The sequence below is a fragment of the Rhinopithecus roxellana genome, chromosome 10, assembly GCF_007565055.1.
Source record: "Rhinopithecus roxellana isolate Shanxi Qingling chromosome 10, ASM756505v1, whole genome shotgun sequence".
Classification (NCBI taxonomy): Eukaryota; Metazoa; Chordata; class Mammalia; order Primates; family Cercopithecidae; genus Rhinopithecus; species Rhinopithecus roxellana.
The window spans coordinates 52,208,361-52,352,539 of NC_044558.1; the positions used below are offsets into that span (position 1 = coordinate 52,208,361).

The 144,179-nt window shown below is 37.2% G+C and overlaps 1 long non-coding RNA gene and 1 pseudogene across 3 annotated transcripts; both read left to right on the top strand.

The window, feature by feature from the left end:
* The first annotated feature begins 29,188 nt into the window (after positions 1 to 29,188).
* On the top strand, positions 29,189 to 111,953 carry LOC115899885. Of its 2 annotated transcripts, XR_004059469.1 has the most exons (4): positions 29,189 to 29,311; positions 51,140 to 51,260; positions 63,095 to 63,164; positions 110,336 to 111,953. It is a non-coding gene; the product is annotated as an uncharacterized LOC115899885 (long non-coding RNA). The 2 variants fall into 2 exon arrangements; XR_004059470.1 differs by lacking the exon at positions 63,095 to 63,164.
* Positions 111,954 to 139,411: 27,458 nt separating this feature from the next.
* On the top strand, positions 139,412 to 140,938 carry LOC104674739 (annotated as a pseudogene). Its single transcript, XR_004059468.1, has one exon. The product of XR_004059468.1 is annotated as a zinc finger protein 639 pseudogene (transcript).
* Positions 140,939 to 144,179: the final 3,241 nt, after the last annotated feature.

Here is a 144,179-nt window from a genome sequence, read left to right on the forward strand (position 1 = left end):
CTACCTCTGGTAGAATTCAGCTGTGAATCCATCTGGTCCTGGACTTTTTTTGATTGGTAGGCTATTATTGCCTCAATTTTAGAATCTGTTATTGGTCTTCAGGGATTCAGCGTCTTTCTGGTTTAGTCTTGGGAGTCTGTATGTGTCCAGGAACTTATCCATTTCTTCTAGGTTTTCTAGTTTATTTGCGTAGAGGTGCTTATAGTATTCCCTGATGGTAGTTTGTATTTCTGGGGGGTCAGTGGTAATATCTCCTTTATCATTTTTTATTGTGTCTATTTGATTCTTCTCTCTTTTTTCCTTTATTAGTCTTGCTAGCGGTCTGTCAATTTTGTTGATCTTTTCAAAAAACCAGCTCCTGGATTCATTGATTTTTTGAAGGGATTTTTGTGTTTCTCTGGGTGACAGAGAGACAGAGTATCACTCTGTCACCCAGGCTAGAATGCAGTGGTGCAATCTCAGCTCACTAAAACTTCCGCCTCCTGAGTTCAAGCAATTTTCCCGCCTCAGCCTCCTGAGTAGCTGGGATTACAGGCACCTGCCACCACTCCCAGCAAAATTTTGTATTTTTAGTAGAGATGGGGTTTCGCCATGTTGGCCAGGGTGGTCTCGAATTCCTGACCTCAGCTGATCCACCCACCTCAGCCTCCCAAAGTGCTGGGATTATAAGCATGAGGCACCGTGACTGGCCCAGTCACTTATCTTAACCAAATATTATGTAATGTTTCTCTGTATCTCATTTGTTTTTAAAGACTGAGGACAATCATTGGATTATGTATACTATTTAATTACATTTATAAACTTAAAACTTGTACTCAGTGCATATAAAATAGATGTGGGTTGTAATACCAGCTCTATCAATTAACAGATTGTTAAATTTCGGCCACTTTACTAACCTCATTGAGGTTCAGTTTCCTCATCTGCAACCATTCAGTTTATTTCATGGAATTACCATGAAGATGCGCTATAAGATTTAAAGATTCTTTTGATGGTGGGACACATGCAGTGACATTTGGATAGGTGAAAGGCAGAACTCTATTACTTACTGCTCCCAAAGAGAACACAGGGAGTTGTGCTGGGGACAAGATAACAGCAAACTGGAGCTGTAGCAGCCAACTCATGGTTGGGAAGTGTGACGGGGTTAGCTAGGTTTCACAGACTTTCTGTAGATTAGCTGTAGAATAACTTTTCAGGCTTCAGGGAATAGGTCTGTTCCTGGAACCTGTTCAGGTTGTCTGGTACCTGGCCCCAGGATGATTAGGGCTGGTACAGAGTGACCTGGAGTATGGGAGTTTAAGAGAGATGGTTGAGGTATAGTCTGAATCAGCTGTTCGAGAAAGGGACCTGACTGGCCCGTCTACTTTTCTTCACCTTTTACCCTCATTAAATCCTCTCACATGACAGAAAAATGACCACTATCAACCCAGGCTATCACAGAGTGCTTTTTAACCTCGGTGTGGTTTCATCTGTGAATTAAATGTTGAGGTAACAGTGGTTCTTAACATTCTGAAGTCAAAGGCTCATTGAGAATCCTTTGAAAGCTGTGGGCAGCCTCCTCTGAAATGTGTAAGACTCATGTACAGAACATTTTGCCACTGTTTATGTTGTTGCTTCAGCACATGCACTTTACAGAAGCATTTATTTTGCAACGAGATAGCTCTCAGAACACATTGCCTCCATTTTCTTCTTTTAGTGGAGCAGCTCGGCCAAGAGATTACAGGCCTTCAGTAAAACTGTGTTGGTTGCTGCAGAACATTGAAAAAGAAAGCTACCTGATTAGCATAGCTAAAATTATTCACTCATTCAGACTGGCAGTGAGCCCCTCCTTGTCAAACTGCTCAGAATGGGCTTTCTTTAATACTCAATAAAAGTGAAAATTATTCCTCAGGTTCAATCCAGGCCTTTGAAACTTGTCTTCCAAAAGTCAACTTATCTTCTAAAAGATTTTTCTACAAAGTGGAAAAGAAACTTATATTCTCTTTCCATTTCTTACAAACTTATTGAAGAAACTCTGTTTTTCATGAAGGTGATGATTTCACAGCAGTAGACAAGACTTATTTCAAGATAATTGGCAAAAGTCTTTGATCTCAATACATTCTGATGTATTTATAATACTTAATCTAGCAAATATTTATGAAGCACCAACTATATATCAGGACCTTTATTAGGCATGAGGGATACAGCAGGAAATAGGAAAGATAATTAACTACAATAAGCCATGATGATATGCGAAGCTTCTACCGTCAGCCAACAAAAAAACCCAGATGTGCTGCCAAACACTTCAAATGCTCGACATAACCATCATGTCCCAATTTTTTGTCCCAATTTTTCTTCCAATCAAATATAGTGCATTTTTCTTCTTAAAAATCTGAAGATGCGAATTTTCTTAAAGTTTCCAGAACAGACATAAAATAGGAGGGTATTTCTGATACATCATGATTTACTTATTCGCTCACTGTAGATGCAGTAGTAAACAATATAGACCTGGTCCCATGCCCACTAGTAAGCTGTGAAGGAAGAAAGCTAGTAACTGTAACTAACTGCACTTGGAGATACCAGCAATTCCATCTAGTTTATGCTGAAGGAAAATGGCATATCTGCCAATTCCTCTAAGACTTGCTTCAAAATATTGAGTGAGTATCAGCATTTCCGGAGTAGATGATATAGACAGAAGTACAAACTACAAACCAAGCCACAAACCACTTCTCCTATTTCCAAAGCATGGATCCTTGAAGGTTTTCCAATTTGTGTCATACCTTCTATTTGGTAGTGCAAAAAAAATAAATAAATAAAACTCACAGAAAACCAGTTTTTGCATTGAATTTCGAGTGAGCATTTTCAGGTTTGTCTATCTATTTCACATTTTCTGAAAACTCGTCTTTTTTCCAAATGTATAGTTGCATAGGAGCTACCATGTTTCTGTAAAATGATCCATTCACTGGCCATAGCCATTGAGTTAAGCAATGGACACCTGACCCAGATGGGACAAATACGTCTTTTCTCTGGAGAATTTGAATCTACTATGAAGAACTATTTTTAAGAAGGTAAACTTAAGAAAGGAATATCAGAACCATCTGATAAGAGTCTAATATCTTAGGGGTTAAAAATATAAATCAGATTTGATTTCTCCCTTGATTAAAATCACACAATGGTTGTCCATTATTCTTAAGATAAAGATCGACTCTGTCTCTATATCTGCACTGTTCTACAGGGCAGCTTCTGCTTACCTTTTTGACTTTACTTTTTATCACTCTGCCCCTCGTTCAGCCTCACGAATATTCCTGTTTTTGATATATGGCAAGCTCATTCCAGTCTCAAAGACCTTATATTTGCTCTTCCTAAAAATTAAAATAAGTGTCTTCAAATTTTCTTATGACAGGCTCCTCCTCATCATCCAAGTTTCAGCCTTCCTTCGTGACCTCATTTAAAGTACTCCTTCCTCAAGACCCTCTGATTTGCACTTTCCCATTTATTTATTTATTTATTTATTTATTTATTTATTTATTCATTTATTTATTTATTTGAGACGGAGTTTTGCTCTTGTTGCCCAGGCTGGGGTGCAATGGCGGTATCTCAGCTCACTGCAACTTCTGCCTCCTGGGTTCAAGCGATTCTCCTACCTCAGCCTCCCGAGTAGCTGGGATTACAGGCCCCCACCACCACGCCTGGCTAATTTTTTGTGTTTATAGTAGATACAGAGTTTCACTATGTTGGTCAGGCTGGTCTTGAACTCCTGACCTCTGGCAGTCCACCCGCCTTGGCCTCCCAATGTGGCATTCTCCCTTTTCTAACATCCTAATTATTACCTAAAATCATATTTTAGTGTATTTGTTTACTTATCTCTTTCCCTAAATTAGAATATACCCTTCTAATTAATTTTCCTGACTAGTTCACTGATACTGCCTCAAAACCTGGAAGAATACCTGGCATGCTGTGGCAATCAGCAATTAATACCAACAAATATTTGCTGAATTGATGAAGAATCAAATAATCCTATAATATACCATACTCAGGAACTGTCGTCATTTTTGTTTTCCATCATTTGGACCTGAGAAGTAAAGGAAGATATAGAGAGGCAGGGAAAACAAAGCAGATATGCTAATATTTGCTTTAGTGGGAGAATGAGATTCCCGAACACATTCAACTCCCTGGCTCTAGTTCACTGCTTAGGCCCATAGGCATCCCTCTTGCCTTCCATGAGATGCTCTCAAATCCCCATAATCTATTGCTTTTTTTCTGAAGCTAATTTGAGTAACATTTCTATAATCTTTAATGATTAAAAAATAGTTGTATGTTTAAGATATAATTTAAACACAAAATACACAAATCTTAAATGTTCAATTTGATAAGTTTTCATAATTTTAAGCATCTATGTAACAACTACCCAAAGCAAGAGGTTGAACACTTTCATTACTCCAGGATGTTTACTTGTGTCCCTTTCCGGACAGTCCTCCAATCCCTGACTCAGAGGCAATCATCTTCTGACTTCTATTACTGTAGAATAGTCTTTTTTTGATTTTGTTTAACATAAACAAAATCATACCATATGTGTTTTCATGTCTTATATCTTTGATTCAGCATGTTTTTGACATCCATATTTTTGTATCACTGAGTTAAGGCCCTCATTAAAGTGCCTTCTTTTTATTGATGAGTAAAATTTCATTGTATGAATGTATGCAACTTGTTTATCCAAGAAATAATTTTGAATGCAGAATTTGCACACTAGTTGAACGAAGGTGGGGTGAGAATAGCAAGAATTCTTTATTTGGGACCAGGAGGAAGATTATGCCTGTGGTAGCAGAACAGTTGGTTATTTATCTTCTGTTATGTCTAGTATCCAAGATTTTTAAGAGACTTTGTGGCAAAATGTCAGAATATTTTAGTATGTTGGCTGATTTACTCAGGCTTCATTATGGGTTTTTTATGAAAAGAATAATCTTCAGTTCAAGGTGGCTCTCCTGAAAGGAGTCCATGGAAAATAGTACAAATTCATAGCTCCCGCCTTTAACCAGCTTGGGGTAAGATAATCTTTTACCTTGCTGAATTGCAACAGCCTTTTCCTCAGTTGCATTCTATTCTGAAATTAGAACATATAAATTGGATTCTACAAATCAGAATGAGAATATCTGCAGGGTCCCAGGTAACTTAAGGCACCCCTCTGAAGCACCAATACTGCAGGGGTAGACACATTGATGACCCCATACAATGGCCCTTTCGTAAAGCACATTCAACAAGACCCAGGTCAGTATAGGGATTCAAAGAATACAGCTCAATATTTCTTTCATAGGTTATTTAAAAATAGAATTTTCTTAAGTGAAATTGACAGAAAACTGACCAATCTTTTATAGAAGTTGTATCTCCAAAAAACACAGGAAGGCAAGGCACTGATACAGACACTGATAAGAAATGAACTACAACGTTGGCTTAGCCTCCTATAGAGAAATCCTGCAAAATCCCAGCCTCAAATGTTGCTCCTGAGGAACACCTATCACAGGAAACCCTCCCAATCAATAAATGCATTAACCAAAAAATTTACTTCACTTTCAAAGGGAGTTAACAAATGGAGGCCCAAGATGTTTGTTCATCTTATAATTTAATAATCAGGATATTCTCTGAACCAGTGACCAATTTATACCACAGCATTTTTCAGTTTTTTAACAAAAAATAAGTTTTATTTTAATATATCGATTTTTCTCTATTATTGTTTATTAAATGTATTACATATTGTAAGGAACCATATAAATATATTATTGAACTTGAGTGGAATAGGAATAGATAGTCCTCAGAAAGCCTAGTCACAGAGAAATATTGCTCAGGTCATTATATCACAGAATGCAGGGCAAGTATGATTTTAGGCCAGAAAACCACTGTTTGAGGTTTCACCTGGAATATACTCCAAGGTTTCACCTTGGAATATTTTAAGCAGGACATTTTGGAGTTGTATGAGAAGAATGTTATATTCATGTTTACTGGGGGACCAAGGGTGGACTGTACATTTCTATACAATAATACGTAGTAATAACAGTATCTTTCTAAGAACTTGCATTACCCCATTCATCCATTGGTGGCAGCAGAACAGCTATTGTTCCCCAAACCCTGGACACAGTTAATCGTCTGTGGGTATACACCTTCTCCAAGCTGAGTTAATCAAATCCCTGCCTGGGAATTTTCAAGCTGGTACTGTAAGAGAAATAAGATTCTTTCTGGGTGACTAAATTTACTCATATTATGAGAAACTTGGAAATGCTGGGGGCTGTATTTTCTATTATATAGTCCATAGACCAGAAAAATGTTGGAAGTTGATTTGCGGAGACAATAGAATGAAGTAGATGGACAGAAATAAGCCCAGTAAAATAAAATGAGTTTAACTAGTGTTAATCTCTCTTGTTGCAGTTTCTTTCTGGGGTCTAGTTAAATCCTTAGGTTCCAAGGGAGAATCTGGTATCATGGTAATAATTTCTTTTTGATGCTTAAGCTAACTCAATCTGCACCTTAAAATGAGCAATCTTTAATGAGATATTTACAGTCATAGGGTGGAATACATTATTCCTAATGTTTATCAAAGAAAAATTATTCTAGACATCATAACATGACAACAATGGTAAGGATATATAACTTAATTGTCTACAGAAATGCCTCAAGCTACTGCAAAGTTGCTTTAGTAAGTTTTTAATTTGACAGAAAAAATTGATCAAAAAGATAGTTTTTAGTGTGATAAAACAAAATGAAAGAAAATTCATTTAGAACAACCCTGATTCTATCCTTGGACCTCAATGGAGGCTTATGTTCCAGGACCTTGGAGGATCTATTTTTCTCTCATTGCTCAAGCATTCATTTTAGATACCTATTACTTCCCAGCCCAAAATGACTTGGCTCTCCAAGGCAGACAAAGCAGGCTCCTACTGATCTGGAATATTTGTGAGAACTGAGGTTTGAGGGATGAGGAAAGAGTCCCACCTGTGAGTCATAATCTCACTCTTCAAGTGAAATGCATGAACTGCAGGCTACATCTCGTATCAGAACCTCCACTGCCTGCAAAGCTTTGGTTTGGTCAATCCTATGTATTTGCTTTGCTATATTCCCAATTTCACTTTTAAATGCATGCTCGTTTATTTCAGCCTAGGGTGTGAGGAAAGAGCAATTCCACTTACCCCTGGTTGCATTAATGGCAGTGCTCTACATTTCTGCCTTTGTTTTTCACAATTTATTTGTGTTTAACCTAAAATATAATAAATGGTCATAGAACATTAAAGCTAACAGAGTCCTTAATGATTATTGAGCATACACTGCACCCCTGCCTGCATCACTTCACAGACCATATGACTGAGTTTCAAGAAGATGAATGCATTTGCCCAAGGATACAGTTAGTTATCAATGGACGTGGGGTCTTATTCCCCGAGCTCCTCAGTCTAAAATTATTGCTTTTCTTATGGCACCAAGTTTATGGTAGAGAGTGCAGAGGGAAAGATTCCCATTTATTTTTAAACTCAGAGATCAGCTATATAGTATTTTTCTAGGTAGAAAGCTTCCATCCATTGCCTTTTCCTGAAATTGTAATTCTCATGAATTATTCCAAGCACATGGAAATCCGGCATCAAAGGAGAAAAGCAGAAATAATAGAACACAAAACTTGCAAGCAGGTGCCTATTTTTTATACAGAGAATATTTAATTTTCAATTACTTGTGTGCAAGAAGACATCCAAAATGTCTCAGAACTACTTAGTCTTCAATATGAAATCTTCTTCCCTGCTGCTTCTGCCAGCCAACATTTTGTTTCTTCTTGTAACCACCTCTGCATTTATTAAAAAGGAAAAAAAAATTCCAGGGAGATGACTCTTGTCTTCATACTCAATTCTTGCTATTACTGCATAAACAAAAATGTGCATGCTATCCCTGGGACAGTATTTTCTTGCCTGTACTCTTTTTATTTGGCTAAGTTGAGGTATTGGAAATTTCAATCACTGTAAAATTGGAGGGAAGTGTTGTTCTCATCCCATAGGCCAGGTTAGAAAGCCCCAAATGAACAAAATATTAGACAGTTATCTATTGTGTTCAGGACCACACACTTTCTCCATCTTCCAAAAATTGGAATAAGATATTTCCCATTTGCTCCAAAAGGCATTTAAATTAATCACATTGTCCTTATAAATCCCAGTACCAATACACCACACATTTTAATGCTGTCAGAAGATACAAAATGATAGTTAAATACTCATGGAAACAGAGCCATTCGGTTTATTGACTGTGTTTGACTTTATCCATCAACCTTCTGAGGTTTGGAGTCAGGGAGGGTAACTACAGGACCTCCCTACAAATGTCTCTTGTTGGTAACATCATAAAGTAAGGGCTGGGCTGAAGCAATGAGGAGGCTGTCAGCCTGCCCATCTCAAATACGTATTGTCATTTTCCGTTTTTAAAAAGTACTGTTACTTCACAGGGAATAATAAGTTCCTATACTTCTTGCTAGTAAGAATTGGTGTGTTCTATCAAATTATTTTTGCTTTTTCACAAGTAGTCTCAGCTTACTTCAAAACCGAGTAAATAAAAACTTTCAATCAATTAATGTTTATATCAACCCTTGAAAATAATCCATAGGAAAAAAAATCAACTGTCTATACTATAGTAATGGGGCAGATGAAGAGACTTGCAACTAAGGCAGCAGCAGAACTCTCAAAAATAGATTTATTTCTTACCTAAATGTTGCCAGAGAAGCAGATTCCTGATGTGTCTTGGGGCTTGCAGCTGCCAGGAATGTTTTCTGGGTGGTCACAGAGCTCATTAATCACTTCTGTGTGTTCACTAGCCTGGTGGCAGGTTGACATGTAGAAGCCTAAAGGACTGGGTAAACCTGGCAAATCTCATCATTTTATAGGTTGGCCTAAATCCCTTCAAAGCCCAAATTCCTTTGCATGGCATATGAGACATTTCCTGATGTAACCCCAAACCCCTCTCCCACATCATCTCTGACTATTCCCTTTGTCCTGTCCTAAGCTTTAGGCTATGCTGGGCCATGTTGTTATACCTTTTAACATTCCACTCCCTTGGTTGTAGTATCCTGCCTTCCTGGTCAACCTGATGAACCATAGAGCTTTCAAAACTCTGTTCAAGCTCCACTGACCTTGTTCATTACTTCCCTGTTTTAATCCTCAACACACATTTTGTAACTTTTTATCATTGTATCTATTATTTACTGTTATAACTACTGTTTACTATTGTAACTATTCTGCAAGGGCAGGAAATAACTTGTTCATGGGCTTATCTCTGCACACAGCACAATGCCTAGCACCTGACAGGTGTTTAATAAATGTTTGAAGAATAAAAGAGAGAATGAATCCAGCCAATGGATGTCTAGATTGTGACCAAGAATGCCAAAGGCAATCATACTTTTATTATAGAATCAAACTATCCACTGAATTCAATGTTCTCAGTCCTAAATCTTCAAAACTTGAGGTTGGAAATAAGGCCAAAATGAATGATATCTAGACATATCTAAAAGGCAGCAGGCTAAGTATGGAATTTGAACAAAGATTTCAAGCCAGAGACTGACTTTTCCAAAGTGGCAGGGGTGGGGGGCTTTGGGAGGAACACAAATAATGAAGTTAGGACTGAAGATGATACAGCAGCTCAAGGAGAATTGAAAGAGAAAGATAATGATGGACAACAACTTGTCCCAACCATGTTCAGGTCTCAGATGCCTGACTATGCAGAGCAAGGTTATAGAAACTTACTTTGAAATCAGGAGCAGAAAATTCAGACACTGAGGACGAAATGGAAAACCAGTTGGTAAGTATCTCAGGAACAAGTAAGATGGATGAACAAGAATGTCTCATACCAAGTCATTTACTTGCATATATATACTTCCAATATATATATATATATGGCCATGGACAAGTCCTAGTCAACAAATTTCAAAAAAGGCTATCCATACCTGTGGAGGGTGATGAGAGTAGTGTTTAATAGTTGAGTTGTGGAGTTAGGCTGCCTGTGCTACAAGCCTGAGTCCATCACTTTCCAGATCTGAGGCACTGGTCAATTAACCTCTATGAGCTGTAAAATAGGGCGGCAAGAATGCTTCTAGAGGTAAAAAAAGGAGCTGGTACCATTCCTTCTGAAACTATTCCAAACAATCAAAAAAAGAGGGACTCTTCCCTAACTCATTTTATGAGGCCAACATCATCCTGATACCAAAACCTGGCAGAGACACAACAACAACAACAACAAAATTCAGGCCAATATCCCTGATGAACATCGATGCAAAAATCCCCAATAAAATACAGGCAAACCAAATCCAGCAGCACATCAAAAAGTTTATCCACCATGATCAAGTTGGCTTCAAGCCTTGGATGCAAGGCTTGTTCAATATACACAAACCAGTAAATGTAATCCATCACATAAACAGAACCTGACAAAAACCGCATGATTATCTCAATAGATGCAGAAAAGGCCTTCGATAAAATTCAACATCCCTTCATGTTAAAAACTCTCAAAAATCCAAGTATTGATAAAACATATCTCAAAATAATAGCTATTTATGACAAACCCACAGTCAATATCATACTGAATAAGCAAAAGCTAGAAGCATTCCCTTTGAAAACTGGCACAAGACAAGGATACCCTCTCTCACCACTCCTATTCAACATAGTATTGGAAGTTCTGGCCAGGGCAATCAGGCAAGTGAAAGAAATAAAACATATTCAGTTAGGAAGACAGGAAGTCAAATTGTCTCTGTTTACAGATGACATGATTCTATATTTAGAAAACCCCATAGTCTCAGCCCCAAAACTTTTTAAGCTGATAAGCAACTTCAGCAAAGTCTCAGGATACAAAATAAATGTGCAAAAATCACAAGCATTTCTTTACACCAACAATGGATGAGCAGACAGTCAAATCATGAATGAACTCCCATTCACAATTGCTACAAAGAGAATAAAATACCTAGGAATACAACTTACAAGGAACATGAAGGACGTCTTCAAAGAGAACTACAAACCACTGCCCAAAGAAACAAGAGAGGGCACAAATAAATGGAGAAACATTCCATCCTCATGGATAGGAAGAATGACTATTGTAAAAATGGCCATACAGCCCAAAGTAATTTATAGATTCAATGTTCTTCCCATCCAGATACCATTGACTTTCTTTGCAGAATTAGAAAAAAAAAAAAAAAAAAAAAAAAAAAAAAAAAAAAAAAAAACTACTATAAATTTCATGTGGAACCAAAAAGTCCTCATATAGCCAAGACAAAGCTGGAGGCATCACACTACCTGACTTCAAACTATACTATAAGGCTACAGTAACCAAAACAGCATGGTACTGGTACCAAAACAGTATATAGACCAATGGAACAGAACAAAGACTTCAGAAATAACACCAGACATCTACAACCATCTTATCTTTGACAAATCTGACAAAAACAAGCAATGGGGAAAGGATTCCCTATTTAATAAATGATGCTGGGAAAACTGGCTAGTCATATGCAGAAAACTGAGCTGGACCCCCTCCTTATACCTTATACAAAAATTAATTCAAGATGGATTAAAGACTTAAATGTAAAACCCAAAACTGTAAAAACCCTAGAAGAAAACCTAGGCAATACCATTCAGGACATTGGTATGGGCAAAGACTTCATGACTAGAACACCAAAAGTGGTTGCCACAAAAGCCAAACCTGACAAATGGGATTTAATTAAACTAAAGAACTTCTGTACAGCAAACGAAACTACCATCAGAGTGAACAGGCAACCTACGGAATGGAAGAAAATTTTTGCAATCTACCCATTTGACAAAGGTCTAATACCCAGAATCTACAAGGAACTTAAACAAATTTGCAAGAAAAAAACAAACACCCTCATCAAAAAGTGGGCAAAGGATATGAACAGACACTTCTCAAAAGAAGACATATATGAGCCCCAAAAAAATATGAAAAAAAGCTCATCATCACTGGTCATTAGAGAAATGAAAATCAAAACCACAATGAGATACCATCTCATGCCAGTTAGAATGGCGATTATTAAAAAGTCAGGAAACAATAGATGCTGGTGAGGCTATGGAGAAATAGGAACACTTTTACACTGTTGGTAGGAGTGTAAATTCATTCAACCATTGTGGAAGACGGTGTGGGGATTCCTCAAGAATCTAGAATCAGAAATACCATTTGACCCAGCCATCCCATTACTGGGTATATACCCAAAGGATTATAAATCAGTCTACTATAAAGACACATGCACGCATATGTTTATTGTGGCAATATTCACAATAGTAAAGACTTGGAATCAACCCAAATGCCCATCAATGATAGACTGGATAAAGAAATTGTGGCATATATACACCATAGAACACTATGCAGCCTATGAAAAGAATGAGATCATGTCCTCTGCAGGGACATGGATGAAGCTGCGAGCCATCATTCTCAGCAAACTAACACAGGAACAGAAAACAAACACCACATGTTCTCACTCATAAGTAGGAGCTGAACAATGAGAATGCATGGACACAGGGAAGGAATCATCACACACTAGGGCCTGTTGTGGTTTGGGGGACAAAGGTAGGCAGAGCATTAGGACAAATATGTAATGCATGCGGGGTTTAAAACCTAGATGATGGGTTAATAGGTGCAGGAAACCACCATGGTACATGTATATCTATGTAACAAACCTCCACATTCTACACATGTATCCTAGAACTTAATGTAAAATAAAAAATAAAACAAAATAACATGTTAAATATGATAAGAAAATAGGGCTGAAAATAGTAACCACTTAATAGTGGTGTTGGGAGGATTGATTGTGTTAATCCATGGCAAGTACTTAACCCAGATACTGGAAGGATCAGAGTGAGTATAGCCAGGGAAGTCATTATACTTTTTGAGAGGTCCCTGGTAGGAAACACATATTTAATTTTTCATGTGGATTCTAAATAGGCTGTGTTTCTATTTATTTGTTTTTAGAAAATAATTACCACTGTGTCCTTTGGAAGGGAAAAAAATCCACCAACTAACAAAGATACCCCTTTGAATAAAAATAAGAACAGAGAAACATAAAACAGATCTAAAACTTTGAAAAAGAAGTAGAGTTTTATTTGCTAGTTGATGTGTCTGGTTACAATGAATGTATGAGGTTTGGTGACAATATTTTTTTTAAAAAGCAGTTGCTTAAGTAATATAACAAAATAAAATATAATTTAATTTTGTGGATATAGGCAATTAGGAATTGGTCCTGTTGCACTGCAATCCTTGGGAGCCCAGGCTGTTTCCAGCTTTTCATTCCACCATCCTTAAAGTGAGCTATCAGGGGCCTTAGAGTTCCAGATAGAGCTTCACCAATCTCATATGCATCCAAGAAGCAAAAAGAAGGAAATACACTTCCCCTTTAAGGACACATTTCAGAAATCACCACACCACTTTCCTACACTTATTATTGACCAGAAATTAGTCATTTTACCACAATTGCCAGTATAATACAAACTATACATCTGTATAGTATATACAGACTATACACCAGTATAATACAGACTATACAGTCTGTATTCAGGTAACCTACTTAACTAAAACTGAGAATTTTATTATATAGAAGAGGAGAGACTGAGGGCATCAAACAGCCTTTGCCAGAGCTGACTTTGATGTTCTTCATGTGTACTGGGGTATTATCCTCATAACTCTACCGTGATAAACACATTTGTATGAAATAACTTTGTTTTGATTGTTGGTAACTCATGAAGTCAAAACTGGATTTTCATGTGTTTTTCCATATCTCTGTGCTTAATTTCAGGGTAACAGATATTTGGCCATTATTTCGTGCTAAAATGAGTTTCTTTCATTTCCCAGGCTACCAGTCCAATTTCTAGATCTGAAGCAATATTTGTGAGGTATTTACTCCTAGCCTGAAGTCCCCCAAACCCTGGAGGATTTAAAATTGCATAAATATAATTTTTCTTGACTAAGGGTCCTATCTCCACACTGTTCCCATTACCTGTAATGATTTGCTAACTTTTATTTCTAGCAAACTCTTACTCATTCTTCAAAACTCATCTTCAGCTTTCCATCTTTGTGAAGTTTCCTATAATTCTCCAGGTTGTCTTCCTCTATGCACTCATAGAATGTTGTTTTTATCTCTAGTGTCACACTTGGCACTATTATGTTGTGAATATGTGCATTCCTGCCCTCTCAAGTTGATTGTGAGTTTGGGCAGGCAGACAGGCACTCAGAAGCATTTGTTTAATGAATGAGTACATTGTTTCCTCCCCTAATAGGTGGTTATGTATATACCATTATTTCAGAGAGTTTCTTTAATTAGCAGAAATACAGCATGGGTAATAATATATAACAGCATTAATACACACATGACCTCTTCTACTACATCACAGAGAAAATAAAACCATCAGAAAAAAATGCCTTCACTTTTCTGCCATCAAACCTAGAAACCTGCCTGCATCCTTATCTCTCATATCTTCTGTTTTCTTTCCATCTTATTATAGTTCTGGAGATAATCCTCCATCTGTGTTATAGGATCCACATCCCAACTTTCCCCAGAAACTCACATTATTCATTACAGTTTTCTTTCTTGTTCTTTAAACTTCTTTCTATTGCACTCTTCCATCATCATTTAAACATATGCAATTCATTTTCATATTTTAAAGAAAATACCATCTTTGGACTCTACTTCCCTTTTCTACTGTTGCTGTATTTTTTTTCTCTCTTTTACAAAGCCTTGAGAAAGTCACTCAAGCTCAGTGATTCACTAACCAGCCACTTACTCCTCAACTCACTCCAGGCGGTGACCCTCTCCCACCCCTTCATGCACATGGCTCCGGCAACAATCAAACTAAGCCATTCAAGCATTTTTCTAGACAGACTTCTGCTATTTGACTCTCTCACTATTATTCGAGAGTGTAGAGTACTATGTCTTCTTGACACAATCTCGACACTAGGCTTCTGTATCACCAAATTCCCTCATTTTCATTTACTTCTGGGACTAATTCTCAGATTTTCTTGCTAGATCACTTTCCTTTATCTGGTTTTTGATCTTGAGTTCTTAAAGGTTTTGTCATTGATCTCTTCCTCTTCTTACTCTGTATTCTCTACTTCATGATTTTATCCATGCCCACATTATTAATTACCATCTATATTATGAATACTTTCAAGTAAGTATCTTCATTCCAAAGTTTTCCTCTAAGCTCCAGACTCAAATAGCAGATTGCCTACATAAAATCTCCAGTTGGAAATCTTAGAAAAACTACAAACTTAACACATTTAATATGTGCATACCTGAACTCATGATCTCCTTCTTCAAACCCAGCCTACCACAAGTGCTGTCTTAATAAATGGTGTTATTATTTATCCAGTTGCCCAAAATGAAAATTCAGAAGTCACTATTTTGTCTATAGAAAAGAGTACAGTTTTGTGTGGCCGATTTTCTGGCAACTGAAGGTAACTTTGGTATATGGTGTTAGCTAGCCTCTAAGATGGCCGTCAATGATTCTGTCCCCTGATGTTCACCCTTTTGTGAATCCTCTTCCCTAAGTGTAGATTGCACTTAGTGATTCACTTGCAACAAATGGAATGTGACAGAAGTAATATGATACCACTTCCAGATTAAGTTTTAAAAAGACTGGCCTCCATCTTGGGTGTGTGCACTCTCTCGCACATGCGCTCTCTCTCTCACCAAGTGTACTGAGAGAAGCAAGTTTCCATATCATGAGGTCATTCAGAAAACCCATAGAGAGGCTCACATCCCAAGAAACCAAAGGCTTCAGTTGCAGATGGCATGTGAGGAACCGCACCCTGCCAGCAACCATGTGAGTGAGGTTGAAAGTGAATTCTTCAGCCTAGTTATGGTTTGAGATGACTACAGCCCCAGCTGACAGCTTGACAGCTACCTTATGAGAGACTTTGACCCAGCTAAGCTGTTTGTCATTTTAACTTGCTAAGTTTGGGATAATTTGTTATGCAGCAAATGATAACCAACATACATTTGAAAAAACTTGCCTTTGGGGGAACCAGATGGCTCCCGATCTATAACAACTTTATGATTTTGTAGAGATTGCAAAACAGACATGCATATATAGACTATTGTGTAAATATTGAGCTAATTAATGACACAGTTGAATTGTATGTTTTTCTACAAAAAACAGCTTACAGCAAAAATTTGTTTTCAGTGTGAATTGTCTTTTACTTTTGGAAACTTTAACTGTTGTACAATTATAAAAAGATGAAGTTAAATATCCATCATTCAAGACATCAAGATCTTGGTCAAATAACCCAATAAAGTTTATGCAACCAAGCCATACTGACGCAGCCTCATCTTTACATATTCTGGTGAAAATGCTGGGCAGAGATAATTCTTTTGAACTACCGAGGATGTGTGGTAATACCATAAGCATACACTAATACATTCCATGTCCTGTGTAAAATTTTTTATTTTTAAATCAAAGCTATGATTATGAGTTTTTTATTTCTTTTTTAAATGAATGTAAGTAAAACCTAGTTAGAGTCTCAATTGCCCTTTCTCTTTTTACCTCCTTAACTAACTTACCTACTGTTTGTTTCCCCCTGCTTTTCTGTCTCCAAATAATGGTCATTTATTTCTCATTAATGTTATACCTAATCACAAAGAATGCAGGAATCAAAGGTAAGTGTAATATAATAAAAAATAGTAAAAAAAATAGTAACATGGGCAATAACTAAAGTCAATTTTTATAGCTTAGATAAAAATAAATATGCAGCTTACAGTTCATTTCTTCTCTGAGAAAAATAATGCACTATAATAGTTTTAAACAGAAAACTCTTAAGAACAAATGTGGGCATCCCAGAGCATTGAAATAGAAAAACATGGCTTTCAAAAGAGACAACAGCTAAAATAATCACATGGTTGAATTATGTATAAGAATATAACAATTTTAAAAATCTCCACAAGTTAGAAACCCAAAAAACTTACTACCAAAGTTTTAACATGAATATGTAGAAATAACTTAAGAATGGAGCATAATATATAATTTGAGTCTAATAGGAGAAAAGTTTAAAACTTTTTAATAATTATTCAGAAATCTTTGTGATAGCATTGAAATTTTACTTTAACTGATAAATGTTTTAAAATTAAAATTATCTAAGAATGAGTCATATTTCTTTAAGTTTTAATGCTGAAATTAAAACTGTGATAATTAAAATGAAAGAATTTTAACTAAAGTTACTTGATTTTTAAAAAATGGGTAGAAAGGTATATAAATAAATAAATATACTAATTCAACACTGCTAGAGACAAATCCTTCAAGCAAAATAAAAAGAAAATATTTCCCTTATACAACTAGGTGATTCAACAGAAAATTATAGCAGTTATTACTCTTTATCTTTCATTTTTGGTGAGCCCAGGACTCTTTATGACTGTGGCACATAATGGGAAACTAAATGATCACAGTAGATCTTTTGTTTGTTTGTTTTTAACACCATCAGCACACTTTCACTTTGTAAGTAATCTACCAGTTACCGTGCTACTGATACTTTAGATCTCTGGACACATACAGCCTTCACATTAATGAAAAACATACCTTTTACTTATTACTATTCCCTGACACATGCATACACACAAATGTATAGACATATAGAGTCCTACATAAAACACTACCAAACCTGTCAATATTTTTGCGTTATATCTTTGAGAATTTCCAGTTAGCTATTCTACCTTGTTTTATTTACCTTGTAAATCAATTTTGTCTGTTTATGATAGTCAATAGTTTTCTTACACCTCTTTTGTGTAGACAATTATAGAATAATGATGCCAATGATTACATTAAGTATGTTTTCTTATAAAAAGCAAAAGACAGAGCATGGGAAATACGACTACTATGCAAATTATATAAAATAAAGAATTCACTACCTGTATCTCAAATACACTCTGGCAACATTATGAACTTTCATGAAAACCAGCACTAATTCTTTTTTTATTCAGATATAATTTACACATAAAAATTTTTCCCTTTTAAAGTGAACAATTCAATGGTTTTTAGTATACTCACAAAATTGCACAACCATTACCATCATCTAATTTCAAAACATTTTTATCACCCACAAAATAACCCCTATGCCTAGAAGCTATTGTTTCCCATTTCTCCCTCCCTTCAGCCTTTGGTAGCCACTTGTCTACTTTCTGTCTCTTCTATGTATATGACCATTTCACTTCAATAGAATCATATAATATGTAACCTTTGCATTTCTGTATTCTTTCACTCAGCATAATGTTTCAAGGTTACTGCATGTTATAGCACGTTACAGAAATTTATTCATTTCTATGGCCAAATACTGTTTCATTGTATGGATATATGTTGTTTTATCCATTCATAATCTGATAAACATTTAGAATGTTTCTACTTTTTGACTATTATGAATAATGTTTCTATGCACATTCATGTACAAGTTTTTGTGTGGACATATCCTTTTAATTTTTTTTTTTTTTTTTGGATATATATCTAGGAGTAAAATTGCTGGGTCATATGGTAATTCTGTGTTTACATTTTTGAGAAACTACCAAATTGTTTTCCACAGTTTCTGTACCATTTTGTATTTCTACTAGCAATGTGGGAGGATCCCAATTTCTCCACATCCTTGAAAATCCTTGTTATTTTCTGTTTTTCTTTTAAATTACAGTCATCCTAACAGGTGTGAAGGAATATCTCATTGTGATTTTATTTTACATTTCCCTAACTATCAATAACGTTGAACTTTTTTTATGTGCCCATTAGCAAGTTGTGTATCTTTAAATTTTTTAATTGGATTATTTGGGCTTTCTAAAATTATTAAAATGTTAGAATACTTTATGTATTTTGGATAAAAGCTCCTTATCAGATGTATTATTTGAAAACATTTTTCTCATTGTGTGGGTTATCTTTTCACTTTCCTGATAGTGCCCTTTCAAGCATAAAAGCTTTAAATCCCAATAGAAAGTTTTAATTTTTCCTTTACCGATTATGCTTTTGATGTGATATGTAAGACAAATATTTGTACCTATGTTTCTTTTAAGAGTTGTATAGTTTTAGCTCTCACTTTTATTTATTTTGAGTTACATTTTTTACATAGTATAAGGTAGAGGTCTGGCTTTATTCCTGCAGATGTGAACATTCAATTTGCCCAACACTATTTATTACAGAGACCTTTCCCCATTGTGTATTCTTGATGCCCCTGTAAAAGATTAGTCAGCTACATATGCATGGGTTTTATTCCGGAACTCTCTATTCTGTTCAATTGGTATAGTGTCTGTTTTCATGCTAGTACTACATTATTTTTATTATTATAACTTTATAATATTGTTTAAAATCAGGAAGTATGATACCTTCAGCTTCTTTCTTCTTCCACAAGATGCTTTGAGTATTAGAGATGAATTTAAATAATTTTTTTTCTGTTAGAGATGCCATCGGGATTTTGATAGGTATTGCATTGAATCTATAGATCACTTTGGGTAGTATGAACATTTTAACAATATTAATAATACCAGTCCATGAACACAGGATATCTTTCCATTTGTGTCTTCTTCAATTTTTTTTCATTAATGCAGTATTGTTTTCTAGCATACAGATTTTTTAACCTTTTGGATTAACTTTATTCCTAAGCATTTTATTGTTGTTAATGCTATTGTACATGGAACTGTTTTCTTGATTTCTTTTTCAGATAGTTCATTGTTAGTGTAGAGAAACACAATTGATTTTTGTATGTTGATTTTGTTTTCTTCAACTTTAATGAATTTCTTTATTCTAGCAGTTTTATGGTAGAGTCTTTTGGGTTTTCTACACATAACATCATGTTGTCAGCAAACGGGACCAATTTTGCTTCTTTCTTTCTAATTCAGGTGTCTATTATTTATTTTTATGCCTAATTGCCCTGGCCAAGATTTTCAGTACTATGTTTAAGAGAAGCGTTGAGAGTAAACATCCTTGACTTGTCCTGATTTTAGAAGAAAAGCTTTCAGCTTTTCACCATTTAGTATGGTGTTAGCTTTGGGCTTGTAATATAGGGCATTTGTTATGTTGAGGTACATTTCTTTTATATCCACATTTTTGAGAGTTTTTACCATGAAATGATGTTGGAGTTTGTCAACTTTTTGCATTAATCGAGATGACCATATGATTTTTATTCATCTTGTTGCTGCAGTGTATGACATGTATTGATTTGTGCACATTGAACCATCTTTGCAGCCTAAGGATAAATTCTACTGAATCATCATGTATAATACTTTTAATATGCTGTTGAATTTGGTTTGCTAGCACTTTATTGAGAATTTTTGTATCTAAGTTCATCAGGGATATTGGCTTGTAATTTTCTTTTCTTATAGTGTTCTTATCTGGCCTTAGTGTCAGGGTGATGATGGCTTAATAAAATGAATTTGGAAGCAAGTGTTCTCACTTTTTCAATTTTTTTTTTAATAAACTTGAGAAGGATTGGTGTTAATTCATTAAATATTTGAAGGAAGTCACAAGTAAAGACATCTGGACCTGAGCTTTTCCTTGCTGGGAAGTTTTTGATTACTGCTTCAATCTTCTTGCTGAATATTTTTCTGTTCAGATTTTTATTTCTTCATAATTCAGTCTTGGTAGATTGTACTTATATTAGAACAATAGACTTTAAGTCTAAAATAATCACAAGAGACAATGAAGGTTATTTAATGATAAAGGGGTCAATAAATCAAGAAGATAGAACAATTGTAAATATTTATGTATCACACATGAATACCTAAGCATCTATATAGAACAATTACTAACAGAACTGAAAGGAGAAATAAACAGCAATAGTGGTGGGACTTTATTGCTCCACTCTCAATAATGGAGATACAGACAGAAAATCTGTAAGGAAACAGTGGGTTCAAACAAAACTATAGACCATACAGACCTAACAGGCATACACAGAACATACCACCCAACAGCAGCAGAATGCACATTCTTCTCAAGTGCAAATGACAGATCATATGTTAGGCCACAAAACAAATCTTAACAAATTTGAGAAGACTGAAATCATATCAGGTATCTTTTCAACCATAAAGGTATGAAAGTAGAAATTTATAACAGAAGGAAAATTGAAAAATCCACAAGTACATGGAAATTAAATAACACACTTCTGAACAACCAATGATTAAAAGAAGAACTATAAAGAGAAATTTAAAAATTTCTTGGAAACAAACAAAAATAGACACACAACATACCAAACTTATGGGAAATTGTAATCAGTGTCTTTCTGAAGTCACTTAGTCTGGTACCAGATTTGCACAAGCAATGACCTTGGCAAACTTGTCACTGAATTTCTTGGCTGTTTCATGATCAGCAGATGCTTTATCACCATAAAAGTTGAAAAATGTAATGCTGTGACTTTTCTTAATGTTCTGCAACTAGCCTGTTGAATATTTACAATTCCCTTCAATTTTCAGTTCGTTGTGATAGATCTTTGTTTCCTCATCAACATACTGAGTGTCATGTGTTCACTGCAATGCTGATAGATCCACCCCTTCGGTAGGTAATCGAAATCTTCATTTTAGCTTTATGCAGTGTTTTCTTATTTTTCTTCTGTTCATCCCTTTCAGCATAGAATTTTGATAGTTTATCCTTCTGTTTCTTCGGGTCATATATGGTGGTCATTGTGACACCATACTTCTATAAGGCATTTCACAGTTACACTGTCCAGTTTCCCCAATAGCCTGATTTTCTGTGCTATGGACAAAAATGTTTTCTGGCTTTAAAAAAAAAAATTCTGGATGTCACTAGTCAAGTTTATATAAAGCAGTCAATAGGGACTTATTATTGTAACATTAAGAACAATACATACACTAATTTGTACTTTTCCTTTTTCATTATTTTATTTTACTGTAGACTCAAGGAGTACACGTGCAGGTTTGGTGGACAGATATATTGCATAATGCTGAGGTTTGGGCTTCTAGTGAAGCCATCACCCGAATAGTAAACATTGTACCTGATAGGTAATGTTTAACTCTCATCTCCCTCGCACCCTCCGCACATTTGGAATCTCCAGCATCTATTTTCATGTTTATGTCTATGTGTATCCATTGTGTAGCTCCTACTTAAAAGTGGGAACAAGCAATATTTGATTTTTTTCTCTGAGTAATGTCACTTAGGATAGTGGCCTCCAGCTCCATCCATGTTGCTGCAAAGGACATAATGTCATTCTTTTTTATGGTTAGGTAGTGTTCCATGATAAATGCACATACCATGAAATACAGTCCACAACAGTTGACTGGATTAAAAATGTGGTAGGTATATATACACCATGGAATCAACCTAAGTGTCAATCAACATATACCAATATGTATGCACACATATACCATGGAATACAATCCGTAACAGTTATTTGGATTAAAAATGTGGTATATCCATATGTACCATGGAATCAACCTAAGTGTCAATCAGCAATTGTCAATCAACAATTGACACTTAGGTTGATTCCATGACTTTGCTATTGTGAGTAATTCTGCCTTAAACATACAAGTGCACCCATCTCTACTAAAAATACAAAAAAAATTAGCCGGGCGTGGTGGCAGATGCCTGTAGTCCCAACTGTGAGGGAGGGTGAGGGAGGAGAAGGGCATGAAGCCTGGAGGCAGAGCTTGCAGTGAACCGAGATTGTGCCACTGCACTCCAGCCTGGGCGACAGAGCAAACATACAAGTGTAGGTGTCTTCTTGATAGAATGATTTCTTTGGGTAGATACCGAGTAGTGGAATTGCCATGTTGAATGGTAGTTCTCTTTTTTGTTCTTTGAGAAATCTCCATACTGTTTTCCATAGGGTTTGAACTAATTTAATAGTTCCACCAACAGTGTAGAAGCATTCCCTTTTCTCCACCCCTTTGGCAACATCTCTTATTTTTTGAATCTAGTAATAGTCATTCTGACTGGTGTGAGATGGTATTTCGTTGTGGTTTTAATTTTCATTTCTCTGATAATTAGTGATGTTGAACATTTTTTCATGTTTGTTGGCTGCTTGTATGTCTTCTTTTAAGGAGTGTCTGTTTATGTCCTTCGCACACATTTTAACGAAGTTGTTTTTTTCTTGTTGATTTGTTTAAGTTCTTTATAGATTCTGGATATTAGACCTTTGTCAGATTCATAGTTTGAAAGTATGTTCTCTCTTTCTATAGATTTGTCTTTTTGCTGTGTTGATTATTTCTTTTGCTATGCAGAAACTCTAGTTTAATTCAATGGTGCTGGGAAAACTAGCTAGCCATATGCAGAAGAATGAAACTGGACTCATGTTTCACCATATACAAAAATTAACTCAAAATGGACTACAGACTTAAAATGTAAGACTTGAAACTATTAAAGTCCTAGAAGAAAATCTAGGAAAACTTTTGGACATTGGCCTATGCAAAGAATTTGACTAAGACCTCAAAAGAAAATGCAACAAAAACAAACATAGACAAATCGGACTTTCTCATTTTCTTATTATTGTTACCCATATGGGTATCAACAGGCCTTTTTGACATTTTCAGCATTATCTTTTCACCACAGAGCAGAGAATAAGCAAAACAACAACAAAAGCACAATGATTAATGTATGTAGGTCTTAACTCCACGGGGGCCCTTATGAGGAACCTACTGTTGGTACTTTTAACCCACACTCCTGCCATTGTATTACCCTTTGTGGGTGTGCTTGCATGAGGAGATCTTAGCATTCCTGTAAAAGATATATTACAATGGAAGAGGGCTGGGAGCATCCCTTGGGGATGCTAAATAAACTCTGTGTTATGTGCCTGCATTTTGACTGTGATCCATCACAGGAGATGAGGTGTGAATACTTCCACTTGTGGCTTCATGTTGCTACTGAAAAAGTTTTGGATTTTAGTGCATTTGGATTTTGGATTTTTGCCTTAGAGATGCCCAATCTGTACTTTTACTTCTTCCTTTCCACTATGGAAGACTTCGTTTCCTTTTTCTTAATTACCCTGGCTAAAACTTCCAGTAAAATACTAAATAGAAGTGGTGAGAGTAGTTATCTTTGCCTTGTTTTTAATCCTAGGAGAAAGTATTCCGTATTTCACCATTGAATATGACATTTTGCTGTAGGTTTACACAATTTATCAGGTTGAGAAAATTTCCTTCTATTTCTAGTATGTTGAGTGTTTTGTATTATAAATTGGAGTTGAATTTTGTCAAATGCTTTTTAAGGTATATATTACGACTGCAATAATCTACTAATTGGTATATTACATTGATTGATTTTCATATATTGAACCAAACTTGCATTCCTGGGATAAATCCTACTTAGTCATATTGTATAATCCTTTTCATGTGTTGGTAGATTCGTTTTCTATTATTTTGTTGAGAGTCTGCATCTATATTCGTAAAGAATGTTGTCTGCAGTTTGCTTTTCCTGTGATGTCTTGTTTTTGATATCAGTTTAATATGGGCCTTGTGAAAGGAGTTGGAAAGTGTTATTTCCTCTTACAGTTTTTGGAAGATTTTATGAAATATTGCTGTTAATTCTCCTTTCAACACTAGGTAGAATGCACTAGTGAAGCCTCCAGATTCTGGGCTTTTCTTTGTGGGAAATTTTTAAATTATGGATTTAATGTCTTATTTGTTATAGGTCTATTCATATTTTTAATTTCTTCTCGAGTCATTTTTAGTAGTTTGTACCTTTCAATGAATTTGTCCATTTCACCTAGGTTATCTAATTTGTTGATATACAATTATTGATTGTATTCTCCTATAATCCTTTTTAAAAAATTTTATAATGCTTGTAGTAACGCTCCCTCTTTCATACCTGATTTGAATAAACTGAGCACTCTATTTTTTTCTTGGTCAGTCTAGCTAAAGAGTTTTCAGTTTTGATGTGCTTTTACTTAGGAACTCAGATGAGCTGCAGTGAAGTGAGCTGCTAGAGTAGCCAATTAAGACAATAAGCAAAATAAATGTAATATTAATAGTTAAGCTTTTAATCACTTACTGCAATAGTATTGATGAAGACACTAAACCAGAGAAAGCACTGATTCCTGACCCCCTTACCTAGCCCCAGTTTATTTCCTCCCACTGAATGGCACTGGTCAATTGTCAGATGGATCTGTACAGATGTCGAGAGGATCTCAGTATTGAGAGAACCCGGAACAAAAACCTTTTTCAGTTTTATGGACCCAGGAGCCAGGTGAAAGCAAGAGAAAAGGACTTGGAGTGGAAAAGTATTGAGTATTCAGTCAGAGTGAAAAAAAGTATCTTTAGAGTTTCCTCCCTCCTTTCCCCAATAAGGAATCTCTGCAGAGATAGCCAAAGAAGGCCTCTGCTAAGTCTCCAGATAAAGAGACCTCTGAATGGGGGCCTCGTCTAGGAATGCTGACATATGTAAGAGCATGACAGGTCAGGGAGGTCTTCGTTCTTGACTGTAACTCATCAGAGATGGCAATTCACCAGCTGTGCACAAAATCTGGGGAGACAAGGGGGCAGCTTTCTCCCTTTAGGCCTGCCAGTAAAAGCCTTTCCCTATGGTCTGACTTGAAAAATGATATAAAGGGTTTTGGCTATTACCCCAACTTCTCACTTTCAAAGAACTAACTGGTTTTCTCGATCTTCTCTATTACCTATTTATTTCATTTATTTCTGCTTTTATCTTTTTTTGCTTGCTTTGAGTTTATTTTGTTTTTCTTTTTCCATTTTCTTAAGGTGGAAGGTTATGTTGTTAATTTTTTTCACATGTGCATGTTTATTACATTGATCTATTGCTTAATGCTGGAATTTGAGTTTCTAGTAAACACATCGCCCAAGTAGTGAACTTAGTACTCAATAGGTAGTTTTCCAACCCTTGTCCCCCTTTCTCCCTTCCTGCTGGTGGATAAAGAAATTATAATTATCCACTTGTTGATTTATGGGCATTTGGGCTGTTTCCATATTTTTGCAATTGCGAATTGTGCTGCTATAAACATGCATGTGCAATTATCTTTTCATATAATGATTTCTTTTCCTCTTGGAAAATAGTGGGATTGCTGGATCAGATGTAGTTCTACTTTTAGTTCTTTAAGGAATCTTTACACTGTTCCATAGTGATTGTACTAGTTTGCATTCCCACCAGCAGTGTAAAAGTGTTCCCTTTTTACCACATCCCTGACAACATCTATTATTTTGTGATTTTTTTTTTACTATGGCCATTCTTGCAGGATTATGGGTGATATCGCATTATAGTTTTGATTTGCATTTCCCTGATCATTAATGATGTTGAGCATTTTTTCATATGTTTGTTGGACATTTGTATTTCTTTAGAGAATTGTCTATTCATGTTCTTAGCCCACTTTTTGATGGGATTGTTCATTTTTTTCTTGCTAATTTGTTTGAGTTCCTTGGAGATTCTGGATATAAGTCGTTTGTCAGATGTATAGATTGTGAAGATTTTCTCCCACTCTGTTGGTTGTCTGTTTACTCTTGCTGATTGTTTCTTTTGCTGTGCAGAAGCCTTTAAGTTTAATTAAGTCCCATCAATTTATCTTTGTTTTTGTTGCATTTGCTTTTGGGTTCTTGGTCATGAAGTCTTTGCCTAAGCCAATGTCTAGAAGGGTTTTTCTGATGTTATCTTCTAGAATTTTTATGGATTCAGGTCTTAGATTTAAGTCTTTGATCCACCTTGAGTTGATTTTTGTATAAGGTGAGAGATGAGGATCCAGTTTAATTCTTCTACACATGGCTTGCCAATTATCCAAGCACCATTTGTTAAATAGAGTGTCCTTTTCCCACTTTATGTTTTTGTTTGCGTTGTTGAAGATCAGTTGGCTGTAAGCATTTGGCTTTATTTCTGGGTTCTCTATGCTGTTCTGTTGGTCTATGTGCCTATTTTTATACCAGTACCATGCTGTTTTGGTGACTATGACCTTATACTATAGCTTGAAATCAGGCAATGTGATGCCTCCAGATTTGTTCTCTTTGCTTAGTCTTGCTTTGGCAGTAAGGACTCTTTTTTGGTTCCATATGAATTTTAGGATTTTTTAAATAGTTTGGTGAAGAATGATGGTGGTATTTTGATAAGTATGGCATTGAATTTGTAGATTTCTCTTGGCAGTATGGCCATTTTCACAATATTGATTCTACTCATCCATGAGCATGGGATGTGTTTCCATTTGTTTGTGTCATGCAAGCTTTCTTTCAGCAGTGTTTTGTAGTTTTCCTTGTAGAGGTCATTCACCTCCTTGGTTGGGTATATCCCTAAGTATTTTATATATTTTTTGCAGCTATTGTAAAAGGATTTGAGCTCTTGATTTGATTCTCTGCTTGATAGCTGTTGGTGTATAGCAGAGCTACTGATCTGTGTACATTAGTAAAGCAGAGTTACTGATTTGTGTACATTAATTTTGTATCCTGAAACTTTGCTGAATTCATTTATCAGTTCTAGGAGCTTTTTGGAGGAGTTTTTAGGGTTTTCTAGTGGTACAATTATATCAGCAAACAATAATGGTTTGACTTCTTCTTTACCAACAGGAATTGTCCTTTATTTCTTTCTCTTGTCACGTTGCTATGTCTAGAACTTCCAGTACAGTGTTGAAGAGGAGTGGTGAGAGTGGGGATTCTTGTCTTGTTTCAGTTCTCAAGGGGAATGCTTTCAACTCTTTTCCTTTCAGTATTATGTTGGCTGTTGGTTTGTCATAGATGGCTTTTATTACATTAAGGTATGTCCCTTCTATATTAATCAAGTTTCTCTGGAAAGACAGAATAGGATATATGTATATATGAAAGGGAGTTTATTAAGGAGAATTGACTCACACAATCACAAGGTGAAGTCCCACCATAGGCCATCTGCAAGATAAGGAGCAAGGAAGCTATTGGTGGATCAGTCTGAGTCCCAAAACCTCAAAAGTAGGGAAGTTGACAGTTTGGCCTTCAGCTGTGGCCACAGGCTTGAGAGTCCCTGGCAAGCCACTGGTGTAACTCCATGAGTCCAAAAGCCAAAGAACTTGGAGTCTGATGTTCGAGGGCAGGGAGCATCCAACATGGGAGAAAGATGAAGACTGAAAGACTCAGCAAGTCTAGTCCTTCCACATCCTTCTGCCTGCCTTATTCTAGCTGCGCTAGCAGCTGATTAGATGGTGCCTACCCAGGTTGAGGGTAGACCTGTCTCTCCCAGGCCACTTACTCAAATGTTAATCTCCTTTGGCAACACTCTCACAGACACACCCAAGCAATACTTTGCACCCTTCAATCCCATCAAGTTGACATTCAGTATTAACCATCACATCTTCTATGCCAATTTTGCTGAAGGTTTTAATCATAAAGGAATCCTGGATTTTGTCAAATGCATTTTCTGTGTCTATTGAGATGATCATGTGATTTTTTTGTTTTTAATTCTGTTTATGTGGTGTATCACATTTACTGACTTGCATATGTTAATAGGTTAATTTGGGGTTTTATTATATTTAAAAAATACAGTTTATAGCTATAAATTTCCTTCTTTTTTGAATTATATTTAAAGTTCTCACATCACTGGTCATCACAGAAATGCAGATCAAAACCACAATGAGATACCATCTTACACCAGTTAGAATGGCGATCATTAAAAAGTCGGGAAACAACAGGTACTGGAGAGGATGTGGAGAAATAGGAACACTTTTACACTGTTAGTGGGACTGTAAACTAGTTCAACCATTGTGGAAGACAGTGTGGCGATTCCTTAAGGATCTAGAACTATACATTTCCTTCTAAACACTGCTTTGGTTTCATTCCATACACTTTGGTATTCTGTGTGTATACTAGTTTTTAATCTCAATGTACATTCTAATTTCCCTTGTGGTGTCTTCTCTGATCACTTGGTTGTTTAGGATTACATTGTTTCATTTTTGCTTATTAATGAATTTGCTTACTTTCCTTCTGTTAATTTCTAATTTCATTCCATTATAGTCATAAAACATACTTTGTTTAATTTCAGTTATTTTAAAGTCATTGAGATTGGTTTTGTGGACTAATATGTAGTCCGTCCTGGAGAAAACCTCATGTTGATTTGCAGGACAGGGCTCTGGGTAACCTTGGCTGGCCCAGCTCTTTCCGCCATCTCACTTGTAATTTTCAGAATGGCTATAGAATGTGCCAAGAACACAGCACTGTGAGATAAGGAGAAACTGTTTGGAACAATCTGGGCTCTATTTCTGTTCCTCCTAGAACAGGATGTCCTATAATGTTTTAGCACAGTAATCTAAGTTGTCTCTGTAGTATAAAACATAGAGCAGAGTGCTTTTGGGGTTCCTCAGTTGCAGTGAGATGTGAAGCACTTGCAGAGACTCAGTCCACCACCCTAGGCAGCTTTTCCAAGACTTAGGGACTGGCTTGCCATGATTCATAGCTTCTGCTGTCCCTTGCTACCTGCCTGTGAGTAACTGAATTGCTTTTCTTAATTTGTATGAGTGTTCTATCTCACTGGACTTCTGCAAGTGATAAAAATTACAGCCCAAGATGTAGTGTACAGAAGTGTTTCAACTTTTAGTTCTGGTGGTTGGCATTGTGATGATCTTTGTTATTCTCCATGTAGTAGTGGTTCTCCCCTAGAATTGGTAAATGGCTCATGGTGAACCTGGTTTGTAAGACTTGTGAAGAATGTATATTCTGCTGTTGTTCTGTGGAGTGTTCTATAAATATAATTTAAGTCCATCTGATTTATAGTGTTGTTCAAGTCTTCTGTTTCCTTAGTATTATATCTAGTTGTTCTATTCATTACTGAACGTGAGGTATTGGAGTCTTCACCTATTATTGTTGAATTGTATATATCTCCATCAGTTCTATCAGTTTTGCTCCGTGTATTTTGAGGCTCTTGATCATTATGATTGCATACACATTTGTAATAGTCATATCTTCTTTATGGATTGACCCTTTTTTCATAAATGTCCTTTTTGTAAATGATTTTTAATTATTAAAGTGAAAGTATAATTATTGAATTAATCCTGTTTAAAATAATAGTTTTAAGTCTATTTTATCTGATGGTAGTATAGTTACTCCAGTTCTCTTTTGGTTACTGCTTGTATGATATATCTTTTTCTATCCTTTTATTTTCAGTCTAATTCTGTCTTCGAATTTTATAATATGTCTGTTGTAGTCAGCATGTAGTTGAATCATGTTTTTTTTTTTTTTTTTTTTTTTTTGAGACGGAGTCTCGCTCTGTCACCCAGGCTGGAGTGCAGTGGTGTGGTGCGATCTCCTTTCACTGCAAGCTCCGCCTCCCGGGTTCACGCCATCCTCCTGCCTCAGCCTCCCAAGTAGCTGGGACTACCGGCGCCCACCACCACGCCCGGATAATTTTTTGTATTTTTAGTAGAGATGGGGTTTCACTGTGTTAGCCAGGATGCTCTCCATCTCCTGACCTCGTGATCCGCCCACCTGGGCCTCCCAGAGTGCTGGGATTAAAGGCGTGAGCCACTGAATCATGTTTTTTAATGGTCTCTGCTTTTAAGTAGAGGTTTAATCTATTTAAACTTAATGTAATTACTGATAAAGTAGGATATATGACTGAGATTTTGTCATTTTTTTATGTATGTCTTATGTAATTTCTGTTCCTTTATTACTCTATTACTGCTTTCTTTTGTGTTAAATAGGATTTTTCCAATGTACTGTTTTAATTCCTGAGTAGTTTCTTTTGCTATCTATTTTTGTAGGATTATTAGTACCTAAATTTATAATAACCTAGTTTAATGTCTACTTAATCTCAATATTTTATAAAACCTTTGCTCTTATACAGACCCATTTCCTCTTTTTTTTTTTTTTTTTTTTTTTGAGACGGAGTCTCGCTCTGTCTCCCAGGCTGGAGTGCAGTGGCTGGATCTCAGCTCACTGCAAGCTCCGCCTCCCGGGTTTATGCTACTCTCCTGCCTCAGCCTCCTGAGTAGCTGGGACTACAGGCGCCCGCCACCTCGCCCGGCTAGTTTTTTGTATTTTTTTAGTAGAGACGGGGTTTCACCGTGTTAGCCAGGATGGTCTCGATCTCCTGACCTCGTGATCCGCCCGTCTCGGCCTCCCAAAGTGCTGGGATCACAGGCTTGAGCCACCGCGCCCGGCCTCCTCTTCTTTCTTTTATTTATCTATTATTGCTGTGCAAATTGTATGTTTATACACAGTATGCCCATCAGCACGAGTTTATAATTATTGCTTTTTAAATACCATTGTCTTTTAAATCAAACAGGAAAAATATTAGAAACAAAAAATTCATCTATACTGTCTTTTATATCTACTTATGCAATCTGTTTGACTGGTTCTTTATCTCTGCATATTGATATGAGTTACCATTTAGAATAATTTCATTTTAGCCTTAAGAACTATCTTTAGGTTCCAAGTCTTTGCTATTATGAATAGTGCCACAATAAACATACGTGTGCATGTGTCTTTATAGTAGAATTATTTATATTCCTTTGGATATATACCCTATAATGGGATTGCTGGGTCAAATGGTATTTCTAGTTCTAGATCCTTGAGGAATCGCCACACTGTCTTCCACAATGGTTGAACTAATTTACACTCCCACCCACAGTGTAAAAGCATTAATAGACTGGATAAAGAAAATGTGGCACATACACACCATGGAATACTATGCAGCTGTAAAAAAAAAGGATAAGTTCATGTCCTTTGCAGGGACATGGATGAAGCTGGAAACCATCATTCTCAGCAAACTAACACAATAACAGACAACCAAACACTGCATCTTCTCACTCACAAGTGGGAGTTGAACAATGAGAACAGATGGACACAGGGAGGGGAACATCATGCACTGGGCCTGTGGGAGGCTGGGGGCTAGGGGAGGGATAGCATTAGGAAAAATACCTAATGTAGGTGTCAGGTTGATGGGTGCAGCAAACTGCCATAGCACATGTATACCTATATAACAAAACTGCACGTTCTGCACATGTACCGCAGAATTTAAAGTATATAAAAATAAAGAACTACCTTTGGTGTTTCTTATAGGGTAGGTCTTCTAATGACAACGTCTCTCAGTGTTTGATTATATGGGAATGTCTTAATTTTTCCCTTTTTTTGAGGTACAGTATTACCATATGGAGAATACTTGGTTGACAGTTTTTTCTTTATTCACTTTGAGAATGTCATTTCATTGCCTTTAGGCCTCCATGATTTTTTTAAATCAGAAATTAACTTAGTTTCTCATTTTAATTATCTAGTCTTAGTCTGCTAATGCTGCTCTAACAAGATATCTGATATTGGGTAATTTGAAAAAATAGAAATGTATTTCTCACAGCTCTGAAGGCTGAGAAGTCCAAGATCAAAGTGCTGGCATTTGATGTCTGGTGAGGGCCTGGTTGCTACATCCTCACATGGTGAACAAAATGAAAGGGCAAAAAAGGACAAGCTAGTTCCCTCCAGTTTTTACATAAGGCACTAATTCCATTATGAGGGCAGAGCCCTAATGGCCAATATTACCTCCTAAAAGACTCCACCTTTTACTTCACCTTTTAATACTGTTGCACTGGAGATTAAGTTTGAGCATGAATTTTGGAGGGGACGCAAACATTCAAATCATAGCAATACTATTGAGGATTCTTTGTATGTGTTGAGCTTCTTCTCTCTTGTTGCTTTCATGGCTATTGCTTTGGCTTTGGCTTTCGGCAGTTTGCTTCTGAGATCTTTAAGTGTAGATCTCTTGGAGTTTATTCTACTTTGATTTACCTGTGCTTCTTGGATGTGTAGACTAATGTTTGGCATCAAATTTGGAAGACTTGGCTTAATTTTTCAAATTTTATTTATGTCTTTATCACCTCTTTGTTTTGACTCTTATTGTACATATATTGATATATTTGATAGTGTCCCATAGGACTCTGAAGCTCTATTAATTTTTCTTCACTCTTCTTTCTTCCTATTCTTCAGGCTGGATAATCTTGATTAACCTCCCTTCGAGTTTACTGATCCTTCTGCCAGTTGAACCTTCTATTGAGTCCCCCTACTAAAGTTTTCATTTCAGTTATTGTACTCTCCAACTCAGAACTTTCTCTGTTTCTTTTTTAAAAATCCTATCTCCATATCAATAATTTCTATTTGATGAGACATTGGGTGTGTTTTTTCTTTAGGTAGCTTTCTGAAAATATTTAAAATAGCTGATTATAGAGTAGACATCTTTTCTAGTATATCCAACATCTGATATTCTTCCCACAGAGTTTCTATCCTATCGTTTCACTCTCGTATATAGCCTATATTTTTTTTGTTTCTTAGCATGTCCTGTAATAATTATTGGGAACTAGACATTTGAGATGGTATTATGTGGAATCTCTGAAAATCAGATTTCGCCTATCCCTAGGGTTTGTTTCTGTTGCTGTTGTTCTATGTTTTATTTGTTTAATTCATTTCTGAACAATTCTGTAAAATCTGTATTCTTTGTCATGTGTGGCCACTAAAATCTTTACTCATTAGTGATCAACTAATAATTAGATGCAGATTTGCTTAAATGCCTGAAAGCAGTAAGTCTCCCAGTCTTTGCTGAGGGACTCAGTGTGTGTGGTGGGGTTTGCCTTCAATGTCAGGCAGGCAGTTTACAACTCCCTTAATTCTCACTTCCTGATTACACAAGGCCTCAAATTCAGCCAGAAGTGAGAACATAGGGCCTTCTTAGGTCTTTCCTGTGCATGTACATAAACCAAGTTATAAGTGGCTTTCTTGATTCTGGGAAATATTTCAGAACTTTTTAAAACCTCCTATGGACATTTCATTCCCCGGGTTTTCTTTTTGGATGTTTTGTTCCACTTGTTTAGCCCCATGTGTTGTCAAAACTTCAAGTAGTTATAGTATTAAACTACTGCTACTGATTGTTTTTGACAAACGCCCCAGGAAAAAGGCTATTCACACTGGTAGAGTTCTGAATTGGGTCAAATAAAGATAAGCCTTTTGAATATTTCCATGCTCTTGCATTAATTATGTAAAAGGACAAAAAAAAAAAAAGACAAGATTTTGAGTGGGATTATTCAGGGAACTACCGATAGCTGAAATGACAGTTTTCTGGGAAGAAGGTGTGGGAGAAGCTCCTGCCCCCACACCACCTTTTTTTTTTTTTTATTAACTGTCCCATGTCCATGAGGTTGCGGGCTTTTACCATGACTGCAGGGGGCTTGGTTTCTTTTTTTTTTTCTTTTTTTTTTCTTTTTTTATTATACTTCAAGTTCTAGGGTACATGTGCATAACGTGCAGGTTTGTTACATATGTATATTTGTGCCATGTTGGTGTGCTGCACCCATCAACTCGTCAGCACCCATCAATTCATCATTTATATCATGTATAACTCCCAATGCAATCCCTCCCCCCTCCCCCCTCCCCATGATAGGCCCCAGTGTGTGATGTTCCCCTTCCCGAGTCCAAGTGATCTCATTGTTCAGTTCCCACCTATGAGTGAGAACATGCAGTGTTTGGTTTTCTGTTCTTGTGATAGTTTGCTAAGAATGATGGTTTCCAGCTGCATCCATGTCCCTACAAAGGACACAAACTCATCCTTTTTTATGGCTGCATAGTATTCCATGGTGTATATGTGCCACATTTTCTTAATCCAGTCTGTCACAGATGGACATTTGGGTTGATTCCAAGTCTTTGCTATTGTGAATAGTGCCGCAATAAACGTACGTGTGCATGTGTCTTTGTAGTAGAATAATTTATAATCCTTTGGGTATATACCCAGTAGTGGGATGGCTGGGTCATATGGTACATCTAGTTCTAGATCCTTGAGGAATTGCCATACTGTTTTCCATAATGGTTGAACTAGTTTACAATCCCACCAACAGTGTAAAAGTGTTCCTATTTCTCCACATCCTCTCCAACACCTGTTGTTTCCTGACTTTTTAATGATTGCCATTCTAACTGGTGTGAGATGGTATCTCATTGTGGTTTTGATTTGCATTTCTCTGATGGCGAGTGATGATGAGCATTTTTTCATGTGTCTGTTGGCTGTATGAATGTCTTCTTTTGAGAAATGTCTGTTCATATCCTTTGCCCACTTTTTGATGGGGTTGTTTGCTTTTTTCTTGTATATTTGTTTGAGTTCTTTGTAGATTCTGGATATTAGCCCTTTGTCAGATGAGTAGATTGCAAAAATTTTCTCCCATTCTGTAGGTTGCCTGTTCACTCTGGTGGTAGTTTCTTTTGCTGTGCAGAAGCTCTTTAGTTTAATGAGATCCCACTTGTCAATTTTTGCTTTTGCTGCCATTGCTTTTGGTGTTTTAGACATGAAGTCCTTGCCCATGCCTATGTCCTGAATGGTACTACCTAGATTTTCTTCTAGGGTTTTTATGGTATTAGGTCTAACATTTAAGTCTCTAATCCACCTTGAATTAATCTTCGTATAAGGAGTAAGGAAAGGATCCAGTTTCAGCTTTCTACTTACGGCTTGCCAATTTTCCCAGCACCATTTATTAAATAGGGAATCCTTTCCCCATTTCTTGTTTCTCTCAGGTTTGTCAAAGATCAGATGGCTGTAGATGTGTGGTATTACTTCTGAGGACTCTGTTCTGTTCCATTGGTCTATATCTCTGTTTTGGTACCAGTACCATGCTGTTTTGGTTACTGTAGCCTTGTAGTATAGTTTGAAGTCAGGTAGCATGACGCCTCCAGCTTTGTCCTTTTGACTTAGGATTGTCTTGGCAATGCGGGCTCTTTTTTGGTTCCATATGAACTTTAAAGCCGTTTTTTCCAATTCTGTGAAGAAACTCATTGGTAGCTTGATGGGGATGGCATTGAATCTATAAATAACCTTGGGCAGTATGGCCATTTTCACGATATTGATTCTTCCTATCCATGAGCATGGTATGTTCTTCCATTTGTTTGTGTCCTCTTTGATTTCACTGAGCAGTGGTTTGTAGTTCTCCTTGAAGAGGTCCTTTACATCCCTTGTAAGTTGGATTCCTAGGTATTTTATTCTCTTTGAAGCAATTGTGAATGGAAGTTCATTCATGATTTGGCTCTCTGTTTGTCTGTTACTGGTGTATAAGAATGCTTGTAATTTTTGCACATTAATTTTGTATCCTGAGACTTTGCTGAAGTTGCTTATCAGCTTAAGGAGATTTTGGGCTGAGACAATGGGGTTTTCTAAATATACAATCATGTCATCTGCAAACAGGGACAATTTGACTTCTTCTTTTCCTAACTGAATACCCTTTATTTCTTTTGGGTCGGGTTACCCACGAAGGGAAGCCCATCAGGGGCTTGGTTTCTAAGGCTCGTAAAGGACTGGGGAACCGGGATGGAACTAGGACGAAATAAATACCACAGAGTTCAGTGTTCTTACTGAGATTTAGCTGTTGTACTTGAGTAAATGATCTTGAGATTGTTGGAAGCCTTTGGTTAATTTCTAGAGTTCTGAAAGAGAAAAATTTAACTGTTTTTGTCAGAGTTCCTCTTGCTTTTATGAAGGAGATGTTTTTGTATGTCCTTACTCTGCCATTCTCAATGACATGTAGCAGCATTTCTTGAGATGGCATTCTTCTTCTTGTTTTCCAGGGGGTTTTGACTGAAACAAGTTATAGTCAGTAGTATATATTAATATAGCAAATATTTTTATAATAAACTTGTACTTTTATTTGCTTTTTTAAGAGAAATATTTATTGAAATTAAAAACTTCTTAAAAACAAAGGTTTTGAGATATTAATATAATCCAAAGGAGTTTAACTTTTAAATATAACATCTTGATCCATACAAGTTTCTAAATGATGAATTGGCCTTGAAACCATTCGATTGAAAAGAGAATGATTGTCCAAGGTACAGTCACTGTTATTATTCTTATGTTGATTATTACTGATTATAACAACTATATATTGAGTTTTGCTGTGTGAAATGTTCAATGCTATTTTCTGGGAGAAATACAAAGCAGAAGAAATCTATATTTGCAATTTAATACAAAAAATTCCATTACTAATCACTATAGTTATCAGTCACCAATATTTAAACATATAAAATGTATTATTACAGATAAGTGAATAAATCAGATTCCCTTTTTACTTAAAGAAACAGATATGACATATTACTAATTGATAAAAAAAGATTTTCTGCATTATAGCTTTTATTTTATAATATACTGTACATAATTTTTAATTACAATGACAAAAGAAATGTAACCTTCCTTCTAATGTTTATTTACCACTTTTATATCTTTCCATACTTTCCAGTATCTCTTTATGAATGCAAATAACACAAATTATTTTGATTAATATGTTCATAATTTTAGAACGTGGGGTAAGAAAAACAGTCTTTAAAGAAAACATGAACAAGAAAGCATTTGCTGATTCCCAGCTGTCAGATGCCAATGAGTTTGGTGATTCTTTCCATTGCAGTTGTGTGTGTGGGCAGTAATGCAGTTCAAGTTTTCCTTCCTTTTTCTGTTTCTTGTCATGTTGGTTTTAGACTACTGCTATTAGGTATAGCTGAAACCCATCTCACGTTGAGTGAGCCTGAAGATAATTTCTCCCTATATCCTTTGTAATCTCATTCCCCTATTGATGGTAAGCATCTTTATTTCCACCCAAGTAAGAATCAGTTTGCAAGTCTTTTGTTGCAAGATGAGGATTTGGTCCCCCAAAAATTAAAATGATAAATCCTTTTATATCTACAAAAATGTTACGTTTCAGTGAGAGATCTGGTGGGTAGACTTACTTTCAGAAAATGTTTCATGCAGTATTAGATTTGAATGCTCCTTGTGTGTTCTCTTCCAATCCATAAATAGGTGATCCTCAAAGGAGTAAAGTGGAATATTAAATGTAAATGCTGATCCAAACTATTTACTTAGGTTTTGGGTGTCTCAAAGACTGAATTGAACAAAATATTTAAAATTATTATTTTTTTCTTGATGCTTCTGGAAAATCACCTTCTTTTTGCATATGAACAAGAAGACTTTGAGGAGAACAGGGTCATATTATAATGACTGTATCACTACCATTATAGGATTGTTTACAGAAGGAAAAAAATACAAATAAGCCTCCAATCTTAATTTAGCCAATAAAAATTCCTCATGTTTACTTACTGGATTTAGAAAATAAGGGTATAATGGACTAGTGAATTTGATGTTTACTACCTTTTATTTCCCTGTTCTTATGATATAAATGCTGATAAGAGGAGTCATATTAAAAAGAAAAAAGAAGACAAGCGGAATTCTAGAAACTGTACCTTAGTGAGTTCCAACCTTTTCTAATTACTCTGTTAGACACTGTGATGCTGATCTATGACTGAAACAAGGATAATGATATCTATTTCTCAAATTTTATATAGATTTTGGAAAATGTGAAGGTTAAAGTGCTATACACACATGAAGCATTATTGTAGATAATATATTATAGATAATATTCATTTGTGTTGCAAGGGAAAGAAATGCATTAAAAGCTGAGAAGAAGAAATAAAGTTTTTAGCAACTATGCTAAAAAGTTAGAGAACAAGTTTCTAGACAGATGAGAGTGTATTATAAGCCAAATACATTAATTTGTTTAATACATATTTCTCAATAGTTTGTCAGTGAATCTGAAGTGTGGTTATAATTTTCTTCATATTCCAACCTGATAGACTTTCGTGGCACTGGTCATTTTCACTATCATTATTTCTACCACCATCCCAACAATGTAAACAAATAATATTTAAGAAAGTCCCATATTTATATAGTGCCATTTGTGGCAAACAGTGCTAAGCATTTACCAAACTAGTTTTCATTCTTCTGGACACATAGCTAAAACCACAGTTTCCAGCTTGCCTGGCAATTAGGAGATGCATGTGGCCAAATTCTGCACAATAGAATGTGTGTGAAAGTGATGTAATGCAATTCAGATCTGAACTTAAAAATACTCCCCTTTATAACTCTTGAGCTTTTTTCCTAACTTTTAACTTAACAGAGAGGGCTCCATGGATCCAGAAAAAGGAAGGGCCCAAGGGGAAAGGAGCCCAGGTCCCCCCAACAACTGAATGGAGTGCAACATGACTCTCCTTTCTCCCACAACCCACTCTCATTGAAATATGACTGAGTGAAATATTTTCACTGTGCTAAGTCATTGAAATTTTGGGATTTTTTTTATATCAGTTCGCCTATCTTTACTATTCTTACATTGTAGTATTGTCAGTTTAATATAATATTCTGGCTATTTTATGAAAATAACCTGTCTATGTAGTCAATTTAGAGTTCAATTAGTTGGATAAATAATATTTGTAATGATTATCTGTCTGACAGGGTATGAACTAAATAACTGACTAGCTGATCAAATCTTCAAAAATCAACCTGGTGTTTGAATATTACATTTGCAAATATAACCATAGTGCTTGCTTTCTGGGATTTTAAGGTAAAACCTTCAGTTTCCATATTGACATATGAATGAGATGTTAAAAGTTGTTAACTGTCTGGGTTTCTATTTTTGTGAGAGATTACTAAGCCTTGCAGTAGGAAAATAACCAGACACACAACGGCCAGTTGGTTTTATCTCTTTCAAGTATGGAGAATCACTGAAGGACAAAATGGAGAACTGCTGACATATTTGGCCAAGAAAAATGAGTTGAACAGAATTCCTGCCAATTTGAGCAAATGTTGCCTTAGACAACAAAGTTAAACAAACTGCAAAAAGATAAGTTTAGGTTTAACTGTTGGAATGATGTTGGTTGTAATTTTCTTGAAGCTAAAAAGCAGACACTCCTGCAATCAATAAAATTCAGCATCTCTTCGGGATGAAAACTGTCATCAAACTAGGAATAGAAAATAAAGGCCATATATAACAAACACACTACCAACATCATATTGAACAAAGTTGAAAAATATCTTATCCAACTCCAAAAATAACTCTAAACAAGGATATGATGACTACCAACAAGTTTAGAAGAGCCAAGATATTAAGCTTTCTAATAGGAAGTCAAAGCCTTCACATACAGAAAAATTAATAAGCTCTTTTGTCATCAAATGCAACTTTTCATCACAAAAGAAAAGATTATTAACAATATAGTTATAATGGTGAACTTAGAACGTTTGAATTTCTGAATATTATAGCTGGAAAACTGCTATACAAACTAATATACTTAGAAACTGAATACTAGGTCATCACTCAGTATTCCAGTAAATACAAAGAACCATTGACACATGCCTCAGGAACATAAAAATATAGACTGTTAAAACAGTTCATCAGAGGGACCCAGTAGACTGTTAAAACAGTTCATCAGAGGGACCCAGTCTAAATTATATTATTATGGTACAAAAATGAAATCTCATAACATGTGTTAAGAAGGGCAATTGAGTGTAGCTTCTCATTCTCAAAAAAGACAGAGATCCATCTATAATGTGACATCTTTATAACCCTTGTATATACCTGCTTTCATGCTATGTTCCATAAAATCTGTGATGATTCTGAAGAACCAGAGTTTGATACACTTAAGTCATTTGAAAGAGTCACTTTGAGTCAGGAACTGAAAGTTCTTGTTGTAGTCTGTTTTCTGCTGCTATAGCAGAATACCACAGACTGAGTAACTCAATAAAAGAGATTTATTTCCTGGAGTTCTGGAGGCTGGGAAGATTGAAAGGGTTTATCTGGTAAGGGCCTTCTTGCTGTGTTATAACATGGCAGAAGGCATCACATGGCAAGAGAGCACACAAGACGAAGAAAGAAAATTCAGCAGAACTTATTCTTTCTATCAGGAGTCCACTCCCATGATAACTAATTCACTTTTCATTAATTCATTCACAAAGGCAAAGCCTTCATGGCATAATCACCTCTTAATGGTGCCAACTCCTAATACTATTACAATGGCAATTAAATTTCAACATGAGTTTTAAAGGGGGCATTCATATCATAGCAGTTCTGTACCTTAGTAATTTTACCCTATCACTAAAGAGAGGTAAGCTTTAGCCTGAAAATGCTGGATCTTTTTCTCTTTGGTATTCTCTTACCCAGAAGGATTAGTTTCCTGGAAATGGTAAGGGATGCAAACATTAAAGCCATTTCAAAACTCTGCTTTTTGCTGAGATAACTGCCAGTTAAGATTCATAGATATAGGGTGTGAGAGCAAGATGGCTGAATAGGAACAGCTCCAGCCTCCAGCTCCCAGCGTGAGCAACACAGAAGACGGGTGATTTCTGCATTTTCAACTGAGGTACCGGGTTCATCTCACTGGGGAGTGCTGGACAATTGGTGCTGGTCAGCTTGTGCAGCCCGACCAGTGAGAACTGAAGCAGGGTGAGGCATCGCCTCACCTGGGAAGGACAAGTGGGAAGGGAATCCCTTTAGAAACTGAGATACACAACACCTGGAAAATTGGGTAACTCCCACCCTAATATTGTGCTTTACCAAGGGTCTTAGCAAACAGCACATCAGGAGATTATATCCCACACCTGGCTGAGAGGGTCCCACGACCACGGAGCCTCCCTCATTGCTAGCACAGCAGTCTGAGATCTAACTGCAAGGCAGCAGCGAGGCTGGGGGAGGGGTGCCCGCCATTGCTGAGACTTAAGTAGGTAAAAAAAGCATCTGGAAAGCTCAAACTGGGTGGAGCCCACCGCAGCTCAAGGAGACCTGCCTGTCTCTGTAGACTCCACCTCTGGGGACAAGTCATAGAATAAAAAATTAAAAAAAAAAAGCTGCAGAAACCTCTGCAGATGTTAATGACCCTGTCTGACAGCTTTGAAGAGAGCAGTGGATCTCCCAACACGGAGGTTGAGATCTAAGAACAGACAGTATGCCTGCTCAAGTGGGTCCCTGACCCCTGAGCAGCCTAACTGGGGGACATCCCCCACTAGGTGCAGACCGACACCTCACACGGTGGGGTACACCCCTGAGACGAAGCTTCCAGAGCAAGAATCAGACAGCAGCACTCGCTGTTGAGCAATATTCTATCTTCTTCAGACTCCACTGCTGATACCCAGCCAAACAGGGTCTGGAGTCTACCTCAAGCAATCTCCAACAGACCTACAGCTAAGGGTCCTGACTGTTAGAAGGAAAACTAACAAAAAGGACACCCACACCAAAACCCCATCAGTACATCACCAGCATCAAAGAACAAAGGCAGATAAAACCACAAAGATGGGGGAAAAGCAGGGCAGAAAAGCTGGAAATTCAAAAAATTCAAAAAATCAGAGCGCATCTCCCCCTCCAAAGGAATGCAGCTCATTGCCAGCAATGGATCAAAGTCAGAGAATGACTTTGACGAGTTGAGAGAAGAGGACTTCAGTCGATCAAACTTCTCAGAGTTAAAGGAGGAACTACGTACCCAGCGCAAAGAAACTAAAAATCTTGAAAAAAGAATGGAAGAATGGATAAGTAGAATAATCAATGCAGAGAAGGCCATAAACGAACTGATAGAGATGAAAACCATGACACGAGAACTACGTGACAAATGCACAAGCTTCAGTAACTGATTCGATCAACTGGAAGGAAGAGTATCAATGATTGAAGATCAAATGAATGACATATAGCGAGAAGGGAAGTCTAGAGATAAAAAAGGAAAAAGAAATGAACAAAGCCTCCAAGAAATATGGGATTATGTGAAAAGACCAAATCTGTGTCTGATCGGTGTGCCTGAAAGTGAGGGGGAAAATGGAACCAAGTTGGAAAACACTCTGCAGGATGTCATGCAGAAGAACTTCTCCAGCCTGGTAAGTCAGGCCAACATTCAAATTCAGGAAATACAAAGAATGCAACAAAGATACTCCTCAAGAAGAGCAACTCCAAGACACATAATTGTCAGATTCACCAAAGTTGAAATGAAGGAAAAAATCTTAAGGGCAGCCAGAGAGAAAGGTCAGGTTATCCACAAAGGAAAGCCCATCAGAATAACAGCAGATCTCTCAGCAGAAACTCTACAAGCCAGAAGAGAGTGGGGGCCAATATTCCACATTCTTAAAGAAAAGAATTTTAAACCCAGAATTTCATATCCAGCCAAACTAAGTTTCATCAGTGAAGGAGAAATAAAATCCTTTACAGATAAGCAAATGCTTAGATTTTGTCACCACCAGGCCTGCCCTACAAGAGATGCTGAAGGAAGCATTAAACATGGAAAGGAACAACCGGTACCAGCCATTGCAAAAACATGCCAAAATGTAAAGACCATCGATGCTAGGAAGAAACTGCATCAACTAACGAGCAAAATAACCAGCTAGTATAACAATGACCGGATCAAGTTCACACATAACAATATTAACCTTAAATGTAAATGGACTAAATGGTCCCATTAAAAGACACAGACTGGGAAACTGGATAAAGAGTCAAGCCCCATCAGTTTGCTGTATTCAGGAGACCCATCTCACATGCAGAGACACACATAGGCTCAAAATAAAGGGATGGAGGAAGATCTACCAACCAAATGGAGAAGAAAAAAAAGCAGGCGTTTCAATCCTTATCTCTGATAAAACAGACTTTAAACCATCAAAAATCAAAAGAGACAAAGAAGGACATTACATAATGGTAAAGGGATCAATTCAACAGGAAGAGCTAACTCTCCTAAATATATATGCACCCAATTCAGGAGCACCCAGATTCATAAAGCAAGTCCTTAGAGACTTACAAAGAGACTTAGACTCCCATACAATAATAATGGGAGACTTCAACACTCCACTCTCAACATTAGACAGATCACAAGACAGAAAGTTAACAAGAATATCCAGGAATTGAACTCAGCTCTGCAACAAGCAGACCTAATAGACATCTACAGAACTCTCCGCCCCAAATCAACAGAATATACATTCTTCTCAGCACCACATTGCACTTATTCCAAAATTGACCACATAATTGGAAGTAAAACACTCCTCAGCAAATGTAAAAGAACAGAAATTATAACAAACTGTCTCTCAGACCACAGTGCAATCAAACTAGAACTCAGGACTAAGAAACTCAATCAAAACTGCTCAACTACATGGAAACTGAACAACCTGCTCCTGAATGACTACTGGGTGCATAATGAAATGAAGGCAGAAATAAAGATGTTCTTTGAAACCAATGAGAACAAAGATACAACATACCAGAATCTCTGGGACACATGTAAAGCAGTGTGTAGAGGAAAATTTATAGCACTAAATTCCCACAAGAGAAAGCAGGAAAGATCTAAAATTGACACCCTAACATCACAATTAAAAGAACTAGAGAAGCAAGAGCAAACACACGCAAAAGCTAGCAGAAGGCAAGAAATAACTAAGATCAGAGCAGAACTGAAGGAGATAGAGACACAAAAAACCCTCCAAAAAAATCATTGTCTTCAGGAACTGATTTTTGAAAAGATCAACAAAATTGATAGACTGCTAGCAAGATTAATAAAGAAGAAAAGAGAGAAGAATCAAATAGACACAGTAAAAAATGATAAAGGGGAAATCACCACCAACCCCACAGAAATACAAACTACCATCAGAGAATACTATAAACACCTGTATGCAAATAAACTAGAAAACCTAGAAGAAATGGATAATTTCCTGGACACTTACAATCTCCCAAGACTAAACCAGGAAGAAGTTGAATCCCTGAATACACCAATAGCAGGCTCTGAAATTGAGGCAATAATTAATAGCCTACCAACCAAAAAAAGTCCAGGACCAGACGGATTCACAGCTGAGTTCTACCAGAGGTACAAGGAGGAGCTGGTACCATTCCTTCTGAAACTATTCCTATTAATAGAAAAAGAGAGAATCGTCCCTAACTCATTTTATGAGGTCAACATCATCCTGATATCAAAGCTTGGCAGAGACACAACAAAAAAAGAGAATTTTAGACCAATATCCCTGATGAACATCGATGCAAAAATCCTCAATAAAATACTAGCAAACCAGATCCAGCAGCACATCAAAAAGCTTATCCACCATGATCAAGTGGGCTTCATCCCTGGGATGCAAGGCTGGTTCAACATACGCAAATCAATAATCGTAACCCAGCATATAAACAGAACCAAAGACAAAAACCACATGATTGTCTCAATAGATGCAGAAAAGGCCTTTGACAAAATTCAACGGCCCTTCATGCTAAAAACTCTCAATAAATTTGGTATTGATGGAACGTATCTCAAAATAATAAGAGGTATTTATGACAAACCCACAGACAATATCATACTGGATGGGCAAAATCTGGAAGCATTCCCTTTGAAAACTGGCACAAGACAGGGATGCCATCTCTCACCACTCCTATTCAACATAGTGTTGGAAGTTCTGGCTAGGGCAATCAAGGAATAGAAAGAAATAAAGGGTATTCAGTCAGGAAAAGAAAAAGTCAAATTGTCCCTGTTTGCAGATGACATGATTGTATATTTAGAAAACCCCATCATCTCAGCCCATAATCTCCTTAAGCTGATAAGCAACTTCAGCAAAGTCTCAGGATACAAAATCAATGTGCAAAAATCACAAGCATTCTTATACACCAGTAACAAACAGAGAGCCAAATCATGAATGAACTTCCATTCACAATTGCTTCAAAGAGAAGAAAATACCTAGGAATCCAACTTACAAGGGATGTAAAGGACCTCTTCAAGGAGAACTACAAACCACTCATCAGTGAAATAAAAGAGGACACCAACAAATGGAAGAACATACAATGCTCATGGATAGGAAGAATCAATATCGTGAAAATGGCCATACTGCCCAAAGGTAATATATAGATTCAATGCCATCCCCTTTAAGCTACCAATGACTTTCTTCACAGAATTGGAAAAAACTGCTTTAAAGTTCATATGGAATGAAAAAAGACCCTGCATTGCCAAGACAATCCTAAGTCAAAAGAACAAAGCTGGAGGCATCATGCTACCTGACTTCAAACTATACTACAAGGCTACAGTAACCAAAACAGCATGGTACTTGTACCAAAACAGAGATATAGACCAATGGAACAGAACAGAGCCCTCAGAAATGATACCACACATCTACAGCCATCTGATCTTTGACGAACCTGAGAAAAACAAGAAATGGAGAAAGGATTCCCTATTTAATAAATGGTGCTGGGAAAATTGGCTAGCCATAAGTAGAAAGCTGAAACTGGCTCCTTTCCTTACTCCTTATACAAAAATCAATTCAAGATGGATTAGAGACTTAAATGTTAGACCTAATACCATAAAAGCCCTAGAGGAAAACCTAGGTAATACCATTCAGGACATAGGTATGGGCAAGGACTTCATGTCTAAAACACCAAAAGCAACGGCAACAAAAGCCAACATTGACAAATGGGATCTAATCAAAGAGCTTCTGCACAGCAAAAGAAACTACCATCAGAGTGAACAGGCAACCTACAGATGGGAGAAAATTTTTGCAATCTGTCCATCTGACAAAGGGCTAATATCCAGAACCTACAAAGAACTCAAACAAATTTACAAGAAAAAAACAACCCCATCAAAAAGTAGGCAAAGGATATGAATAGACATTTCTCAAAAGAAGACATGCATACAGCCAACAGGCACATGAAAAAATGCTCGTCATCACTGACCATCAGAGAAATGCAAATCAAAACCACAATGAGATACCATCTCACACCAGTTAGAATGACAATCATTAAAAAGTCAGGAAACAACAGGTGCTGGAGAGGATGTGGAGAAATAGGAACAGTTTTACACTGTTGGTGGGATTGTAAACTGGTTCAACCATTTTGAAAAACAGTATGGCGATTCCTCAAGGATCTAGAACTAGAAATACCGTATGACCTAGCCATCCCATTACTGGGTATACACCCAAAGGATTATAAATCATGCTGCTATAAAGACACATGCACACATATGTTTATTGTGGCACTATTCACAATAGTAAAGACTTGGAATCAACCCAAATGTCCATCAGTGACAGACTGGATTAAGAAAATGTGACACATATACACCATGGAATACTATGCAATCATAAAAAAGGATGAGTTTGTGTCCTTTGTAGGGACATGGATGCAGCTGGAATCCATCATTCTCAGCAAACTATCACAAGAACAGAAAACCAAACACCGCATGTTCTCACTCATAGGTGGGAACTGAACAATGAGATCACCTGGACTCGGGTAGGGGAACATCACACACCAGGACCTATCATAGAGAAGGGGGAGGGGGGAGGGATGCCACTGGGAGTTATATCTGATGTAAATGACGAGTTGATGGGTGCTGACGAGTTGATAGGTGCAGCACACCAACATGGCACAAGTATACATGTGTAACAAACCTGCACGTTGTGCACATGTACCCTAGAACTTAAAGCATAATAAAAAAAAGATTCATAGATATAGATATACATATTATGCCTGAGAATATAGTTGACCTAAATAAGATTCACTAAGTATAAAAATATTAAACAAAATCAGACAATTAGTAGCTTTAATCAATGTGTACATATTGAAGCAACTAAAGTACCAAACATTTATTTTGTAGATTAAGATAAAAATTAGAGGCAACTGACAAAGTAATTCAGGAGAAAACATATACATGGTGAATTAGTTTAAAAAGTGCTTTATGACAGCTTTGGAAGAAATACAAAGACAAAAATAATGACATTACTTTTATTATCTGTTTCGTTAATAACAAAATGACCTTTATATAAAGATTTTCATAGCAAATAATCTAATGATCTTATATTAATACTTTAGTTTTTATAAAAAGTTATCTTTTACCATTCACATCTCTTTTGAAAAGCACTTTTATTAGACTTTCAATGAGATGAGAAAATTGTTTTTATTCTTCCAAAGTCTCAGCATTGTTTCCACATTTTATTCAGATGTTTTTCTGAAAACAATGATGCATCAGAGGATAAAGGTGGGAAGAAAAATCAGATGAAGCTTGTTAAAGGAGTATGACACTGGTAAATAGACATGTTTGCATGGGCTCTCTTTAAAAAAAAAAAACCTTTTAAGTACAGAAGTACATGTGCAGTTTTGTTATATAGGTAAACTTGTGTCATGAGAGTTTGTTGTACAGATTATTTCATCATCCAAGTGTTAAACCTCATACCCATTAGTTTTTTTCCTCATCCTCTCCTTCCTCCCACCCTCAACCCTCCAAAAGATCCCAGTGTGTGTTGTTCCTTTCTGTGTGTCCATGTGTTCTCATCATTTAGCTTCCACTTATAAGTGAGAACATGTGGTACTTGGTTTGCTGTTTCTGCTTTAGTTTGGTAAAGATAATGGCCTCTAACTCCATTCATGTCCCTGCAAAGGACATGATCTTGTTCTTTTTTATAGTTGCATAGTATTCCATGGTGTGTGTGTGTGTGTGTGTGTGTGTGTGTGTGTGTGTATGCATATTTCCTTTATATAGATAGATGATTGGTATCACATTTTCTTAATCCAGTCTATCATTGATGGGCATTTAGATTGATGATTATATGTCTTTGCTATTGTGAATAGTGCTGCAATAAACATATGTGTTCATGTGTCTTTATAATAGACCAATTTATATTCCTTTGGGCATATATCCTGTAATGGTATTGCTGGGTCAAATAGTAATTCTGTCTTTTGGTCTTTGAGGAATTGCCACACCATCTTCCACAATGGCTGAACTAATGTACACTCCCACCAACAGTGTGTAAGCATTCATTTCCAGCCTCCATTTTTTGACTTTTTAATTATAATAATAGTCATTTTGACTGGTGTGAAATGGTAACCCATTGTGGTTCTGATTTGCATTTCTCTAACAATCAGTGATTTTGAATTTTTTTTTCATATGATTGTTGGCCACATGTATGTCTTCTTTTGAAAAGCATCTGTTCATGTCCTTTGTCAACTTTTTAATGGAGTTGTTTTTGTCAGGTTTGTTGAAAACCAGACAGTCCTAGGTATGCGGTCTTATTTCTTGGCTCTCTGTTCTGTTCCATTGGTCTGTGTGTCTGTTTTTGTACCAGTACCATGCTATTTTGGTTATTGTACCCCTATGGCATAGTTTGAAGTCTGGTGAGGTGATGCCTCCAGCTTTGTTCTTTTTCCTGAGGATTGTCTTGGCTATTTGGGCTTTTTTTTGGTTCCATATGAATTTTAAAATAGTTTTTTCTAATTCTGTGGAGAATGTCAATGGTAGTTTAATAGAAATAGTATTGAATCTATTCAGTGTTTGTTTCATGGGGGTTTGTTGTACAGATTACTTCAACAAATTGCTTTGAGCAGTATGGCCATTTTAATATTGAGTCTCCTTATCCATGAACATGGAATGTTTTTTCATTTGTTGGTGTCATCTCTATTTCTTTGAGCAGTGGTTTGTAGTTCTCCTTGTAGAGATCTTTCACCTTCCTAGTATTTCTAGGTGTTTTTGTTGTTGTTGCAATTGTGAATGGGAGTTTGCTTCTGATTTGGCTCTCTGCTTAACTGTTGTTGGTGTATAGAAATGTTAGTGATTTTTGCACATTGATTTTGTGTACTGAGACTTTGCTGAGGATTACCAGTTTAAGAAGCTATTGGGCTGAGGCTGCAATAGATAGAGGACCTTATCATCTGTAAATAGGGATAGTTTGACTTCCTCACTTCCTATTTGGATGCCCTTTATTTCTTTTTCTTGCATGATTGCCCTGACCAGGACTTCAAATACTGTGTTGAATAGGAATGGTGAGAGAGGGCACCCTTGTCTTGTGTTGGTCTTCAAGGGGAATTCTTCCAGCTTTTTCTCATTCAGTATGATTGGCTGTGGGTTTGTCATGAATGGTTCTTATTATTTTGAGGTTTGTTCCTTCAATATCTAGTTTTTTGAGAGTTTTAAACATAAATAGATGTTGAATTTTATTAAAAGTCTTTTGGTTTTGTCTTTAGTTCTGTTTATGTGATGAATCACATTTATTGATTTACATATGTCAAACCAACCTTGCATCCCAGGAATAAAGCCTACTTGACATGGTGGATAAGCTTTTTGATGTGTTGCTGGATTACATTTGCCAGTATTTTGTTGAGGATTTTTCCACTGATGTTCATCAAGGATATTGGCCTAAAGTTTTCTTTTTTGTTGTATCTCTGCCTGATTTTGGTATCAGAATTATGCTGGCCTGATAGAATGAACTGGGGAGCAATTCCTCCTCCTCAATTTTTGGAACAAGTTCAGTAGGAATGATACCAGCTCTTCTTTGTACATCTCATATAATTCAGCTTTGAATCTGTCTGGTCCTGGGTTGTTTTGGTGGGTAGGCTATTTATTACTGCCTCAATTTCAGAGCCCATTGTTGGTCTTTTCAGGAATTCAATTTCTTCCCTGTTCAGTCTTGGGAGGTTGTCTGTGTCTGTGAATTTATCCATTTTTTCTAGATTTTCTATTTATCTGCATAGAGGTGTTCATAATATTCTTTAATAGTGTTTGTATTTCTATGGGGTCAGTGGTAATAGCCCCCTTGTCATTTCTACTTGGGTTTACCTGAACCTTCTCTATTTTCTTCTTTATTACTCTAACTAGTGGTCTATTTTATTGTTTTTTTTTTTTTTTTTTTTTTTGTTTTTTTAAACAGCTCCTGGTTTTTTTAATTGATCGTGTGTGTGTGTGTGTGTGTGTGTGTGTGTGTGTGTGTGTGAATTTCCTTCAGTTCAACTCTGATTTTTTTTTTTTTTTTTTTTTTTTTTTTGTCTTCTGATAGCTTTGGGATTTGTTTGCTCTTGGTTCTCTAGTTCTTTTATTTGTGATGTTAGATTGTTAACTTGAGATATTTCTAACTTTTTGATGTGAGCATTTAGTGCTACGAATTTCCCTCTTAACACTGCCTTAGGTGTGTTCCAGAGATTCTGGTATGTTGTATCTTTGTTCTCATTAGTTTCAAAGAACTTCTTGATTTCTGCCTCAATTTCATTATTTACCCAAAAGACATTCGGGAGCAGGTTACTTCATTTTTATGTAATTGTAGAGTTTTGAGTGAATTTTTTAGTCTTGATTTCGAATTTGATTGTGCTGTGCTGCAAGAGACTGTTATTATTTCAGTCCTTTTGCATTTGCTGAGGAGTGTTTTACTTCTGATTATATGATTGATTTTAGAATATATGCTGTGTAGCAATAAGAATGTACATTCTGTTGTTTTTGGGTGGAGAGTTCTGTAGGTATCTATCAGGTCCCTTTGCTCCAGTGCTGAGTTCAGGTCCTGAATATCTTTGTTAATTTTCTGTCTTGATGATCTTTCTAATATTGTCAGTGGAGTGTTAAAGTCTCCCACTATTATTGTATGGGAGTCTAAGCCTCTTTGAACCTCTCTAAGAACTTGCTGTGTGAATCTGGGTACTCCAGTGTTGGGTGCATATATATTTAGAAAAGTTCTCTCTGCTTATTGAATTGAATCCTTTACCATTATGTAATGTCCTTTTTTGTCTTTTTGGATCTTTGTTGATTATGAAGTCTGTTTTGTCACAAACAACGATTGCAACACCTGCATATAGGCTCAAAATAAAGGGATGGAGAAAAATCTACCAAGCAAATGGAAAACAGAAAAGAGCAATTTCCTTCCTGAAAATTCATGGTAAGTTAACCAAAGCCTACTGCCCCTTCTTCAGAGATCATTAATCTTATTTTTTTTGCATGTAATTACTTTGTATGTTGCCATCCCACAGCTTTCCCTTCCCCACTCAGTTTCCTTAGTCAGGGTTAAGCATTCACATTCAAATATACTGGGAAGCACATGCAAGAATATGCTGTGTTCAGGGACAGCTTCCTATGAGGAGGAGGATTTTATCTTCATAGCAGATGATAGATGGGGCTTCCATCCTGTTTATCTATAGTTGTACTAATGTCTGAAGACACCTTAAATTAGTTTTCTTCATGTGCTTCTTTAAAAAACTGTTTAATCATTTAAATTTAAAAAAATTTTAAAAAATATGTAATTAAAAGCAATAGAAAGATAAGAATTGTATGTTATTTTTATATAGTTAAACATAAATACATTTTTCTCTAGTTAACTTAGAAAACAAATTGCCTGGATTCAAGTTTTGGCTCCACAACTTACTAGCTGTGTGGCCAAATTATTTAACTACTCTAAACTTTAATTTCATTTGTTTATAAAATAAGGATAATAATCCTACCTGTCATTTAAGATTATTGTGAGGATTAAATGAGAAACTGCTTGGAATGTGTGTTGTATATTGAATGACACATAAGGAACATTCAATAAAAATTAGTTCCAACTACAAATTCTTTAGCAGGTCTTTCTGATATTAACTTGCAATCCCTCCACAAAAGCATGATGAAGCTCTGAGCCAGATGCACCTAAAGGAATTCATTCCATGTCACTTTTTACAAGAACCTGCCTGCATGATGCATGGGCTCCACGCTTCTCTAAGTTCATGGTAGTCTTTCTCAGCCAGTTGTTTCTGAAACTGTTCAGAGTTTAGGCCTGAGAGTCCTCACCAAGTATATTTCTAAGGAAGATTGGCTTTTCTTCAATATGCTAAATAAAATATTGAAGCCAATTTCTTGTTACATAGAAAAGAGGCTCTTCATCCGCCAGCATTTCTTCCTCAGTTATCCTTAATGCTTGCTCTCTTGCACCTGCTTCAGATTTTGCTTAAATTAATCTTCTCAGGGAGCCCTTTCCAAACCTGACCATTTAAAATTGTAACATCTGCCCTTTTCTTCCAACTCTCCAATTCCAATCTTTTCTTTTCTGATTAATTTACATATAACATTTATCATGTTCTGACAGTTTGTTTTGTTCATATTTCTTTTCACTTATTTTTACTATTTTCTACTAGAATGTAAAATCAAAGTGGGCAGGGAAATTTCATCTTTCTCACCCACTGCTCTATTCTAAGGGCCTAGAACAGCACTTGGCACATAGTAAGCACCCAAATACTTGACATATGAATGAATGAATGGAGTTGTCTTGTTCCTTCTTTCTTTCCCTCTCCTCTCTCCCCTCCCCTAAGAATTATTTTATTAATTAGATGTTCTTATTTTGTGCCTCTGCTCTACTGTAATATGGAGAGTATGATTTTATAATGCAATGTTTTCAGAGGGGTAAGTCATTTCAAATTGGTTCCTAAGGACAGAAAAAGTCACCTTAATTTGGAGACCATGAGTGCCTTTCTCTCACTGCTATAATGCCATTAGACATTTCCTCTGGGTCTATCAGTTTAGGGCTTTAACTGTTGCATCCTCCATTATGTCACCCACCTAAACTTTGAGTACAGCCTCAGTGGAACAATAGCAACTGTGTTTAAATATAGGCATGATCTAAGTTTTATGATGTTTCTTAGAACACTAGCATCACTATTCTCTGCACATGTGCTATGAAGGGCATACCAAGGAAGTAAAAGTTCCCAAGGTGTATATCAATTTTTGTTTAACTGCCAAGCTACAGTATTTCATTAAAAGACATCTTTACCTTTTAATGAATTTCCCAAGCTGCTTCTGCCAATGGTATATCCTCTTGCTCAACTAAATAAAGCAGCTTTGGAATTTTCAAAACCTCTTTTTGACTGCTCAAGACACTTGTATTTCCTGGGATGTGTACTCCAAATGAATTAAACAGACTTTAACATTACTCTACTTGTTATGGATCAAATTCCTGCCTGAGGGAGCAGATGATTTGAACAGTGCTGACTGAATCTGCATGACATGGGACCCTCCAGACCATCTGAAAAGACTCCACACTCTGTTATACTTCCCACCTGCATGTTTTCTCTCATCCTCCCCACCTGCCCGTTTTCTCTTTCCCTGCCTCTGCCACCTCCTTTTTCTTCTTCTACCTCTTTTGAACATTTCTAAGAAGATATGAACCCTTCCTTACATATTGTTCTTTTTCTATAGAATCTTAAAAATTTAGAGCTAAAATGGCCCTTAAAGACTACCTAGTCAGTAGTGTGAATGCAGATCCATGAACATTCCTTTATTTACTCAATGTGTAGTTATTGACTGCTCGATGTGTCCTAGACATAGTTGCCAGGCTACAGGGGTTAGTGGCTAAAGTCAACAGAAAAAGATTGCAAGCTTTCCAGCTGCAATGGAAACCCTACTCTCACTCAAAATGGATTTCAAACAGCAAACAAAAGATGAAGCTCATTTCAAAGGTCAACAAAGATATCTTTCTGAAATGAAATGTGAGAACTTATTTATAGACACAAGGTTTCATCTCAGTAGAACACACAGAAAATTCCTAAGAGTTTTAAAGACTTGAAATATGTAAAAATGTGGGAAAAAGTAACAACTATCTGAAGATAATTTCCAGATTGATGCGAGTCTTATCTGGCTTCCAGCCATTTCCTAAACAAGTACTTCTTCTACAAATAATGAATTGTCTAAGGTTTCCCAAGACAATCCTATGTGGCTAGCCCCATGGTTTTGAGAAACCTGGGAATATTATGGACTTTCTAGGTGCAGATATTAAATATAAACTCAGAGATTAGACATTGATGTTTCAGTAAATGAATTATAAAAACCAATGAACAATTCACGAATTGGCATGTATGAAGTCTCTCCTACAACTAGGAATCAAGTCAAAATAGTGACAGAGAAAGGTTTTCCTGCAATAATAATTAATACCAACTCATATCTACAGGAGATGCAACAATATAATATTTTGGTTTTCAAAATATATAAAAATCCAAAAGTTAGTGGAACTTGACTTATTAGGAACTGTTGAAATGACTTTCTTGAAAATTATCCCAAATATTTGCAGTTCTTTAAATATATTGTGCTGCCTTGTATGTCAATGTTGTACACGTCCCTCCCCTTTTATTTATAGTCTGCATCTCCTCTTCGATCTACTCTCCTGTGTGATTCGTACTAGCTTGTTAAGATTTAGTAGAGAGGCCACTCCTTCTTGCAGTGTGTTCCCTTCTTAAATGGTTCCCTAGCAACCAGTTCTTTACCTTTATCACTGTAGGTGTCATAACCATCTAATATTGCTTGTCTATTTATCTATATCCCCTCTAGAATAGGAACTCCCTAAATATAACAACCGTGCTTACTCATCACTAAAATGCTCAAGGCCTCACCAATTTCCTGGCACATCAATGGAGCCTAATAAATATTTCTTAAATGTTGTTTACTGAATGAAGATAAAAGAAGCCAGGATTAACATGAATTTAGTGTTTACTTTATATTCTTACTTCAAATTCAGCAGCCTAATCTTTGTTTTATTCTTTGAGAGATTGTAATAATAATGCCTCTAGTGTTTCATGGTTAATTACGATATTTACTTCAACTTTTCATTCTCTCCTTATAAGATCACTTATTTTAGAACAAAGAAAAGACATTGTTGTCATCAATTATTCACACTTCTTTCATGTAAAAGTGCTAAAAAGTCTGTCTGTGTGTGTGTGTGTGTGTGTGTGAGAGAGAGAGAGAGAGAGAGAGAGAGAGAGAGAGAGAGAGAGAGAGAGAGAGAGAGAGAGAGAGAGAGAGAGAGAGAGAGAGAGAGAGAGAGGCAGGGTCTCACTCTTTTACCCAAGCTGGAGTGCAGTGGTGTGATCACGGTTCACTGAAGCTTCAACTTCCTGGGCTCAAGGGATTCTTCCATCTCAGTTTCCCGAGTACCTGAGACTACAGTTCTGTGCCATGCCTGGCTAATTTTTTTTTTTCTTTTGTAGAGACAGGATCTTGCTACACTGACCAGGCTTGCTACACTGAGACAGGTCTTGACCTCCTGGCCTCAGGCTATCCTCTCACCTTTGCCTCCCAAAGAAAAATCAGTCTTTTGTTATGTCTTCATTTTATTCACATGCATGCTTGATTCATGTTCTATTACTTCTATTGATTATTAAATCTGGTTTCAGAGTACTAGACAGACTGTCTTGCTGTGTTACATTCTATTGTGTTGACCACGAAAGGACAGGTTAAATTTTGTGTTCTGTTACAAAATTAATTGGAAAACTAGGATCATTCACAAAATATTTCATGTGCTATGGCTCATTCTTTTCATGGTTGTCTTTATATTTCAGAAATGCTTCTTTACTGTTTGAATGACCATATATGGAAAATAAAATAGACACAGTACAAACTCTTCTTCCTAGATTCAATTCTCTTTTTAAGAAAATGCTTTATTCTTTTGTTGGACACAGTATAAGTAATATGCATGCAACAGACATCCCTGAATTTCAACTCATCCTACCTTCCTGCCAATTATGGGAGACTTACAACTGATGTTTTATTCATTTCTACATTCTTGGCTGTTTTATAGGAATGTATTAATAATCAGAAAAATAAGATACTAATTTGTACTAAGAACAATAGATTAAGCTGCCTAGGTGAATAGACTAAAATAAGCTGGCAATTGTCCTTTGGTTGTTATCCTGGGATAATGATTAAGCAGAGACAGGAATAAAGGGGATAAAGCCCTACATAAAAGCCACCTTTGTAAGAGACAAATTGTAGTCTTTCAAAATTATCCACATGTGCCTTTTCGCACAACCCAATTCAAACTGTCTGCTGTTCATAGACAACTTGAGTAAGCCTAACATTATTACTAGTTAATAACAACAATTGACTTCTCAAAATCAATCTGTATTGCTTATAAATTACAACATCAATTATTCCTTCACTTATGAGGTCTCATAACTGACAGTAGGAAGAAGCAACGCTATGTGTAGATTGCATGAGGGCAAAGCATAGTTGAGTTCCTTTTTGTCCAACTAAGCTGACCATCACTCAGTGATGTAAATTCATGAGAATACAGAATGCAGTAACTACTCTTGCCTGATAATGTTGTCTATATTTTACCTGATATGTTAAATATGTTTATTTTTCCTAAATACGGACATAATAATAGCCAATTCACAGAGGGTTGTTGATGAAACAAGCCTCAAAATATCTCTCCCCCGACAAGTAACAGAAAATGCATTTAATTTTTAGAGTTTTTACAAACCGAGTTTGTGGAAATAAAGCAGGATCACTTGCTCACTTGTTAACAGTCCAGGGTGTCACATTCTTGAATCAGGTTGGGAAGTTGCTCATGAAGTTTATACAAAGCCTGTGATGTGGGGAATCTCTCAGATGTGTGGGCAACTCCCTATTTTGTCTTACAGGATGTGAGATGTGTACCTTTTTATTCTCTTGAACTAATCTAAATACATTCTAACAATAATGAGTAGAAACCAGCAAATTATGTAACAAAACAGATTTCTTATGGTATGATGGAAATATTGGTCTAATCCCTTCATTTTACAAATAAAGAACTTGAAACCTGTAATGATTAAGTGGCCAAGTGATTACATGGTCAACTAGTGGCCTAACTGAAGTCAAACAAGCATAAGCCTCCTGGAAAAGGGCTCTTTTCATAACACCACATGATAGCTGCTGGAAGAGACCCCAGACACCAAAAGGTTCTTCCTGTAAGATCCAAAGTCCTATGGCTCATTCTTCAAAATGTTCTAAGGTAAAGAGTATGAAAAAGTCAAGATCTTAGAGGATTTTTTAAAAAATTCCTTTTATCACAGTCTCTTTTTAATGATTGTAGCTGTCACATTTTAGAAGTAAAGTAAGTTTGACTATGGTTCTGTTTAGTACATTTTAGCTTGTCTTTGTCAGCAATGTCACCTCCCTAACAACCTAAAATCATCTCTTGGCTTCTTTCTTAAAAACATCTATCCAGGTAGGCCAAATGATCTGTGGTCTCTGGAGTCAACTGCAGGAGAACAGATTTCTATTACAATGTTCCTTTGATGAGCACAATGTATTAATTTCACAAAACATCCTGCTGGCATAAATGACCTGGTCTCAAGAGTTCTTTTAAATGTCAGTCTGTTGGTACCATCCTGCTCTGAGCATGAGACTGGGAACAGAGAGAAAACTGCTGTGCAAAGATAACTGAATGTACTCTTATGGCTAAAATCTCCCACAATACATTTTCTTATTTCTCTGAAAAGAAAAGGACACTAAGTGATTCAGTTTCAGTGCATGTGATAACTATCTTTGAAGTATTGCAGAAAATGTATATTTAAATTGCTCTTACATATTATAACACCTTACTACAGTAACAAGACAACCACTAAATCTAAGTCTCAATGAATCTCAACTAATACTGTACTGAGGCTCTAATTAATCATGTAGAAATTCCCTAGATGCCTTACATAAATGCTACCATCAGTAGAAAATATTAAAATTTATGTATATGTCAATACATTATATGAAAATTGGTATGACAGATCTGTACAACTTTCACACATTTAAATACCAATTGCTATGTTACAAAGCCATTTGACCAAATTATTTCAGTGCAGCAAATCGAGGTAGAGAAGATGGAAAAGTCTAGGAAATAAAAATAAGGTGTTCAGAAATGGGTGAGCATAAGAACTGTGGGAATGTTAAAGGAAATAGTATTATTTAGGACAGGGAAGTCAAGTCTGAAAGGTAATTTAATAATTATATTCTTATACTATATCTCCCCCTGATAGGTACAGTAACACTGCACATGTAAAGTATGAAAATCACTTCCAAGCTTTTGAACATATTCAAATACTTTTCTCATTTAACTCAGCTTAAGCCTTGCACTGTGAAAGCGCAGGCACAGATCTATTTTGCTTTGGCAGTATGACACATCCCTCTGCAGTTCTTTCAAATTAAATTTCTCTATTGTTTCTAATCCAGGTCTTAGTGAGTCTCTTACTTTACAGCAAGGTCTACCAGTGCATTAAATGTGGGCAATGTTCTTTAAGCCAGTGTGTAATAAAATGTCTATGGAAGCAGCTTGTCTTTCAAGCTGCTTTCTTGCATTATGAGTGAGTCTTCAACTTGCTTCCAATTTACTGTTGAATGTCAGAAGATAAAGGACTTTGGTATCCTAGTAACACGTGGGTTTTTCTTTTTCATGCATCAGTTCTAAGAGTTTTCCTTTGGAATGCTTCCCATAATGTTGAGCAAAGCTCACTTTTGCTGGTACAGAAAAGCAGCATGAAAAATGGTAAGGAGAACATCTTTATGTGTGTGTGCACACAGGCACGTGTACACATGAACATGTGCATGTCACAAAGGACACAGCATCAATATCTTTGTCTTTATTTAAAATATTATGATTTTCCAGATAGATGCTGCACTCAGACTTTGAGGTATATTTTGTGAGACAAAGTTTCAGAATGTCTGTCACAGCTGCCACTCATTCTTGTGTTTATTTCTAATTGTTGCATAGGTGCCTCTTCAAATAGTATGCTGGAGGTTTGACAAATTTCTCTATTTTCTGAGTGCCAGGTTCACAAAAGGATAAAAAAATCTCAATTGTCCTTGGTTTTTTCATAATGTTCACTGTCTTGCCTGAAGATTCAACTGTCTTTAAAGGTTAAAAAAGGCATTTTCTGTACTTAAACTTCTAGAACTTTGGAAACTTCTATGAAACTTCTATAGGGGAGAAATTTCACTCATATATATAACTGGATATCATTGAAGGCTTCTTTGCGCTATGAAAATTGCTTTGTAGTATATTTTTCCACTTGTTTTCCTTCACATAGTTTACCTTCTCCAATGTTACTATTTCAGAAATACGTGATCTCTGATTATTTTTCATATTAAGAGGGCATATGAAAATATTTGACAACAATTTATTTTACAATTGCTGGTACAAAAGAATCCATATGGATTGTTTATGTGACAGCGTAATCATACTCATCTAAAAGCATGGAGTAGTTCCAGTGTAAAGCTATACTTCTAAGTATTTGAGGCCAAGAAACTTTGCCTTCCATTTTTTCTATAATATATGCTTTAGTTTTACAGGAATATTGTTTCATCTCTAGCAATGAGATATCTATATGTCATCAAAACGGATGACCTATGAAATTTGTTTGATATTTTTCATAAGCTAAAACAAAGGAAAAAGCTAGAACTAACATTTTATCAACTTGGAACAAAAAGATTTCTTCTTTCAAAGAGCAAGAGATAGAAAATATTCTATAAAGTTGAAACTGTAAAAAATTATGTGCTAAATAAACAAAACTTCTACATGTTTAATATACCATCTCTAACTCCAAAAATGGAGGTAGAAAAAATGCCAGGATTTACTGAGATGATTTGTTATGAGACTAAGAAATTGACCTTCTAGAAACATAAAGAGAAACTGAAGTTGATCTGATGCCCAGTTTGCGTCTTTGAGCCTTTGGAATGCTATACCGAGTAAATAATAGACCATCTCATTTTTCAAAGAAGAAAACAGTGTAGAAGCAATAAAATAAAAGGCAAACATTTTGTAATTTTAGACTTGTCAAGTGAATTATACCTTTTGATGTACTCTAATTCTTTCTTCAAATAACTGATTTTAGACAGAATAACAGTTTTACAAAAACAAAAATTGACAATTGGGAGCTAATTGAGCTAAAGAACTTCTGCACAGCAAAAGAAGCTATCAACAGAGTAAATAGCCTACGGAATGGGAGCAAATATTTGCAAACTATGCATCTGACAAAGGTCTAACATCCAGAATCTGTAAGGAATTTAAACAAATTTACAAGCAAAAGCAACCCCATTAAAAAGTGGGCAAAAGACATGAACAGACACTTCTCAAAAGAAGACATGCACATGGTCAACAAGCATATGCAAAAAAGCTTAACATCACTGATCATTAGAGAAATGCAAATCAAAACCACAGTGAGATGCCAACTCTCACCAGTCAGAATGGCTATTATTAAAAAGTCAAAATATACAGATGCTAGCAAGGTGGCAGAGAAAAAGGAATGCTTATATACTATTGGTGGAAATATAAATTAGTTCAAATCTCATGGAAAACAGTATGGAGATTTCTCAAAGAACTAAAAATAGAACTACCCTTCACCCCAGCAGCCTCAGTACTGGGTATTCACCCCCACTAAAAATAGAGATTATTCTGTCAAAAAGACATCTGCACTAGTATGTTTAGGGCAGCGTTATTCACAATAACAAAGTCATAGAACCAACCTAGCGGCCATCAACAATTGGTTGGATAAAGAAAATAAAGCCACATATTATGGTTGCTTAGTATTCTGTGGTGTGTATGTGTGTATGTGTGCATGTTTATCTTGACTTTAGTCTTCTCTCAATAAAGACACCTCAAGACCAATTAGAACATATATATGTATATATATATATACACGTATATATATGTGTATATATGTATATATACGTGTATATATATATATATATACACACACACACACACACACACACACATATCCCATGGGGGTGTGTGTGTATGTGTCCATGAAATACTAAGCAGCCAGCCATAAAAAAAATAAATAAATAAAATTATATTATTTGCAGCACCATGGATGGAACTGAGGGCCACTATCCTAAGTGAAATTATGCAGAAAAAGAATATCAAATATTGCTTGTTCTCACTTATAAGTGGAAGCTACACAGTGGGTACACACAGACATCAAGAAGGGAACAACAGACACTGGGGCCTACTTGAGGGTGGAAGGTTGGGGGAGGGGGAGGATGGAAAAACTCCCTCTCAGATATGCTTATTACCTGGGTGACAAAATAATCTGTACACTAAACATGACATGCAATTTACCCATGACCTGAAATTTACCTATATAGCAAACCTCCACATGTACCCCTGAACTTAAAAATGTTTTGAAAAAGGAATAAAACTATTCAGTTTTATAACAAAATCAACATGTCCAAAACCCATCATGAGACTTAGAAGTGAGTTCCTTCAAGCTTGCTTTGCCTGTAACACTGTCTGCTAGTTCCTTAGTTGCTGCCAACGGACACAGCCCTGCAAGCCTCCAGAACTCTCATTACAGAACACCAGGCAATCTCATGCATGCATTTATTGGGTTGTCCAAATGTACTCTCTTTACTTGAATGTCTTTTTAAATTACTGCCCTCTTACTACGGATTGAAAGTAAAATCCTCTAGTATCTAAAGTTTAAAGATGGGAAAAAATAAAATATATATGAAGAGCCTGAGAAAATACTTTTAAGTTAGCCTTTTTGTGTCTTACTATCATGTGTAAATTTGTAACAATAAAAAGTTTTAGTCTAACTTTTGTATTCTATTCTAGATCTGGCTGTGCCTATCTGCTAGTCTTGCCTCTATAAATGTCCCACAACCTCCTTTTCCATGCCCACTCCCCTCATTCCCTTCACTACCCTACAGTCATCTTGAACTGCCTGGCACTGTGCTTACCTTGCAACTTGACTTTATGTCAACCCGCCTTTGTTGCCTCTACCGTCTTCACTTTGATTTGGGCGACATTTCACTATGACTCCCACCCCAAACCTCAATCATCTTTTAAAGTTCGGCATAAAACATCCCTGCTAATTGAAGGGTTTTGTTTTTCATTTTACTTTGCCAGGGAAAGTCAATTGCTCCCTCTTCTATGCCCTGTATCACCTCCAGTAAACATCTGCTAGATCACATGTCATATTTTATTGTAGATTTTAAATTTATTATATCCACAAGCTTTAACAGATTCTCACTCCTTGTGGACTGCAACCATATCTAATTTATCAGCGCATCCTGCCACCCCTATACCTGGCACACAGTAAGCATTCAATAAATATTTGTTGAATTCATTTATATTTGAAAGCCATTTCTATCAAAAGTCACAATAGTGGACAAAGAAAAATAATCAAGGACATATGAGTTAGGCAAACTAATGTATATGCTAAAGATAAATTCAAAAACAGACATTGCAGAGAGTGTTTATTCTATTAACCACTAGGTGATGTGTCATAAATTTGTTTCATATACTTGCTGCCTCAGTATCTATTTTTAGGGCTGATCTAAGTTGTTTGAACCCAGTTGTGCCCTGTCACCTTTGGCTTAGTTAAAACGTCCTCCTTCCTATGCAGCTGTTTGTGATATAGCCCATTGTTCCTCATCTCAGTGATTCAAAACCCAAAACATTTCACAGCCCCTGACCACGATAAAACCTAATGGTCAACTCTAGAGTCATGTCAATAAGTTCTCCGCGGCCGCACACGGTGGCTCACGCCTGTAATCCCAGCACTTTTGGGAGGGTGAGGCAGGTGGATAATCTGAGGTCAGGACTTCGAGACCAGCCTGGCCAACATGCTGTAACCCCATCTCTACTAAAAATACAAAAATTAGCCAGGCGTGGTGGCACGTGCCTGTAATCCCAGCTACTCGGGAGTTTGAGGCAGGAGAATTGCTTGAACCCGGGAAATGGAGGTTGCAGTGAGCCGAGGTCAGGCCACTGCACTCCAACCTGGGCGACAGAGCAAGATGCTGTCTCAAAAATAAATAAATAAATATTTTCCTTAAACTAGCTAATCCACAATTCCCATGGGAAAGCCTAAGGGATAACACCCTGGACCTTAATAAAGGAATCTCTCTCTCTCTCTCTCTCTCTCTCTCTCTCTCTCTCCTCTCTCTCTCTCCTCTCTCTCTCTCCTCTCTCTCCCTCCATGTCTTCCTCTACTTCCACAGCTCCAGCTCCCTGCCACCTCCATATCTCCCAGTCAGCCTCTTGTTGGCACACTGAATCACTCTGGGGCCAGTGAGTAATAAATTTGCTCTGTTTCATGCACTTTGGTTTTACTTCTTCATTGTGCCTCACCTGAAACACACACTTGAACTTAACTTTCCCCTGTCAGGGCTCTCCTGTTTATCTTGGCTTTAGGCCTCTCTCAATAGAGAGACCTCAAGACCAATTAGAAAGAAATCATAACAATGGAAATTATCATAGCATAGTGTATATGTAATGGTAATTCAGCATTTTAGATAAGCATTTTCTTAATAGTTCTTTTGGGGGTGATAATTTCATATTGTATATATATGTGATGATATTGATTTAATGGATACTAGCAAGTTAAAAACTTCATTTTTATTTTGTAATATTTTATTCATATAAATATTAAATCCAGTTGCCAACAATAGTAATTTCTCCATGAACAGATTTCAGGGGATTTTAATTTTATTTTTACTTTAATATTATGTACAGTAAGAATGTATTGTTTGAATACCAAAATAACCATTTATTTTAAAACATTTGGTCTCATGGCATTTTAAGCCAGACTTATAAATTTTTCATATATAATCAATGAACTTTCATATACTTATCAATTAAATTTAACATTAATTTGCTTCATCTAGTCTCCTTTTCTTCTCTACTGAAGTATTTAAAAGTGATTTCTATACATCATGTTCTTTTATCCCTACATCCTCCATTATACAAGTAAAACAATTGCATTTTTATACAATGGCAATGCAACGATCATTTATAGGAAAATAAAAATAATTATTTGAGATAATGTCCATAAGTAAATTTTCTCAATTATAAAAAGTGCCTTTTTAACAGTTAGTTTGCTTCAAACAGTATCCAAATAAGATCACACGTTACACTTGACACAGCCCTTATACCAACTGAAATTTAGCCCACTTTCCACTCATCTCTTTTTTCCTCTTTTGTACAATTTACTTGTTACAGAAACAAAAATAGTTGCTCTGTAGAATGTTCCACATTCTGAATTTGTCTGCTTTGTTCCTCATGGAGTTAACATGTGCCTCCACCTCCCATATTTTCTTTAAATGGAAATTACTTCTAGAGTTTTTATTAGATTTAGGCTCAACATTTTTGCCACGAATGTTTAGAGATGGTGTTGTATGCTTCAACTGATATCACATCAAAGGCCTGAAATATTTGGTTGTTCCCAATTTAGTGATGCTGAGATTGCTCAGTGATTTCAGGTGGTGACAATCTGGTCCCTCCATTTTAATATTTTATATTAATCTTTGATATGATGTCTACGTTTCTTTATGATAGTTTCCTGATTTAATTTCTGCATTGGGGGTAATTTTCTAATTCTATTATGCTTCTTAATTTTTTTTTAGATGGAATTTATAAAGAATATCATTCTTTCATCAACTATGACTATTTGGTTTTCTTGGACTATAGTTTATATTCAAGGCACAATAAGTGTTCAGTTATGTTAAATTATCCATTCTGTAAATAGTACTTGGTACTCTACTTATTTCCAGTGATGTTTACTGAGTTTTAAATTTTGACCTGTTTCTCTCTCTCCATCTCTCTCCTCTCTTCATCATTATGAACATAGAAATTTGCTTTATTTAATTGATTTCAATCAATTACTTCCATTAATTTTTATTCTTTTTTTCTCATCTTTGATCAGTGGAGATCCTTTATGTTTGCTTCCATGACCAACTGATACAACTCCATCAGTCCTTGAAATTTTTCTCTTTTGTGGCACATCCTAGACTCATGTTATATGTTTTCTGCCCCAGACCTAGAATTAGCCATTTTCTCAAGGAATTCTGGTTCCATTTAGTAGGGATTGTAATAGCTCTACTTATCTTTAGCGTGTAGTTATATCACAAATTTGATCCACAGATGTATTCATTTCAGTTTGCTTTCAATTTTAATGAATTTTTAAATTGAATTTCATTTTTAAACATATAAAAATTATATTTTATTTTCAAATCTTTTTTCTTTTATTGGCATATAATTTACATATTTATGGAATGCATGTGAATGTCTGATAGAAAATCACATATTCTTTGCATGTAATTGGATAATTGGGGTATCCATCACCTTGAGTATCATTTTTATGTGTTGGCATCATTTCAAAGTGCTCTTTTTAGTTGCTTTGAGAAATATACATAATATTGTTGCTAACTATAGGCGCCCTAGTCTGCTATCCAACATTAGAACTTATTTCTTCTATTTAACTGTATGTTTGTACCCATAACCAACCTCTTTTCAGTTCCCACTCCCACCCATCCATGCTTCTCAGTCTTTGTTATCTACTGTTATTTCTTTTGGTCCCTGAGTTCACGTTTTTTTACTCCCACTTACGAGAACATGAGGTATTTGTCTTTCTGTGGCTCGCTTATTTCACTTAACATAATGGCTTCCAGTTTCATCCACACTGCTGCAAATAACGTGATTTTATTCTTTTTTATAACCAAATAGTATTCCATTTTGTATATGTACCACATTTTCTTTATCTAGTAGTCTATTGCTGGGCACTTAATTCCATATCTTTGCTATTGTGAATAATGCTGCAATAAACGTGTGAACGCAGGTATTCCTTTGATGTATTGGTTTCTTTTTCTTTGAATAGATACCCAGTAGTGGGATTGCTGCATCCTATGGTAGCTCTATTTTTAGTTTTTTGAAAGCTTTTCATACCATTTTCCCTAGAGGTCATACTGATTTACATTCCCACCAACAATGTATAAGCATTTTCTTTTCCCCTCATCCTTGCAAGCATGTTTTGTTTTGGGGCTTTTTATTTCAAATCTTTTAATAGTAAATTATTTATATTTAAAAATAAATCCTAAATGTCATGGGAAAATAATGATGGAGTATTAAATGAGAAAAAAACAAGCACAATATTGTTTATAGCTATCAACAATTTGAAAATATACTTGCATGAACATACTATAGGCAGTTTAATAATATTTTCTACAGATTTCATTGTGTTTGTGGTTATGGTTTCTTTTTAATTTCTTTTTAACGTATTTGTGATTATAATTTCATATCTCATTCTACATAAATATTCACTTCAGTCCTAGCTATGCATTTAGTAGTCTCCAATGTTATATAAGCTTTAGGTCCCACAAAACCTGGATCCCACTTCGCTCCTAACATAAGGCTAAATGACTATAATTAAAGATTGACAGGGAAGAAAATCAAGAAAACATATAGAAACTTTGGAAAGAGGATGGGAACTTGGTAGTGATTAATAAAATATAGATAAGTTCCCTGAAAAATTAGAAAAAGTTGAATGTATATCTTTTAAAATTATGAACATTCTGTTTGTTGAATTATTTTCTCATTTATTTATAGTCCACCAATCTTTTTTAGTAGTTGAATCTGGGGACAATAAAAGCATGTAAAATAAAATGCTAAAATATAAAAGTTTAAAAGTAAAAATCCAGAATAATAAAAATTAGGTTAAAAATCCAAGACCAAAACTTAAAAAGGACACTACTTTGCATACCATAAGGAACAATATAAGAGTTACCTGAACTGTAAATTCAACTCTCAACTTCTTGGTACAAAATGAAGGGGGAAACATTTTCATGCACATAGTTTTTTGGTCAAAATCAAAATCAGATCACTTTCTCAGGGGAATAAAAACTTCTCTGAGCATTTCATTGTAAACAAAATGTTGTAAGGGACACTTTAGGGAAAAGTGAGTGATATCATGGATAAAGTCCTCAAAATAATCTTCGGGCAAACACAGCAATTGGTTTGACTTGCCTATTTCTATGAAAGCTGCACAATATATTTATTACCCTGTGAAAGCTGTACTGGATTCATTGTTTCAGTTTCCCAGAATGAATTCCATTTTAGGGAGTGGTTCTTGGTTTCTAATTCTTTTGAAGAAATGATTATCTCACGTTAAGAACAGTCAGCAAATCTGGTGCCCTTATCCTCCTTATGTGGGACATAGTAGTTATGGTAACCAGATGTAACAAAGAAACTTCAAAGTAAATGAGGTAGGAGTTAATTTCTCTTTCTCATAGTACTTGCCATTTCAAGTTGGCAGATCAGCTTTGCTACAGAAAGTCATTCTAGGATCCTGATCCTTCCATATTGTTGCTCCGCCATCCCCAGGCTACTGTTTTCACTTGCTGTAACAACACTGGACACAGCTAACCTGTTCCACATGTTCATATTTCTGTACATGGGACTCGGAAAAACAAGTCCTGGTAAGGTGACTTTATCTTTATGAGAACCTGACAGTTGTGAACATCTTTTTGTTCACATCCTATTAACTAGAACTAAGTCACATGCTCGCACCTGGTTGCAAAGGAAATATAGACTCTAGGTGCAGAGCCTGTATGCAGCTAAACCTCTGGAGTTCTGTTTTAGAAAGGAAGAAAGACAAAATAGGTGTTTGGGGAAAGTTATTACCCTCTGCCACATCAAGGGTGTGAATGCAAGTTAACCTAAGATAAACCAATTAGACTCTTCCTCTCTGAAGCATGCATGGTGATAACACAACCAACAAATGGTTAGAGCTAATTCATTGCAGTGTCTGAGACTGCAATGAAAGACTGTCTCGAAGCATCAAAATACCTGCCTGTGAAGGCAATTCTGTTGGGGATAAACATTAAATAGGGTACAAGTATGCATTTTTTTCTTTCATTCTTTAAAAAAAAATTAACTTTTTTATTCTAAAAGTACACTTTTATTTGATTAGAAAGGTAACATAGTTTTTGATTTTGCAATATGGAAATATCCTAATACGCCTGCTCCATTACACACAAAACACCAGAGGGACAAAGTGTTTAAAAAGTCATTGATTTGCATCAGTCAAGTCTGAGCTCTTGCATTAAACAGGTTGGTAAATGGTAAATTAATGGGAAGAAGAAGGTAACATAAAACAATCAAGCAGTTGTCTGTATCTTCTGTGACAAATGTAAACTAAAACAGAAATGATTTTAGAAGTTTACTGCAGAGTAGAGATGTTTACTGCATTAGCTGAGAGAAAGAGCCTAGCCTTCTCCATAATATGAAACCAAGAAAGGGGCCAAAAATCTGGATGTGTGAATATATTGTTTATGTTAATAATAAAGATTAGTTCACAAAGTTGTATTATGTGGCATTTTTCCCCCAGGGTGTAACACTCTCAATCAACAACTGGAAGGCAAAATTGAAAATGTTTTCACAGTCATGACAGGATCATAGTGAGGTAAATGAAACAAATGAGTCAGCTGAAAAGACTTGATTGTGGAAGCTATAAGTTATTTGAATTTCTCAATTCATTTACTTGTGATGAAAATTACAGTGTTAGAGATAAAATAAAGGACAAAAACATCGGACATCTTTCTTCACTAAAGGAGTTATTTAAAGCATATTTCCCTGACACAACAAAAGATGGATCAGTGGACCAGATATTCTTTCAATTCTTGGTTTGGACAAGAGATGTGACCTTCTAGCAAACAGACACAATTAGCAAAAGTTCCAGAGTAGTCTTATGTATTGTATCTTACCACTTCTTTGTGAAACCCTGGGACTCTCTTTTCATTGATAGTTGGCATGGATAACAAGAAGAAAAATTTTTTTAGAAACCGGAAATCTCCAATCTGCAGCTCCCAGTGGGAGCGACGCAGAAGACTGGTGATTTCTGCATTTCCAACTGAGGTACCAAGTTCTTCTCACTGGGGCTTGTCAGACAGTAGTGCAGCCCATGGAGCAGGGTGGGGCATTGCCTCACCCAGGAAGTGCAAGGGGTTGGGGAATTTCCTTTCCTAGCAAAGGGAAGCCATGACAGATGGTACCTGGAAAATCGGGACACTCCCCCCCAATACTGCAATTTCCACTGGCCTTAGCAAATGGTACACTAGGAGATTAGATCATGCACCTGGCTTGGAGGGTCCAACACCCATGGAGCCTCACTTACTGCTAGCACAGCAGTCTGAGATCCAACTGCAAGGCAGCAGCCAGGCTGAGGGAGGGGCATCCGCCATTACTGAGGCTTGAGTAGGTAAGTAAAGCGGCCAGGAAGCTCGAACTGGGGGGAGCCCACTGCAGCTCAAGGAGGCCTGCCTGCCTCTGTAGACTCCACCTCTGGGGGCAGGGCATAGCTGAACAAAAGGCAGCAGAAACTTCTGCATACTTAAACATCCCTGCCTGACAGCTTTGAAGAGAGTATTGCTTCTCCCAGCACAGAGTTTGAGATCTGAAAATACAGATGCCTTCTCAAGTAGCTCCCTGACCCCTGAGTAGCCTAACTGGGAGACCCCCTACAGTAGGGGCGAACTGACAACTCATAAAGTTGGGTGTCCCTCTGAGATGAAGCGTCCAGAAGAAGGATCAGATAGCAACATTTGCCATTCTGCAATATTTGCTCTTCTGCAGCCTCTGCTGGTGATACCCAGGCAAACAGGGTCTGGAGTGGACCTCCAGCAAACTCCAACAGGCCTGCAGTTGAGGGTCCTGACTGTTAGAAGGAAAACTAACAAACAGAAAGGACATCCACACCAAAACCACATCTGTACGACACCATCATCAAAGACCAAAGGTAGATAAAACCACAAAGATGGGGACAAACCAGAGCAGAAAAGCTGAAAATTCTAAAAATCAGAGTGCCTATTCTCTTCCAAAGGAATGCAGCTCCTTGCCAGCAATGGAACAAAGCTGCATGCAGAATGACTTTGACGAGTTGAGAGAAGAAGGCTTCAAATGACTGTTAATAACAAATTTCTCCGAGCTAAAGGAGGATGTTTGAACCCATTGCAAAGAAGCTAAAACACTTGAAAAAAAGATTAGACAGATGGCTAACTAGAACAAATCATATAGAGAAGAGCTTAAATGACATAATGGAGCTGAAAACCACGGCATGAGGACTATGTAATGCATGCACAAGCTTCAGTAGCCAATTTGATCAAGTGGAAGAAAGGGTATCAGTTACTGAAGATCAAATGAATGAAATGAAGTGAGAAGAGAAGTTTAGAGGAAAAGAGTAAAAAGAAATGAACAAAGCCTCCAAGAAATATGGGACTATGTGAAAAGACCAAATCTAGGTCTGATTAATGTATCTGAAAGTGATGGGGAGAATGGAACCAAGTTGGAAAACACCCTTCAGGATATTATCCAGGAAAACTTCCCCAACCTAGCAAGGCAGGCCAACATTCAAATTCAGGAAATACAGAGAATGCCACAAAGCAACTCCTTGAGAAGAGCAACTCCAAGACACATAATTGTCAGATTCACCAAAGTTGAAATGAAGGAAAAAATGTAAGGCAGCCAGAGAGAAGGTCGAGTTTCCCACAAAGGGAAGCCCATCAGACTAACAGCTGATCTCTCATCAGAAACTCTACAAGTCAGAAGAGATTGAGGGTCAATATTCAACATTCTTAAAGAAAAGAATTTTCAACCCAGAATTTCATATCTAGCCAAACTAAGCTTCATAAGTGAAGCAGAAATAAAATCCTTTACAGACAAACAAATGCTGATTTTGTCACCACCAAGCCTGCCTTACAAGAGCTCCTGAAGGAAGCACTAAACAGGGAAAGGAAAAACCAGTACCAGCCACTGCAAAAACATGCCAAATTGTAAAGACCATCAATGCTAGGAAGAAACTGCATCAACTAATAAGCAAAATAACCAGCTAACATCATAATGACAGGATCAAATTCACACATAACAATATTAACCTTAAATGTAAATGGACTAAATGCTCCAATTAAAAGACACAGACTGGCAAATTGGATAGTCAAGACCCGTCAGAGTGCTGTATTCAGGAGACCTGTCTCATGTGCAGAGACACACCTAGGCTCAAAATAAAGGCATGGAGGAAGATCTACCAAGCAAATGGAAAACAAAAAAAAAGCAAGGGTTGCAATCCTAGTCTCTGATAAAACAGACTTTAAACCAACAAAGATCAAAAGAAACAAAGACGGCCATTACATAATGCTAAAAGGATCAATTCAACAAGAAGAGCTAACTATTCTAAATATATATGCACCCAATACAGGAGCACCCAGATTCATAAAGCAAGTCCTTAGAGACTTACAAAGAGACTTAGACTCCCATACAATAATAATGGGAGACTTTAACACTCCACTGTCAACATTAGACAGATCAACAAGACAGAAAGTTAAAAAGGATATCCAGGAATTGAACTCAGCTCTGCAACAAGCAGACCTAATAGACATCTACAGAACTCTCCACCCCAAATCAATAGAATATACATTCTTCTCAGCACCACATCACACTTATTCTAAAATTGACCTCATACTTGGAAGTAAAGTATATCTCAGCAAATGTAAAATAACAGAAATTATAACAAACTGTCTCTCAGACCACAGTGCAATCAAACTAGAACTCAGGACTAAGAAACTCAATCAAAACTGCTCAACTACATGGAAACTGAACAACCTGCTCCTGAATGACTACTGGGTACATAACAAAATGAAGGCAGAAATAAAGATGTTCTTTGAAACCAATGAGAACAAAGACACAATATGCCAGAATCTCTGGGACACACTGAAAGCAGTGTGTAGAGCACTGAATGCCTACAAGAGAAAGCAGGAAAGATCTAAAATTGACACCCTAACATCACAATTAAAAGAACTAGAGAAGCAAGAGCAAACACATTCAAACCTAGCAGAAGGCAAGAAATAATAAGATCAGAGCAGAACTGAGGAGATAGAGACATAAAAAACACTTCAAAAAATCAATGAATCCAAGACCTGGTTTTTTTAAAAAATCCACAAAACTGATATACCATTAGCAAGATTAATGAAGAAGAAAAGAGAAGAATCAAAAACTCACGATAAAAAATGATAAAGGGGATATCAGCACAAATCCCACAGAAATACAAACTACCATGAGAAAATACTGTAAACATCTCTACACAAATAAACTAGAAAATCTAGAAGAAATGAATAAATTCCTGGACACATACACCCTCTTAAGACTAAACCAGGAAGAAGTTGAATCCCTGAATAGACTAATAACAGATTCTGAAAATGAGGCAATAATTAATAGCCTACCAACAAAAAGGAGTCCAGGACCAGACGGATTCACAGCCAAATTCTACCAGAGATACAAAGAGGAGCTGGTACTATTCCTTCTGAAACTATTCCAATCAATAGAAAAAGAGGGAATCCTCCCTAATTCATTTCATGAGGTCGACATCATCCTGATACTAAAGCCTGGCAGAGACACACACACACAAAAGGAGAATTTTAGACCGATATCCCTGATGAACACCAATACAATAATCCTCAATAAAATACTGGCAAACCGAATTAAGCAGCACATCAAAAAGCTTATCCACCATGATCAAGTGGGCTTCATCCCTGGGATGCAAAGCTGGTTCAACATATGCAAATCAATAAATGTAATCCATCATATAAACAGAACCAAAGACAAAAACCACATGATTATCTCAACAGATGCAGAAAAGGCCTTTGACAAAATTCAACAGCCCTTTATGCTAAAAACTCTCAATAAACGAGGTATTGATGGGACGTATCTCAAAATAATGAGCTATTTATGACAAACCCACAGCCAACATCATACTGAATGGGTAAAAACTGGAAGCATTTCCTTTGAAAACTGGCACAAGACAGCGATGCCCTCTCTCACCACTCCTATTTAACATAGTGTTGGAAGTTCTGACCAGGGCAATCAGCCAAAAGAAAGAAATAAAGGGTATTCAATTAGGAAGAAGAAGTCAAATTGTCCCTGTTTGCAGGTGACATGATTGTATATTTAGAAAAGCCCATCGTCTCAATCCCAAATCCCCTTAAGCTGATAAGCAACTTCAGCAAAGTCTCAGGATACAAAATCAATCTGCAAAAATCACAAACATTCCTATATACCAATAACAGACAGAGAGCCAAATCATGAGTGAACTCCCATTCACGATTGCTTCAAAGAGAATGAAACACCTAGGAATCCAACTTACAAGGGATGTGAAGGACCTCTTCAAGGAGAACTACAAACCACTCCTCAACAAAATAAAAGAGGACACAAACAAATGGAAGAACATTCCATGCTCATGGATAGGAAGAATTCGTTCATGAAAATCGCCATACTGCCCAAGGTAACTTATAGATTCAGTGCCATCCCCATCAGGCTACCAACAACTTTCTTCACAGAATTGGAAAAAACTGCTTTAAAGTTCATATGGATCCAAAAAAGAGTCTGCATTACCAAGACAATCCTAAGCCAAAAGAACAAAGCTAGAGGCATCACACTACCTGACTTCAAACTATACTACAAGGCTACAGTAACCAAACAGCATGGTACTGGTATGAAAACAGAGATATAGACCAATGGAACAGAATAGAGCCCCCAGAAATAGCACCATACATCTACAACCATCTGATCTTTGACAAACATGACAAAAACAAGAAATGGGGGAAAGGATTTCCTATTTAATAAATGGTTCTGGGAAAACTGGCTAGCCATATGTAGAAAGCTGAAAGTGGATACCTTCCTTACACCTAATATAAAAATTAATTCAAGATGGATTAAAGACTTAAATGTTATACCTAAAACCATAACAACACTAGAAGAAAACCTAGGCAATACCATTCAGGACATAGGCATGGGCAAGGACTTCATGACTAAAACATCAAAAGCAATAGCAACAAAAGCCAAAATTGACACATGGGATCTAATTAAACTAAAGAGCTTCTGCACAGCAAAAGAAACTACTGTTAGAGTGAACAGGCAACCTACAGAATGGGAGAAAATTTTTGCAATCTACCCATCTGACAAAGGGCTGATATCCAGAATCTACAAAGAACTTAAACAAATTTATAAGAAAAAAACAAACAACTCCATCAAAAAGTGGGCAAAGGATATGAACAGATACTTCTCAAAAGAAGACATTTATGCAGCCAACCGACACATGAAAAAATGCTCATCATCACTCCCCATCAGAGAAATGCAAATCAAAACCACAATGAGATACCATCTCACACCGGTTAGAATGGCAATCATTAAAAAGTCAGGAAACAACAGGTGCTGGAGAGGATGTGGAGAAATAGGAACACTTTTACACTGTTGGTGGGATTGTAAATTGGTTCAACCATTTTGGAAAACAGTATGGCGACTCCTCAAGGATCTAGAACTAGAAATACCGTATGACCTAGCCATCCCATTACTGGGTATATACCCAAAGGTTTATAAATCATGCTGCTATAAAGACACATGCACACATATGTTTATTGAGGCACTAGTCACAATAGCAAAGACTTGGAACTAACCCAAATGTCCCTCAGTGATAGACTGTATTAAGAAAATGAGGCACATATACACCATGTAATACTATACAGCCATAAAAAAGGAGGGGGTTCATGTCCTTTACAGGAACATGGATGAAGGTGGAAAGCATCATTCTGAGCAAACTATCGCAAGGACAGAAAACCAAACACCACATGTTACCACTCATAGGTGGGAATTGAACAATGAGAACACTTGGACACAGGGTGGTGAACATCACACACCAGGGCCTGTCATGGGGTGAGGGGAGGGAGGAGGGATAGCATTAGGAGATATACCTAATGTAAATGACATGTTAATGGGTGCAGCATACCAACATGGCACATGTGTACATAAGTAACAAACCTGCATGTTGTGTGCATGTACCCTAGAACTTAAAGTATAACAAAAAATAAAAATAAAAAAAGAAACCAGAAAGCATGTTGTTACTTGTATCTATATGTATTTAAAGATATTGTGACACCATGGTAAAGAGAATATTTGCATGGAAATTGAACCTGATAAGCAGCATGAGCTGTCTTCAATTCTTTAGTTGTTTTTTCCCCCCTCCAAACCAATGACAATTTAGTACAGTAAATTACCCATTAGACAATGACATGAGCATGATTTCACTTTAGGGACTATTTGTTTGGTTTTTGGTAGTAATTTAATTTTTTAAAAAATAAAATATGCAGAGAGAGCCAAATTCACATAAACGTTTATGGTAAAATGGAGATCTCAATCTTTTCTGGCCATTACTACTTTAAACTATATTTTAGAGCTGGGCAAGATCTGTTTTATAGACTGAAGTGACACAAATTCCATGATCTCGTGATCCACTGAGGTATGATAATTTAAGCATGATGTGTTTCTGAATTCTCTTTTCAGATTGTTGTATTTTCTTCTCTGGTAAGCTCTGTTTGATACTCAAAACAGCAAATGTGAAAGAGTGCTGATGAATTTAATTACATTTGTGATTTCTAAATGCATGAGTCATGATTTCAGCATCATGTCTCTCCTAGGAAATCTTAGCTCTGCAGATAACAGATGCCTGCGAGCTCCATCGTGTCTTTATTTATAATGTGAGCTTCTTGGGGGACATGACTAATATTTTGATGTTCTCATGATGACTAAACTCTACATAGTGATGTCAAATTACATTTGGGGAGTAAATGAATGACTTTATGCCAACTTTAGTACAAAGAAGCAATTGTGAAGAGTCATGTATTAGCTATTATGCTGTTTACAGCTGATTTCTCATTGGTGCTACTAAACACTGAAAAAATAAATGATATACCGTATGGGACTAAAGGTTTATCTTACTCTTTAGACCCTCACAAACAAATCCCATACTTTGTGATTGAGATTTAGATAAGTTGATTCGTGACACCTTGTTGAATGCATAGGGAGCATGTGGTAGAGTAATTCAGAACCATGGCAGTGAGATAGACCAGTCTCTGCCATTTCCATCTGTGTGATCTTAAACAATTTCTTGATCTCTCTAAGACTCAGTTATCTCAACTGCAAACAAGGATAATAATAGCATATGTCGGCCGGGCGCGGTGGCTCAAGCCTGTAATCCCAGTACTTTGGGAGGCCGAGACGGGCGGATCACGAGGTCAGGAGATCAAGACCATCCTGGCTAACACGGTGAAACCCCGTCTCTACTAAAAAATACAAAAAACTAGCCGGGCGAGGTGGCGGGCGCCTGTAGTCCCAGCTACAGGGAAGGCTGAGGCAGGAGAATGGAGTAAACCCTGAAGGCGGAGCTTGCAGTGAGCTGAGATCCGGCCACTGCACTCCAGCCCGGGCGACAGAGCGAGACTCCGTCTCAAAAATAAAAAACAATAAAAAAATAATTTAAAAAAAATAGCATATGTCTCACTAGGTATTTGTAAAAATTAAATGGGTTAATGTGTGGAAAGTGCTAAGCACTGTATCTGGCAAAAACTAAATATTTAATAAATGATAGATGGTAATTACCAACCAGCACTATGGTGGCATACCAAGTGAGTACAAAGTGAGTATAAAGAAAAACCAACCTTGGCTTCTGCTCCAAGACTTTGCCATCTATTTGAATAGGCACATATGTGTATTGAATATACACATAAGAAAGTAACATCCAAAAACATGTTGAGGGAGTGTTTTTGCACACCATAGGAAATGGCTACTTACAATTTCAGAGAAGAGAAAGAGCAAAGAAAATAGATGTCAGAAAAGGAATTACAAAGGGGGATGAATGTGAAGTGAGCCAAAAAGAATGAACAGAATTTCAATAAACTGAGAATGAAATATGGGTTGAAGGAAAGACACTGAGTGAACAAGAGTTTGAAAGCAGCAGTGAGCGTGGCCTGCATGGGAGGCAGTGAAGTGGAAGATTGGTTGAAGTGGGGCCTCCTTTTGAAAGCAGATGAAGATCCATTCAGCTATGAAGTGATTCTAAATAGAAAGGAAGATAGACAGGAAGAAAGTTTTATTTCTTTTACAAAAAATTAACATTTATTTTAGTACACTGAGGCAGAATATCAAAGAATAGTTTTAAGGAAAATTAATATGTATTTTATGCATTAGTACAATAAATAGCAAATTATGATGTTATGAACAGTGGAAGAAGTTGAGTTGTGATGCCATCTCCTCTGAGGACTCAGCCAGTCCTACAGAGTTTGGAAGCTGGATGACCCTTGAGAATTGTTCCTAATTGGGTGATGGACCTGGGACTTTATACCCCACATTGATTAATCACGGGATGTAGGCCACTGTGACCATGATGTGTGACTGTGTGAGGTGGCTCCCTGAGCCAAGCCAGTCCCTAGAAGGAGAGCTGAAGGCCACCTTCTGACAGTGATCCATGCACGTGGGGGAATAAAAGCTCCATTTCCAGAGGAGGATTTGGACAACACACACAGCATCTACTGCAGTTGTCAATACAATACTTTTAAAGGAGACAAATGTAGAATCATGAGAATGGTGACTTAAGATCTAGTCTAATTATTTCATTCCCATTCTTCCTGTCCTTAATTTAAGGCTCTTCCTTCTACAGCGTTATAATGGGAAAAAGAAATTAATACAAAAAGAGCTTCTGCAGAGCAAAAGAAACTATCAGCAGAGTGAACAGGCAACCTACAGAATGGGAGAAAATTTTTGCAATCTATCCATCTGACAAAGGGCTAATATCCAGAATCTACAAAGAACTTAAATAAATTTACAAGAAAAAACAACCCCATCAAAAAGTAGGCAAAGAATATGAACAGACACTTCTCCAAAGAAGACATTTATGCAGCTAACAGGCATATGAAAAAATTCTCATCATCACTGGTCATTAGAGAAATGCAAATCAAAACCACAGTGAGATACTCTCTCACACTAATTAGAATGGCAATCATTAAAAAGTCAGGAAACAGATGCTGTGGAGGATGTGGAGAAATAGGAATGCTTTTACACTGTTGGTGGGAGTGTAAATTAGTTCAACCATTGTGGAAGACAGTGTCGCAATTCCTCTAGAATCTAAAACTAGAAATACCATTTGACCAAGCAATCTCATTACTGGGTATATACCCAGAGCATTATAAATCATGTTACTATAAAGACACATGCAAATGTATGTTTGTTTTGGCACTATTCACAACAGCAAAGACTTGGAACCAACCCAAATGTCCATCAATAGTAGACTGGCTAAAGAAAATATGGCACATATACACCATGGAATACTATGCAGCCATAAAAAAGGATGAGTTCATGTCCTTTGCAGGGACATGGATGAAGCTGGAAACCATCATTCTCAGCAAACTTACACAGGAACAGAAAACCAAACACCACATGTTCTCACTCATAAGTGGGAGTTGAACAATGAGAACACATGGACACAGGGAGGAGCCTGTTGGGGTGGGGGTACTGGGGGAAGGATAGCATTAGGAGAAATACCTAATGTAAATGATGAGTTGATCGGTGCAGCAAACCAACTGGCACATGTGTACCTATGTAACAAACCTGCATGTTGTGCACATGTACCCCAGAACATAAAGTATAACAACAAAAAATTCACTCCAAAAAAATTTGCGAAATTAAAATTGAATAAAAAGACCCAAATGTTTTTACCATTTTCTCTACCATGGTTTCTTGAAAACACCAAATGTGATTTCAATTCATATACAGCAGAATCTCTTAAAATCCTTTTTCCATGTTTTTCTTTAATATCTCCTATGAATGTGGGCTACTTCTACTTTCCTCTCCTGACTTCCATCAGTGATTCAAACCCAGCCCTGCTGCTGTGGTCTCACCTTCCCTCTTTGTAGATCTATTCCAGGCTTCTCCACTGGGTACTCTATTTGCTGTCAGCAAACATCCTTCCCACTAGTTTGTGTTCCTCTCTAATTCCTTTCCATCATTAACCTGGTATTTTACAGCCAACTCCAAGAGCATATATGGCAGACACACTTGTATGCTGAAGGTTGTTTCCTCTCTTGTCCCTGTTATGTCCCTAACACATTACTTATTATTGGAATGATCTATTTGTGTTTAGTTTCTCCATAGTTTCTTTGTAGTGTCACTCTCAATAGATACTAAATGAATGTATTGGACATCTGTCAGCTTACCATTTACTCTGGCCATTTCTGTGGCAGCCATTTTTGCACAGGTATAACCTGGCAGCAACTTGCTTCTGTTATATCATGTGTCTCTTGATATCAGCCTCTGGGCTTCTATAATACTGTGATGCAGAACTCTGTCTTCCATTCATTCATGAACAATATGAAAGCACAGGACAGTCAATACTCAAAAGGACAGTCCTAGACCAATGAGAGATAGAGCTGGTAAATAAGTGATCCCTTTCTCCAGTGGACAATTCTGGGGTATACTCTATGTGGCTCATCAGAAGGACCCTGTGAGATTGAGTCAGTTTCCCACAGTGGCAAACCATCTGAGAAGACACTCTTGTATTGGCTTTGCCTCCTTCCTGGTCTTCCTGTCTGTTTCCTGAGATCACTTTCCAAACAACATATCTGCACATAAATTCTTATCTTGGTCTCTACTTTCTGGAAGAACTGAGAGAAAGATAAAGGCAATGAATGAATGAATGAGTCACTATAGAACAGAACCCTCAGGCAGGGACAGTGTTCTCAAGTAATCAAGGAAACTGCAAGAATTAATTCTTTGATAACTTCAGAGAGGTAGAAAGAGCAGTATTTTTCCAATTTTCTATCTAACACTTAAAATACTTTAGATACAAATGCAGACCTCTAATTTAGACTCTGTGTGTGTGTGTGTATGTGTGTTCTAGTTAGTTGGAATGCTTTAGACCTTAGAATTGAATTTCTAGATAGAGTTTCCAGACTGCTTCTGTCAAATTTTTCCTGGGGATATGTGTGTGGGGTGGAAGCAAGAAGAAAAGGGGTTAGATCTGTATCTTACAAGGCTTTTGCCAACACTGATGACTTAAAAGCAAAAATTAAATCACTATCCTTTCCTTCAGATAAAGAAATGATAAAGCGGGTTATCTTGGACAATCTAAATTAACTCTTGCAATTTTGATAAACTACCATCTGCCTTTGAGCATTTACATAGGTGATACAAACTTTCATATGATAAAAAAAAAAGTTTATCAAAAATTTTTGCCATCTCCTTTCAAAGTGATTTTTTCAGACTGCTCACTTAGAGAGGCTTAATTTTTCTAAGCTATTGAAATTGGTGAAGGGTGAACATGAACATGACACTGACAGCTAGAATTAGACTTCTTGCAATGAGATCTGATGGTCTTTTCCATCAGAAAAGACCCACCTTCCCTTCCTCTCACTCCATACTCACGAATTTATCTCCCATATTTTCCAACATTGCTTTCTGGGTATGCATTTTAGTATCCTGAATCAAAAAAGATTAAAATTATCTGAAAACCACACTATAAAATCAGCTCTGAGTACAATACTCTATTGAAATGTGTATTTAGTAAACATGAGAAGTGCAAATAGAACTAGCTTCTTATGAATGCCAATTTGGAGGAGAGCTGCTCTACCTGCCTGCTGGCTAATCCACAAATATTTGACAATTGCTATGTGGGAACCATTGTGTTAGGGCCATAGCAAACACAAAGACCTTGAGTAATCCTTCCCCCATGGTGAATTCTCCTTGTACAAAAGTTAAGCACACTGAGATTTAGTGAGTCACTCCTGTTGTTTTACACTAGGTTTGATGGGGCTTATGCTGTTGCTCTGCTTTAGCTATAAAGTGAAGAGACATATCTCACTCTTTCTTCTCCTTCCTCCTTTCTTTTGTCTGCCTCCCTTTCCATTTCCCTTTTTTTCTCTCTCACTTTGCTTTTGAAGAATAAAGTATTGGAAGTAGACATGATGGTTTCAGCAACCATTAGTGTCAAGTCAGAAGCTGTGAACTCCATGTACTCTGAATGATCAGGGCTAAAAGAAACCCTGGGCTGGCAAAGGGCTGAAGCAGCCACATCTGGCAGAGGAGGGATGGGAGGTGGAGAGCAGCCCTTTGTTGGGGCAGTTGCAGGGACAAGTAGTAAAGAAGACTTGCCCACAGGAGGGTTTGTCACAGGTGACATAGCCCAGCAGGGTAGTAGAACTGGAACTGTCCCCACATACCTGTGCTTAACGCAGCTGTTGCCAGAATGCATGCTAGCATTCCAGGGCTACCACCCCAGATGCAAACTCAGTCCCAACTTGCATCAAAGAAAACATAGAATAGCTGCAAAATTACTGTCAGGCCTCTGAGTCCAAGCCAAGCCATCACATCCCCTGTGACTTGCACATATATGCCCAGATGGCCTGAAGTAACTGAAGAATCACAAAAGAAATGCAAATGCCCTGCCCTGCCTTAACTGATGACATTCTACCACAAAAGAAGTGAAAATGGCTTGTCCTTGCCTTAAGCGATGACATTATCTTGTGCCTGGCTCATCCTGCCTCAAAAAACTCCCCCACTGAGCACCTTGTGATTCCCACTCCTGCCCACCAGAGAACCCCCTTTGACTGGAATTTTCCTTTACCTACCCAAATCCTATAAAACAGCCCCACACTTATCTGCCTTTGCTGACTCTCTTTTCGGACTCAGCCCACCTGCACCCAAGTGATTAAAAAGCTTTATTGCTCACACAAAGCCTGTTTGGTGGTCTCTTCACAGGGATGCGCATGGCATTTTGGTGCCGTGACTCGGATCAGGGGACCTCCCTTGGGAGATCAATCCCCTGTCTCCTGCTCTTTGCTCCATGAGAAAGATCCACCTAACCTCTGGTCCTCAGACTGACCAGCCCAAGGAACATCTCCACCCATTTTAAATCTGATAAGTGGCCTCTTTTCACTCTCTTCTCCAACCTCTCTCACTATCCCTCAACGTCTTTCTCCTTTCAATGTTGGCGCCACCCTTCAATCTCTCCCTTCTCTTAATTTCAATTCCTTTCATTTTCTGATAGAGACAAAACAGACACGTTTTATCCGTGGAGCCAAAACGCTGGCGCCGGTCATGGACTGGGGAAGGCAGCCTTCCTCTGGTGTTTAATCATTGCAGGGACGCCTCTCTGATTACTCACCCACATTTCAGGGGTGTCTGACCACACTGCAGGGACACCTACCTTGGTCCTTCACCCTTAGCAGCAAGCCCCGCTTTTCTTGGGGAGGGGCAAGCACCCCGACCCCCTTCTCTCCCTGTCTCTACCCCTTCTCTGCTTTTCTGGGGGAGGGGCAAGAACCCCGACCTCTTATTTTTGTGCCCCAATCCCTTATTTCCATGCCTTGACCCCTTTCCTGCTTTTCTGGAGGGCAAGAACCCCCAACTCCTTCTCTCTGTGTCTCTACCCTCTCTTTTCTCTGGGCTTGCCTTCTTCACTATAGGCAACCTTCCAACCTCCATTCCTCCTTCTTCTCCCTTAGCCTGTGTTCTCAAGAACTTAAAACCTCTTCAACTCACACCTGACCTAAAACCTAAACACCTTATCTTCTTCTGCAACACCGCTTGGCCTCAATGCAAACTTGACGATGGCTCTAAATGGCCAGAAAACGGCACTTTCGATTTTTCCATCCTACAAGACCTAAATAGTTCTTGTTGTAAAATGGGCAAATGGTCTGAGGTGCCTGACATCCAGGCATTCTTTTACACATCGGTCCCTCCCTAGTCTCTGTTCCCAATGCAACTTGTCCCAAATCTTCCTTCTCTCCCTCCCACCTGTCTGTCCCCTCAGTCCCAACCCCAAGCGTCGCTGAGTCTTTCCAGTCTTCCTTTTCTACAGACCCATCTGACCTCTTCCCTCCTTGCCAAGCCGAGCTAGGTCCCAATTTTTCCTCAGCCTCTGCTCCCCCACCCTGTAATCCTTTTATCGCCTCCCCTCCTCACACCCAGTCTGGCTTACAGTTTCATTCTGCCACTAGCCATCCCCCACCTGCCCAGCAATTTCCTCTTAAAAAAAGTGGCTAGAGCTAAAGGCATAGTTAAGGTTAATGTTCCTTTTTCTTTATCTGACCTCTCCCAAAGCAGTTAGCATTTGGGCTCTTTTTCATCAAATATGAAAAACAGCCTAGTTCATGGCCTGTTTAGCAGCAACCCTGAGACATTTTTCAGCCCTAGACCCTGAAAGGTCAGAAGGCCATCTAATTCTCAATATGCATTTTATTTTATTGCCCAGCCTGCTCCTGACATTAAATAAAGCTCCAAAAATTAAATTCCGGCCCTCAAACCCCACAACGGGACTTAACGAACCTCGCCTTCAAGGTGTACAATTAGGCAGCAAAGTAGCAACTTATTTCTGAGTTGCAATTCCTTGCCTCCACTGTGAGACAAACCCCAGCCAAATCTCCAGCACACAACTCCAAACGCCTGAACCGCAGCTGCCAGGGGTACCTCCAGAACCTCCTCCCCCAGGAGCTTGCTACAAGTGCCGGAAATCTGGCCACTGGGCCAAGGAATGCCCGCAGCCCGGGATTCCTCCTAAGCCGTATCCCATCTGTGCGGGACCCCACTGGAAATCGGACTGTCCAACTCACCTGACAGCCACTCCCAGAGCCCCTAGAGCTCTAGCCCAAGGCTCTCTGACTCCTTCCCAGACCTTCTCGGCTTAGTGTCTGAAGACTGACACTGCCCCATCACCTCGGATGCCTCCTGGACCATCACAGACGCTTTGTGTAACTCTTACACTGGAGGGTAAGTCCATCCCCTTCTTAATCAATACGGAGGCTACCCACTCCACATTACCTTCTTTTCAAAGGCCTAATTCCCTTACCTCCATAACTGTTGTGGGTATTGACGGCCAGGCTTCTAAACCTCTTAAAACTCCCCAACTCTGGTGCCAATTTGGACAACATTCTTTTTTAGTTATCCCCACTTGCCCAGCTCCCTTATTAGGTCAAGACATTTTAACTAAATTTTCTGCTTCCCTGACTATTCCTAGGCTATAGCCACTCCTCATTGCCACCTTTTCCCCCAGTTCAAAGCCTTCTTCGCATCCTCCCCTCGTATCCCCCCACCTTAACCCACAAGTATAGGATACCTCTACTCCCTCCTTGGTGACTGATCATGCACCCCTTACTATCTCATTAAAACCTAATCACCCTTACTCCACTCAACGCCAATATCCCATCCTGCAGCATGCTTTAAAAGAATTAAAAGCTGTTATCACTCACCTGTTATAGCCTGGCCTTTTAAAGCCTGTAAACTCCTCTTACAATTCCCCAATTTTACCTGTCCTAAAACCAGACAAGGCTTACAGGTTAGTTCAAGATCTGCACCTTATCAACCAAATTGTCTTGCCTATCCACCCCGTAGTGCCAAACCCATATACTCTCCTATTCTCAATAATTCACAACCCATTATTCTTTTCTGGATCTCAAACGTACTTTCTTTGCTTTTCCTTTACACCCTTCATCCCAGCCTCTCTTTGCTTTCACTTGGACTGACCCTGACACCCATCAGGCTCAGCAAATTACCTAGGCTCTACTGCTGCAAGTCTTCACAGACAGCCCCCATTACTTCAGTCAAACCCAAATTTCTTCCTCATCTGTTACATATCTCAGCATAATTGTCATATAAAAACACACGTGCCCATATGGTGGCAGCTGGTCATGTCCGGCTAATCTTCCAAACCCCAATCCCTTCTACAAAACAACAGCTCTTTTCCTTCCTAGGCATGGTTAGTGAGGACAGAATTCTTACAGAAGAGCCAGAACCACGTCCTGTAGCCTTTCTGTTCAAACAACTTGACCTTACTGTTTTAGCCTAGCCCTCATATCTGCACGCAGTGTCTGCTACTGCTTTAATACTGTTAGAGGCCCTAAAAATCACAAACTATGCTCACCTCTACAGTTCATGATGTCCAAAATCTATTTTCTTCCCTCAACCATCGCTCAGGACAATACTTATGCTGATAAGTTAGCTAAAAAAGCAGCTAGCATTTCAACTTCTATCCCTCATGGCAATTTTTCTCCTTCACATCGGTCACTCCCACCTACTCCCCCACTGAAACTTCCACCTATCAATCTCTTCCCACACAAGGCAAATGGTTCTTAGACCAGGGAAAATATCTCCTTCCAGTCTCATAGGCCCATTCTATTCTGTCTTCATTTCATAACCTCTTCCATGTAGGTTACAAGCTGCTAGCCTGCCTCTTAGAGCCTCTCATTTCCTTTCCATCATGGAAATCTATCCTCAAGGAGATCACTTCTCAGTGCTCCATCTGCTATTCTACTATTCCTCAGGAATTTCTCAGCCCCTCTCCCTTCCTTACACATCAGGCTGGAGGTTTTGCCTCAACCCAGGATGAGCAAATTGACTTTACTCACATGCCTCCAGTCAGGAAACTAAAATACCTCTTGGTCTAGATAGACACTTTCACTGGATAAGTAGAGACCTTTCCCACAAGGTCTAAGAAGGCCACCACAGTCATTTCTTCCCATGTGTCAGATGTAATTCCTCGGTTTGGCCAGTTTTGCCTCGCAAAAGGTCTCTTGTTCCTCTGTGGATCCTCTACCTACTTGTGTCTACTTGTTAATTGGACAGGCACATGCACACTAGTTTTTCTTACTCCCCAAATTCAACTTGCAAATGGGACCGAAGAGCTTCCTGTTCCCCTCATGACACTGACATGACAAAAAAGAGTTATTCCACTAATTCCCTTGCTGGTCGGTTTAGGACTTTCTGCCTCCACTATTGCTCTCGGTACTGGAATAGCAGGCATTTCAACCTCTGTCACGACCTTCCGTAGCGTGTCTAATGACTCCTCTGCTAGCATCACAGACATATCACAAACTTTATCAGTCCTCCAGGCCCAAGTTGACTCTTTAGCTGCAGTTGTCCTTCAAAACTAGTGAGGCCTTGACTTCCTTACTGCTGAAAAAGGAGAACTCTGTATATTCTTAACTGAAGAGTGTGTCTTTACCTAAATCAATCTGGCCTGGTATCTAACAACATAAAAAAACTCAAGGATAGAGCCAAAAAACTTGCCAACCAAGCATGTAATTATGCTGAACCCCCTTGGGCTCTCTCTAATTAGATGCCCTAGGTCCCTCCAATTCTTAGTCCTTTAATACCTGTTTTTTCTCCTTCTCTTATACCGACCTTGTGTCTTCCATTTAGTTTTTCAATTCATACAAAACCGCATTCAGGCCATCACCAATCATTCTATGAGACAAATGCTCCTTCTAACAACCCCACAATATCCCTTCTTACCACAAGACCTCCCTTCAGCTTAATCTCTCCCACTCTAGGTTCCCACGCTGCCCCTAATCCCACTTGAAGCAGCCCTAAGAAACATCGCCCATTCTCTCTCCATAGCGCCCCCCCAAAAATTTTCGCTGCCCTACACTTCAACACTATTTTGTTTTATTTTTCCTATTAATATAAGAAGGCAGGAATTTCAGGCCTCTGAGCCCAAGCCAAGCCATCACATCCCCTGTGACTTGCACGTATATGCCCAGATGGCCTGAAGTAACTGAAGAATCACAAAAGAAATGCAAATGCCCTGCCCTGCCTTAACTGATGACATTCCACCACAAAAGAAATGAAAATGGCTTGTCCTTGCCTTAAGCAATGACATTATCTTGTGCCTGGCTCATCCTGGCTCAAAAAGCTCCCCCATTGAGCACCTTGTGACCCCCACTCCTGTCTGCCAGACAACAACCCCCCTTTGACTGGAATTTTCCTTTACCTACCCTAATCCTATAAAACAACCCCACACTTATCTCCCTTTGCTGACTCTCTTTTCGGACTCAGCCTGCCTGCACCCAGGTGATTAAAAAGTTTTATTGCTCACACAAAGCCTGTTTGGTGGTCTCTTCACATGGACGCACATGACAATTACTTGCATGTTATCAGGAATAAAAGTGAGTAGAAGAAATGAAATAATTCACCCTTGATATGTCTCATTAAAACTTTGGAATGACTTTTCATTCCACCTGATTTTTCAGATTTTATTCTCACAGATGAAAAAAAGTTTTTAATGTCATAAAATGTTTGATTGAAGAAGTAAATGACATTGAATAATTGACATTTTCAGACACTAGGTTTTATCTTTTGGACAGGAGGCAAGTTAATCTCAAGGAGTCAATTGCATCTTCCAACAAAGCAGGAAAGTATCAATATATTTACAAACATGAAACAAATATTTTTTGTTTCAAGCAACAATGTTCTTGGTCTAACCTTTGAAACGTAAGGATATGACAGTAAATACTGATCTCTCTCCATGCATAAAATTTTATTGTTGAATTTATGCAACAAATATTTATTGAGTACCTGCCCTGTGCTAGGCACACAGCTGTTAGTTGTTAATTTGCTACAATATTAGGAAGATATGCAGTCAGACTTTGACCAAAATCATTTATGTTTTTGTTTTTTCTTTAGCAGAAAAGGTAGAGAAAATAATTCCAACACAACTCAAAGCACTGTGAAGAGACATTCGAATGAGCTTGGTAGGCAATAAGCCTAATAGAACACACACATGAAAGAGACCCAGACACCTCTCTATGACAAACCATGGGCCTTTGGCATTTTTTTCTCTTCTCATCTTTATGACAACTGCAGTAATTAAGGCAACAGTAGTGTCTTAGGGTTAAAAGCAATTGGAAATTAATTTCATAATGTCTATTATTATTCATGTTAGGACGTTTAAAATGCTATTGAGACTCATTTTTTAATGCACTATTTTTAAGCGAAATAAAATTTAAGAGTTAAAATGTTTTAATGTAAACTTGCTCTTATAAGCTTCTTTTTCTTAAACCACTTTAGGCATGATTAACATTCAGAAAGCTGTACATAGTTAATGTACACAACTTGATGAGTTAGGAGATAAGTATACACCCATGACATTATCCCAGCAATCTATGCCATAAACATATCGCTAACCTCCAAAATTTTCTTCCCACCCTTTTTGCTAGTTATTATTGTTATTAATGTGTGTTTACACTTAAGATCTACCCTCTTAGCAAATTTTTACATATACAATACAGTATTGTTAACTATAGGCACTATGCTGGGCTGATCTCTAGGACTTGCATAACTGAAATCTTGCACACTTTGACTAATCCCCCCATTTAATCTTCTCTCAAGCCTTGGTAATCACCATCCTACTCTCTGCTTCTATAAGTTTGTCTATTTTTGATTCCTGATATAAGTGGTATCATGTGGTATTTGTCCTTCTGTATCTGGCTTATTTTACTTGGTATACATCTTCTAGGTGCATCACGTTGTAGCAAATGGCAGGATTTCCCTTTTCTTAAGCCTGAATATTTCATTGTATGTATATACCATGTGTTCTTTATCATTTCATCCATTGATGAATATTTAGGTTGATACTATGCTTTCACTATTGTGAATAATACTGCATGAAGGTACAGATGCATGCAGATGATGCATGAAGGTGAACATGGAGGTGCAGATATCTCTTTGAGATTCTGATTTTGATGCCTTTGGATAGATACCTAAAAATGGGATGCCTGGATCATACTGTAGTTTCATTTTTAATTTTTTGAGGAAATTCCATACAGCCCTCCATAAGAGCTGCACAAACTTACATACCCACCAACAATGCACAAGGTTTGATCATATATGAATGGATTTATTCCTGGACTCTTTATTCTGTTTTATTGGTCTGTCTGTTTTTATGCCAGTACTGTACTGTATTAATCCATTCTCATGCTGCTTTGAAGAAATACCCAAGACTGGGTAATTTGTAAAGGAAAGAAGTTTAATTAACTCGTAGTTCTATGGGACTGGGGAGGCCTCAGAAAACTTACAATCGTGGCAGAAGGGGAAGCAAACACATCCTTCTTCGAATGGCAGTAGAAAGAAGAAGGGCAGAGTGAAGGGGGAGAAAAGCTCCTTATAAAACCATCAGATCTCACGATTACTTCCTATCATGAGAACAGCATGAGGGTAACCTCACCTATGTTTAAATTACCTCCCACCAGGTCTCTCCCACAACATGTGGGGATTATGGGAACTATAATTCGAGATGAGTTTTGGGTGAGGACACAGCCAAACCATATCATTGACCAAGCCCCTCCCAAATCTTGTTGTCCTTACATTTCACAACACAATTATGCCATTCCAACAGTCCTCCAAAGTCTTAACTCATTTCAGTATTAACTCAAAGTCCAAGTCCAAAGTCTTGTCCGAGTCAAGGCAAGTCCCTTCTGCCTATGAGCCTGTAAAATCAAAAGCAAGTTAGTTACTTCCTGGATACAAAGAGGGTACAGGCATTGGGTAAACACACTTGTTCTAAATGAGAGAAACTGACCAAAACAATAAGACTACAGTGCCCATGCACATCTAAAATTTAATAGGGCAGTCATTAAATTTTAAAGTTCCAAAGTGATCTCCTTTGACTCTGTGTCTCATATGCAGGGCACACTGATGCAAGAGGTGGGCTCCCCTGGCCTTGGGCAGCTCTGCTCCTGTGGCTTGGCTTCGCAGGGTACAGCCCTGCGTCTGGCTGCTTTCACAAGCTAGTGTTGAATGTCAACAACTTTTCCAGGTGCATGGTGCAAGCTGTCAGTGGATCTACCATTCTGGGGTCTGGAGGACAGTGGCCCTCTTCTCACAGCTCTGCTAGACAGTCCCCCAGTGGGGTCTTTGTGTGGGGGCTCTGACCCCACATTTCCCTTCCATGCTACCCTAGCAGAGGTTCTCCATCAGGACTCTGCCCCCTGCAGCAACTTCTGCCCGGACATCCAGGCATTTCCATACATCCTCTGAAATCCAGGCAGAAGTTCCCAAACCTCAGTTCTTGACTTCTGTGCACCCACAGGCTCAACACCACATGTAAGCCACCCAGGCTTGTGGTTTGCACCCTCTGAAGCAACAGCCTGAGATGTACGTTGACCTCTTTTAGCCATAGCAGGGACACAAGGCACCATGTCCCAAGGCTGCACAGAGCAGGGAGACCTGGGCCCAGACCATGGAACCATTTTTCTCTCCTAGGCCTCTGGGTCTGTGATGGGAGGGCTGCCATGAAGGTGTCTGACATACCCTGGGGACATTTTTCCCATTGTCTTGATGAATAGCATTTGGCTCCTTGTTACTTATGCAAATTTTTGTAGCTGGCTTGAATTTCTTCCCAAAAAATCAGGTTTTCTTTTCTATCACATCATCAGGCTGCAAATTTCCCAAACTTTCATGCTTTGTTCCCTCTTGAATGCTTTGCTGCTTAGAAATTTCTTCTACCAGATATGCTAAATCATCTCTCTTAAGTTCAAAGTTTCACAGATCTCTAGGGCAGGGGCAAAATGCCACCCCTCTTTGCTAAAGCATAGCAAGAATCACCTTTATTCCAGTTCCCAACAAGTTCCTCATCTCCATCTGATATCACCTCAACCTGAACTTTATTGTTCTTATCACTATCAGCATTTTGGTCAAAGCCATTCAATGGGTATCTAGGAAGTTCCAAATTTTCCCACATTTTCCTGTGTTCTTCTGAGCTCTCCAAATTGTTCCAACCTCTGCCTGTTACCCAGTTCCAAAGTCCCTTCCACATTTTTGGGTAGTGTTACGGCAGTGCCCCACTCTCTGTGGTAGCAATTCACTGTATTAGTCCGTTCCCATGCTGCTGTGAAGAAATACCCAACACTGCATAATTTATAAAGGAAAGATGTTTAATTGACTCACAGTTCTGCAGGGCTGGCAGGCCTCAGCAAACTTAAAATCATAGCAGAAGGGGATGCAAATATATCCTTCATATGGTGGCAGCAAAGAGAAGTGCAGAAGAAGCAGGGGGAATGCCCCTTATAAAACCATCAGATCTCACGATAACTCACTCACTGTCATGAGAACAGCATGAGGGGAACTGCATCCATGATTAAGTTACTTCCCACGAGTTCTCTCCCATGACATGTGGGGATTATGGGAACAAATAAAGATGAGATTTGGGTTGGGACACAACCAAACCATATCACATACTGTTTTGATTAGTCTAGCTTTGTAACATACTTTTATACAGGAAAACATACTGTCTCCAGATTATTTTCTTTTAGAAACAGAGTCCTGCTCTGTCACCCAGGCTGGAGTACAGTAGCATGATCTTAGCTCACTGCAGCCTCCACCCTTGAGCTCAAGTGATCCTCCAACCTCAGCTGGGACTATAGGTGTATACCACCACACCCAGCATATTTTTTATGTTTAATTTTGTAGAGACAGGACCTCACTGTTTTGCCCAGGCTGGCTGTGAACTCCTGGACTCAAGCAATTATACCCTCTCAGCCTTAAAACTTGCTGGGATTATAAGCTTGAGACATGGATCCTGGCCTCCAGATTTCTTCTTGCTCGAAATTTCTTTGGTGATTCAGGGTCTTCTGTGGTTCCACATAAATTTTAGATTCCCATATAATAAATGGTGCTGGGAGAACTGGCTAGCCATATGTTGAAAATTAAAACTGGACCCCTTCCTTACACCTTATACAAAAATTAACTCAAGATGGATTAAAGACTTAAATGTAAAACTCAAAGCTATAAAAACTCTAGAAGAAAATCTAGGTGATAGCATTCAGGACATAGGCACAAAGATTTCATGATGAAATTGCCAAAAGCAATTGCAACAAAAATAAAAACTGACAAGTGGGATCTACTTAAACTGAAGAGCTTCTGCACAGCAAAAGAAACTATCATCAGAATGAACAGGCAACCTACAGAACAGAAGAAAATTTTTGCAACCTACCTATCTGACAAAGGTCTAATATCCAGAATCTACAAGGAAGTTAAACAAATTTACAAGATAAAAACATGCAACCTCATTAAAAAGTGGGCAAAAGATATGAACAGACACTTCTCAAAAGAAGACATTCATGTGGCAAACAAACATGAAAAGAAGCTCAACATCACTGAACATTAGAGAAATGCAAATCAAAACCACAATGAGATACCATCTCACGTCAGTCAGAATGGCGATTATTAAAAAGTCAAGAAACAGCAGATGCTGGCAAGGTTGAGTAGAAATAGGAACGCTTTTACATCGTTAGTGGGTGGGAATGTAAATTAGTTCAACCGTTGTAGAAGACGGTGTGGCAATTCCTCAAATATCTAGAACCAGAAGTACCATTTGACCCAGCAATCTCATTAATGGATATATACCCTAAGGAACAGAAATCCTTCTGCTACAAAAATATATGCACATGTATGTTCCACTGCAGCACACTATTCACAATAGCAAAGACATGGAACCCACCCAAATGCCCATCAGTGATAGACTGAAAAAAGAAAATGTACATATACACCATGGAATACTATACAGCCATAAAAAGGAATGAGATCATGTCCTTTGCAGGCACATGGATGGAACTGGAAGCAATTATCCTCAGCAAGCTAATGCAGGAACAGAAAACCAAACACCATATGTTCTCACTTACAAGTGGGAGCTGAACAGTGAGAACATGTAGACGGCACAGGGAAGGGAAGAACACACACTGGGGCCTCTTGGATAGTGGGGTGGGGAGAGGGAGAGCATTGGGAAAAATAGTGAATGCATGCTGGGCTCGATACCTAGGTGATAGGTTGATAGGTTCAGCAAACCACCACGGCACATGTTTACCTATGTAACAAACCTGCACATCCTGCACATAAACTCTGGAACTTCAAATTAAAATTAAAATTAACAAAAAAGATTTTTTAAATGCCATTCAACTTTTAATAGGGATTGCACTGAATCTGTAAATCATGCTGGATAATATAAACATTTTAACAACATTAATTCTTCTAACCTATGAACATTAATTTATTTCCATTTATTTGTGTCTGCTTTAGTTTCTTTCATCAGTACTGTATAGCTTTCAATGTACAAGTTTTCAGTGAACCTCACTGAGTAAGCTTATTCCTAAGATTTTTATTCTTTTTGACGCTATTGTAAAAGGCAAAGTTTATTAATTATCTTTTGGGATAGTGTGCTGTGTCTAGAAATGCAACTGATTTTTGTATGTTGATTTTGTATCCTGCAACTTTACTGAATTTATTATTTCTAACCATATTTTTGTGAAATATTTAGGGTTTTCTATATACAAGATCATGTCATCTGCAAAGAGAGATAATTTTATACTTCCGTTTTTATTTAGATGCCGCTTATTTCTTCTTTCTTAATTGCTCTAGCTAGGACTTGCAGTGCAATATTTAACAGTAGTGCCAAGCGTGAACATCCTTGCTTTGTTCCAGGTCTTGTTCTAAATCTTTTCTGATTTAGATTTTCACTACCATGTTAACTGTGGGCTTTTTACTATAGTCTTTATTATGTTGAAATAAGTTCCTTCTGTATGTAACTTGTCTATATTGAAAGTGTTGAGTTTTGCCAAATGCATTTTTTTCCATCTATTGAGATAACTGTTTGATTTTTATCCTTTATTCCATTAAGACATCATTGAAACTCCCATTAAACAGCTACTTCCCATTTCCCACTTTCCCAGCCCCTGGCCAACACCATTTTACTCTCTGAGTGTAAGTTTGGCTATTTTAAATATGCAGCCTGTTTTCTATGGAGGATGTAGCATCAAGCCCAAACAATGCTTTAAATGTGAATTGGAGAAGGCTTTCTCAGACTTAAGAATTTTTAAAGTGAAGATGGCCGAATAGGAACAACTCCAGTCTCCAACTCCCAGCGCGAGCGACACAGAAGACCGGTGATTTCTGCATTTTCAACTGAGGTACTGGGGTCATCTCACTAGGGAGTGCCGGACAATCGGTGCTGGTCAGCTGCTGCAGCCTGACCAGCGAGAGCTGAAGCAGGGCGAGGCATCGCCTCACCTGGAAGCGCAAGGGGGAAGGGGGATCCGTTTTCCTAGCCAGGGGAACTGAGACACACAACACCTGGAAAATCGGGTAACTCCCACCCCAATACTGCGCTGTAAGCATACAGGCATTCCAGGAGAATATATCCCACACCTGGCCGGGAGGGTCCCACGCCCACGAAGCCTCCCTCACTGCTAACACAGCAGTCTGCCGCGATCTATCCGCAAGGCAGCAGCGAGGCTGGGGGAGGGGCGCCCGCCATTGCTGAGGCTTAAGTAGGTAAACAAAGCCGCTGGGAAGCTCGAACTGGGTGGAGCTCACAGCAGCTCAAGGAAGCCTGCCTGTCTCTGTAGTCTCCACCTCTGGGGACAGCGCACAGCTGAAGACCAACAGGGGAAGTAGCAGGAGCCGGTGCAGACGCGAACGACTCTGTCTGACAGCTTTGGGGAGAGCCGCGGATCTCCCAACGCGGAGGTTGAGATCTGAGAACGGACAGACTGCCTGCTCAGGTGTGTCCCTGACCCCTGAGTAGCCTAGCTGGGAGAAATCCCCCACTAGGGGCAGTCTGACACCCCACACCTCACAGGGTGGAGTACACCCCTGAGAGGACACTTCCAAAGGAAGAATCAGACAGGTACACTCGCTGTTCAGCAATATTCTATCTTCGGCAACCTCTGCTGCTGATACCCAGGCAAACAGGGTCCGGAGTGGACCTCAAGCAATCTCCAACAGACCAACAGAGAGTCCTTCTGACTGTCAGAAGGAAAACTATCAAACAGGAAGGACACCTATACCAAAACCCCATCAGTTCGTCACCACCATCAAAGACCAGAGACAGATAAAACCACAAAGATGGGGAAGAAGCAGGGCAGAAAAGCTGGAAATTCAAAAAATAAGAGCGCATCTCCCCCTGCAAAGGAGCGCAGCCCATCACCAGCAACGGATCAAAGCTGGTCAGAGAATGACTTGGACGAGAGGAGAGAAGAAGGCTTCAGTCCATCAAACTTATCAGAGCTAAAGGAGGAATTACGTACCCAGCGCAAAGAAACTAAAAATCTTGAAAAAAGAGTGGAAGAATTGACAGCTAGACTCATTAATGCAGAGAAGATCATAAACGAAATGACAGAGATGAAAACCATGACACGAGAAATACGTGACAAATGCACAAGCTTCAGTAACCGACTCGATCAACTGGAAGAAAGAGTATCAGCGATTGAAGATCAAATGAATGAAATGAAGCGAGAAGAGAAACCAAAAGAAAAAAGAAGAAAAAGAAATGAGCAAAGCCTGCAAGAAGTATGGGATTACGTAAAAAGACCAAATCTACGTCTGATTGGGGTGCCTGAAAGTGAGGGGGAAAATGGAACCAAGTTGGAAAACACTCTTCAGGATATCATCCAGGAGAACTTCCCCAACCTAGTAGGGCAGGCCAACATTCAAATTCAGGAAATACAGAGAACGCCACAAAGATACTCCTCCAGAAGAGCAACTCCAAGACACATCATTGCCAGATTCACCAAAGTTGAAATGAAGGAAAAAATCTTAAGGGCAGCCAGAGAGAAAGGTCGGGTCACCCACAAAGGGAAGCCCATCAGACTAACAGCAGATCTCTCGGCAGAAACTCTACAAGCCAGAAGAGAGTGGGGGCCAATATTCAACGTTCTTAAAGAAAAGAATTTTCAACCCAGAATTTCATATCCAGCCAAACTAAGTTTCATAAGTGAAGGAGAAATAAAATCCTTTACAGATAAGCAAATGCTTAGAGATTTTGTCACCACCAGGCCTGCCTTACAAGAGACCCTGAAGGAAGCCCTAAACATGGAAAGGAACAACCGGTACCAGCCATCGCAAAAACTTGGCAAAATGTAAAGACCATCGAGGCTAGGAAGAAACTGCATCAACTAACGAGCAAAATAACCAGTTAATATCATAATGGCAGGATCAAGTTCACACATAACAATATTAACCTTAAATGTTAATGGACTAAATGCTCCAATTAAAAGACACAGACTGGCAAACTGGATAAAGAGTCAAGACCCATCAGTCTGCTGTATTCAGGAGACCCATCTCACATGCAGAGACATACATAGGCTCAAAATAAAGGGATGGAGGAAGATCTACCAAGCAAATGGAGAACAAAAAAAAGCAGGGGTTGCAATCCTAGTCTCTGATAAAACAGACTTTAAACCATCAAAGATCAAAAGAGACAAAGAAGGCCATTACATAATGGTAAAGGGATCAATTCAACAGGAAGAGCTAACTCTCCTAAATATATATGCACCCAATACAGGAGCACCCAGATTCATAAAGCAAGTCCTTAGAGACTTACAAAGAGACTTAGACTCCCATACAATAATAATGGGGGACTTCAACACTCCGCTGTCAACATTAGACAGATCAACGAGACAGAAAGTTAACAAGGATATCCAGGAATTGAACTCATCTCTGCACCAAGCGGACCTAATAGACATCTATAGAACTCTCCACCCCAAATCAACAGAATATACATTCTTCTCAGCACCACATCGCACTTATTCCAAAATTGACCACATAATTGGAAGTAAAGCACTCCTCAGCAAATGTAAAAGAACAGAAATTATAACAAACTGTCTCTCAGACCACAGTGCAATCAAACTAGAACTCAGGACTAAGAAACTCAATCAAAACCGCTCAACTACATGGAAACTGAACAACCTGCTCCTGAATGACTATTGGGTACATAACGAAATGAAAGCGGAAATAAAGATGTTCTTTGATACCAATGAGAACAAAGATACAACATACCAGAATCTCTGGGACACATTTAAAGCAGTGTGTAGAGGGAAATTTATAGCACTAAATGCCCACAAGAGAAAGCAGGAAAGATCTAAAATTGACACTCTAACATCACAATTAAAAGAACTAGAGAGGCAAGAGCAATCACATTCAAAAGCTAGCAGAAGGCAAGAAATAACTAAGATCAGAGCAGAACTGAAGGAGATTGAGACACAAAAAACCCTCCAAAAAATCAATGAATCCAGGAGTTGGTTTTTTGAAAAGATCAACAAAATTGACAGACCGCTAGCAAGGCTAATAAAGAAAAAAAGAGAGAGGAATCAAATAGATGCAATAAAAAATGATAAAGGGGATATCACCACTGACCCCACAGAAATACAAACTACCATCAGAGAATACTATAAACACCTCTACGCAAATCAACTAGAAAATCTAGAAGAAATGGATAATTTCCTGGACACTTACACTCTCCCAAGGCTAAACCAGGAAGAAGTTGAATCCCTGAATAGACCAATAGCAGGCTCTGAAATTGAGGCAACAATTAATAGCCTACCCACCAAAAAAAGTCCAGGACCAGATGGATTCACAGCTGAATTCTACCAGAGGTACAAGGAGGAGCTGGTACCATTCCTTCTGAAACTATTCCAATCAATAGAAAAAGAGGGAATCCTCCCTAACTCATTTTATGAGGCCAACATCATCCTGATACCAAAGCCTGGCAGAGACACAACAAAAAAAGAGAATTTTAGACCAATATCCCTGATGAACATTGATGCAAAAATCCTCAATAAAATACTGGCAAACCGGATTCAGCAGCACATCAAAAAGCTTATCCACCATGATCAAGTGGGCTTCATCCCTGGGATGCAAGGCTGGTTCAACATTCGCAAATCAATAAACGTAATCCAGCATATAAACAGAACCAAAGACAAGAACCACATGATTGTCTCAATAGATGCAGAAAAGGCTTTTGACAAAATTCAACAGCCCTTCATGCTAAAAACGCTCAATAAATTCGGTATTGATGGAACGTACCTCAAAATAATAAGAGCTATTTATGACAAACCCACAGCTAATATCATACTGAATGGGCAAAAACTGGAAAAATTCCCTTTGAAAACTGGCACAAGACAGGGATGCCCTCTCTCACCACTCCTATTCAACATAGTGTTGGAAGTTCTGGCTAGGGCAATCAGGCAAGAGAAAGAAATCAAGGGTATCCAGTTAGGAAAAGAAGAAGTCAAATTGTCCCTGTTTGCAGATGACATGATTGTATATTTAGAAAACCCCATCGTCTCAGCCCAAAATCTCCTTAAGCTGATAAGCAACTTCAGCAAAGTCTCAGGATACAAAATTAATGTGCAAAAATCACAAGCATTCTTATACACCAGCAACAGACAAGCAGAGAGCCAAATCAGGAATGAACTTCCATTCACAATTGCTTCAAAGAGAATAAAATACCTAGGAATCCAGCTTACAAGGGATGTAAAGGACCTCTTCAAGGAGAACTACAAACCACTGCTCAGTGAAATCAAAGAGGACACAAACAAATGGAAGAACATACCATGCTCATGGATAGGAAGAATCAATATCGTGAAAATGGCCATACTCCCCAAGGTTATTTATAGATTCAATGCCATCCCCATCAAGCTACCAATGACTTTCTTCACAGAATTGGAAAAAACTGCTTTAAAGTTCATATGGAACCAAAAAAGAGCCCGCATTGCCAAGACAATCCTAAGTCAAAAGGACAAAGCTGGAGGCGTCACGCTACCTGACTTCAAACTATACTACAAGGCTACAGTAACCAAAACAGCATGGTACTGGTACCAAAACAGAGCTATAGACCAATGGAACAGAACAGAGTCCTCAGAAATAATACCGCACATCTACAGCCATCTGATCTTTGACAAACCTGAGAAAAACAAGAAATGGGGAAAGGATTCCCTATTTAATAAATGGTGCTGGGAAAATTGGCTAGCCATAAGTAGAAAGCTGAAACTGGATCCTTTCCTTACCCCTTATACGAAGATTAATTCAAGATGGATTAGAGACTTAAATGTTAGACCTAATACCATCAAAACCCTAGAAGAAAATCTAGGTAGTACCATTCAGGACATAGGCATGGGCAAGGACTTCATGTCTAAAACACCAAAAGCAACGGCAGCAAAAGCCATAATTGACAAATGGGATCTAATTAAACTAAAGAGCTTTTGCACAGCAAAAGAAACTACCATCAGAGTGAACAGGCAACCTACAGAATGGGAGAAAATTTTTGCAACCTACTCATCTGACAAAGGGCTAATTTCCAGAATCTACAAAGAACTCAAACAAATATACGAGAAAAAAACAAACAACCCCATCAAAAAGTGGGGAAAGGATATGAACAGACATTTCTCAAAAGAAGATATTCATACAGCCAACAGACACATGAAAAAATGCTCATCATCACTGGCCATCAGAGAAATGCAAATCAAAACCACAATGAGATACCATCTCACACCAGTTAGAATGGCAATCATTAAGAAGTCAGGAAACAACAGGTGTTGGAGAGGATGTGGAGAAATAGGAACACTTTACACTGTTGGTGGGATTGTAAACTAGTTCAACCATTATGGAAAACAGTATGGCAATTCCTCAAGGATCTAGAACTAGATGTACCATATGACCCAGCCATCCCACTACTGGGTATATACCCAAAGGATTATAAATTAGTCTACTACAAAGACACATGTACACGTATGTTTATTGCGGCACTATTCACAATAGCAAAGACTTGGAATCAACCCAAATGTCCATCTGTGACAGACTGGATTAAGAAAATGTGGCACATATACACCATGGAATACTATGCAGCCATAAAAAAGGATGAGTTTGCGTCCTTTGTAGGGACATGGATGCAGATGGAAACCATCATTCTTAGCAAACTATCACAAGAAGAGAAAACCAAACACCGCATGTTCTCACTCATAGGTGGGAACTGAACAATGAGATCACTTGGACTCGGGAAGGGGAACATCACACACTGGGGTCTATCATGGGGAGGGGGGAGGGGGGAGGAGGGAGGGATTGCATTGGGGAGTTATACATGATATAAATGATGAATTGATGGGTGCTGACGAGTTGATGGGTGCAGCACACCAACATGGCATAAGTATACATATGTAACAAACCTGCACGTTATGCACATGTACCCTAGAACTTAAAGTATAATAAAAAAAAAAAAAAAAAAAAAAAAAAAAAAAAAAAAAAGAATTTTTAAAGTTAGTATATTTTTAATATATCTATAAGAAGTAAAATAAATATAAAATCATTTTTGTAAATTATGCAAACCAAAATAGTAAACATAAAATCACACATAATGAAAATTTTAGTCACAATAATTAGGAACTCAGAATTAAAAGATATATGATAAAATAGTTATAACTCTTACTTTCATAGGGAACAATATTCTTTATGACTGCTTTGATGCTGACTTGTGCTCTTTATGTACAGTAAAAAATATTTCCTTTAAAGGTCTTCTTTCATGTCATTCTTCTCGCAAAACATGCAAAGAGATTTGGGGTTCAATAATTGGGTTTCATCAAGCTCCACTAAAACCAACCAATTCTGAACTCACGTGTCAAGATTTCATTTAACCAACCAATCATTTTTCCTTGTGAAAAGTTCTGGCTTTCGCTCTTGTGAGTTCTGCCCTTGTCTTTGTATTTTCTTGTGCATAAATAAACCCTCAGTGTTTTAAAGTAATTGCCTCAGAGTTATTCTTTAACAGTTAATCCAAATACGTCTTCCTGCAGAGCGGCCCTCTCTGAGGTAAATCAGATTTTCTCTGTCCTCTCAGACAGAAACCACGGCAGAGCACTTACTCAGTCTCCAAGTCATTATGTTTTATTAGTCAAGTTTAATCATAATTCTTAAATTAAATGCCATCAAGGATATTAAAAAGACTACACTTTTTAATGATCATACACTTGTTTATTTAAGATATTGTGATGTACAAAAAATTATTTTAAAATTTAGTTTTAAATTGTAAATAATGGGGTTTGACGTCAAAATGTCTTCCCTTTTCTAATATTTTCTATGTTTGGAGAAATTCACATAATTGTAAAAATACAAGTTTTTTGGCATCAATGATATAGGCTTCATAAATATTATCATGTCTATCTTTTTAAAATTCTGAATTACTTTGCTGCTTTCAAGGATATTATGTATAGAGAATTTTGACTAACACATCATTTCACTTAAAACATTGAGGCACATTAGAACTTAGAAAATACATTTCAATAAATACAGCTTTGAAATATTTTTGGCTTATATTCTGTAATTTACATCTTTATTAATATCACCAACAGTTTCTATATGAGCACACACTGCATCTAATTGGGTTTTAATGGCATAATGGCAATGACTGGACTTTCCCATTGTGTATTCTGTAATGGTTCAAATTTGCATTTAGTAAATATGTTTTCAAAACAATCCAATATTTCATTGAAGCCAATGAGTAGTAATCATATAGCCTTTCAATAATGTCAGAAAAGAAAAAACTAAGTGATAGTAAAAGAGTTTTATGTTTCATTTTTTGCTACCAAGTTTAAAGAATATATATAGCGGCCGGGCGCGGTGGCTCAAGCCTGTAATCCCAGCACTTTGGGAGGCCGAGACAGGTGGATCACGAGGTCAGGAGATTGAGACCATCCTGGCTAACAAGGTGAAACCCCGTCTCTACTAAAAAATACAAAAAACTAGCTGGGCGAGGTGGCGGGCGCCTGCAGTCCCAGCTACTCCGGAGGCTGAGGCAGGAGAATGGCGTGAACCCGGGAGGCGGAGCTTGCAGTGAGCTGAGATCCGGCCACTGCACTCCAGCCTGGGCGACAGAATGAGACTCCATCTCAAAAAAATAAAATAAAATAAAATAAAATAAAATAAAAAATAAAAAAAGAATATATATAACAAGAAATTTAGAATGTCTTAGAATATTTTTCAAGAATCTTTTGTAGCAATCATTATGTTTTCCATGTTTTCCAATTCAGATACCTTAGGATTCCAGGCTTCAAAAATTTTTTTGGTCTAGATTTATTATTTATATATAGTTTTATAAACCAACCAATATATACATAATCCTTCCTCAGGATTTGGCTTTGCGTTTCATTCCCTAAATAATGTGCAGTATTGCAATATTACTTATTGTCAATGTTTGTATTTTGCATACAAGTTCTGCCACAATGCTCTCAAATTGGGCTTCGGTTTTCTTCTAAATGTCCACTCTCACACACATAAAGCTTCCTGGATGACTTTCTGGATGGTAGACTTCAACTTGCCAAAAACTGAATCATGTATTATAAGTTCAAAAACAGTATGTGAATATTTTTATCACTAAATGTATACTTTTTAATTTTAACATTTATAATTACATCTATAAAATATTTTAGTTTATATACAATACTGCTGTTAATGAGTATTTCGTTTTGTTCTTTTTGCTAAATTGCTATAAATGCTTCCATGTGTACACTCACTTTTCTTCTTCAGTTGATTTTTAATCCCTCAAGAGTTTGCAAAATTAAAAAGTATAGAAGCACTGTAGAAAATAAACTGACCAGTATATAATGTTTTAATAATTATTCATTATTTTGAATAACTTACATCAAATAAATTTCTGAAAATTTTATATTAGTATTGTCATTTGAAAAACTAAAATTTTTTTACTTATCCAGGCTATGTACTTAGATCAGCAGACAACATATTTGATATAAGTCCTTTGTGATTTTCTTTTTTAATTCTTTAATAGTGGTTTTCATGTAGATTTACAGTTAATTTACCCATGTTTCATCTGAACTCTAACTGTGATTACATTCTACTTATGCTTGGACCTCCAAAGTACTTCTAAATTTTTCTAACTTTTCATCTATTTTCTCTGAAATGTTATTCGATAATTACAATAGCTGTATTTTCTTTTAAAATTGTTTTCTGACAGCAACCAATTGAAGAAAACCTTTTTTGATATCTTAAACTTGTTTAGCTCTTTATCATTTAAAACAAATTTGAATAGATTCATGTAATATCTTGTTAAATTTTATTAGAAATTAATTTTTTGTATTAACAATTGGTAATTTTGTGTAACAACAAATAAACAATAGTTATTTAATTTGTGGATTATTACATGATAATCTGTAATTTATATGTATGCAGTACTTTGGAGATTAGCAATGACATATTTTTCGAAGTGATTCATATCATAAAATATTTGTATGCTTAATAATTCAGAAATACCATTCACTACAGTAATCAAATGGCAGATGAACTAAATTTTAGAATGTCTAATTTATCCATGTATTAATATTAATATGAAATTAAAACCATAAATGTTTACTAATCACTAAGTATATCAGCCATAAAAACAGCATCTTATCTGGAGGCAAAGAGAATTTTGGATATGATCAGATCAAGGTTTCTCAATCATCAAACTTGCTCCTCTTTCATAAGTTAATGTGGCATGGAATTTCATGTAAAATATGTATATGTATATATATATATACACATATATGTAAACTATGTGTCTTAGATAACATACTTGACCATTAGTCAGAAAATTCCCATAATATGTTCATTTTTCTAGAATAAGACTCCTTCACTCTCAGAAAATTGTCAACATAAATATGTAAATAGTTCACCTTTGAAGTCAAAAGGTATAGTAAAAATACTGACATGTTACAGTATGAAGAAGGTATCTGCGATGTGAATCGTGTTCTGATGTGACATTCTGGTGTAGTGCACAACCTGTACAATTGAACATAACAGTTCTATGAATTGGAATCTGCTCCTTAATTAAAAGTTGCAAACAACAGGGGAAAATTTTATGTAATGTGTTCTTGACTACTTGAACAAAATTGATTGGAACTCAGATGGGCAACTGACCTGAGGCAGGCTAATCACTGTCCCTCACATAGAAATGTAACATTTGGACTAAGACAGAATTTTCTTTTGGGGTAGGTGAACCAGAAACACTAAAAACCAGATGGCAGTTACCATGTTTGACAGAATGAATAGAAAGAGCAAACAAAAAAGCTGCACTGCAGAGTGTGGGGAAAATGTGAAGAGTCTGATGTCATCCTAGTGTCTAGTTCCAGGCCATACCAGGGGCCTGGCTGCATCTCTGACTCTGGATCTCATAGGCCAACCTTGCATTCATTGGTAGAGGGGTACCTAGAGAAACAAATAGACATACACACACACGTGCACATGCGCGCAAACACATACACTTTTTTGTTTGTTTTTAAATAAGAAAAACTGCCAGTCACCACTCCTTTGTCTAACAGACACAGAAAGTCACTCAGGAGCAGTTTTTTTCTGATTTTTTTTTTCAAAACACTTGAATACTGCTTCTAAGTTATGAAAATATAAAATTGATAAGACACCCAAGGCCCTAGAGAAGGGGACAGAGCATCCTGTGGTCCAATTAATGCTGTCCCTCCTAGAGGCTGTCTCCTAATATCCTAATATGCAGAGGTAAGTGCTATCTAGAAGCAGGCTGAGGGGGAAGGCACCCCATGAGAGAGAGGTTGATTACAGTCTCTTCCTTTTTCAGGTTTAACATAACTAGGACCTTTATGATAGATGGTGGTGCATTTGGAAACAGATCTGACCCCTGTGGATGGAGGAAGCCCAATTCATGAAGTAGAGAACTCTTTCAAGGAGAGATTGGATTTCCTATTAATATGAAAAGCAGGTGGACTGAAAGCTTAATTAGAAAATAAAACAGACGTATTCATATTTGTACTGCATGTAGAGCTCAGATAAGTTCCGATTCTAATCAATTTTTCTTTGAATTAAACGACCTAGAGTTATCTTCATTATATACAACCAAAGGAGGCCTCACTAATACAGAAGAATTATATTCTGGGGACACAAACTGATCTCAACTCATGTCAAGCTTGCCTGTTCTATTAGCGAATTCTACCTCAAACTATTAATGTTTTATAACAGTCCGTAAACTGTGAAACAGTATATTATATTCAGTAATGATAATAATACAACATAAAAAGGTAATATGGTTAAGTCTTTATGTGACCAGCTTTCCCCACAGGAAAAGCAAAATGAATTGGAATCTCTCCTGTCAAAGGCCAGAGATGATTTGTCACCCCAAAGCATCTCCAAACACTTAGTTTATACGGATGTTGGTAAATTAACCTGGAGCAACATGTTAGTGTGTGGAAGGAGGTTGCTTAAAATCTACTCCTCAATTTATTCAATAATTTTACAATACATCAGCTGCCTTTTCCAAGCAGTAAAATATTTGTTAAACAAACAGAAACAAATGGAAGAAACAGCTCGATTGGCTAACCATTACTATTTTGTTGTTCCCTGTAAAATGTTATAGTGAGTACATTTATATTTTTATGGTTGCATTGCTTAAAGAACACTAGTGCAGTAGCTTTGATTTACTAACCTAATTTATACCCATATGGACTGCCCCTCTCAGCTGCATTTATCTCCTTTAGTTATCCCAGTCATTTCTAAATTCCAGTGTTGTAACTCTCTGTAATGCCATGATTTTTCTTTAATACTGATAAAACACAGATAACTTCACAAAAAAGTTATTATCTATTTTTGGCGAGAATTTCAATATATAAGCAAAGTTGGTCATACAGTAACTTTAGGCTTTTTAGAGTGCTCTATTCTTTTTTATAGTTGAGTAGAAGATCTCTTCAATCTCAATTGTATCACCCTAGATCATATTCAAATAGCTTGTTTTATTTTTAATTCAAAATGTCAGGTCATTCTTTCCCAGCTCCCTGTTGAAAATGACATTGTTTAGAAAAGGATTGTGAATAAGTTAGTTATTAGTAGAAGGAGCTGATAAAACAATATTTACTGCATCCTTTTTTATTCTTGTTGCAAAATATGTTAATGCATACCAGACTGATAAGAAAAACAGTAGCAGCAACAGCCATATATTAGATAATGTCCTGGAAGGTTCTATCAAAATGTGGAAATTCAAAGACAGCGTACTATTTCCTGGGTCAAGTTGTATTTGTTTTTTCTAGAATACAAATGCCACCTATTTGTGGGAGGTTTCTTTGCAAAGTGTATATTTAAAAAAACAAAAACAAATAAACGAAATCACAGAGCAATTTAGGATTGAGTGAGACATAGTCACCAAATATAGAACGGATTCATTTATCTGCACTACAGATCTAGCAAGTGGATTCTGGCTGATTTTAAGAAAATAAATGTGACAAGGGAACACTGCTATATTTGATATTTTCTCCACTGGCATTGCTTTTATTTCCAAACTTTTATAATTTGGTTCCTTAATATATTCATATTTCTTGGGATTACCTAAAAGTTTTAACCTTAGAATTATCTTTTATTTGTGCCGTTGAAATGGAGTACATTAAAAGGGAGCTTCTGAGGAAGAACTAATTCACAAAAGCAAGTTTGAAAAGAGAACATGAAAATAATTTTTAGGTATAAAACTTGGTGAAAATAAAGAATGTGTCATCGTTATAAAATAAAAAATAAATTGTGTAAGAAGTTTGAACAGAATAATCAAAATAAAAGTCAAACATTAAATTTTGGAGAAGAAAACCATCACAAATGAAATAAAAGAAAATAATCCCAGTAGAGTAACACATACTCAAATGAGAAACAAATGAGAGAAACATAATGGGAGTGGGGGTGCTTAGTTTAGAAACTTCTTGTTTCTACTCTGTTCATTTAGCTGATATTTTCCCTTGAGTCAAGGCCTCAGTTCCACCCCATATGATTTAGATTTCCCTCCTCTAACCTCTGAAAGCAGTCTATGCATTTTTCTAGCACAGGACTTTTTACATACACTGTAACTGTTGATTTTCATTTTTTCTCATTGACTGAGGACCAGGGATTAAGTCTTATTTTTTCTGTATCCCCAGTGCCCGGCACAGTGCCTGGCCAAAATAACTACTCATAATTGTTTGTTGGAGGAATGAATTAATTTCAAGTTTACAATTCCTACAAACACCCAATGAGTGAATGAAAATCACTTGGCATTTTACTTGGCATTCAGGACACCACAGTCTCTCGGGGGTTTTCCTACCTTATTGGCTGTCCCTTCTCTTTCGCCTTTGCTCATTCCACCTCATCATCCAGATCTCTTAAGTTTCAAATGTCCCAAGACTCAGTCCTTACTTAGATCTCTTCTCTCCTATTAATACTCAAATCTTTGAGGATCTCAATCAGTGTCTCATGACTTTACATGCTACTAAAGACTCACAAATGGATAACTTCAGTCCAGACCTCTCCTCAAATATCCAGTCATTTATATACAACTGCCTACTGTTGATTTCCACTAGATTTCTAATGAGCACCTTCAACCTAGCATGTCCAGAACAAAACCCTTGATTTCTAACCTACCAAACCTATTCAGTTAATGGCAACTCCATCCCTGTACTTATAGACCAAAAATCTGGAGTTATTCTTTTCTCATATTTCATATTCAATAGGTCAGCAAATACTCTGATCTCTGCTTCAAAAATATAACCAGGACTTAACACCTTCTTACTACCTCTCCTGCTATCACTCTGACAAGCCTCCTTATTGGTGCTGTTCTTACTTCCACCTTTTCCAGCTCTTTGTGTTTATTCCCAGTGCAGCAGTCAGAATAATCCTGTTACACATAAGTGTAAGATTCATGCTCAGAAGCCCCCATAGCATCCTAGCTCACTCAGTCAAAGCAAAAGTCAATTTAAAGGCTTAAGGGCCCCATGATCTGGCCTCTCTCCCACTTCATCTCTTGCTATGGTTCACTCAGCTTTAGCCATTCTGGCTTCCTTGAAATTCTTCTAATGAACCTTTTCTGACCTTCTCAAAATTGCACACCCTCCCCATAAAACTTCCTTAACTTATAACCATCTGATATCCTTTAAGATTAACTTTTATTGTCTATTTCTCTTTACTAGATGCAAGTCCTGTGAGGTCAGGAATTTTTGTTTGTTTTATTCAATACATATCTCCAGTGTCTAGGAGGGTGTTTGGCACATACTAGGTGTTCAAGAAACATTTAATAAATAAATAAGTGGAAAATTAATTCATTTGCATATTTCACAAATATTTATTGAGAACCCACTATGTTTCAGGTGCTGTTCTAGGCTGCTTAATCCCATCCCACTACAATAACTGCCCCTGTGTTTTTGGTCATTAATGCTTACCTTTTGCTGGTGTTGAGCATAACTTAATGAATCATCTCATTTTCCATTCCCTCTAGATCATTATGTATGCATTTTTTCATCTGCTCTCCCAATTGGTTTATTATCATGATTTATTACTTCCCACCTTCATTTGTCTTTCTCTCTTTCCAGAAGTGAGATAAAAGTCACTTAACCAATTTAAGTACTAAAGGAGAGAGAGACATATGTTTTAAACTGAACTTAGATGTGATGAAAAACAAGCTGCCTTGGCCTTTGATGCTTATAAGCATCTAAGTCTTGTTCAAATCATTAAAATGCTGTCATCTGCCTTTTGATTCCTTTAACTCACTTCTATTTTTTTTTTTAATTTTTATATATTTAGGGAATATATGTGTAGATTTCTTACATACATATATCATGTAGCAGTGAAGTCTGGGCTTTTAGTGTATCCATCACCCAAATAGTGAACATTGCCTCCAATAGGAAATTTTTCAACCCTCACTTGCCTCCTACCCTCCCACCTTTTGTACCCCCAAATGTCTATTATTCCACTCTGTATGCCCATGAGTACCCATTATTTAGCTCCCACTTGTAAGTGAAGATATGTGATATTTGACTTTCTATTGCTGAGTTATTTAACTTACAATAATGGCTTCTAGTTCCATCCATTTGCTACAAAAGACATGATTTTATTTTTCATGGCTGAGTAGTATTTCATGGTATGTGTGGATGTATCTATATCTTTCATCTGTATAATATATATAATATATAGATACATTTATATATAGGTGTATGTATATATAGGTGTATGTTTATATATAGGTGTGTATATATATGTGTATTTTCTGTATTTCATCCTCTGTTGATGGACATTTAAGTTGATTCTATATCTTTTTTATTGTGAATAATACTGCCTTAAATATACAAGTGCAGGTGTCATTTTCCTTTGGTTATATACCCAGTAGTGGGATTGCTGGATTGAATGGTAGTTCTATTTTTAGTTCCTTGATAAATCTCCATACTGTTTTCCATGAAGGCTGTACTACCTTACATTCCCACCAACACTATATAAGTGTTCCCATTTCTCCACATCATTGCCAATATCTGTTATTCTTTGACTTTTTAATAAATAGCTATTCTCACTGGGATAAGATGGTAGCTCTTTTTTGTTGTTGTTTGAGAAAAGGTCTCACTCTGTTGGAGTGCAGTGCTATGAACATGGCTCACTGCAGCCTTGATCTCCTGGGCGCAAGTGATCCTCTCTCCTTAGCCTCCCAAGTAACTAAGACTACAGGCACATGCCACCTCAGCTGGCTAGTTATTTCATTTTTTGTAGAGATGCAGTCTCACTGTATTGCTCAGGTTGGTTTCAAACTCCTGGGTCAAGCAATCCTCTCACCTTATCCTCCCAAAGCACTGGGATTACAGGCGTGAGCCACCATTCCCAGCCTGATGGTAACTCTTTTTACCTATTTTATGAATGTCTTCATTCAATATATGCGTATATGAAAAAGACATTTTCTTATTAAATTTTCTTACCATTTCCATTTTAGATTATATTGTATTAGAATCATCTTTTATTATTTTACATTGTGTACGTACATGTTTGTGTAGGCCTGCATCTGGGAATATCACTTGTGCGGAAATGAATTCTAATTATCATCTAAAGATAAACTTTCATAATATACTTAATGACTTGTTTACCACTTGCAGACCAACTACATTTTTAAGAATGGCCTTAATTAAAATGTACTTTTCTAGGCATTCTTCAGCTAAGTGGCAAGCAACACATGAAAGCTACATAAAGACAATCATTTATCATCTGTTCTTTTTTCACTGAAAAAATCCCTCCATCTAGAGCAGTGCTAGAAGCATAGTAGACACTCAGTAAATATTTGTTCAATGCAAGAATAAATAATATGAGATGAAAATGAATGAATAGTGAATATATACAGGTAAGGGTTAACATGGCATTGCTGAATACAGGCAATGTAATTAAAAGATATATAGATTAATAGTATGAGAAGGTGCTAATTTTTTATTTAATTTTTTTAAAAAAACTACAAGTTTATGGGAGTCATAATTTCTTTTTAACTTCTTGGAATATAGGCAAACACAAACAGAACTTTGAAAATCCTGGCCAGGTGAATTTTGAAGGGGTTGGTATACAGCTAAGATTTTTTTCTTCATCCCTTAATGTTACAAAGAATCATGCCTATGAGGGATGGTCAGGAGTCTATAGAGACACAGGAGCATATTTGGAGTGAGTCATAGAGCTTTCTAATCATAGAACAAATCCATGGAATCTCAAATGTGTCAGTCTCAAGTCTCAGAGGGCAGGATGAAAGTAAATATCAAATGAGTATCAAATTAGATAGCATATTCTCAGCAAGATTCAATAAATGATAGCCATAAGGTATTTTTAATGAAAGTCAGGCAATTTCTCCAATCTGTATTCTGCTTATGGTATTACATGCATGCACCACACACACAATCATCTGATAAACAGATAGACACTTACCATGGCTGATAAGAATTAAATTAGGACCAGAATTAATGATGCTAAATACAAGAGAGTCATCTTTTAAAATTGAACTTACCAAAGCCTTTTTCCACATTACATGTGACAATTCCTTCTTCAAAATCTACCTCGTAGCTCACACTATAAATACGGCCATCCAAGATCATTTGAGACTGAAAAAGTAAGTTTACTTATTCCAAAGCAATAAGAAAATGTATATATTCTTTTTCAGTCAAGAGTTTGTGATAACTGAAATATATTAGATAGAGAATGTAGTCATCAAAACATATTTTGGTCTTCTGAATAAATGACTTTGTTCCTAGGAAAATTCTCAGTGGAAGCCCAGAGCTACAAGAGGCAAGATACTTGACTTCTCTGCTGACATGCCACCAAGAGAAGACAACAAGTTGCTATTCATTTTCAGAATGTGGCCACAGGACAGTGTACCACACTGGTCTCTTCCTTCATCAATCATTACAGCTCATGACAAGTCTCTTCAGTTGAATCTGGACCCCTTTTCCCATACCCTTTCAACCAGGAATTATGTAATAATTTGAGGATGTTGCATGTTAGATTCCATTACTCTGCCCACACATTCAACTAGTAATTTGCTCACCACGAATGTGTTTGGCCTATACATTTTATCTCTAAACTCTTTGCTCTGACATTCTTTAAAGTTGTGATTCTAATGTAAACCTGGATATAATATAAGTCTTTCATTGAAGATTCTCTACCCTCAAACCATTTAAAAAAAAAAAAAAAAAAAAGGAAAATGGGCCACTCGTAGTGTGCAAAAGAAGTCCCACTGATGAGAGTGGACCTCAATTGCAATTGCCTGGTTTTTGCAATTCTTCCTCTGAACATCAAATATTGTGCTTTAATTGCACTTGCAGAAATCTAGTGACTACAGGAAGTTTAGGCATCTTTAAAGTGGGTATTTCATATTGCTTAGAGGAAATAAAATATGAATAGAATAATATAAATGTGAGAATCTAAATATTATTTCAAGTTTTAAAATGTTGTAGTTATTTAATATTTCACTTGGCCAGAATATTAAGCTAATGATTGCTATCTGAATATATTCATTGGCTTTGTCCTTTAGATAAGAATATTAAGCTTAAAATAAAATTGATAGCAATTCCACATTAACCTTTGGGATTACTAATTACTAATTAAATTGGCAAATGAGCTTCTGCCAGAAAAATCTCATTCTAACTCCATAAAACCCAAAGAACTTTAAAAGCACTTCATCAAGTCAAGAGATTGGAAAAGAAAATGTTATTGGCTAGAACTTATTATTTCTGAATTCATTTTTTTCTCTATCTAGTCTTTTAGCTTGCCTCTATGATTACATTGGAATATATCACACACTTTTTAATCATTTAGCTGTGCCCCTCTTTGTGTTTGTTTGTTCATTCGTTCATTCACTTATTATCTGTATCAGTTAGCTTTGTTTGCAATACACAGAAATGGACGGTGACTAAGCAGAAATAAAAACGTAAATACATGAATTATTAAATAGCATGGGAGCTCACAAAATCAAAGGAAAAATGATGACCCAGTCTTTTTTTTTTTAAAGTCAAAATGAAAGGTTCATCAGTGATCTAGGAAAGAAAACAGATAGACGTTCTTCTTAAGGTACCATTGTATTGGATGAATGTGCTCTAAAAAGTGTGTGTGTGTGTGTGTGTGTATGTGTGTGTGTGTGAAAGAGAGAGAGAGAGAGTTCACTTCCTCTAAAGTAGGTACTGAGCACCTGAGTTCATGCTGTATTCTAAAAATGTACATGTATTTTAATTGTAATTCCTATTTTCTAGTGGCTCATATGCAGACAGAGAAACATTATATTTCTCTTGTAAGGACATTTGGATTATGTCTATGGTTTTTCATTTTCGCTTGCTACTATAAGCAATGTTATAATAAACATCCTGGTAATATATGTTTGCATACTCATTATTTGTACTTGTGGTAATTTTATATAAGTGGTATTGAGTCAAATAATATACCAATTTTATATGTGACATACATGTGCATAGGGCCATAGAAAATATGTAGACAGATATATACTTGCCATCAATGGTTACTACTATGATATATTTATGTCCATGAAGAGGTATATCATTAAAATAGAATTGAAAATTTTATGAAAGGAAAGAAAACTTCCTAGATTACTTCCTTTGTCTTGATGCTGCTTTTTTTTTTTTTTTTTTTTTTTTTTTTTGAGATGGAGTTTTGCTCTTGTTCCTCAGGCTAGAGTGCAATCGTACAATTTTGGCTCACTGCAACCTCTGCCTCCCAGATTCAAGCGATTCTCCTGCCTCAGCCTCCTGAGTAGCTGGGATTACAGGGACCCACCGCCATGCTCGGCTAATTTTTGTATTTTTTTTTTTTTTTTTTAGTAGATACAGGGTTTCATCTCTTTATTACAAATCTGACATTTTTCTCCTCAAGAAGAAAGTTTTAAATGGCCTATTTTTCCATTTCTTAAGACAAACAAACCCCCCAACCAGGAAAAAAAAACCCTTTGTATACTTAATTTCCTTTTAAAAAATTGCAAAAACAGTTCAAAGAACTGCATATTGTCTCCATTCAGATTCCCCAGTAGTTAACACTTTACATTTCCTCTATCTTTTTAAACTCCTTTCCCCCCATATACATGGTTTTTTTTTTTCTGTTTGAGACTATGTTGCTGACGTAATACTCCTTTAACCCTGAAATAAGGAGTCTGACTCCATTTTCTGAAGTTTGACAGCTGACAACTTTTCAGCTTCTCCCATCCCTCTTTTCCTCTGCCCCACATCTGAATAAGCTGATAAGAAAGCCCAGTGTTCTTTCCTTTGATGCCATTGGGAAATTCAAACCATGCACAATCCTGCCTGTATGAAGCACGCTAGTCTGTCCCCATCCCCTAACCATACCATAGTGAATACCTCAAGCCCATCTTCTATCCTTCCTCTCTTGGACCTCCTCGGTAAGCCTGACCTGCTTTCCCAAGACGCATCAATAATGTAAGCAATAAATATTTTCATACCCTCTTCAGATGTGTTTGGCATCATAAATCTCAACATGGGAATCAAATTCTAGGTGAGGGTATATTTTGCACCTGCAGAATGGTCACAGCAAAAAATAAATAGAACCTCCTACATAAACACAGTATAATTATCAAAATCAGAAAATGAACATTGGTACGCTATTTATTGTTGAATCTACAGACCAGATGTCCCTATTTGTCCCAGTCATGTTATTTAACACCTAAGAAAATCTTGCATGGCACTATGAGTTAGAGGGCATGTACTTTTAGCCTCTTTTATTTACACAGTTCCAGAATCTCTGCTGACACGGACATTTTTGAAGGGTACTGCTCAGTTATTTTGCAGAATGTTTCTCCATATGGGTTTGATGTTTCCTCATAATTAAATTCAGGTTGTGTTGTATTGGACATTCCCTTAGTTTCTGTTCATTGGCTTCGTGTGCTTTTTGCCGTAACAAAAGAAGTTTTGAGGTTTCCATTATTTCTTACATCTTTCAAGTAGAAACAAATTCCAATACAAATCCAGACTTAAGTTTTGAATATCCAAAGGGTGAGACCAGACTGCAGGGCAAAGTTTTCTTTTCTTTTTTTTTTTTTTTTTTTTTTTTTTGAGACGGAGTCTCGCTCTGTCGCCCAGGCTGGAGTGCAGTGGCCGGATCTCAGCTCACTGCAAGCTCCGCCTCCCGGGGTTTACGCCATTCTCCTGCCTCAACCTCCCGGGTAGCTGGGACTACAGGCGCCCGCCATCTCGCCCGGCTAGTTTTTGTATTTTTAGTAGAGACGGGGTTTCACCTTGTTAGCCAGGAGGGTCTCGATCTCCTGACCTCGTGATCCGCCCGTCTCGGCCTCCCAAAGTGCTGGGATTACAGGCTTGAGCCACCGCGCCCGGCCGGCAATGTTTCCTATTGCCCCACTTATTAATTTTAGGATGATAGAAGGAAGCAGTTGTGGAGAAGTGGCATGCAAAGCTTTGTAAAATTCTCCTCTCTTGACTCAGGCTGCGTGAGATCTGATATAACAGATGACATGTTAAAGTCCTCTCTTGAACAAGTTTGTTTCTGCCTCCTTATTAAGTTACCCTAGCTATCTCAAAGAGCTACCAGAAACTAAGTGGGCAGATATGGTTTCTAGTCCTTGTAACATTTTTTACTAGGTGTTGATCCATGGCTTTCACATTTTAATGTAAGCATTTTGGGATTACTTAAACATTTTCTTTCATAATCAGTAAATAGGATAAAGTTATTTTTATTTAAAAAAAAACAAACCTACCCTTGGCCGAAACTCTGTTTCTTCCTAATTACTATTCTGTCTTTTTGAAGCTAAGCTCTTGAAAGAGTGGTGATCACTTTGTGTCCCTACCTCCTCATCTCCCATTTACTTCCCCAGTGACCTTCTCTGTCCTGCTTATGGCACCTGATCAGTTTTGATCACTTCTTCCTTTGGTGTTTGATTCAACATCTTCTCTATTTGCATGGCTGCTCCTCTCAGCCCATAAATGTTGTCCTTCCTCAGCTCTCACACATGTCCCAATTCTTCTCAGTGGTCAATAATTCATACATTTTTATACCTTCAGATCCCATTTTTCAACAATGATCCACTAACCAGACCAATATCCTGGTCCTCTCTCCTAAGCTCCAGGACTTTAGGTCTATCTGCCCCGAGTACTACTCCACTGAAAAGCCTCACAGACCACTTCAACCTCAGGCAGTGGCTCCTTTGATAGCTTGTGTACTCAGTATCCAACTAAAACAATCAGTCTAAGATTTATCTGGGCATCCAAGTCAGAAGTAGGAGTTGTCAGAGATCCTTCCTTCATTTCCCACATCCAAGTCCGGTTGAGTCTGGCTCCCATATACTTCTCAGATCCATTCCCTCCCTTCTTTTATATCCCCTCTACTACCTGGCTATTTCAGTGGTCTACTAATTGGGCAACCTGCCTCTAATACAGACTTCCTTCACCACATCATGACCAGAGTAAGCTCCCTAAAATGCAAATTTGATATCATCTAATTTTATAAGCTTACAGTATATACACTCTCATGCACAATAATATTCTGAACAAATCCCAAACATTTCACCATGGCATAAAATCTCATGATTATCTATTTTAGCTGTGCTACTTCTTCTCTCTAAAATTATTTACTATATTCTAGCATGTTTATTCATTCAACAAATACTTAAAAATCATGTCTGAAATTGGTATAGACAGTGGGGATACAATGGGGAGAAAAAGAACTCAGCAACAACAAAGTTCTTCACTTTGAGGAGTTTATTACTTTTTTCTTTATGGTCATATCAGATGAAATTTACTTACCCTTATCTCAACACTTCCTTCACACAGTGTCATCTGATTTCAAATATATCAAGAACTAAAAATCAGTGTCATACGTAGTGTATATGACATTTGGAACAGATTCTATTTTAACATTATTTAACTCTCTACTTGATAAACCTAACTTTAGGAATAATAATTAATCATGAAATAAAATACAGAAAACAATTGGCCAGAAAAAAGGGAGAGTGAAAATTCTATTTTGTTGAGTTTCATATATATTATTATGCTAGTGAAATAAAATAAAAAACACAAAGTAAAAATAACATTACAAGAAACAGCAAAGTAATGAATTAATAGTCCTTAACTACACTGATAGATTTTTTTGATGGGGGGGAATCTCAATATTGGTACATTATAGGAATGTTACGTTTTCTTTTTTTGTGTTTTAGTGACTTGATTTCTACACATTTGTTACGAATTTCGTCAACATTAGTTATATTTTCATTTTTAATAGAAAGCATAGCCAGATTCATCAATCTGTCTTTGCTCATAGGTGGTCAAAGAAGACTTTTTATTAATTCCAAAGTTTAAAAATTTATTTCCAATTAAGACTTAGGAAAAGCCTTAAAAATTGTGAGAACTTTGGCATCGATCCATGAAAATCCCATTTCACTGTATACTTCAGAAGTTTCAGTTCTACCTATCAGCTTTCAAATATCTCCACACTCAAAAAATTCCTGCTAAATATCTTCATGACCACATTTGTCATAACTTTCTACTATATTTAGTAAAATCTTTGGCAGTTTTATTTCCACAATTTTTTTCTGTAAAAACTAGACAAAATAGTTAAAGATATGATCATTCACATTATGTGATTATTACTTTAGAAACGAGTGTCCAATTCTTAGTGAAAACAATTGAGGCACTCAAATGCTGCTCTTTTGATTTCTTCTGACAATGAAAGACCATTCTCTTTTGCCATTTTTCCTGGCATTGGTTTTCACATTTGATTTCATTTTTCTATTTAAACATTCATTTTCTTACATTTGCTTATTGCATCAATGCCTTCCCGATGTCAAGGTGCTGATCTTTAAGGGATCACTCTAAAGCTTGGTATTTCATTGTGTATTGTCCAAGTCTGATCCTGGATGTTTGTGATTAACTTCATCTAAAAATTTTGAACAACAAAAAAAAGGACTCAGAAAAATCCTATTCATCAGAGTAATATGTAAGCTGATCTTTTTGAATCCATATTTCCTATTAGATCACACAGTACTTCCAAAGTTGGTATTAACTTTTAAAATGTGTCTGTACTGCATGCACAGCTCTCTAATGAGCATTTTAGCTTGTCTGGGAAAGTCTCTCCACTCTTATGTCTTAATTCTGTAGCATTTTCCAGTGAATGAGGTGAGCCGAAAAGGAATAAATATTTTTTCCTTAAAGCTCTAAAAAATGACACACCTGAAGAAATGTTTCCACTAGAATGATTTCTGCAGAGATTTAAAGAATGATTATTCATAAAATAAGAACTTGGATGAGAATACTGACCGTAGTTGCAACATAATTATATCCTTCAACATTGTGTATATGTGATGGTTAATATTAAGTGTCAACTTGATTGAAGAATGCAAAGTATCGTCTCTGGAAGTGACTGTGAGGGTGTTGCCAAAGGATATTAATATTTGAGTCAGTGGACTGGGAGAGGCAGACCCACCTTCAATCTGGGTGGGCACTATCCAATCAGCTGCCAGCATGGCTAGAAAAAGCAGGTGGATGAGGGTGGAATAAGCTGCTTTGCTGAGTCTTCAGGCCTTCATCTTTCTCCCAGGATAGATGCTTCTTGCCCGTTAACGTTGGACTCCAGGTTCTTCAGCTTTTGGACTCTTGGACTTACACCAGTGATTTCCCAGGGGCTCTCGGGCCTTTGGCCACAGACTGAAGACTGTGCTATTGACTTCCCTGCTTTGGAGGTTTGTGGGACCCAGACTAAGCCATACTGGCTTCCTTGCTCCTCAGCTTGCAGACAGCCTATCATGGTACTTCACCTTGTGATCATGGGAGTCAATTCTCCTTAATAAACTCTCTTTAACATGTACATCTATCCTATTAGTTCTGTCCCTCTGGAGAACCCTAATACAGTATAGTTAACAATCATTCTTTAGAAATGCAAGTATGCTTGGGTATCTATACTAGAAAAAACACAAGTAACCATACTAGAAACAACGCAAAATTCAGATAGCACAGGAGTGAAAGAAAATGTTGAAACAACATCTATAAGCACTGACAGTAATGAAGAGAAAGAAAATGCTGGTAAAAATCAACATTAACAGGATAGATGATAGATAATGATAAAGACAGATAATGATAGATAATGAGGATGGATGGATGGATGGATTGATAGATAGGTAGATAGATAGATAATAGATATATAGAGAGATAGGAATAGTAAAGACTGAGACCAAGAACTTCAAGCAGAAGAGACAATGATATTTTTCATTTATTCTGATATTGCTGCATGGCCGGTACTGGTTCCAGATGATTTGAGAGTTAATTGGATTAAGAGAAGACATAAACCTCTTTAGATTAAAGGTGAATCTTTCTACACTACAGTTCAATAAGAAGGAAAAAAAAATAACAGAGGAAACAATCAACATGTGACAATGTCGTGGTTTTATGTCTTTACCAAAACCAAAAAGAGACAAAAAGTTAAGAAATTGCTTTCTTCAAAATCAAAAACATGTTTGCTTTGCTTTCTGTTGCAGACCATTTGCAGATGAGACAAAAAGTGAAACAGCCAGCTTTATAACTAGCCTTAAAACATAGTGAGAATTAAATCCTCAAATCTCTGAACGTGAGACATCTGAACATTTTTCCTACTTAGAAAAATGGAAGATATCAGCAATGGTACTAAAACTAGAATAAAAATCATTGACAAAATCTAGCATGTGGAAATGAATAAAGAGTGGGAAAATGGGGAGATATTTTACACCATCTTTTTGACATAATTATGTTTTTAGCTACACAAAAACCTTCTCTTCTGTGGTCACAGAGAGAATATGCCATCAACAAACAAAGGAAATTTTTAGAGTTGCTGGAATCACTCTCAAACTGTAACCCAATTTTGAAGGAACATTTTTTAAAAATTTAATATATTATTCCTTTTGAAGGGCAATTAATTGCATATTTACCTCCAAAACTCATTTTCTGGAAAAATGACATCCAAGAAAAAATAGTAATGGATATTTAAAAAGCAAAATATGTCGGAATTATTTGACAGCTCAGCTTACGCATGGGATTGAATTTTCAAATTCCACTCCCAAGAGTCGGAGATCTTACTCAGCATCAACCTTTACTTCCAGCCTTAAGGATACAGACAATCAAGAGGCTCAGCTGGAGCAGAGAGGGGCACAGCCTCTTATGGTCTCCATGTGTCCAGCTTTTCCACAATGGACACAAGCACAACAGATGAGGTCCCCATAAGGTTTGGTAGGATTCCTCACACTGCAAAGACCACTTAACTTATAAAATATTTCCGTGTTATACCCCAGAGTGTGTTATATAGCTTAGGTGAAATTCTCTAGGGAGTCATGCCACATGGATTAAATCCTCATGGGGTTTATTTGTCATAAGTAATCTTTTAGCCAGAGACATTCTGCTGATAGGAACTCTTCCTCCTAGTGAATATCGTTAGCTTATTTACCAGGTGAGGTCCAAGTGAGGAGAACATAAACTTGTCTTTTGTTCTTGCCCCAGGAGGCATGCCTTCTTCCTATTCAAGCCAGCTTCTGAAATTCCTTCCTCCTAGTAACACTATGAATGTTTCACACTGAACAAATGTGCAAAATAAAAAGTTATGTCAGTAATGAAGATGATAAAGTTAAAATAAAAGAATCTTTCTTGGGCTTCTTTTTTATTTCTGGGAAGATTGGATCTGAACTGATAAGAGAAACCAATGGACAGTGATGGATGGGAAACAACAAATTTGGCAGGGATTCATAAACATTCCAATTCACTATAAATTTCAGAAACTTTGATACTGTGTTTCTTTTAGCAGCTTTCAAATGTTTCCAGAGTTGAAAAATTCCACTAAATATCTTCACCAGAAAATTATCCATAAATTTATGTTACAGTCAGTACAATCTTCTGGAGTATTTCATTTGGATAAATCAGAGAAAATGGTTGAAAGATAGCAAACTGACATGATTTGACCCATTACTTTAGAACCAGTGTCTGATTCTTAGTGACACAAATTGGGCATTGAAATGTTACTCTTTTCATTCGATTTTTTTGTTTTGTAAGCTTTAGTATATTGATGTTTTTCAATGGTAAAAGTACCCTAATCCAAGTCGCTTTAAAAAATTCAGAATAACTGAACCAGCTGCTGGTTTTACAACTACCTTGCAAACAACTACAGATTTTCTCCAAGTTTCCGCAAAACTTTTTAAAAAAGCATAAATGTTTATTCAAAATTCTATGTATCCTTTTAAATTTGAACTTTGAGCTTTTGATTACATTGAAATAATAAGGGTTACGTGGATATTGTCCAGTAACAGGTAACTCAAATTTATAAAATCAAACATTTGAAAAGTCACAATTTAAGCAACTACTAAGTCATATTATATATGTAACATTCTATTCTCTTGATTTGTTCCTTAGTTTTAAAACAATTGAAAAATTTTTAAAATACATTCTGTTTTAAATATATATTTAAAATTTGGTAAAATAGTTTATGTATGAGCTAAAACTTTCCAAAACACAATTGATATAACCTACTTAGGAATTGCCAGCAATACTCTTGCCATCAATACTCTTGCCTCAAAAATGCTAGAATTTATTTCACAGGAAAATAAACACAACATGTGCCTTACAATGCATTTTGAAAAGCCTATGAATATACTCAGTCTAACCACAGACTATTTGTCTGTTCCCTGATGACTGATATTTCAACTCAGTATGTAAGACAGTCTTCACAAACTTTCCTACATCCTAGCAAATATTTTCCAAAAAGCTTGTCAAAACAAAAATACCTTGGCCTTATCTATTACCACTTATATATATCAATATTGTCTGCTCATATTAATAGTATTCTACTTTGGCTGACATTTCATAGTCCACAATGTTTCTGGGTTTTTTTTTTTTTTTTTTTAATTCATTCCATCTCTCATTCAACAAGCATATATTAAATACCTTCTAAATGCCAGTTAGGTGCTGAGAATACAAAGATAAAAACTGTAATTCCTTCCTTCAGTAAGGTATTATCCACACAGATAGGAAAGCAAATAAATAATAAATTTCGGTAGGTGCCAGGACAGAGGTGCCTTAAGGGACTAGAGAGAATCTATTAGAACGTGTACCGTGAAGGCTTACAGGTTTGAAGGATGGTAGTTAGACCTTGAAAAGTTTTAGCTAAGACAAAATAAAATTATTTTTTGGTTTAGAAAAATCACTCTGGCTTCAAAATTAAAGGTAAAAAGGTCAGTTAATAATGTTGATTTGCGGCCGGGTGCGGTGGCTCACGCCTGTAATCCCAGCACTTGAGGCCAAGTAGGGGTTGGATCATGAGGCCAGGAGTTCGAGACCAGCCTGGCCAACATAGTGAAACCCCATCTCTACTAAAAATACAAAATTAGCCGGGTGTGCTGGCGCACACCTGTAGTCCCAGCTACTTGGGAGGCTGAGTCAGGAGAATCCCTGTATCCAGGAGGCGGAGGTTGCAGTGAGCAGAAATTGTGCCACTGCACTGCAGCCTGGGTGACAGAGCAAGACTCTATCTCAAAATAATAACAATAATAATAATCACCATCATCCCAATTTTCATCTTGTTAAAAGAGAGAAATAGGAAATAGGAAATGTATAAATATGGCAGATGGGCAGAAATGGCTATCAAACTGGTGCCCCGCTCAATATCAGATTAGTTATCCCTACAGAAGGTGGAACCATGGCTTATTCATCTTTGTTTACCAAACCATGACATTAAGCACTGACTTCAAAAAATGTTTTTTAGACCAAACATAAGGTAGTATTTCTGAAAATGAAAACTTGAAGCAAAAATTCTGAAATATTTATGTATTGCTTTCCTCAAAATACAAAGTAGACAAATAATGTAGGAAAATACATTTTGTATTAATTTCCTAAACCAGTTAGATTCATACTTTTTTTTTTTTTTTTTTGACTCAATGAGAGACACTACATAATGGAACAATAACTGTAAGTTGGCAACTTAAAAAAGTCAATATCCAGAAAACCCACAACCTTCAGAATTTAGAGCTGGCACCTTTTATTCAACAAACACGTAATAAGGTCCTTACTGTTCATCGGACACTACGAATAAAATAGAGTAAGAAATCCTACTTTAGAGAACACTATTTTAAAGAAATATAATGATTTTGAACATGATCACTGTTTTTCTTTCCTAAGTTCCTAACCCTTCTCCTATTCTTCTGGGTACACTTTTAGTCTCTTTAGGCTTCACATCAAAAGAGGGGATTGAAAACACAGACTGCTATGGGGCTAGAGAGATCTGACATGAGGGTCAGCACCTGCCTTGTACAATAATAAGTACCCCCCACTGCTGATGTGTACCTAGTGAGGACACAGAGGAAGTAGAACATAGCATATGTACTGAATGACAAACCTGTGGCTCCATCGGTCTCCTTTCCAGAACTTCCCCTGTCTGGAAGGAGGGAGCTGGAGGAATCAGGAGGAGTGAAGAGTAGAGGGAGGGGTTCAGGTGGTTTATTCGACAAATCTTTCAGAATTATTTTGGATAACTATAGTGTTTAAGCACCACCTGGATGCTTCCATGGTTGCCATAGCATGAACAATTCCCCAAAGAAGGCTCCTGTGTCAGTGTGCTTCAGCTTTTGAGGCTGTAGGTTTCTTGGCACATTAAATTTGGATGGGTTGGATGGGTGCAGTGGAGTTGGGGAGAAAAAATACCTATAGCTGTCATGGTGATGGTGACTGTGATCTGGCTAAAGCTAGCATTACAGAGTTTGGAGAGAATTATTCTAATCCCTGACTCGCACAAATTTGGGGTATAAATTATGTAGCGTATAGATCACAAAAGCAAATGCCTGGCATATAATAAGTATTCAAGAAAGGAAAGCTATGATAACTATTACTATTTCTATCATCCTCATCATCATCTTTGTCGTTGTCATCACCTTCCTTCAAGAAGGACAATATTCCAGTTGCCAGTCCCAATTATTCCCAGCTGAATCTAGAAATTCTTGGTTTTCTAATTTTCCAGGTAAGATTATGCAAACAAGAGAACTGCAACAGCATTTACTAATGACTTGAAGATTGTAAATAATAAGTAGCAGCTCCTTCCACCACTGCCACCCAACAATATATACTAGCCCAGGACAAAGTCATGACAAACCACATCTTGTGGGCATGGCAGCCATCTTGCTCTGAAGTGGATTCATCCAAAGGTACACCATGGTTGCTATTTTGACTTTTAAGCCTGTACCATTAGAGATACTGGAAGCAGTCAGCCTCAAAAGGAAAAATCAAATAGTGGATAGACAGTGGGTGGATCAGGATTTTGAGAAATAGTCACCACAAGGAGAAATGCTTTGACTTAGACATTTCTAAATAATTATTCTCCTAGATTTACCACTTTTCTCTCTCTTTACCTCCCACCCAAGTTGAAACAAGGACTCCATTGCCAAGCAAAGTAAGTATTGTGAAATAAAGAGCCCCAAATCTGATGATGCTTTATTTCATTTTCTTTGAACAACAATATGGCTCTGCGAACAGATCCTGTACAATTTTCCTGTGGGATGCATTGAAATCCAAAGTAAGGACAACTTTATGCAAATCTATGAAAATACTTTTAAGTAAAATGAAAGACTCAGAGAATGAGACAACCCAGAACTGAGTCAGTTATGTTAGAATTCTCACTACAGATTCAGTATTATAAAACTTCCATATTATTTCAGCGCATTTTTATATTAGCAACTAATTTATTTTTTACTCTCAATGTCCTGTGATATAATAGGAATGTAAGGTATTATATCTATACTACAGAAGATGCACAAAAAAGTCATGAAAAGTCACATATTTATTAGACCCAGAGAGTTTTACTTTATTTGCTTCTCAATTATTTACTTGACACCTAATAATTATCAACAACTATGCAAGTACCAGGACAACAGAGATGAGGGAGAGATCCACTTTCTGCATTTGAGTGGCCACTCCAATGTGTTTATTGGAACTCAAAATTCTAAATCTGGTTTGTACATCCATCATTTCAAGCAAGTTATTGCAAAGGAGGCCTGAGAGTCTCAATATAGTTTCAAACAGCTGTGCATACTAAACGGGAACAGATGTGGTTCCATCAGTTCTCCGGTAGTCTTTATTCTTTTTTTAACACCTGTTAGGGAACACTGGTCCAACTTTATGAGCATGAGATCACTTTAGCATTTTCCACCTATAATTTAGAATAAAGGGCCTGTGAACCCTGGGTGGGAATTGACCTCACAATTTAGTGGGTTTTTTTTTTTTTTTTTTTTTTTTGGTGGCCACCTGCATTTGAACTCATTTATCTCCATTAAGTTTAATAAGCTAAGAGAAGGTGGCAATTCATTGATGGAACTAAAAATCTTTCTCCTCCAAAGGACCTTGTTAAGAAAACAAAGTGATCTTAAAACACACACCCAGGTGGAAGCAAAGTTTGGCACAACATAAAAATAATAAAGCTGGAAACATTTTTCTTCAAACTCTGCTACTTATTAAATATTTTAAATAAGTCTAATGAAAATAGTTCAGTTGTGACTTTGTGACTGAACCACAAGACTATTTCTTAAATTTAAAACACAAAATATTTCAAGATATTTTTAAGCCACACTTTTTATCTCAAAAGTGAGCATAAAAAAGAATCAAATAGGTTAGATTTTACTTTTTAAAAAATTATATTTTTAACTTACATACAGAAAATTTCACTTTTTGATGTATATTTCTATGAATTTTGAAAAATGCAAAGATTCACCTATCTATCAACACAGATAAGACCCAGAGCAGTTTCATCAACCTGGCATCTCTCTCAGGCTGCCCTTTTCCCTCCTTCAATCCCTGGAAACCACCATACTTTAAGCTTTAAAAAAAAAAAAAAAATGAAATATACATGCAATGATATAGTATGTAGCCTTTGTGTATAGCTTCTTTCACATAGTATAATTTATTTGTGATTTGTCCATGTTGTGTCAGTAGTATATTCCTTTGTACTGTTTAGTAGCATTCCCTTGTATTCACATACACAGTTTGTTTATCCATTTTCTAGTTGAAAGATACCTGGGTTATTTCTAGTTTGGTGTAAATTATTAAGAAAGCTCCTATAACTGTTTGCACACAGGTTTTTGTGTGAAATACATTTTCAGTTCTCTTGGGTAAATTCCTAAAAGTAAGATTGTTAGGTCATATGTTACGTGTATGTTTAACTCGATAAGATACTGCCAAACTATTTTATAAAGTGGCTATCCCACTTTTATTTCATCTAGGAATCTATGAAAATGTCCTATTCTCCTCATTTTTACCAGCAGTTGGTATTGTCATATTTTTCTTTTGTTTTGTGTTTTAATTTAGCTTTTGTTTTAATCAAACGTTTTTCTTTAACAACTATCACTGTACATGTGAGTTACCAAAAGTGACTGAGACTCTTAACTTGGAACTTTACCTTGGCCCTTCCCCAAAACACCTTACCTGCTACAATAACTGAGAACCTCAGGTATTTTTATGCATTTTTACCTAAGCAATTAAATAATAACTCAACAGCTAAAGCATAAAAACCTAAGGAATAAACTAAACAACACCTAAGGAAGAAAATTACCTGAAGGAAATCCAACAGCTCAATAGTATATAGCATCTGAAACACAAGTATTGGAACAAACCAACCAAAAGTTTAAAACAACAAAAACTAGTGTATTGAAAGAAACAAAAGAAAGTATTAATGATATGAGAAAAGCAAGTGACTATAAAAATGAACAAAGAGGAAATGTTAGTTATCCCACATATAATGGTTGAAATAAAGTCCACAATAGCTGGGGTAAAGAGTAAGATGGATATAGCTGAAGAATGAATCAGTGAGTTGGAAAGAAAAAAATGGAGATAATAATGCAATTCTTATTATCAGGATTAGAGATAGTTTATGATAGGGCCAACTAATGCAATTCTTATTATCAGGATTAGAGATAGTTTATGATAGGGCCAACTCAGGTTGTGGTGTGGAATATAGAAAGGCAGGAGCTCGGAAGCCTCTGAAATCAGTGCATGGGTTTTAAAACCCATGAACTTTGGCAAGTACATTGACCTCCTTAAGTCTCAGTTTCCTTATCTGTAAAAAAAAAAAAAGGAAAAGGAAAGAAAAGAAAAAGAAAAACGCATATTACCCTACCCACCTCATAGAATTCTTCAAGATAATTAAATTGGGTAATGAAGACCAAATGTCTGGCACAAGGCCTGACACATGATAGGTATTTAATAATCAACTCCTCCATACTCTTCAAAACATATTATTCTCCACCCCTGATCTTGACATTTTTGCTTGAAAACACTCTGATTTCACAATTAGATATAAGTACAAGTCAAATGCACTTGAAGTAGGTTATGCTTGGGATAAACAACCATTAACAAACTTATACTTAGGCATAATTTATTGATATAAACCTCTTTCCAGAAAATAAGGATTTATTAAAAGAAAAGGAGAGTGAAATGAGAGTACTGGATGGCTGAGGTATGAAAAGAATAAATAGAGGAGGATATGTATAAAAAGAAAAGAGTTGGGTCCAAGAAAATAAGCTTTACTTATTTAAACTCTCTATTTGAGAATGGTTATATGTCTCAGAGTCTGGCTTATAATATTCTTCTGGAATCTTGGTCTTTAGCAGGCAGCATACTATGTTTATCAATCATATTATAAAAGAATCTGTGCTGTATGACAAGGCTTTTCTGCTACTCCCAATAATAAACACAGGCTTTATTCTGAATTACATCCCATGACAAGTTGTGTTATGCTCAAACTTTATTGTGGTGCATGAAACCTTTCCCTTTCCAAACTATAGTCCAAGTCCCTTTGGAGCCAATCAATGCGATTCCCGGCCCAGGTATCAAATGACAAGAGAGAAAATTTTGAGTTCTCAGCTGATGATAATTTAAGCATTCACTGTCAATCAATGTTGAGTTTGCATATGCAGATTTATCTTGGAGAGATGTGAATCTCGTCATGACATGTATGTATTCTGTGAATTTCATAACAATAGCCTGCCCATTGATCACTTGCAAATCCAGTATCACCAGCACTGCCCCAGTCCCCTCATAAATGTGAAATGCTACCAAAAACGTCATCGTTTTTCCACATGTACTAAGCATTACATTTACTGACTTTTTAGTAATACCTAAAGATAACATTGATATTACTCTTAAGATATAGCTCTCAAGATCAGAGCAGTAGAAATCTTAGTGGAATATTTTGGAGGTTTGTTCCCTCCTCTGAATCTCCATATGCACATGTCTTTCTTTTCTCAGTTAACTGTTCTATGTATAGAAAATTCATTTCTATAATGTTGGAAGTGCTTTTAGAAAAAAAAAACAAACAATTGTCTGGTACAAATTTTGTCAATGTTTTTATGTGTTTCTGGAAGATAGAAAGTACCTTCAATTAATTTGATTTATTCAATGCCTGGTACATTTCAGACTTTGTATTAAGTGTCAAAGATCCCATGACAAGACAACTTCCCTGCTTGCTGGGAGGACGTGGTGAGGACAGGGTACATCTGAAACCTTTGGTGTGTCTGGCAGAGTTGCAAATGACTAGATTCCACCCAAGATCAAATGAATCAGAATCTGTGGTGAGTGTCCTGGGAATTACACCACATAAACTTTTGTGGGTTAGAGATTGTGTCTTGTTCTTCATTTTATTCCCAGTGGTAAGCACAAATCGCGAAACAGAGCAGACACTCAATACCTATTTGCTAAATTGAATCATTTCACAAATATGTGAGTGTCTTCTATGGATCAGAAGTTATCCTAGGCACTTGTATCAAGGAAGAAAATAGACAAAAATCTCTGTTTTCATGGAGTTTGGAAGAGAGGGGGAAAGATAATCTAAACATAACAATGAAATAAGCTGCACAGTGTGCTAAAAGCTGATATGCTACAGGGGATAAAAGCAGAGCAGGGTAAGGGAAAATAGGGAAAATCAAGAAGGTGGGTGATGAAAGAAGGAAATCAGCAGTATTAATTCAGGTGCCAGAATAGGTCCTTGAGAAGGTGACATTTGAGCAAGGACTCAAAGAAGGTGAGGAAGTCAGCCTAAAAGACACATGGGGGAGAAAAACCCCAGGAAGAGAAAACAACTAGCACAAAAGAATTAAGCCAGTAGTGTGCCTGGCACATCAGAGTGACAGCAAATAACCTCCTGGGCCTGGATCAGAGTGAGCAAGGGAGAGAGAAGCAGAAGAGATAAGGGACAGGTCATGTGTAACCTCACAGGCCAATGTAAGGACTTTAAATTAAATGAGAAAATGTGTTAATGATTGAATGAGTTAATAAATGAAGTTTCTGCCATGTCTTGTAAGTACTACATAAAGAAATTCAGATGGTGCTCAGAGGAGAGCTTATAGTCAGCATTCAAATATTGTTTTAATATTAGATATTATCTTTTTGCAATTAAAAAGTGCATTTTACCACCATCCATCTTGCCAATGACTAGGGAAAATTAAATATGATTCTAATAAGAGCAGCACTTTTTCTGTTTTCTTTTTTAATAAGTGCACTATTTTTAAAGGGAATCAACTCCTATTCTTGGTTTCCTTACGAATAACTAACTAACATGGCAGAAGTAGGATAAAAGCCTTATCTTCTGTCTTTGAGCCAAGAGTTTCTTCCATTATCTCACATTGTCTGAAGATATCCAGAATGTCTGACAAATCAGCTTTATGATTCCAAGGGCCATAAAGAACAGTGGTGAAATGACTGCCCTAATACTGACACTCTGTACCAAATAAAAATCTTTTTTAAAAAGACTCCATATATAGTCTGCAGTGCATTGATGTTTTCTAAGGCTCCCGTACAAATTGTTCCAATAGTATCAGATATTATTCTGCAGAAAGTTCAGTCACATCCATGAATACTTCACACATTTTGATAAAATTATATAGATTACTTTGCCATAGAAAAACTACAGTTACTAAACAAATAACCAAATAAAACTAACAAGCAAAAGCAGAAACCATAGACAAAAGAAATAAATGAAAACAGAGTTAAGTTTCAAGCACATGATAGGTAGCAAACCAGAGAGAGAAAGTAGAGGAAATGTTATATTTCAGCCTATTGTTTCAGAATCTCTAAATTTTTTCAAACTGTATGTAGTGACGGAATATACCATTTCATGGTAACTTAATTATATTAGGTTTATTAAAGATATATTGAACCTGCCATACATATAAAATAGAACTATAGTTTTGCATTTGACATTAATATACTGCTGTATTGATTGCTTTTCCAAGATGGCCGAATAGGAAGCGCTCTGGTCTGTAACTCCCAGCATGATCAACACAGAAGATGGTTGATTTCTGCATTTCCAACTGAGGTACCTGGTTCATCTCACTGGGACTGGTCAGACAGTGGGTGCAGCCCACAGAGGGTGAGCTGAAGCAGGGTGGGGCATCGCCTCACCCAGGAAGCACAAGGGGTTGGGAGATTTCCCTTTCCTAGCCAAGGGAAGTCATGATAGACTATACTGGGAAAATTGGGACACCATCACCTAAACACTGCACTTTTCCAATGGTCTTAGCAAATTGCACACCAGGAGACTATATCCCACACCTGGCTGAGCAGGTCCCATGCCCATGGAGCCTTGCGCACTGCTAGTCTGAGATCGAACTGCAAGGCAGCAAGACTTGCTGGGGGAGGGACGTCTGCCATTGCTGAGGCTTGAGTAGGTAAACAAAGCAGCCAGGGAAGTTTGAATTGGGTGGAGCCCACTGCAGCTCAATGAGGCCCACCTGCCTCTGTAGACTCCACCTCTGAGGACAGGGCATAGCTGAACAAAAGGCAGCAGAAACTTCTGCAGACTTAATCGTCCCTGTCTGACAGCTCTGAAGAGAGCAGCAGATCTCCCAACATGGTGTTTGAGCTCTGAGAATGGACTGACTGCCTCCTCAAGTGGGTCCCTGATCCACATGTAGTCTAACTTGGAGACACCTCCCAGTAGGGGCCGACTGACACCTCATACAGCTTGGTGTCCCTCTGAGATGAAGCTTCCAAAGGAAGGATCAGGCAGCAATATTTGCTGTTCTGCAATATTTGCTGTTCTACAGCCTCCGCTGGTGATACCCAGGCAAACAGGGTCTGCAGTGGACTTTCAGCAAACTCCAACAGCCCTGCAGCTGAGGGACCTGACCGTAAGAAGGAAAACTAACAAACAGAAAGGAATAGCATCAACATCAACAAAAAGGATATACACACCAAAACACCATCTGTAGGTCACCATCATCAAAGTCCAAAGGTAGATAAAACCACAAAGATGGGGAGAAATCAGAGCGGAAAAGTGGAAAACTCAGAAAACCAGAGCACCCCTTCTCCTCCAAAGGATCGCAGCTCCTTGTCAGCAACGGAACAAAGAAGGACAGAGAATGACTTTGATGAGCTGACAGAAGTAGGCTTCAGAAAGTCAGTAATAACAAACTTCTCTGAGCTAAAGGAAGATGTTTGAACCCATCGCAAGGAAGCTAAAAACCTTGAAAAAAGATTAGATGAATGGCTAACTAGAATAAAAGTGTAGAGAAGACCTTAAATTACCTGATGGAGCTGAAAACCATGGCAAGAAAACGAGGTGATGCATGCACAAGCTTCAGTAGCTAATTCGATCAAGTGGAAGAAAGAGTATCAGTGACTGAGGATCAAATTAATGAAGTGAGAAGAGAAGTTTAGAGAAAAAAGAGTGAAAAGAATCAAAGCCTCCAAGAAACATGGGACTATGTAAAAAAACCAAATCTACATTTGATTGGTGTACCTGAAAGTGACGGGGAGAATGGAACCAAGCTGGAAAACACTCTTCAGAATATTATCCAGGAGAACTTCCCCAACCTAGCAAGGCAGGCCAACATTCAAATTCAGGAAATAGAGAGAACATCACAAAGATACTCCTTGAGAAGAGCAACCCCAAGCCACATAATTGTCAGATTCACCAAGGTTGAAATGAAGGAAAAAATGCTAAGGACAGCCAGAGAGAAAGGTTGGGTTATGCACAAAGGGAAGCCCATCAGACTAACAGCAGATCTCTCCACAGAAACCCTACAAGCCAGAAGACAGTGGGAGCCAATATTCAACATTATTAAAGAAAATAATTTTTAACCCAAAATTTCATGTCCAGACAAACTAAGGTTCATAAGTGAAGGAGAAATAAAATCCTTTAGAGACAAGCAAATGCCTGTCACCACCAGGCCTGCCTTACAAGAGCTCCTGAAGGAAACACTAAACATGGAAAGGAACAACCAGTATCAGCCATTGCAAAAATATGCCAAATTGTAAAGACCATTGATGCTAGGAAGAAACTGCATCAACTAATGGGCAAACTAACCAGCTAACATCATAATAACAGGATCGACTTCACACATAACAATATTAACCTTAAATGTAAATGGGCTAAATGCCCCAATTAAAAGACACTGACTGGCAAATTGTATAAAGAATCAAGACTCATCAATGTGCTGTATTCAGGAGACCCATCTCACATGCAGAGACACATATAGGTTCAAAATAAAGGGACGGAGGAAGATCTACCAAGCAAATGGAAAGAAAAAAAAAAAAAAAAAAAGAGGGGTTGCAACCTTCCTTTCTGATAAAATAGATTTTACACCAACAAAGATCAAAAGAGACAAAGAAGGCCATTACATAATGGTAAAGGGATCAATTCAACAAGAAGAGCTAACTATCCTAAATATATCTGCATCCAAAACAGGAGCACCCAGATTCATAAACAAGTCCTGAGAAACGTACAAAGAGACTTAGACTCCCACACAGTAATAATAGGAGAGTTTAACACCCCACTATCAATATTAGACAGATCAACAAGACAGAAGGTTAACAAAGATATCCAGGACTGGAACTCAGCTCTGCAACAAGCAGACCTAATAGACACCTACAGAACTCTCCACCCCAAATCAACAGAATATACATTCTTCTCAGCACCACATCGCACTGATTCCAAAGTTGACCACATAGTTGGAAATAAAGCACTCCTCACCAAATGTAAAAGAACAGAAATCATAAAAAAAAACTTTCTTTCAGACCACAGTGCAATCAAACTAGAACTCAGGATTAAGAAACTCACTCAAAACCACTCAACTACATGGAAACTGAACAACCTGCTCCTGAATGACTACTGGGTAAATAACAAAATGAAGGCAGAAATAAAGATGTTCTTTGAAACCAATGAGAACAAAGACAAAACGTACCAGAATCTCTGGGACACATTTAAAGCAGTGTGTAGAGGGAAATTTATAGCACTAAATGCCCACAAGAGAAAGCAGGAAAGATCTAAAACTGATACCCTAACATCACAATTAAAAGAACTAGAGAAGCAAGAGGAAACAAATTCAAAAGCTAGCAGAAGTAACTAAGATCAGAGCAGAATGGAGGAGATAGAGACACAAAAAACCCTTCAAAAAATCAATGAAACCAGGAGCTGGTTTTTTAAAGATCAACAAAACAGATAGTTCACTAGCAAAAAGAATAAAGAAGAAAAGAGAGAAGAATCAAAAACAAACAATAAAAAATGATAAAGGGGATATCACCACCAATCCCACAGAAATACCAACTACCATCAGATAATACTATAAATATCTCTACACGAATAAACTAGAAGAAATAGAAAATTCCTGGATACATACACCCTCCTAAGACTAAACCAGGAAGAAGTTGAATCTCTGAATAGACCAATAACAGGCTCTGAAATTGAGGCAATAATTAATAGCCTACCAACCAAAAAAAGTCCAGGACCAGACAGATTCACAGTCAAATTCTACCAGAGGTACAAAGAGGAGCTGGTACCATTCCTTCTGAAACTATTCCAATCAATAGGAAAAGAGGGAATCCTCCCTAACTCATTTTATGAGGCCAACATCATCCTGATAACAAAGCCTAGCAGAGACACAACAAAAAAGGAGAATTTTAGACCAATATCATTGATGAACATCAATGTGAAAATCCTCAATAAAATACTGGCAAACCAAATCCAGCAGCACATCAAAAAGTTTATCCACCAAGATCAAGTTGGCTTCACCCCTGGGATGCAAGGCTGGTTCAACATACACAAATCAATAAACATAATCCATCATATAAACAGAACCAACGACAAAAACCACATAATTATCTCAATAGATGCAGAATAGGCCTTTGACAAAATTCAACAACGCTTCATGCTAAAAACCCCCAATAAATTAGGTATTGATGCAATATATCTCAAAATAATAAGAGCCATTTATTACAAACCCACAGTCATTATCATACTGAATGGGCAAAAACTGGAAGCATTTCCCTTGAAAACTGGCACAAGACAGGGATGCCCTCTCTCAGCATTCCTATTTAACATAGGGTTGGAAGTTCTGGCTAGGGCAATCAGGCAGGAGAAAGAAATAAAGGGTATTCAACTAGGAAAAGAGGAAGTCAAATTGTCCCTGTTTGCAGATGACATGATTGTATATTTAGAAAACCCCATCATCTCAGCCCAAAATCTCCTTAAGCTGATAAGCAACTTCAGCAGTCTCAGGATACAAAATCAATGTGCAAAAATCACAAGCATTCTTATACACCAATAACAGACAAACATAGAGCCAAATCATGAGTGAACTCCCATTCACAATTGCTTCAAAGAGAATAAAATACCTAAGAATCCAACTTACAAGGGATGTGAAGGACATCTTCAAGAACTACAAACCATTGCTCAATGAAATAAAAGAGGACACAAACAAGTGGAAGAACATTCCATACTCATGGAAAGGAAGAATCAGTATTGTGAAAATGGCCATACTGCCCAAGGTAATTGATAGATTCAATGTCATCCCCATCAAGCTACCAATGACTTTCTTCACAGAACTGGAAAAAAACTAAAGTTCATATGGAATGAAAAAAGAGCCCCCATTGCCAAGACAATCGTAAGCCAAAAGAACAAAGCTGGAAGCATCACACTACCTGACTTCAAACTATACTAGAAGGCTACAGTAACCAAAACAGCATGGTACTGGTACCAAAACAGAGATATAGACCAATGGAACAGAACAGAAGCCTCAGAAATCACACCACACATCTACAGCCATCTGATCTTTGACAAATCTGACAAAAACAAGAAATGGAGAAAGGATTTCCTATTTAATAAATGGTGCTGGGAAAACTGGCTAGCCACAAGTAGAAAGCTGAAACTTGATCCCTTCTTTACACCTTATACAAGAATTAATTAAAAATGTATTAAAGACTTAAATGTTAGACCTAAAACTATAAAAACCCTAGAAGAAAACCTAGGCAATACCATTCAGGACATAGGCATGGGCAAGGACTTCATGACTAAAACACCAAAAGCAATGACAACAAAAGCCAAAATAGACAAATGGGATCTAATTAAACTAAAGAACTTCTTCACAGAAAAAGAAACTACCATCAGAGTAAACAGGCAACCTACAGAATGGGAGAAAATTTTTGCAATCTACCCATCTGACAAAGGGATAATATCCAGAATCTGCGAAGAACTTAAATTTACAAGAAAAAAACAAACAACCCCATCAAAAAGTGGGCAAAGGATATGAACAGACACTTCTCAAAAAGAAGACATTTATGCAGCCAACAGACACATGAAAAAATGCTCATCATCACTGGTTATCAGAGAAATGCAAATCAAATCCACAATGAGATACCATCTCACACCAGTTAGAATGGCAATCATTAAAAAGTCAGGAAACAACAGGTGCTGGAGAGGATGTAGAAAAATAGAAATGCTTTTACACTGTTGGTGGGAACATAAACCAGTTCAACCATTGTGGAAGACAGTGTGGTGATTCCTTAAGGATCTATAACTAGAAATACCATTTGACCCAGCCATCCCATTACTGGGTAAATACCCAGAGGATTATAAATCATTCTAGTCTAAAGACACATGAGCACGTATGTTTATTGCAGCATTATTCACAATAGCAAAGACTTGGAATCAACCCAAATGTCCATCAATGACAGACTGGATTAAGAAAATGTGGCACATATACACCATGTAATACTATACAGCCATAAATAAGGATGAGTTCATGTTGTTTGTAGTGACATGGATGAAGCTGGAAACCATCATTCTGAGCAAACTATCACAAGGACAGAAAATCAAATACTGCATGTTGTCACTCATAGGTAGGAATTGAACAATTAGAACACTTGGACACAGGGCGGGGAACATCACCCGCCAGGGCTTGTCATGGGGTGAGACAATGGGAGAGAGCATTAGGAGAAATACCTAATGTAAATGACAAGTTAATGGGTGCAGCAAACAAGCATGGCACATGTATACCTATGTAACAAACCTGCATATTGTGCACATGTACCCTAGAACTTAACATATATATAATTTAAAATAAAAATTAAAATTAAAATTAAAAAAAGAAGCTGAGCTGTAATTGTCTTTCAAACTAAATGTGAATTTTATTTTAGTCAATTCTGTGTTGGCAATCTGATTTTTAAAGTTCAAAAGTGTTCTTGTTTTATTTGAAAGGCATTTATAGAACTTCCCTGCTTCTCTGAAAATGCAACCCTCCTCTTGTCACTTGGCTTAATGCTCCACACATGTTTTCTCACTTAAACGGCCTCATTTGGCTCTGTGTGTGTGTGTGTTAAATGCAGCCTTTGAAACCATCTCTAATGGAAAAATGCAGCTGTGAGCAAGATTTCCCAAAATGTACATGGAATTAATTTTCCAGGCATTTCATTCAAGGGCCCTGATGTATCTGAGGGAGAGATTTTGCCAGAAGGAGTTTTAATGTAACTGAATGAAAGAGAGAAACAGCCAGAAAAAAAGGTTAGGGAAGTAAGCAAAGCCCTAATGCACAAAGAAGAGAAGAAATGGCAAGGAGGAAAAAAAGAAGAGGAGGCAAAGAAATGAATGTTAAAGATGAGCAAGAATACGAAAAAATAAAAACATTCTATGGGAAGGAAGAAGAAAAAGGGAAAAGAGTGGAAGTGAGAGTTGGAGGAATTAAGAATCTTGCTAGAGAAAAAAAAAAGTTATTTCCTAGTAGTTTCTACTAGGACATTTGCTTAAACAGATCAATATCTCAGAGTCTGCCACTTAAAACTATATTTTACATCAGATCAGTAAATTTTATGGTCTATAAATATAAATAAATTTCAGTTTAAAAAGCATATTTAAAACTGCTTTAAGTATCACTGTTGAGAATTTTTTATAAATAACTTCCCCTGGCCACATATTGTGTTTTTATAGTCACTATAAAGTTAAAACCTGAAACTATGATGTTTGAACTTCCTAATGCACAGCTACTGAGCTTTTCATGCCCATGGGATTATAAAAATATAGAATTGTGTGGTTGACTTTAGACTATGAAGACATATTTTGTCTATTCTTTCTATGTCAATTTTTTGCCTCCTGTTTAAGTTCTCAAGATAGGTGAAAAAAGTCTGAAAATCAAAGGTATTTTTAAATGCATATAGGGGTTTGATTATGTGTAATCCAGGATTGCTCCCAGGGAGAACATAAACTTCTAATGTATGTGTAACATATATTCCACATTATAAAATATTAAACATATTAATGTAATACAAAGAAATTAATAATTTGTAACTATGTGGAGCTACAGGGTAACCCAACCTCTCTGGCTGCCCTTAACATTTTTTCCTTTATTTCAACCTTGGTGAATCTGACAATTATGTGTGTTGGGATTGATCTTCTCGAGGAGTATCTTTGTGGTGTTCTGTGTATTTCCCAAATTTGAATGTTGGCCTGCCTTGCTAGGTTGGGGAAGTTCTCCTGGATAATACCCTGAAGAGTGTTTTCCAACTTTGTTCCATTCTCATCACTTTCAGGTACACCAATCAAATGTAGATTTGGTCTTTTCACATAGTCCCATATTTCTTGGAGGCTTTGTTTGTTTCTTTTTACTCTTTTTTCTCTAAACTTCTCTTCTTGCTTCATTTCATTAATTTTATCTTCAATCACTGATACTTTCTTCCACTTGATTGAATCGGCTCCTGAAGCTTGTGCATGCAATACGTAGTTCTCATGCCATAGTTTTCAGCTCCATCAGGTCATTTAAGGTCTTCTCTACACTTTTATTCTAGTTAGCCATTCGTCTAATCTTTTTTCAAGGTTTTTGGCTTCCTTGTGATGGGTTCAAACATCCTCCTTTAGCTCAGAGAAATTTGTTATTACTGACCTTCTGAAGCCTACTTCTTCTGTCAACTCATCAAAGTCATTCCCTGTCCAGCTTTGTTCCATTGCTGGCAAGGAGCTGCGATCCTTTGGAGGAGAAGAGGCACTCTGGTTTTTAGAATTATCAGCTTTTCTGCTCTGGTTTATCCCCATCTATGTGGTTTTATCTACCTTTGGTCTTTGATGTTGGTGACCTACAAATGGGGTTTTGGAGTGGATGTCCTTTTTGTTGATGCTGATGCTATTCCTTTCTGTTTGTTAGATTCCTTCCAACAGGTCCCTCAGCTGCAGGGCTGCTGGAGTTTGCTGGAGGTCCACTCCAGACCCCATTTGCCTGAGTATCACTAGTTGAGGCTGTAGAACAGCAAATATTGCAGAACAGCAAATATTGCTGCCTGATCCTTCCTCTGGAAGCTTCAGTCCCAGAGGGGCTCCTGCCTGTATAAGGTGTCAGTTGGACCCCACTGGGAGGCATCTCCAAGTTAGGCATTAGGCTACACAGGGGTCAGGGACCCACTTGAGGAGGCAGCCTGTCCACTCTCAGAGTTCAAACACCATGCTGGGAGAAGCACTGCTGTCTTCAGAGCTGTCAGACAGGAATGTTTAAGTCTGCAGAAGTTTCTGCTGCCTTTTGTTCAGCTATGCCCTGCCCCCAGAGGTGGAATCTACAGAGGCAGTAGGCCTTGCTGAGCTGTGGTGGGCTCTGCCCAATTCAAGCTTCCCAGGCTGCTTTATTTACCTACTCAAGCCTCAGCAATGGCGGATGAACTTCCCCCTGCCTGCTGCCTGGCAGGTCGATCTCAGACTGCCGCACTAGCAGTGAGCAAGGCTCCGTGGGTGTGGGACCTACCAAGCCAGGCACAGGATATAATCTCCTGGTGTACCACTTGCTAAGACCATTGGAAAAGCACAGTATTTTGGTAAGAATGTCCTGCTTTTCCAGGTACAGTCTGTCACGGCTTCCCTTGGCTAGGAAAGGGAAATCCCTTGACTCCTTGTGCTTCCTGGGTGAGACAATGCCCCACCTTACTTCAGCTCATCCTCTGTGGGCTGCACCCACTGTCCAACTACTCCCAGTGAGATGAAACAGGTACCTCAGTTGGAAATGCAGAAATCACCTGTCTTCTGCCTCAATCATGCTGGGAGCTGCAGACTGGAGCTGTTCCTATTTGGCCATCTTGGAAGGGAATCTACAGCTCAGCTTCTTAAGTGACTGGTAAGCAGAAACCACCTATGTAAAAATAAATTGAAATGTGAATGATAACAAAAGGAGTGGAGATAGAGATAAAGACAAGTGGGGGTGAGGGGAGAAAGAGAGAAACTCAAGTAAAAGCATTCCATCTATCACTACTATTATTGACTATTTGATCATAATAATGCTCTTGAAATCATCGTCTACTAAAAACCCTGCTGTTTATCAAACTTCCGCTAATTTAACTCATTAATTTATGATATTGCCTATGATTAACATATATTTTCTGTTTCCCCATTTTGGACAATGATCTTTTTCTACTGATTTTTTTCAAATATATCAAACATATAAGTAATATAAAACTAATATCAGCAAATGATTAAATACTGTCTAATCTTTAATAAATGTTTCAGTACACAGATTTCCCTGAAATAGCTACAACCCTTTGGTGTAGGTCGTGGAACATGTATAATGAATTATCAGCCTTTTCTCTTCTCATCTACTATACGTGCTTGAGAAGAAATAATACAATAATAACATTTTTAGAATAAAGAAATAATAACATTTCTCTACAGCCTCCCAAATTTCAGAAGACCTTTTATACACGTTCTTATTTGATAGAATTGTCTATTTTTAGGGGAGTAAAAGGGATTTCTCTGTTGTCTCATAGCTTAGAAAGTTTAGATTAGGAAGGAAAAAGCATAAAAAGTATAAAAGTGTATGTGGGCTGAGGAGTAGAAGGGTAGATTTGGGGAGAATAGTTTGTATACCATAGTGATAAGAAATAGTTTAGGCTGGGTGTGGTGACCCACGCCTGTAATCCCAGCACTTTGGGAGGCTGAGGCAGGCAGATCATGAGGTCAGGAGTTCAAGACAAGCCTGACCAACATGGTGAAACCCCATCTCTACTAAAAATGCAAAAATTAGCTGGGTGTGGTGGCGTGTGCTTGCAATCCCTGCTACTCAGGAGGCTGAAGCAGGAGAATCACTTGCACCTGGGAGGCAGAGGTCACCGTGAGCTGAGATGGTGCCACTGAACTTCAGCCTGAGTCACAGAGCAAGACTCTGTCTCAAAAAAAAAAAAAAAAAAAAAAAGAAAGAAAGAAAAATGAAAGGAGTTGTTAGTTGCCTTGTTATTAAGTGAGTATTCATTTTGGCTTTATGTAGATAAATGCTTACTGTAATTCTCGGATTCAAACGTCAATTGAAAAGGAATTGATGGCGGCCAGGGCAGTGCGGCTGCGGAGCCTAGGCCAGGGTCCTGACGCGCAGGGCGTGGGGCACACGGAGAGGGAGAGGGGTCGGCCCAACACAGGGTCCGGGAGCTCTAGGGCCATAGCAGCGCTGTCCGCCCGCAGCCGTGAGTCCGCGGGAAGGACCTCGCGGCCCCTCCGCCCGCACTCCGGCACCGCGGCCTGGGCAGTCTCTGAACTGCGCGTGGGCTGGCAGGGCGGGCTGGGGGCGGGGACTGACGGGCATTTTTTACCGTCTAGAGAAACTTATTGCAATTCATTTTTCCTCACTCCAGTAGTAAGAATTACACCAATTTGAAAAGATATGAATGAGTATCCTAAAAAAAGAAAAAGGAAGATTCTACACCCTTCTCGTTATTCAGATTCCTCTGGAATAAGCAGAATTGCAGATGGATTCAATGGAATTTTCTCTGATCATTGTTACAGTGTCTGTTCTATGAGACAGCCAGATTTAAAATATTTTGACAACAAAGATAATGATTCTGATACCAAGACATCAAATGACTTGCCAAAATTTGCAAATGGAATCAAGGCCAGAAACAGAAATCAGAACTACCTGGTTCCCAGTCCTGTACTTAGAATTCTAGACCACACTGCCTTTTCTACAGAAAAATCTGCTGATATTGAAATTTGTGATGAAGAGTGTGACTCACCTGAATCAGTCAACCAGCAGACCCAAGAGGAGAGTCCTATAGAAGTTCACACTGCTGAAGATGTTCCAATTGCTGTAGAAGTGCATGCGATTTCTGACGATTATGATATAGAGACAGAAAACAATTCCTCTGAGAGTCTCCAAGACCAAACTGATGAAGAACCACCAGCTAAACTTTGTAAAATTCTTGACAAGAGCCAAGTTTGAATGTGACTGCCCAGTAGAAATGGCCTTTACTGAGAGCTAATAGCAGTGGCCTCTATAAATGTGAACTTTGTGAGTTTAACAGCAAATATTTTTCTGACTTAAAGCAGCATATGATCCTGAAGCATAAATGTACTGATTCAAATGTGTGTCTAGTATGTAAGGAAAGTTTCTCTACCAATATGCTTCTGATAGAACATGCCAAACTACATGAAGAGGATCCCTACTTTTGTAAATACTGTGATTATAAGACAGTAATTTTTGAGAACCTCAGTCAGCACATTGCAGACACCCATTTTAGTGATCACCTCTATTGGTGTGAACAGTGTGATGTACAGTTCTCCTCAAGCAGTGAACTCTACCTACATTTCCAGGAGCACAGCTGTGATGAACAGTACTTGTGTCAGTTCTGTGAACATGAAACTAATGATCCAGAAGACTTGCATAGCCATGTGGTAAATGAGCATGCATGTAAATTAATAAAGTGATAACAATGGAGAACATGGACAGTATAGCCTCTTAAGCAAAATTACCTTTGACAAATGTAAAAACTTCTTTGTGTGGCAAGTATGTGGTTTTCAGAGTAGATGTCATACAAATGTTAACAGGCATGTTGCTTTTGAACATACTAAAATTTTTCCTCATGTTTGTGATGACTTTGGGAAAGGCTTTTCAAGTATGCTAGAATATTGCAAGCATTTAAATTCACATTTATCTGAAGGGATTTATTTATGTCAATATTGTGAATATTCAACAGGACAAATTGAAGATCTTAAAATTCATCTAGATTTCAAGCATTCAGCTGACTTACCTCATAAATGTAGTGACTGCTTGATGAGGTTTGGAAATGAAAGGGAATTAATAACTCACCTTCCATCCAGTCCATGAGACAACTTGATTATTCTCTTTAACTTACAGAATGTTAGTTTAAAATAATAAATTCAGCCTTTTTTTTGGAGATGATTAAATGGATGATTGTAAACACAATTATGAAATTTGCCTTTAACAAGTAACTTTTGTAAATTATAAAATATTTTTGGCATTGCTCCATTTTCAGTATATAAATATATCTTTAATGTGGTATTTTCAATTGCGTGATAGTTTGCAGTTTTAACCACTCTTGGTGACTGTCATCCTGTTTCTTGCATGTGCTCGATTTCATGAATTGAAAAGAAACAAATGTATTGAAATGAGCTGCAGTTTTCCTTCCTTAACCATGAGTGCTAGTAACTTTTTCTTTTTAAAACTCAAGACAAGATTAGTTTTTTTGGTGTATGAAGTCATGAAATTATTACATGACCAGAAATAAAATGCAATATACAATTAAATCCATGGATACTCCTATTAATAAGAAATAACACTAGGAAGCCACTATTATCACAAGAAGAAAAGATTTGGTTTTCATGGCAGTCTGTTTTTTTAAAAAAAAAAAAATTTTGAGCCCCTATCTATTGTTGAATATTTTAAGATGGGATGAGGGAGGAACTAATTAATAAGGACTTACACAATAATAAATAACTGTATCATAACTCAAAAAAAAGAAAAGGAATTGATATGAAATAATAACTTGATTTCCAAGAGTTTCTGCTAATTACAAAGAAGACACTAATGAGGAAGTAACAGGGAGAGATATAAATACATAGTTTATACCTTCATGACCAGTTTGCTTTTCTGCTAACTTAGGAAGATCAGATATGAAACATGACCTTTGTTTAGAGAAACCTCTCACTCTGCCACCTCCATGCTAATCAGTTTGACTTAAAAGACTGGGTTAAAAGCTTACCTGAGAAACCTTCTCTTCAATAACTTATGAACTCTCTCTAATAACTGATGGTCAAGAGCTTTTTTCCAATTCTTTTCTGAAATGTCTGAGGGACTTGAACAGTTTGGAAAATTTTCAAGTTGCAAAAAATGTGGTAGCTATTTATCGAATGGCTCTAAAATTCATTGTCCAAGCCAGAACACTCTTGATAGTGAAGGGGGCTGCTGAGTGATAGAGCACCATGAGGAGATGACCTTCCCAAGAGGCAAATGGTTGGAAATGTCCAAAAACATAAAGAATATTCCTATCAAATAACAACAACAATACACATAAAATCTATGTAGAATGAATAACAAGTAATAGCTGTTGACTCTGTTGGGAGAAGATACGTAATTTAGATTTTTTTTAAATTTTAATGTGTTTTCATTTATTGAAGAGACTGCCCTTTTCCCAATGTTCTTGGCACATTTGTTGAAAATAAGTTGTCTGTAAATGCATGGATTTATTTCTGAGTTCTCTATTCTGTATCTCTTCAATAAATAGTGCTGGGAAAACTGGATATCCATATGCAGAAAAAGAAAACTAGACCCCACTCTCTCACTTATAAAAAAATCAAATGTATTAAAGACTTAAATGTAAGACTTGAAACTATAAAACTACTAGAAGAAAACATTGGAGAAATACTTCAGGTCACTGTCCTGGGCAAAGATTTCTTGAGTAAGAACTCAAAAGTACAAGCAACCAAAGCAGAAATTTAAAAAGCTTCTGCACAGTAAAAGGAAAAAATAAAGTGAAGAGACAAGCTACAGAATGGGAGAAAATATTTGCAAACTATTCATCTGACAAGAGAATAATAACCAGAATATTTGAGGAACTCAAACAACTCAACAGCAGAAAACGATCTGATTTTAAAAATAGGCAAAAGATCTGAATGGACATTTCTCAAAAGAAGACATGCAAATGACCAACAGGTATAAGAAAAAATGCTCAACATCACTAATCATTAGTAATATGCAAATAAAAATTATAACAAGATATCTCCTCACCACAATTAAAATAGCTACTATCAAGTAAACAAACGAACAACAACAACAAAAAAAAAAAAACACCAAAATTTGGCAAAAATATATAGAAAGGGGAATGTTCATCAATGTTGATGAAAATGCAAATTAGTACAGCCACTTTGGAAAACAGTATGGAGGTTCCTCAAAAAACTAAAAATCGGACTACTATATGATCCAGAAATTCTCCTGCTGGGACTTATTCCAAAGAAAGAAAAGCAGTATATTGAAGAGATTTCTGCACTCCCATGTTTATTGCAGCACTATTTATGAGAGCCAAGACATGCAATTAACCTAAGTGTTCATCAGTGGATATACAAAGAAAATAAATATGGCATATGTACACAATGAAATATTATTCAGCCATAAAAATGAATTAAGTCCTGATACTTAGAACAACATGAATGGAAGTGGAAGACATTTCATTGAGTAAAATAAGCCAGTCACAGACAATGATTATGTTTGCACTCATATGTTGGAGCTAAAAACAAGATCTCATAGAGATAGTGAGTAGAATGGTCATTACCAGAGGCTGGGAAAGGTAGTGGAGAGAAAGAGATGAAGAGAGTTGGTTAATGGGTACAAAACCACAATTAGGTAGAAGAAATAAATCCAGTGTTCAATAGCACAACTATAGTAAACAATTATTTATTGTATATTTCAAAATAGCTAAAAGAAGATTTAGAATGTTTCCAACACAAAATAATGATAAATGTGTGAGGTGATGGATATCCCAATTACCCAGATTTAGTAATTACACATTGTATGCTTATTTCAAAATATCACATGTACCCCATGGTATGTACAACTATTATGTACCCATAAAATCAAAGATAAAAAAGTAAATTAAAAATATTTTTCAAGTAATATATGGTCCAAAAAAAAAAAAACAAAAACAAATAAAAACTCCACAATACTCTTAGCTCTTCATGCTTTGCCTCATCACACGGGCAAGCTCTTTAAACACATTTAGTGGATAATGTTTCTCTCAGTGCTTCTAACTGATAAATGCATCATGGTTTGTATAGTTTGATGTTATCTATGGCCTTTAATCAGAGAAGTTGAGGACTTTTCATTCTTTCATATGCTTTCTCTATTCTCCATACATGATTTTCATCATATTTTGCTAATTAAAATTTGTCTCCTTTATGTACTTTGTATATTACCATATGTATTCATAAGTTCATTTTAAAGTCTCAATCAGATTCAAGTTTGACTTTTTTTAAAATAGAAAGATTACTTTGTAAGTATTTCCACCAGGAAGTACATAATTCTGGTTGGCTCTCTTTTTGGTATGTTAGAAACCATTGATTCAT